This window comes from Rissa tridactyla, chromosome 2, assembly GCF_028500815.1.
Source record: "Rissa tridactyla isolate bRisTri1 chromosome 2, bRisTri1.patW.cur.20221130, whole genome shotgun sequence".
Lineage (NCBI taxonomy): Eukaryota > Metazoa > Chordata > Aves > Charadriiformes > Laridae > Rissa > Rissa tridactyla.
The window spans coordinates 130,961,296-131,099,483 of record NC_071467.1 but is presented as its reverse complement, the minus strand read 5'-3'; the positions used below and the strand labels follow the sequence as shown (position 1 = coordinate 131,099,483).

At 48.4% G+C, this 138,188-nt stretch overlaps 11 protein-coding genes and 1 long non-coding RNA gene across 24 annotated transcripts; 1 reads left to right on the top strand and 11 right to left on the bottom strand.

Annotated features, from left to right (window-relative positions):
• Positions 1 to 26,716: 26,716 nt before the first annotated feature.
• HOXA1 (homeobox A1) lies at positions 26,717 to 29,241 on the bottom strand. Its single transcript, XM_054191507.1, has 2 exons — positions 28,559 to 29,241; positions 26,717 to 28,138 (listed from the first exon to the last, which is right to left on the bottom strand). The coding sequence occupies exons 1-2, from the start codon at positions 29,178 to 29,180 to the stop codon at positions 27,783 to 27,785; spliced, it is 978 nt and encodes a 325-aa protein (XP_054047482.1). The 5' UTR covers positions 29,181 to 29,241; the 3' UTR covers positions 26,717 to 27,782.
• A 272-nt stretch (positions 29,242 to 29,513) lies between these two features.
• On the top strand, positions 29,514 to 33,282 carry LOC128905517 (uncharacterized). Of its 2 annotated transcripts, none has more exons than XR_008464893.1 (3): positions 29,514 to 29,648; positions 31,969 to 32,253; positions 32,948 to 33,282. It is a non-coding gene; the product is annotated as an uncharacterized LOC128905517 (long non-coding RNA). The 2 variants fall into 2 exon arrangements; XR_008464894.1 differs by lacking the exon at positions 29,514 to 29,648 and adding an exon at positions 30,285 to 30,851.
• A 432-nt stretch (positions 33,283 to 33,714) lies between these two features.
• Positions 33,715 to 37,144, bottom strand: HOXA2 (homeobox A2). Its single transcript, XM_054190774.1, has 2 exons — positions 35,365 to 37,144; positions 33,715 to 34,638 (listed from the first exon to the last, which is right to left on the bottom strand). Exons 1-2 carry the CDS (start codon positions 35,744 to 35,746, stop codon positions 33,893 to 33,895), a joined length of 1,128 nt encoding a protein of 375 aa, XP_054046749.1. The 5' UTR covers positions 35,747 to 37,144; the 3' UTR covers positions 33,715 to 33,892.
• Positions 37,145 to 40,163: 3,019 nt separating this feature from the next.
• HOXA3 (homeobox A3) lies at positions 40,164 to 85,547 on the bottom strand. 9 transcript variants are annotated; one of them, XM_054190764.1, is made up of 6 exons: positions 85,408 to 85,547; positions 73,281 to 73,385; positions 59,192 to 59,377; positions 55,426 to 55,526; positions 43,421 to 44,009; positions 40,165 to 41,979 (listed from the first exon to the last, which is right to left on the bottom strand). In XM_054190764.1, the coding sequence occupies exons 5-6, from the start codon at positions 43,890 to 43,892 to the stop codon at positions 41,210 to 41,212; spliced, it is 1,242 nt and encodes a 413-aa protein (XP_054046739.1). In that variant the 5' UTR covers positions 43,893 to 44,009; positions 55,426 to 55,526; positions 59,192 to 59,377; positions 73,281 to 73,385; positions 85,408 to 85,547; the 3' UTR covers positions 40,165 to 41,209. The 9 variants fall into 9 exon arrangements, with proteins under 9 accessions (XP_054046742.1, XP_054046743.1, XP_054046746.1 ...); XM_054190767.1 differs by lacking the exon at positions 55,426 to 55,526 and having other exon boundaries at positions 40,164 to 41,979; XM_054190766.1 differs by lacking the exon at positions 59,192 to 59,377.
• HOXA4 (homeobox A4) lies at positions 60,863 to 63,174 on the bottom strand. The gene is made up of 2 exons (XM_054190775.1): positions 62,524 to 63,174; positions 60,863 to 62,016 (listed from the first exon to the last, which is right to left on the bottom strand). Exons 1-2 carry the CDS (start codon positions 63,119 to 63,121, stop codon positions 61,688 to 61,690), a joined length of 927 nt encoding a protein of 308 aa, XP_054046750.1. The 5' UTR covers positions 63,122 to 63,174; the 3' UTR covers positions 60,863 to 61,687.
• Positions 74,257 to 77,186, bottom strand: HOXA5 (homeobox A5). The gene is made up of 2 exons (XM_054190776.1): positions 76,380 to 77,186; positions 74,257 to 75,323 (listed from the first exon to the last, which is right to left on the bottom strand). The coding sequence occupies exons 1-2, from the start codon at positions 76,939 to 76,941 to the stop codon at positions 75,073 to 75,075; spliced, it is 813 nt and encodes a 270-aa protein (XP_054046751.1). The 5' UTR covers positions 76,942 to 77,186; the 3' UTR covers positions 74,257 to 75,072.
• On the bottom strand, positions 78,108 to 85,541 carry HOXA6 (homeobox A6). Of its 2 annotated transcripts, XM_054190778.1 has the most exons (3): positions 85,408 to 85,541; positions 80,742 to 80,997; positions 78,108 to 79,381 (listed from the first exon to the last, which is right to left on the bottom strand). In XM_054190778.1, the coding sequence occupies exons 2-3, from the start codon at positions 80,764 to 80,766 to the stop codon at positions 79,122 to 79,124; spliced, it is 285 nt and encodes a 94-aa protein (XP_054046753.1). In that variant the 5' UTR covers positions 80,767 to 80,997; positions 85,408 to 85,541; the 3' UTR covers positions 78,108 to 79,121. The 2 variants fall into 2 exon arrangements, with proteins under 2 accessions (XP_054046753.1, XP_054046752.1); XM_054190777.1 differs by lacking the exon at positions 85,408 to 85,541 and having other exon boundaries at positions 80,742 to 81,403.
• A 1,131-nt stretch (positions 85,548 to 86,678) lies between the features above and the next one.
• Positions 86,679 to 90,054, bottom strand: HOXA7 (homeobox A7). The gene is made up of 2 exons (XM_054190779.1): positions 89,566 to 90,054; positions 86,679 to 88,481 (listed from the first exon to the last, which is right to left on the bottom strand). Exons 1-2 carry the CDS (start codon positions 89,939 to 89,941, stop codon positions 88,198 to 88,200), a joined length of 660 nt encoding a protein of 219 aa, XP_054046754.1. The 5' UTR covers positions 89,942 to 90,054; the 3' UTR covers positions 86,679 to 88,197.
• A 6,209-nt stretch (positions 90,055 to 96,263) lies between these two features.
• Positions 96,264 to 99,215, bottom strand: HOXA9 (homeobox A9). 3 transcript variants are annotated; one of them, XR_008465061.1, is made up of 3 exons: positions 98,342 to 99,209; positions 97,600 to 97,878; positions 97,036 to 97,174 (listed from the first exon to the last, which is right to left on the bottom strand). XR_008465061.1 is itself a non-coding variant. In XM_054192879.1 (3 exons), exons 1-2 carry the CDS (start codon positions 98,892 to 98,894, stop codon positions 97,614 to 97,616), a joined length of 807 nt encoding a protein of 268 aa, XP_054048854.1. In that variant the 5' UTR covers positions 98,895 to 99,215; the 3' UTR covers positions 97,036 to 97,174; positions 97,600 to 97,613. The 3 variants fall into 3 exon arrangements, 2 of the variants coding, with proteins under 2 accessions (XP_054048855.1, XP_054048854.1); XM_054192879.1 differs by having other exon boundaries at positions 97,600 to 97,867; positions 98,342 to 99,215; XM_054192880.1 differs by lacking the exon at positions 97,600 to 97,878 and having other exon boundaries at positions 96,264 to 97,174; positions 98,342 to 98,970.
• Positions 99,216 to 104,512: 5,297 nt separating this feature from the next.
• Positions 104,513 to 108,075, bottom strand: HOXA10 (homeobox A10). Its single transcript, XM_054192878.1, has 2 exons — positions 107,242 to 108,075; positions 104,513 to 105,804 (listed from the first exon to the last, which is right to left on the bottom strand). The coding sequence occupies exons 1-2, from the start codon at positions 108,065 to 108,067 to the stop codon at positions 105,530 to 105,532; spliced, it is 1,101 nt and encodes a 366-aa protein (XP_054048853.1). The 5' UTR covers positions 108,068 to 108,075; the 3' UTR covers positions 104,513 to 105,529.
• A 7,758-nt stretch (positions 108,076 to 115,833) lies between these two features.
• On the bottom strand, positions 115,834 to 128,496 carry HOXA11 (homeobox A11). Its single transcript, XM_054193202.1, has 4 exons — positions 128,018 to 128,496; positions 120,375 to 120,609; positions 119,271 to 120,178; positions 115,834 to 117,815 (listed from the first exon to the last, which is right to left on the bottom strand). The coding sequence occupies exons 3-4, from the start codon at positions 119,935 to 119,937 to the stop codon at positions 117,583 to 117,585; spliced, it is 900 nt and encodes a 299-aa protein (XP_054049177.1). The 5' UTR covers positions 119,938 to 120,178; positions 120,375 to 120,609; positions 128,018 to 128,496; the 3' UTR covers positions 115,834 to 117,582.
• Positions 128,497 to 134,933: 6,437 nt separating this feature from the next.
• Positions 134,934 to 136,483, bottom strand: HOXA13 (homeobox A13). The gene is made up of 2 exons (XM_054192442.1): positions 135,811 to 136,483; positions 134,934 to 135,178 (listed from the first exon to the last, which is right to left on the bottom strand). The coding sequence occupies exons 1-2, from the start codon at positions 136,481 to 136,483 to the stop codon at positions 134,934 to 134,936; spliced, it is 918 nt and encodes a 305-aa protein (XP_054048417.1).
• Between the last annotated feature and the right edge of the window lie 1,705 nt (positions 136,484 to 138,188).

Here is a 138,188-nt window from a genome sequence, read left to right as displayed (position 1 = left end):
TCAGATTTCTGGCCATAAATACCGGGCAGTTTTCTGAGCATGGACTAGTAGGTTGTGCCATAGCCTGAGCTTATATTTAGTGCTCCTTCAGCATGCTTAGAAGCTGGAAGAGAGCATTTCCATCTGTGAATCCTACTTTGAACATCAGCTTCCTCTATGGCTACGGCCAAGTCACATGGCTTTTCTGCCCCAGTTTTCTTCCTCCCCCAAACCCCACCCCTGTTGTTGGATCTGGTGTAATGCTCCTTTCCTGCTCCCAGAGGAGGACTTGGCGTTCAAAAGGAAGTACGCTGTGAAGTCAATCAGCAGACAAGCACTCATCCTCTGCGTACAGTCCTTTCCCTGGTGAGTTATCTGTTCTCAGTGTTTTGGGGTAGAGAGAGGTCCTAGCCCCAGCTCTGCCACTGCTTGCTGAAGAACCATCACCTCTCTGGGCTTACCTTTCCCCTTCTCAAGACGGCAGTCAGAACAACTCAATCACAACCTGTGACACTCCAGCAGACGTGCCAGGAACTCCTGCTCTGTGGCGGGACCATTAGAAGCATTTGGTCAGACTTTCAAGATCAGGCAGAGCTATTTGTTGAATGCCCCTGAGAAACTGTCTTTCTCAGGAAGTGGGGTGTCACCGCCGGGGAGAGGGACTCGGCATGCCGGGCTGGGGCCGTTGAGCAGTTCCTCTCCTGTAAATGCAAAGGCCAGCTTGCCTGTGAAGATATTTGAATAACATTTTTCCCCTGTGCCAGATTGTGAGCTGTATGTCATGCTGTCAAGGCTAGCAATCAGCCTGATTGTTGCAGGCTTGACAAACACACTTATTTTTAGAACTGCTAGATATTACACATTGCACTAGATCTCTCTTTCATGTTAAAGACTTTAATCTTCTGCTGGAGTTTCTTATTGGACATCTGCCCAGAATATAAAGACTGATCTTTCTTTTCCCCCCCTCCTCTTTGATAAAGTGTCAGAGCCTTACTGAAAGGTGTAGATGGCAGTCAAAGGATCTCAGTTGAAGTCATGCCTCTCCCACCTCTCATCCAAATTACGTGTAGGGGTTATTGGCAGTATGTTGAAATAACTTTACCTTGGGATAATAGCCTTTTGCTTATCTCCCATCTATCTGTCACACTGTCTAACTTCTGTATTAACAGAGTCTACCTTTGGGCAGCTCACACAGTACAGTAGCTGTCATTCTGTCCTCACTCCTGGGTATTTAATGTAAACTGAACTAAAGTATGCTAAAGGTGTACCAGGAAAGACAGGCATTTTTCCATCTCTCTCTCCCCAGCAAAGTGAGAGGTAGCCAAAAGAGCGGCCCTGCAGCACTCCAGATGTGAAGTAGCACAGTACATATCATTAGAGAAGAAACATTTTCTGCCTCAGGGGTCTATTAGTAATTTTGACAGCAGAGGCACTCTAATCCCACACAGAAGAGAACAAGGCTAAAATAAGCTAGGCCCTCATGAGTTCCCAAAATTAAGCCTCAACTGAGGTACTCTGGCCCTGCCGTCAGACCACAGATTGCTGCAGACTATATTCCGGAGCGTAGACCTCAATATTGCCTGACTGTGGCGGCTGGGAATAAAGTGAGAGTTGAAAAGATGGGAAAGTTTAATTAAAAGGCTCATTTCTTTCATCCCAAATGTAAGGCTAGGTGACAAATGGCCCATGAGGACAATGTACTCTGAGAAACCGAGGCCTCAGGAGGCATGTGAGCACCTCCTTGACCTGTTTCCCCCTCACTGCAGGAGGTGCTACCCAAACACAACAGCAAGGGAAGGCAGAAAGGAGTGGACACAACAACAAAACCTGACTGGAGCACCAAGATTAGCCATTTCTGAGAAGCAGAGATCCCAGCACCTCAGCGTCCTCCTCCCCAGGCTCACCTCTCCTTCACACTGTGCCACAAGCTTGATCTTTGTCTTTCCTGAAAGTTAAAAATAAAGGTATCTAAAAAGAAGAAGTCATTCACGTAAGAATAAGCCAAGATGCTTATCATTAATCCCCATAAATTACTATTTATCCGTACTTTCATGCATCATTTCTGCTCTCATTTTTTACTAAACTTCATTCACTTGCTGTCCTATCTTTTGCTTCATGCCACCCCACGTTCCGTGGGATAGGGTGAAGACTTTTGATCCCTCTTTACTGATTTGAATTTTTAAAGGGGAATATCTATAAGAAGTCTGTGGCGTTTGAGTGAAAATATAAACTCATCATATTCAAAGGAGTCTAAAAATCAAGGCATAAACTGTCAAAACATGGCATAGGTTTTCCATAGGACAGAATATGTCCAGTTCTTCAAAGAGGAAATATGTGGAAATCTCTGTAAGGGGGAATCGTTATACCTTTACAAGGTATGCGATCTTTAGAGATGCAAAGCTAAAACCTCCTAAGACCTTGTGCATTTAATCAAAACTTGCCACAACCACATTTGTCCCTCCTAGAATGCTGTGCAGCTGATCCAGCTGGTGACATGAACTGCTAAGGACACGCTCAGTGGCCAAGCTCCACGCAGAACAAATATCAATGCGTTGCCTCATGAGCAAGTGTGAGAAAAGGTAGGAGAGCCACAAACAACTGGGAACTGGCCTGAGGCAGTTCAGCTTGTTAGCAGAGAGAGTGGGGCGGCCCCGAAACAGATGTAACCAACACCCTTCATCTGTAATCACTGTACAGTTCTCATGTCAGGAGAGTCTGGGCAATATGAGGATCTCAACTGCTGTCAACGTCCAGTCCATGAGAAAACAGAAGATGTGGCAAACCTCCAAGCATAGCTTGGCTTGATGGTCCAGCAAGTTAGTGTTATACTGGAGAGACACTTGCTTTCCAGCTACAGGTCTCAGTTCCACTTTTTTTTTTTTTTTTTTTTCCCCTTTTTGACAGATGGGGATTAGTGTAGATAGACAATACGCTTAATCTCTGGAGAGCAGGAAACATTTTGTGCCACTCAACAGGAGGCTTTACGGATGCTAGAGGTCAAATTCAGAATGATATCTGAAAACCTAAATCCTATAGGGGTGCTTGACTTCCCTCTGGCCTTGGTTGGAATTTAGCCACTGGAAAGTTAGATCTTAAATACCTTTGGGAAACTGAGCCTACACAGCTGACATTTAAACAGTTTATTGAGGAGTTACTTCTTGAGCTGTTCCCAAGTTTCAAGGATCCCTACTTCAGGTATAAATCTGGAGGGAGGAGGAGGAGGAACAGATTATAACAGTATTTACATAGTAAGTCAATAACCCTGCAAGTAGGCAGACAGCTACCTGATGCAGAAAAAGTACTGGCAAGCTTGTACTTTTATGCAGAACATTGGCCTTTCCCTCTTAACTGCGTAGCTGGGAAGATGTTCAGTGAGTGATATGCCTGCAACCACAGACCCCGAGAGTCTAATACCCCATTCATTCTGTTTAGCTGGAATAGTATTGGAGAAACTGAATTTTATATCAGACCTGTCAATACTTCCACAACGCTGGCATTTTTCCACATTTATTAGTACAGTGCGTCTCTCATATACCACAGGCATTACTTAAAACGTGTGCTGTCATCTCACCTGCAGGAAAAAAATGAGCACTGGGTTTCACTTTGAAATGAGGATGTCCAATATGTGTCAAAACATGTTGCCTCTTCTATTAATTCCTTCTCGTAAGCATTTCAACGATCATGATTTAAATTAAAATTCAAGAGTGAAGCGACTTAGAATAAGGTATCCCCGGTACCTGCGAGGACACTGTCCCTTTAAGGCCTTGCAGTCGGCCCCAATTAACATTCCAGTTTTATTGCATGTACCTGGCCTGAAGAGAGTCGGTAGCCACTGGGTGTAGCATAAATTGTTGGCCTTCAGCAAAATGAACAGCTGAAACGCACACGGTACCTGACCATGCTTGTTAGGCTATTTGCTCCTTTAATCACCCACTGCACTCGTGAATGCCTGCCATTCAATTATCTTCAAAACCTTCATCATGTCGCTAGACAATAAAACGTGACAAGACAGGTATTACTGTGTTATGGTCATCTGATATCTAGAAGCATCTCATTATCCCCTTCAGTGATTAGCTACAATTACTGCTTTAACCCGAGTATTTAAAGCCATAACCAAGTGTTTCAAATATTCATCATAGGATACCTTATGAGCTGGAGAAGTGTTCATGGAGGAAGGACCAGCAGTTCCCAGCTGACTGTCCCCAGAGCAGCAGCAACATCAGAGAGGGTGCTCCCAAAAATGCTTTGACCCCCAGTTTACTCTTAAGACATGTCGCTCGCTAGCCTAAGGGTAGGCAGCCTGCATCTTGCCTGTGCTGATTCCAAGTGATACCAGACCTTTTAGGAAGGATCCATGTGCAAGACCCATCTTGAGTCTTCTTTCCTGCCCTAAATCACTCCAGGCAGAGCTGATGGGATAGCTGGAGGCCAAAAATTCATCTGAAGCACTCAAAAGGTCTCCTGCAGGAAGTGCCACAGAAGCCACCAGAAGATTGCACCTGTGTATGCAGGCTATGTTGGCCCCGAGGAAGAAATGTTCCCCGTCTCTGGTAACACAGACACACCTGGCCCCAAAGTTACTGCAATTTCTGTATTCCTGTTGAGAATTTGTAAATAGGTTTAAGATTAAGCCATCTTGTTAAGCCAATGTAGTCATATCCTAACAAAGCCCCTTCAACCAGTTTAGGACTAGGGCAGATTTTTGTTCCTGACATCTGAAAACATCAAGTTGCAAGAGTTAGAGCAAATAAAAGATGACACAATCCCATGTTCCTCAGGTTTGGGTAAATTAGATAACTCCTTGAACTCAAACTCTTTGCTTCATTCAGGCCACGCCATTTATGGTGAGCAGTGGGCAATGGAGACTTCCCTCCAAGAAGGGAGAGTCCTACAGGCAAGCAGAAGGAGGCAAGGAGGAGACAGGGCTGGCATTTGCACGGTAGGAATACTATTTGTCAAGGAGAAGGCAGGACAGACCCAGGGTTTAACATCTCTCATTAAATCTAAATTACATCCAGGATCAAACTAAGGCTGCCTCTCTGCCTTTCACCCCACTCAGCCTAAGTCAAACTCTGGTGAAGGGGAGAATTTATCCTGATCTTTGAGTTCAAAGGCAAGGCACACATTTCACAGAAGTGCTGCAGGAGGTGGAAATAATACCTGAATAAAGTAGTAAACAAGAACAGCCAGCCTTTCACTGGGGGAAAGGCAGTTTTACAGGCGCCTTGCCAGCCAAAACCTCTCTCCCGCTGCGGATCAGAGTGGCCCCAGTATTTGCTCTGCCTTCCACATTGCATTCCATGTGACAAACTAATAACCACAGCTGGCATTGCCGCTGGTGAAGTCAGCAGTTACCTCAAGCAGATGACTGGTAGGAACAGCAAAATAGCTTTTGCGTTACCTACCAGCAGAGCCCTTGGAAAGTCATGTAAGGGGATGTGGCAGATGTCCCACCCCAGTGGCCCAGGAGTAGCAAGCCTGGCTCTCCAGGACTCGCCTCCATTCCAGCCCTTCCTTTGTCCTTCCCCATCCAGCAGCTGGACGAGCCCAGCCCTCCAACTTGGGGCTGCAAAATTCAATCTTGCCAACACTGCTGAGAAGCTTTGAGCTGGCCCTGCAGACAACGCAGCTCATTGCAAGAGAATGGGTTGGCAATTTTGTTTCTTGTGGTACAATGAAACTTATTTAAATAAAATCCTGATTAAGACAGGAAGACATGGACTTGATTCACAGCAGGGAAAGCTGAAAACTGCTTGCTACATGCCGCTAAATTACTGATTTCTACCATTTTCTTTTTAAAGCAGAGCGCTGTTTCTTTGAACTGGGAACAACACGGCATGCACATCATTTCGGGTAATGTGTATGCAAGGTCACTTTGTTCATTTGATGTTATCGAGCCCAAAGTAAGAAACATGGGGGATTTTTTCCTCTCCAGTTGAGGAGCGTCGTTTGATATGAGGAACTCAATAACGCTATGGCAGCAGCAGATCTGTCCCAATGTGCAAGGAGGCCCCCACCACCACCACAAGGATCAGTGGGAATCATGCAGCTTTCACCAGTCGTTTTCCGATGCCAGGGATGCATCAATGAGGCACAACAAACTTTGTAGCTCTCCCCTCTATTCCTTGCATCTAAGTCATAACTGCTACAGGGCACAGTTAGTATTTGCAGGTCATTGCTTTCTGCCTCAGTTACAGAGGACCTGTTACACATACCAGGCACAGCTGGCAGAAGTTCAATTAGACACACGTTAAGATAGCCTATAACAACGCACCAAAAATTTAATTTAATTCTAACTGTGAGTAATTTGGCTCATTTTGGACATGTTTCCTTCTAAATCTTATTCAGCTAATCACTTACCAACTTTTCCATTGCCTGGCTATGACTATTCTCATATTAGTCCATGCAGCTTTATTGTAGCTTATCATTTCAGTTCATTTCCATTTCCTACTGGGATAAGCATGTGAGCAATCCTGAAGTAAATACTCAAGCGTACGTCATATGGATAGTTGTATCTAGGGACAGGAACACAAGAACTTCTATGGAAAATGGCTATAAATAGAGCCTGATCATGGTAAAGAAAATGTAGTTACTGGAAATTATATTTGTTAGTCCTTTCAGCTCTTTTCCTAGATCTTCTTGCAAGAAACATTTTCTCTCCCATCAGCTACAAGTTTGGGGCACTATATCACCTTACACCACCTGAGAATCCAGTTCTTTTTGTACTGTCTGTATTCAGCTATGACAGAAAGTCACAGAAGACGTGTCCAATACTTAACTGCTTTGTGCTCATCTGCAGATGAGAGGAATGTGTCATATGTATTAACCACCATAACCGTTGTGTTTGTTTTCAGCACCCAGACAGAGAATTAATGGCATTGATTTTTAGGTATCTACATTTCAGATGAGGGTGCACTGCACAACATAGATGAGTTTGCATCATTGTGAGAATGTGTACTCAGCCATTTTAGAGCATCCCTTTGAAACTCATCCCTGGCCTTCTGTAATGACAAAAGCTTGTATATGTAGCTGTATCCTGTAATAACAACAATTTTCAGTGAAACCAACTTCCTTCAGCAATGCCCTATTTTAAGAGATCCAGCTATGTTAGCAACATTCCCTTCCTCTGCAGAGTTACAAGGGGGCAGTGATAGCCCACCATCACTATTCCGCTGCAATTCCACTTTAGGCTGTGATGGAGAACAGCCAGCCCTGGCAGCTGCCACCAGGATAAGCTTTCATGTTTCAATCATGTTAGATCTTTCAGCAGTTTCATACCTGGGGTTGCTTGAACAGCACTGATAATATGCAGGAGAAATCTAAATGAAGAAGTGCTGTGCTGAAACTGTTCCCATTTATCAGGGTTTTTTTGCTGGATTTTGGAGAGTGTCTGTACATCCCTTCTCTGGTGTGTGGCATTGCTACCTGCCCAGCCCCCCAGCCCTTATTTCCAAGCAATCTTACATAGCTGTTAGTGCAGAATGCCATTTATTCCACAGCACGAGTGCTCAGGTAGCACTATGTGCAGCTATGTGTCCATAGGAAACCCTCTCTTCCTCTCCAAAATGTCCCTCCTCTTGTGTGAGATAAGCAGACGGGTGGAGGGATGAGAACAAAAAGTTGACCTAGGGAAGCAGAGAGGGTGAGGTAAAGAGGACAGGTGAACTTGCCAATGCATTGGTCTATTAGCCCAGAGGCCAAAAGGCATTGCAAAGCCTCCAGGTCCTACTAGATACCTGGATGCAGGTCATTACTTATTGAGAAAAGTTGTTTTCAGCTGACTGCGTTGGGGCTTCTTCTCTTCACTGTAAGCATCAGTATAGCAGCAGCAGTGGATACAAGTGGAATATTTCATCTTCAGTCATTTAGTTTCTGCAGCCAGGTGTTTGACCATGATGAAGCTTGTGCTTGCTGTACCTGGACTTTCTATATGGTCATCTGAGTCCCCCGGGCAGCCCCAAGAGTGCTTAGTTTCCAAAGCAGGCCAGAATCAAATTCATTCAATTCAATACAGGTAAGATATACCGAATTCTTTATTATAGCAGTCCTTCAGTGGGACCCTGAAGCTCTAAGTGACTGCCGGCTATGGACTCTGCTTATATGATGCTACTGAGGCTTGTATTACAATAATAAGCCATTGGAGAGATTATTCATTATATGTAATTAAGATGTTGGTTAACCATGACACCCAGAATGAGCATTAGAGCAAAGACACTTTGCTAAATCTGTAGCAGTATTCCAAGCCATCAAGACATCAGTTTGATTGACAGATCAGATAATCTCTTTAGTAATCCTCTGAATTCTAAACACAGAAACCCATAACTCATCATCAGATAAGAATATGCTGTGGTTACACTCTACAGTAATGGAGAACACAGTTTCAGTTGGCTGGGTTTATCCACTCACTGTTTGCATAAGGTTCTTAGAGCATCTCTGATTCAAAATAAAGTTTATCTTTAACTTTACTAACGTCAGGGATATTCATTAATGTCAGTGAATGACACGTTCGTGCAGAGGTTCTGCTTTTTTTTTTTTTACAAGGCGTTAATGATGCAATAAAGATTAATTAGTGTAAGTTATAGTGTCTGAAGTGTATACCTTCAAGCTGTTAAATGTGTCAATGGAGATCCATTATGACAACAACAGGCATATTATTCTCAATAGGGATTGGTCTATTTGCCAGTATGAGATGTGTGCTTGTTATTAAGACAAAACCGGTGAGAAGAGCCCAGATTTGAATGCAGCTGAAATAAGCCTTGGTTTACACAGCATGATAAGCCTTGATTTTGTAAACACTATTACTTTGCGTTCATTACATATTCCTGCTGGCATTATTTCATGGCATCAGCTATTTTACAGGATTTTATTTGTCATCATACGAAACCAGGCCAACAGAACATGCTTAGCACTTCACAGCTTAAAAAACAAAATCAACTTGGTGATTTGTGAAGGATAAGTACTTGAATTGCAAATAGAATCTGTGGACCCGTATCAGTATCTGTCCAGGTCTAGATGGCCCATCAGATGAAGAAAGTTAAAGCTCACCGAATTTCTACAGCAAATAGTACACAAGGGAGTGTTGTGGCTAACGGCACATCTATATGCTTGGACATCCCATAGGCCGGTTAAGCAGGCTGCACTCACTACTGCATCAGAGAGGGGGGATTACTACTGTAAAGCCCAAATCCATCTGTGTCTATGGATCCATATTGGCAATTTAGATATACTCCCACCATCTCTTCAGTCAGCCATCTTTTTAACTTGTTAGAAGATTTAAACTGATTTTAAGGCCACTGTCAACATATTTTAAAACAAACATGAAATGCAACAGAAGGATATTTGCTGTAAACTTATTGTTTAAATGTTACAAACACCAGTAGCAAATGCATTGCTTGGAACATTTTGAGTGCATAAGCCAAATATTAGAATTCAGTGCTTGGATTGGTTTTCAAAAAGAATGGCAATTGCATGGGATGAGCAAGTCCTCACTATACTGAGACAGGTACATCTGAAGGTATGTCAAAATCCCCCCCAGCAGCCTGGCCCCAGTGTGGTATTCCAGCCAAGTGGAATAGACAGCTCTTCTCCACTTCCCAGGTTGCCACACTAGAGGGTTTTCCTTTGTTTGTATCTCTCAAAGGAATATTTTTCCAGTGCACACTTAGAAATTGTTTCTCAACACTCTGTTTTCCTAACTTGAGATTTTACTCAGGAGTCTTCTGGGCATGGCATTCCTTGAATTTTGTGGGACTACTGCTGCCCTAGGGCATTGGCCCTTGCAGGAGAACATTCAGGCATCAAAATCAGATATCATTTGCTCTGGGGTATTTCAGTTTGTTTGCTTACTTGCTTGGTCACTTGTTTTTAAGTTGTAGCCTGTAAGAAGGTTCATTGTCTCACTCTTCTGTGACTCAAAGTTGGATCAAAGAATTTTCCTCAGAACTTCAGCAGAAAAAAATCTCTTTTATGAGCTGAGATCAAGCATTAAAGCTTTCAGCCCTAGAGAAGCTTGGGAGGAATTTACAAGTATTTGAAATTGAGGAAAAAAAACAAACATGCCAAGAGTGACTTCCCTGACACCTGAGGAAATGCGGTTCCTGCCTCTCTTCCTGCCTCCAGTTAAATCAAACTTCAACTTTTTCAGAGCAACATGAGTAGGGCTCAAGGCTAGATCGTCCACTCACTTTTTGCTGGCTTTCTGCTAGCTCTCGTTCAGGTTCGCCTTAATACAAGAGAAGGAAAGTGAGGAGGTAGAGATGGGAAAAGGAACGATCTCTCCTTCCTCAGTGAATGATCCCTGCTGAACCTCCAACCCAGAAATGCTCGCCTCCTCCACTCTGACGGACGACTCATAGTCCAAGGGGACTTTTCAAGAAACTTGAGGGGTTCACAACACCCTATGCACACGGTTTCTGTTTGAAGTGGTTTTCTCTTGCAGTCATGCTGCCCAGAGCTGGGCTCAGCTGCCACCTGAGGCACTAAAGCAGCAGGATGACTGTTCGTAGCTTTGCTCTGATCTTGGAAATCCAGAGTAATGCCTATGCTTAGCTTTATACATCTGTGACAGAATCACAAGTGCATGCAATGTCAGAGCCTAAGGAAGTCAGTAATATCAGGTAGCACACCAAAAATTGTTTCCCAGTGCTGACAGGGATTGAAGTATTAGTGGACTATGCCACAAGAGAGCCGTGAAAACCCAAAACAACGTCTGTATATCACTGACTCTGATCTGCTTGTTTGAGTAAGATCTCAAGATTAAAGCTGGATAAAGGAGAAACCCCTTTCCACAAAACCTTCACTTTCTCAGAAACAAAGAGATTATTCTGCCCAGTATGTAATGAAATCACAGTTTCCTGAAATAACATGAAGCGTCAGGGCAACCCCCCTACAGGAGCACGGACAGCTACACTGAGAGGGTGGGCAGATTTTGTAGACGAGGTAAAGAGTCACCCGTATCCGGCCAGTTCTGGGTCTTCAGTCGCAGCTCCTGCTGGTGACCCCTCTACCACAGATCAGGAATACTACAGAAGTGCCAGTGTCTGGTTTTGCTTCCCATAAATGAAAAGCAATAGCAATTGTTTTACTGTGGTGTTGATCAGCATCCCATCTGTGGAAAGTGTTGAAAAAAGAAAATAAAGCCTTTGCTTTCTCGGTTTGAATCCAGAATTAAGACTAAGGTATTATAAGGTTTCCTACCTTACAATCCAAAATCTGGAACTTAACACACCTAAACTACAGCTCATGTTACTTTCTATTCATTAATCATTCCTAGAGTTCAAAATATGTTCATTTGCTTAATATGAATCCATTAATGTTCTGTATGAACATGTATTTACTGAAGATCACAGCTGTGCTTTGGCATATTTATAATTAGATGCACAGTTTATCAGGCAGTTACAGAAGATATGTATCTGGCTGTGACCCACTTAAGGATTCCAGCCATGTAATTTCCATTTTTTTTTTTTGGTAAACTAATCACTCCTACTATTTGGAACTATATATTAAAAATGCCTCAATTATGTGCATTTCACTATGAATGAACCTTTTTCTAATAATGGCATTGCACCTGAAGTAATTAAATAGCTGCAGAGCTTATAATCACAACAGAAATTGAATTTGCAGTTAACAATTTCAAAGTCTTATTGATGAAGATTCCAAGTGATTACTATTCCTATTGATTGAAAGTGATTTTAATCAGTTCAGTTGTTTTTTTAGAGGATTGACCACAAAATAAATAGTCTTTTCCCATATGAGAATATTTGCATTACTAGAACCTATACAGGGATGAAGCTTAAAATTCAGTGTTGGTTTACTTTGCCTAGCTGTCTCCCCTGAAGAGAGAAAAACAACTCTTGTTTGAAGACACTCAGCACCATAATTTTAAATGCATCGGCATATCCATCTCCTGTGGCTAAGACATCAGAAAACTGTAAAATTCCGTTTCTGAGACTGCCATACAGCTCAGCCAGTTCAGACATCTACTTGCTTGACTTCTTAAGCACTGAGCAAGCATGGAAATCAACTAGAAGAAATGAAAGCTAATGGTTTATCAAGTGTAATCAAACCCAAATGCTTCATTTCACTACATAACAGGTTAGCTTTCTTTTAGAAAGACTAATTTGTTCAAATTACGCACTTGTAGTATTTTCCATTGTTCTTTTTTCCCAAGATATATAAACCTTATGCCAAAATTAACCAGTGGTGTGGAATAACTAACATGAGCCATTCCAATTACTTCAGCCTTCCCAGGGGCTGTGGTCTAGGATTTCTCAGACCCCGTATCAGTGACAGCCTCAGCCAGATCAGCTGCCTCCATCCCTGATCCCACCCCACAGTGATTATTGGTATTCAACCACAGATTTTAGAGATCTAAAAGGAGAATTTCTGTGGGGAGAGCATGAGCTAGTGGCTCTGAAGGCACCACCACGGCATTGCGCAAACCAGACAGCTGCCTGGGTCGGGACTGTGGGAAAACCCAGTGACTGGCTCCTTTCCAGAGGCATGAATTTCACCCCAGGAGTGGAAGTCCTGCCACCAGCCAACCAGGAACACATAGAGGTGAGCTTCATTGAAATCATTAAAGAACCAGCACTGAAGTCTCCATCCAAACAAAAATGCAGTTGTGAGTCAGTCAGATCTGTAGAGTGTAAGACCATCACACATGATAACATATCTGAGTCAATATTGTCCTAAACTGTAGCACTTTTCTAATTTTGACAGGATCCATCAGAGCATAGTCAAGTCAAAAATTCCTTCACAGCAGGGAGTACTCACTTTCTCTCACTCTCATGCACAGTATGGACAGACTTACAAAAGATATCTGTAACTGGAGCCCTGAAGACCCGAACCTCAATAAAGGGCAATTGTCAAAGTACTGTAAGTTCATCTTTAGATCTAATATCCTAAGTGGTTCCTTTGCACAGTAAAATGTCTTTGTCTAGGCATTATAGTGCACAAGTCTTCCTAGAAGGATCTTGACTAAGATGAGCTGATGTTCTGTCTTTTAATCTTTTTAGCACCGTGGTTCTGTATGTTGCTATTTACTGTCAACTCCAGAATCCTGCAACATTGTGAATTCATCTTAGTGTCCAGCACCAGATGGGGGATGCACTTTGCTTCCCTGGCATTGTAATGCTATAGCTGAGGACAAAAAGTATAACACCTGCAAGTGTTTTGATAAATCAGATCACCTAAAGATTTTTTTTTTTAATTAAAAAAATAAAAATCAAAAAATTAAAACCGTTTGGATAGTGTGATAGATAAAATATCAGAGAAACTGCAACATACAGAAAAGATTCAAGACCCAGAGTCTGGTGATTTCTTTAAATTTTCACACAAGCCGAGATGACAAACAGATGGCACAGTTAGGGAAATCTAGAAGGCAAACTATAGCCCCCATGTCACTATAATGATGCCTCTGCTTATCACAGCCTATATTTTAGATCAACTTATAAAGTATTTTTCTAAATCATAAAACTCTCTTGAGCTCTATTTTCCAAAGACAAACTGGTCCGTAAAGATGCATCAGTCAAGCAGAAGATTAATTCCTGTTGTACCAAGTTGTTGTTTTTGGCACAGAAGTCAATATTTATAAGACAGAAAGCAGCTGTAGTACGCAAGTTAGCATAGTGCATAAATCTTTGCAGCAGGTTACAGCAAGATGACGGTACTATCCACAGGTAACACGATGGAAGCGCTGCCACAACAGAGCCTTCCTAATGGTGGCCATCCATTTACCAGTGTGAGCCACGCTAATGAGGTCACACTGATTCACTTCATGTCATTTCCCCTTTGGAAGCAATCAGCCCAAATATAAACCAGTAATACATTAGAAGAGGTCACCCGGCACAGTAGCTCTGTAAAGAGTGAGCTGTTTGTATAGGACTCTGAGCCAGATCCGAGCTTGCCTGGAGCAATAGGACATGCGGCTACTGACAACAGGGCCTGGGAAGCAGATTAACCCCCCGTCCCCGCGAAAGCTGGCGGAGGTAAAGCGCTGCTCTCGGCTTTGCCTGCGGTGCGGTGCTTCATCCCGCCTCTCTCATCACCCCAACACATCGGCCACGGGGGCAGCAGGGAAGGCGGGGGGTTAACTCTCAATTTTCCTTCTGCTGATTGAAGCTTTTGCCTCCCGCTCGGCAATGCCGGACCCCGTGGCAGCTTTGGGATAGCAGAGGGATCAGAGCACGGCACTGCCAGGAGCTGTGGCAGATGTGGTCCTGCCTCCCTTGCAGGGCGACAAAAGACTTGTCCTCAGACAGACATGCTGCCCCCCTTGCCCACATCTCTTGCCCACCACCCCAGCAGCTTAACCGCTGGAGGCTGGGGAGAGCACTACTAACCACTCTGTTTTGGGGTTTTGGGTGTTTTTTTTTTCAGAAGACAGGACGTGACCTGAAGCCCATTGAGGCCAGCAGGACCATTCGCTTGCTTGCAAAGGGTTTCTCACCAGTGCCAGAGCTCCTGGGTCCGATCGAGGGGCTTGTTGTTGACCATGCAACACTGCACTCCCCCTCGGTGCTGAGCTATGCCTCTGGGGCAATGAGACACCCATCCTCACTCTCCTCCACATCAGAGACCTGGTGTGGTCAGCAACAGGGTCAGGGCACGGAGGCTGGTGGCCAAGTGGCTTAGGCAAGACCCTTCCCTCCCCAGCCTCAGCTTCCACGTCTTCAGCCTGGCAACCATTCCCTTCTGTGGCACACACTGAGCTCTGCGGAGGAGAGACTAAGGCTGCTGTAATTTTTAATACACCAGGTTATCCAGATCACCTGCGTCTCCATCAGCCTTTTTCCCGGTGCTGAAATTGAGGATATTAGATCCCTCAACACGGTGATACCCCTAAGACTAGACGTGAAGGTAGTTCAGCCTGGAAAGGGACTCAGGTCTTTCTCTCCCTTCTTGAGAACCCTGTCACACCGAATTTTTGGTCTCCTGGCACTGCTCACATGAGTGCCGTTACGTACATACAAGACCCTATGCAGTTTCAAGCCCATGACTTTTTCTCTAACCACTGCTGTGCTTGGTCTTTTTTTTCCAGCCTCACTTGACCAAATTTTATGTGGGTTTAGACGAAGACGTTAGAAATTTCATGTCGAATAGATGCAGATTGAGCCCACATGGGAAGCAGGATATACAATAGAAATGTGCGACTCCATTAAATGAATTTATCAGTGTACTTTCTGCATGCTTTATAAATTTCACTAGCATGATCATCTGTTTCGTTCCTAGAAGAGAAAAAGCTAGCAAATATGAATTTCTTGAAATAGGCGGCAGAAAGAGATTGACTTGAAATAAACAAAATAGTTGAAATTAAATTTTCTTGGCAAGATTTGCTTGTGTTGTTCATCAAATAAATGTACATTATGTCTTGCACTGTTACTCAGCTGTGATCCTATAATGTGTTCTCTGCATCCTGTCAGACATATGATCCTTTGTCCCATAATAGACCCAACTATCTCACAACCAGCTGAGCTCAGGGTCATCCCAGGGTCAGGCTGGTTAAAGATGGCTGTCACTTCACTGCCTGACTCACAGACACACTTTAAATCACCTTTATCTTACTTGTGCTGATGCTTTCCAGCCATCGCTGTAGCAGCAGCTGTAGCATCTATGTGCAATGCAGGGAAATGTCTCGTAGCATCCCTGAAAATTTCTCCATGCATATGGCAATGCGCAATGCACCCAATATAAAGAAAATGCAGCTTGGTGTATAATGTGAAATGAGAACTATTTCAAATACCTTTATGCAAGGTAGCTAAACAGTATGGTTCTCATCCATCTTGCAAATGAAAAGAAGAAGTCAGAGGGTGAAATATCACCCTTCAGATCAGAAATACAATTATTACTTAGCCGGAAATTTCCAGCAAAAGGAGTATTTGCATAAGAAGGACAGATAATCTGGGAAATGCATCACCTGATGCTTTTATTGTGATAAATACCTCCCTTCAGCTCCTGATGCTATACAACTTCTTAATGTTTGTCACTAGTCTCCAAGGTATAGAAGAAAGACAGGCCTTAATTGTGAATTTACACATGCTTTATTGCCGGTGCAATGGCATGAACACATTTAACAGGATTGTCATTCCAGTTAATTATGCTGATTCTGACATGTACCTATCACATCTAAAATTGATAGTGCCTTTCGACCAGTTAGTAGCATCACAATATGTTGTGTCTTTCTCACTGAGGTTAAGCATGTGAGGGGCCAGAGAATGGCAGGAGAAAGAGTCCCTGTATAGTAAGTAAGTGTCACTAGCCAGGCATCGAAACCTCCTTTTAAGAGAACCGTAGATAGCTGAAACCCAGCACATGTTCTGCATTTCTATGCGTGCTCCAGCCCCAGCCCACCTGCCCCAGGCAAAGACAACAATCTTCATTATGCCTAATGGTAAACAACACCGTCCCAGCCCCAGAACTCTTGGCCTTGTTCACAAGGCGTAATACCAGGCACCCAAGCAGATGGTAACACTTATTAAAGATATTAAAGAAGAAGAAAAGATGGCAGAAAAGGAGGCAACTATTAGAAAACACTTTGTGGCAAGGGAAAAAACAATTTCCATGTTTTCCCTGCAGCAGAAGTCTGAGTCTGTGAATTCCAGACTGAAGAGACTGGGGGAAAACTTGAAATCAACAGCAAACCACAAATGAATATCAAATGAGAGTAAAACACCATCCTTACCCTCAGCAGAGTTATCGTTGCTCAAATCAAAGCCTCCCTTTAAAACCTTGCACTGAAAAGGCAGATAGAAATCTGGGGAAACCATACATCCTCCTTTCCTTCCCACACACCCCAGTATAAATCTTGTGGGGCGTTCCAGAAGGGAAACGGAGGTACATATATCTCACAGTCACACCTGGCTGACAAGGATAATATTTTCAGGTTGTCTAGAGAAAGGAAAGGAAAGGAAGGAAGGAAGGAAGGAAGGAAGGAAGGAAGGAAGGAAGGAAGGAAGGAAGGAAGGAAGGAAGGAAGGAAGGAAGGAAGGAAGGAAGGAAGGAAGGAAGGAAGGAAGGAAGGGAGGGACATGTTTGTTTTTGTAAAAATGGATAAAAATATCTTCAAGTCATTTATTTTCTATCACATGACACACATGCCTTTTAAAGAAAAGCAAACTTTTGTGTAAGACCCAAAAGCACAAAACCGTGGGTGATGGGATCCAAGCTAGAATAAACGGTGCAGAATCCTGGAAGAAAGAACCTAGAGGAATTACAAAATACATTAAGGAATAGCAGTCCTGTTGGATGGTCATGTGAAATGCAACTTGGAATGCCTCTCCATGCATTCTAGTGATTTCACATTGTGCCTGGGAAAGGAAGAGATATCACCACCAAAGTCTCTCATTGTGCTGTCCCCCTGCTCCTGCCCAGCCTGGGCAGCAGTCTCTCCTTCTGGCTACCCCACTGCCTTGGAGTCAGTATCCCTGGGGATGGTGGCAGCAATGGTCAGCAGAGCTCCTGCACGGTTGTCCCTCTTCTTTCCTCACATCAGCCTTGCCCTTTTGACCACTCTCATCCTAACCTGGATTAAAGCAACAGAAGGGCTGCACCGAGGGCTGGAGAATATAAGCTCATGAGGTCTGGAAAACTGGAAAGGCTTGGAGCACCAGTGAGTAGATCCTGAAGGGCTTGTCTCATAGGTGTGGATAAGCATCTGGGAAACATCTAGATAAAGCTTCGTTTTTTAAATTCTTTTAAATAAGAGAGTAAGCTGTATGCAAGGTGGAATTCCTTCCCCTTGTTTATCCTAATAAGAACTTTTGCAGGTCTTCACCTTTCTAGTGCATGCAGAATTCATTTTGCTGGTCAAAAAAAAAGCACTATTTTCAGTAGTGTCGTTCTGGCTAAGCACACATACTCCTACTCACAATTAAAGGGATGTTCACACATGACATCAAGGAATGTCCTTCAGATCTAGCTGACAGGATCTCTGGAGCAGAGCATGGTGCCTGCCTTTGGACAAACTCACATCAAGCAGGTGTGTCTGAAGACGGGACTGCTGACGGACTTCATTCCTTTCTCCTTCTTCTCATTGAGCTTAGATAGTGTTCACCCCATGGGTAGTGACTTTTGGGGTTCCACAGTCCTTTTCCTGATAAACTCCCCTTTGAAACTGCTAGAGCGTTTTATATAGCACAAATACGGCAGGAGTTAACCTTTTGTGATGAAGGGAAATTTTCTATTTGATGCCTGCTGGCATTTTTTTACTTTAGATGTTTCACTACAATAAAAAAAGTCCTACCCTCTGAGATGTGAAGGGTAGATCTTAGATTATTTAATCTTCACTTTAATGCAGATTGCTTTTTATCCAGAGGCTGATATATATTCCTTGCCCTGGAGAATATTTAGAGACAAACAAACCTAATTTTAAGGCTCAAGCTGGACTCCATCACCTTTAGTGCTCCTGTTCCGCACTGATATAGAATTGCACTAAAACCCTGCTTTAGGGATTAAAAACATGAAAAAACATGCCTCATACTCATAAATCCTAAAGAACACACCCATGATCACTCTGTTCATTCAACATGGACCCTTTGGACATTTTAGCTCTCAAAGGTGCTTCACTGAGGAAAACGGCTATTTGAATTTCCTATGTGAAGTCACAGCATCCTTCTCCCTCGGGGTGCAGGCAGCAGGGATACAGGGGACCCTGTACAGCTGCACGGCCACTGCCGTCACACGTGGCGGAATGCTCACGCTGCCCTCGAGGAAGGGGCCGGGTTCCTTTTGTCTGCTCTCAGCCAACACGCACCTGAATGCAGTTAATATTGCTCAGCTCTTCCATTCATCTCCTGGCCGTTTTGTTTGGGGGTTTTTTTTCAGTCTCTAAGAGGAAAGGAATTTTATGAAATAAAGATCTAAGGGTTGAAAATGTGTGTGCAAAGGAGGATGGGGCGGGGGGGAGTGGGGGAGAGTGTGACAAACCTCGCAACCCATGTGAAAGGTTGTTTTGCTTCTAGACCGAAGGGGAGGAGGCCTGATCCTGCTCCTGTGCTAGATAAGCAGATATCCTGCAGGCAAGCAAAGCTGGCAACAGGCTGAAATTGTGGTGAGAGTTGAAAAGCTTGTTTTTCTCTATGCACAACAAACCAGAAATGTTGACAGAAAAGCAAAAGAACATCTGCTCATGCTGATCTATGAAACGCTTTCCCTGGCTCCATTAACCTCCCTTCTTTCTCTGTCTCTCTTTTATTTTCCTAAACTGAAAATTATCATTTTAAATGTTCGAGGCTTTCATTTCTCTATTAATCAAATTAAATCCCCTTAGCCACAGTTAAAATACTCTGTGAGGTGCTTCGACCAAAGACCATTTGCTTTGCAATTAGAACTCATTTTTAATACAACAGGGGGGAAATAGAGAACCACAGCTTCAGAATCAATATCACTATAAATTACTTGGAAAAGGAAACAGTAGCATCCTAGCTTAAAACAACAGATTTATTATCAAAGTGGGTAGTATTCTATCGACAGAGTACATAAGTTTTATAAAGAAAGAGAGAAGGAGACACACAGAGAGAAATCAATGTTAACATGGGCTCACTGTTGCTTTAAATGCTGCATTTGTGGTAACTAATTTTCACTTATTATTTTAAATTGTAAAATGCCACATTGAAAAATGGTTAGTGGCTCAAAAAATCCTGTCTGCAGTATTTTCTAAGGCAAAACTCCACTGATTTTAATGAAAAAGGTCTGCAGAAGAGGGTCCCATTATGTGTTCTATATTTAATCCTGGTTAAGATGGGTTACTGAAAGGCCTCCTCCATTCCTGTATTTTGAACAGGATCATAGTTAAGGTTGCAGCTAAGATTTTTTTTTAAACCAAGCCTCAATGATTTGCATTTATTTTGACTCACACCTACTGTTCTTTCTGATAGCAGCAAATATTTTAAATGCATCATCTTCCCCTTCCATGAGCAGGATTCTCCTGTGGTTGCTCACATACACGGTACAAAAAAACCCATTGAATGTCTGACCAGAAGATTTCTTCTTGGGTTCCCACCACTTTCAGCACACAGTCTGCCCTGCTGTCTTCTCAATGAAAAGCAGAGGGGACATTTTTGCCCATTCTTGAATACGGAGTTTGCAGTTAGGGCCTGATCCAGAGCCTGGAGTAACGGCCATGTCTTCTTTTGTTTCAGCTCCAGCAAAAGTGGGAGTCAACCTGTGTGGTTGACTGGTCTCGAAACACATCACCGTGTTCAGAAAGGGGATTACACAGAGATTATCTGGGTTTCTAGAGTCTCTGATCTGATTTGCAACCAAACTGTTTTGTTAGAGGAGCCTCAGCAGAATTTTCAGTGGGTTTTGTCTGTGTTCCTAGTATGCTTTACTGTGCCATTCAAAACCTGGGGGGAGAAAGGTGTGAATCGAAGAGAGAAAAGTTATCTTTACTGGTGGATTACCAGGTTCAATGAGCCTAATCTTTCGATTTGCAGACCTGTGGGTCTCAAGTGAGCTGAATCTCCCTGCGCAATGAGCCACAGTAGGTCCCACTCAAAGCCGATGTTTGCATGGGGTCAAGTACCAGCCTCTGCTAACATTCAAATCTTTCAGTTTGTGAGCTGACTTGAAAGAAGCTCCGGTAATGCCTCTTTAAATTAATCTGAATTCTGGGGGAACGTACACGTTCCTGTGGATAAGGACACAGCATGTTTCTTGTGCAGTGTGAGCTGAGGTGTGTCATTGAGGGTAGGTCTTCTCAGACCCTTTTTGCCTCACCCTCTGTTTTCATGATCATTGCCTTGCCTCCTAGCACTGTCAGAAATACGAAAAATAAAATATGTGGAGGGGGATGTAATAAACTGCAAAGCCCCACGGGGCCCTGCCTCTCTGCAATACCCGCTTCCATGTCTAAACATATTGTTCATGCTAATACTGTTTGCTGGAAGGAGTGTTCCTCCAAGATAACATTTTTGCACAGTGAAATAAATATGCTTGGCTCTTCGATGGCTCAGCTCGGATGGGATCACCTTTCAGTTTCTAGACAGATGGGGTTTTTTTTGCTTTCTTTTTTTCCCCAGCACAGCATGTGGAACACAACACTACCCCAACCAATGCATTTTGTTTTATGATCCATCTGTCCTTAGAACCATGCATAGATGTTAAATCCACTGATATAACAGAGCGGTGCTGCAGGGATTTTATTTCTTGCAAAATAGACTAGTCTAGTTAAAGTCTCTGCCTTTGCTAGGTGCTAGCAGGAATATTTTTACAACTATGCTAAGAAAATAAATTGAAGCTTGCATGGCATTTTCAGTGCAACTGATATTTTGCACAGGAGTCAGTTGAAGTAGTAGACCTGTTGCAAAAGTGAAGAAAAAGCTTTGTTGTATCGGTATAGAGGAGTTTTAATTAAAGCGGCATAGAAATCCCCACCCCTGTGGCTTAGCCCCTTCCATAACCTTCACCTTCTTATGAAGGCAGAGAGAATTCTGGACAAGTGGTTGTTCTCTGAGACTCCTCCGGTGTGCTCCCCCTGATTTGTCCCCAGCTGTGATTTACACAGATGTGCTTTGCACCTGAAGGCTCACTGGTGCTTGGTGGAGGAGAGATTCGCACTCCCCCCCGCCCCCCATTTCCACCGCCAGCCTCACCCCCATCTCTTTTCATTACCTAATGAACCTGGTCTCCTGTGTTTTCTCTGCTCTTTATTCCATGTCACCGGGGCTGAGTGACTGCTGAAGATGAGAGAGGATGAGGAGTGTGAAGAGGGAAGCTTCTGCCTTTGGTCTGAGCCTGACGGGGAATGATGAAAACCACATGGGCTATGAAAAAGTCCAGTCCAACTTTCTGTTTACCGAGCTCCCTAGAAACGTCAACATCTGTCACCAAGTTACCCCTAAAAGGGGCACCCCCTTGCCACAGGACCCCGATGGCAGGTCCCATCCCTCTTCCCCCAGCACGGGCTGGGGCGGAGGGGTGTTGACAGAGGGAAAAGGGAGGTTATCCGGGATTTGGTGATGGCTGTATTAATAGACAAAGGAGATCAGAAGCGATACCCCTGGCTCAGCGCTGCGATGCCACCTCCGGCGCGGCCGGCCGGCCGGCCCGCAGACAGCCGGCAGGGCTTGTGGGGGGAGGGCCGCCGGGGCACCCCCCGGCTGAGCTCGGTGCTTGCCCTCCCTGCAGCCGGTGGCCCGAAGGAGGGACCCGCCGAGCTGGGTGCGGAGGAGCGGGGCCGCCGGGCACGGCGCCCCCGCCGCCCCCCCCACCGGGCGAGGCGCGGAGAGGCGCGGAGCGGCCCGGCGGCCGCGGCCCCGCTTCGTTGTTATTACAATGCACACAACGAATTTTCCTCGTATTAGTCATTTCCCGAAGATCAAACCCGAAGACAGCTGCGAATGCAATCGATCCCTACAAAATGCGTTGGCGAAGCGTTCAATCAAAGTAGATATTTCCTTGGATTTATTTCTTTTTTATTTTTTTTAATAATCGATAGCATATTGCTTTTTTTTTTTTTTTCCTGCCGGCGAGTGTCCCGCCGAGTTACAACCCCGCGTAGGTCAGAATTAGAAAACCTGTAAATACTTATGCGCAAAGCCAAGCGTATCGGATGCAAAGAGCAACTGCTGCGCAGCGCGGGGAAGCCGGGCAGGCACTGGGACAGGCACCGGGACAGGCACCGGGGCAGGGCGGGTGGGTCCCCGGGTGGGTCCCCCGACTCCCGACAGCTCGGACACTTCCTACAACTGTTGGCGAGCGAAAACGCTCCATGAGTCCCTGTATTTTCCCAAGCTCTCCGCTTCCCGCTGGCTACACCACGTCTGAGATGGATGTGAACATAGGCACCAGAGTTGGTGGCTCAGATTGGCTTCGTGTCCTCTCGCCGTCCCTCTTTTGAGATTGTATTTGGTCTTATTTGATTTTTTTTTTCTTTTTGCTACTTTTACTTTCTTGTAGGGGGAGAATTTTTGCAAGGCGTCGAGTTTGTATTTATAAACTGAGCACACGGAAAAGTCATGAACCAGCTAATGATTTCATTGTAATAGAGGTTGATCATTATTCAGCGACATTTTTAATCAACAGTCCCGATTTAACTTTACGAGATATACACTTTCAAGGAAAACAGATCGGAAAGCCAAAATAATTGTAAAAATAACGGCTGAAACATTCTCCGTGTGGAACAAATTCTTAAAATATGTCATTGCCTATAAAAAATAGCTCGGAAGCATTTTTTCCGGGCCAATTTCTGCTCGTATTACCGAAATGTGTAATCCTTTTGAAGTTGCATGGCATAAAGGGCTCCTCGCATGATCAAAATCAACAAAGTTTGCCCCCAAATTTTTAGGCACAAGGAAAGACTTCTTTTCTCTAGAGCTCCCATTGATTTCAATGGTCCTTCTGAGCCTGAAACGGGAGTAACTGTGACCTGTAATATTTTATGACACATAAACCATAAAAGAATAATGTTAACAGTGAAAGTCGGCCAAGTAGCATGCCTGGGGGAGAAAAGGAATGTTTGCCTTGGAAAGGGAGAAAGGGAAAAAGGAGAGAGAAAGAGGGAGAGAAAGGGAGAAAAAAGTGAGAAAGACACAGAAAAAGACAGAAAGAAGGAAAGAAGAAGGAAAGGAAAGAAAAGAAAGAAAGAAATATCTTTTAAATATATTTTATTGGTATTTATTCATATATTATTCATTTCATTATTTCTGTATTCCCTTTTTGTGGTTACCAGTTTACTGCGATCTCACAGAGCTAATTGCTAGGTGAAAACAAACAAGAGATCTTGCTCCTAACCTTATGGGGAAAAATATTCCGAAACGATTCTTTCCCAAAAAAAATTTGCGGACCCCCCCCTCCCCGCCGCGTCGAGGACCCCCGCCGTGTCGCGGGCGGGGAGCGGTCCCATCCCGTCCCCTCCCCGCCACGCCGCTGCCGTCCGGGCTCTCCCGCCGGCGGCCCCGGGGCTCGGTCCGGCTCGGAGCCTCCCGGGGACCCGGCTCGGAGCCTCCCGGGGACACGGCCCGGAGCTCATCGCCTCTGGTGCCCGGGGTCCCCCCCAGCGCCTGGGCAGGAGGGGGGTAGCTCCTGAGTAGTAATTTGCCGGTGAAAACACGCTGGACTCAATAGCCCAAACGTGAGCTGCCATTAGAGAGGTACTAATAAATCCCTATTAAGCATGCATTTATGCGGTGATTACGTGAACTTTGGCCTTTGAGGAGTCCCTGCAATTAGCAGCGACGTCCATCGCGTTTTGCCCGGATTTCTCTCTACTCTTTTCCCATAAAGGATGAAGAGGGGAGTATATCCCCGCGGCTCCGCCAGCGCCTCCAGCTGCCGGGCACGTCTCCAACCGCCCCCCCAGCGCCCACCACCGGGGAAAAAGCAAGCCCCCAGCACCCCTCCCTTTGCCCCCGACACCCCCCCCCACCGCCTCTGAAAATGCGGGATCTCTTGCGGGAAGACTTGTTTCCCGCACCCCCGGTACCTCTCGCCGGGGGTACCCGCCTTTACGCCGGCCTCGGGGGGAGATGCTGGGGTTTTGGGTGTCTCCGCAAACCAGCGGAAAGCGGTCAAGATTTAGTAAAAACTGCTGGGCAAAAAGGAGAGGAAAGTTGCCGCTGCCGGGGAGACAGCGAGAGGGAGAGAAGGAGAGGGATGACTCTGTAATTGTTGCCTTTACCGAGGCTGTGAGATTAACCACTGGGATTTATTCTAAAGTGACCCATCACCGAATTCATTTCTGCTTGAACTTTCGGTGAACCTGAGATTAAAGAGGGGAGAGCAGCTAAGCAGTTTGTTGTTAGCTGCCTTTTCAACAGCCCTTTCAGACTGAGTAAATATTGATCGGTTTCAATCTGATTGCCCCAGAGGAAAACACCAAAGCATCTCAATAGCCTCCAAAAGTAAACTTTAAAGGTGAACAGCAGAAATGGCCTTAAGTATGATAGGAAGATGCTAAACTCCGTTTGACATTTGGATGCGGTTTGGTGTGGGGTTTTTTGGTGGGGCTTTTTTTTTTTCATTTTTTCCCCCGAGACTCTAGGAAAAAAAAAAAACTAAATTTTTTTTTTAAAGTGTAAAAACAAAAGGATCCCCACGACCTGAAGGGCAAATTAGTGTTTCCGTCGGGCCAAAGGACGCTGTGATTTTTTTCAGCGATATTTTTGTGGTAGAGACTCTAAGCTAAAGATTTTCATTCCTCTTTCCCACACGCCCTGACCCGAAAGGTTGATCGCATCGAAATAATAATAATAACGCTAACACAATGAGCTACGATAGGGAGATTTGGGGTGTCTTCTCTTGAAATCGATCAGGGCTGCGGGAAAAAAAAAAAAAAAAAAAAAAGATAACCCGGGGTTTGGGCTTGGAAGGAGACGGGATTCTTTTCCGATGAATCGCTCACCGCGGATTGACGCACTGACAAGTGTCTTGTCTCTCGCATTTAGTCTATAATTTATGGCGGCTCTTTCTAACACATTAAGTCAACACCGGGGGAGCAGGGCTGCAGATCCGGATTCCAGCAATGTTTAGATCCAGATTTCGATATTGAAATGCCCTCATTGGCATGCAAATGCCACTTTAACACATCCAAGTCTCTGGAAGAAGGCCATCTGTTTTGCTTTGTGGCTTTACACTAATAAACAAAAGGTAAACTATATGACAGGAGGGGAAATGAAAGAAATAGAGGCATCGGCGGGAGCCTTTGGAGACGGCCCTGCTCCCTTGCAGATAGCTCGGCTCTTGATATGGCCGCCGCGCCTTGCAAATCAGGGCTTTTCTCTTTTGACACCAAAGTGAAGAAAATTTCGTTGTCTCTCTGCGGATCCCGCAAAGCCGAGCCTGCGTGGGCTACCCGGCCTCGGGAGAAGCCCGGGAGCACTCCCCCCCGCAGCTGGGCCGGGTGAAGGAGATGTTATGCGTGTTTGCGCTGAATTTCAAGAGGCAGCAGTGACTTGAGACACCCCCCCGTCCAGCTGAGCGTGCCTCTGCTCCGTCCTGCCACCCGCTTTCTCCCCACATGCTCTCCCCCTCCCGCCTCCCTGACTCGCTGTTTATTTGGAAATCTTATATTTACCTGCGATAACTAGCTTTTTTTTTCCCCCCCGCGAAAAAAAAAAAAAACAAAAAAGTGATGGTAGTGGAATGGGCTGGGGTTAATGCTAGAAGCACACTACCGAGCACCTGAGCCTGAGAGCCATCTCCCACCTTGGCACCCATCAGCCTCTGGGGATGGCAGCCTGGGGTGGGAGGGGGGGAAGACAGAAGCCGGACCAGCTTAGTGCCCGGCTTAATTAAATGTGCAGCCCTTGGCGAGGGGCCTGCGATGTGAGGAAAGACTGGCTGAAGACAGTTTCTGCTTTTGAAGGGTGCTCTGTTTACGTAAGTGTCAGCATCCATCCCGAGGTGAAAAGGTTAGCACTTGACCCGGGAAGTTCTCGTGTTTGTGCTTCAGAAATAGATCGGGGTCATAAATTCCTCCCAGTTATGGAGGAGGGAGAGAAGGGCCTTATATTTTCTAAAAATAATATTGTTTGAGCATAGGAAAGGAAGAAGCTTTGTGTTATGAGTCGGCCTGGGCAGTCAGAGCTCTGACTCCGGCAAAACAACGCAATGAAGAGTAATGTTGGGAGACTCTTCCGCCCTTTCCCCCTTGGAAAGGCCCCAGCAGCAGGAAATAAGGGAAACCAAACTGCTGAGCCCAGCCTGTGACTCAGCGCTGACGTCACGCAGAGGTAGGCAGACGAGGGCTACCTGAAAGTGGAATATATTTATTACAGACATTATAAGGACCCGTAAATCCTGCCCTGGCTTCCATCACCAGCGGAATCCCAGAGCCTTTCATGATTGTACAGAAAATCAGGAGGACATTTCGCTCACACACGACAACTGATAGAACTCAGTGTACCCGCAGTACAGCAAAGCACAGTGCGTCATGCAATGGTCTGGACACCAACCACAGAAATTATACATTCATTTGGCCATTCGTCACATTCACGAGTAGGTTGAAAAGACACCGAGTCTAAAGGAAGGTTAATATGAAAATAGGAAAAGGTGAGGTCTTTTGGACGGTTATACCCTTCGGTTGAGTATAATCCAGCACAGTATGGGGGGAGGAGGGGAGGCAAAGGATGGGGGGCAAGCACACCGGGTAAGGTTTACAAAACCTAGTGCAATTGAAGCCTTGTTTGTCACATTTAAAGAAATAGCGCTACTTTTTTTGAGGTATCTGCTTGAGCTTAAGACGTTTACTTGATACGATCGTCGGCTTTACCAATATAAAAGTGGATCCAGTTTGGCGAATGCGTTCACCCTCCTTAACCTGATAATCGAGACGTCATTTCTAGAAAAATCTGTAAAAAGATAAATCTCTCGGACAAAGTATTTACAAGCAACAAACTCATAGACACGAACAAAGAATACATTAAATTAAGGGGATGAAAGTCCTATAATAAGTCGTGTAAACACTTGCAATAGTGCATCTCTTCGTGAGGTTATGTACCCTAGATCACCTGTCTTTCACTCAGGGAAACTCGGAGGAGCGTCCTTGCAGCGGAGGAGGGAGAGACCCTTACACGTGTGCCAACACAGCTCCTCCGGCAGAAAGGGTTGAGGGGGAGCGGGATGGGGGGGGGGGCGAAAGAAAATCTCTTGGCACCAAAGCGCCGGGACCCGGCGGCTGGGAGGCGAGCGGGCGGCCGAGCCGGCACCCCCGGGGCCGGGCGGCGGCGGGGGCGAGGGGCACCGGCACCTCTCGGGGAAAGCGACCGAGGGACCGACCGAGGGACCGACATAACCGCGATGAGCGGACGCGAGCTGCGCTGGCGGGGGCGTCGCGACGGGCGGCCGTCGGGGCGCGTCGGGTCTCAGTTGGAGGCAGCCAGCGTGTCCGAGGCGCAGGAGGCGGGCGAGGCGCTGCAGGGCGACGAGCAGGACTTCTCCGAGGAGTCCTCCGCCTTCTCCTCGCAGCCCGTGGGGGTGGCGGGGGAGATGGGCAGCAGCCCTTCTTTCTCCCGTTTCTTTTGCTTCATACGCCGGTTCTGGAACCAGATCTTCACCTGCGTCTCGTTGAGCTGGAGGGAGGCGGCGATTTCCACCCGCCTGGCCCGGGTCAGGTACTTGTTGAAATGAAACTCCTTCTCCAGCTCGGTGAGCTGCTTGGTGGTGAAGTTAGTTCTGACGGTGTTGGGCTGCCCCACGAAGCCGTACTCGCCAGCCTTGCCTGCGAGGGGACATGCAGCGGTAAGTAAGCGCAAATGATTTATAGGCGACGTAATCAATATGTCCACACCGGCTAAGCGATAGGGAGCAAGAACTTCTTAGGATAAGAGGGAAGCCCCGGCAGGGTGAGTGATGGAGTGCGAGGTGCTAAACCGGAGTCAGCCTCTAGTGTCAGAGGAAACTTGATAAGTGGTTTATGAATTACAAGAAATACGACCGGGGGAGAGGCGGAGAGGGGGGAGTCGGGAATAAGCGGCGCTGGCTCCCAGCGCCGCGGGCAGACGGCTGCGGCTGCTCCCAGTGGTGCGGGCCGCCCTATCTACCCCACCGCCCCGCAGGGCACCGCGCCGCCTGCCCCGCACCCACGGCAGAGCGGGAGAGGAGCGGCCCCCCCGCCCCGGCCCTCCCGCCGGCCACTGACCTGTTTTGGGTGGGTTTCTTTTCACTTTCATCCAGTCGAAGGTTTGCGCCGGCGGCGAGGTCTCGGCGGAGGGGGAGCGGGCGTTTTCCCGGTGGCCGGCGTGGAGGGGAGACAGGGCATGGTTGTAGGTGCCCAGGGGCAGGCTCTGCTGCTCCTGCCCGTAGGGGGGAGGCACGTACTGAGCGGGACCCCCCGCGTAGCCCTGGTGCGGGTGCTGCGCGGCGGCGGCGGAGGAGGAGATGCTCCCGGAGTAGACGGCGGGGGCGCAGGGGGGGAAGCCGCCGCCCAGCTCCGCGTCCTGCCCGAGGGGGTAGGGGCCGTACGCCGGTCCGAAGCCCTGCGAGCCGTAGGTCGGGCCGCAGCCAGGGTGCGCGTAGGACACCCCCAGGCCGCCGTGGTGCTGGTAGGCGGCGGGCTGGGCCGAGGGGTGGTGGTGGTGGTGGTGGCGGTGGGGGCTGATGGGCACCCCGCGGCCCGCCAGGAAGCGGTCCTCCCCGCTGCAGCTGCCGGCGCTGACGGCGCAGGGCTGGAAAGTTGTAATCCCGTGGTCGGGGTGGTAGGCGCGGGCGGCGCAGCCCCCCGCCTCGCCGCCGAGGACGGGGTACTCGAGGAAGGAGCTCATCCTCGCCGCGTCCCTCTGTCACGCCGCCACCGGGTCTTCAGCGTCCGGCGGGGCCGCACCAACTTTCCCACTTCCTCCATGGGGCCGGCAGGAAAATGACACGAAGGTACAGGCAGCGGGCAGGCACGTGGGGGGCGGCAGCCAATGGCTGCGGCGCCTGCGGGACTTTCCCGGCTCCTGCCGCTGATAGATCGCCGCGTCGGGGGCATTTAAACGCCGAGCGCTCCGACGGCGCGGCACGGCACGGCGCGGCGCGGCACCGCGGGGCAGGGCGGCGGCGGCGGCCCCCCGGGGGGGAGGGGGGAGCTGAGGCGGGGGGGTGGGGGGGTCGGGCCGAGCTGTCGCCGCCGCCGCCGCCGCCGCCGCCGCCGCCGCCGGCGGGGTCCCGCCCGCCGTCTGAGAGGGGAAGGCAGGAGAGACCCGGAGGATGCGCCCGGCCCGCCGAGCCCACTGGCCGTCACCTCCAGGGTGAGTGCTGCTGCAGGGAGGGTGCCCCGGCGCCTCCCCTGCTGTCGGCGCTGTCAGGTCGGCGCTGGGCACCTCCGCCGACCCCCGCCCCCCATGCCTCGGCCGAGGTCGCAGGGGGGCGGCTGGATCCGCGATACGGGGCGGGGGGTGGCGCGGGCAGCGCTGAGAGCATCAGCCCTGGGGACGGGGATAAGGATGGGACCGTGGATATTGTTGGAGACTGCCATGGGGACGGGGATGAAGATAGGGACGGGGATGAGGATAAGGCGGAGAATAGGGACGGGGCCGAGGATATGGATGGGGATGGGGTGGGGACGGGGATGGGGACGGGGACGAGGCCGAAGGATGTCGTTGCTCCTGCCCGGCCGCAGTCCCAGCGCGACGCGACGCCAAGAGTTAAAGGGGCTTGTCCAGCCGCATCACCAGGCGGCCGCGGACATTAGCATGGAAATGAGCCGCTTTTGGGACTGACGGTCATTGTACTCTGCCGGGCCCACCGGCCTCCCCCTGGCCCGCATCCTTGCTCCCCCCGCACCTCCGCCGGGCTCACCCGCGCCAGCCCGGGGCTGGGGTAGGGGAGGAGGAGCCGGGGACAGGGGGACGGATGATGGGGCGGGGGCCCGCGGGCTCCGCAGCCCATCTGCTGGGTCCCTGCGGTGCCGCTGCCTCCCTGGGACCGGGCGGGGGGAAGGCTGCCCGGGGTGCCGCGGGTCGCAGCCCGGCGGCCCGGGGAGGCGGCTCGGGGCAGGGGCAGAAGAGCGGCGGGAGGCGCAGGGCCCGCCGCCCCGGCCCCTTTGTCCCTGCTCTCCGCCACCCGGGCCGGCAGTGGCGGGAGGTGGCAGATGGCCAGTGGCAGAGGCGGCCCCAGGACCCTTGGGAACCGCTCTGAGCATCGCCATAAACCTACCCCTCCCCACCCCCACGGAAAAATAAAAAGGGCTCGTGGATAGAGAAAGAGGGAGGGCGGTGGGATGTGGGTTGCGACCTCATATGCGGTTTACATATGCGGAAAAGGAAAGGGGAGGTAAAGGCCGGGCGTCCCTCCGTCCCGGGGCACCCAGCCGTCTGCAGGGAGAGAGGATGGCACCAACCCGCTTCATAGAGGCGTCCTGCGAAACGTTAATCTCGGGGATGCATGGATGGATGGAAAGTCACCCCCCCTGCCACCAGCTCCAGGAGGGGCTGGCCGCTGTAGTTCTGCAGGTGCATTTCTAGCCATCTCCTACGTCCCTCTGTTCTCACGCTTGGTTCTTGCTTGTTTTGAAATCCAAAAGGCTCTTCTACCCCGCCACCTCTCCCTGCTCACGAACACACGCACACACAAACCCTCAAGCTCCGCCCTCCCACACGAACTACAACATCCTCTCCTAGGTGCAGAGCTCTCCTACTGCTATTAGGTCAGCCCTTTTCCCATGCCACCTCCATGGCCTCTCTACTGCCAGCCAAAACCGAAGGGCTGCTTTATGCCTTCAGTATTTCTATTTGTTCTGATTTACTGTGCAGGCACGGATGGTTAAGGGCCCTCTGGAAAGGTTCAGTTTCTTAAACTCCAGGGGGGCGGAGCGGAGGACAAGAGCAACAACACTCCAGAGGCATTTACGGCATTATACTGCACCAATTTTGGCTATGGTTACGGCTGTAAACACATTTATTTCATTCTTGTAAACCAGTTGTGATAAATGCTTCATAAGGCAGAGAAAAAAGGCAGGCTGCTGGGACTGTTTACTAATAAAAGGGCTGGCATCTTTTCAGTGCTTTTTCACAACAGCCGGCCAAGAAAAAAAAAGTATATTTTACTATAAATGGTGCTTTTTTACCCGTAAATTCCGCCGAGTCCCAGCACCTCTCTTACAGTCTCCAGCACCCTGAAATCCCTTTTTCTCTCCCTTTTTCTCTCCCTTTTTCGTGCCATTGTCTCTTTTGTTGCATTGTCTCTCTGGCGGGGCTTTGCTGCCTGTACTGTGCGTGGGGGCAACATCATGAGAAGGGCCGTAGCAGAGGGGACATCCCCCCGCTTCCTCCGCGGCCCGGCGAGGGAGAGCTGCCGCCCCTTCCCCCTGTCCGCAGGCCGGACCGGCCCCTCCGCTTCCCTCCGCGCCCCTCCGCGGCTCCGCTCCGCGTTTCCTGCCCCGCGACTGGGGCCGAGGGGGCGATCCCGGCGCTTTAGGCTTTTCCGTGGGAGCGTGCCCCCTCTCTGGCCCCAGGGCTCCCCGGGAGACTCGGAGGCGAGTCCTACTCCCTGAATCCCCCCATTTATTTAAATAGGGTTTGCGAGAAGTTTAAATCTTGTAGCCTATTCTCCTTTTTTTTTTTTTTTAAGCTTTGTCAGCATCCAGAAATGTGGGCACAAAAGAACCCCCCACCCGTCCGTGCACGTTGCAGTCCAATTTAACCCAGTGGCAGAGGAGTTAAAATGCCGGTGAGGCTGCTCGCTTTCCGCAGGGACAGGGCTGGAGCAGAGAGAAGGACAAGAAGCAGGGCCGAGGTTTCGCCGCGTCCGCAGCTCAGCCAAGCTGTTGTTTTAAAAGAGCAATAAAAATGAATTATGACTAAACGCCTTCTCACTTAATGGTTTTAGACGGGGATCCCCAGCCCCGGCAAATACGTAAGAGGATTTTTATTTGTGCATGTGTTCCTGCAATTGATCTCTTTGATGACATTCTCATTCATAGAAAGAGTTTGATTTATGACTTTCGGAAGAATTGCGTTCAGCCCTTCCAGCTATAACCCACGCATCCCAGCTCCACAACGTGTTGCAGAGCTAGGAGACAACACTCCTCGCACGGACGGGCAGCAGAGCCCCGGCCACAAACCCCCGCCCAAGCCCCACTCGCCTGTGCGGTGTCACCACACGCACCCAGCACGCATACGGGGAGCCACGATCGCACCCGCCCGGGATCCCCCGGCCCCGCAGCGGCCGAGCCCCGCTGGCATCTGTTGCTCGGTTTTAGCCCGAAGGACGGGGCTCACTCTCCGCTTTGGGGTCCGGCACCGCCGCTAGCCGGGTGGCAAGCAATTTGATGGCGACTTCTGAAAGCCCGTCTTTGCTGCCGCAAGCAGAGGGTGGGGGAGCCCCGAGGAAATTGTAACTTTAAAGTTACGGGTTTCCCCTTTTCGTTTATCAGTCCTTCGTCCGGCAAGAAGGTTTAAACAAAAATAGCTTCGGCTGTGCCCCCGCACCGCCCCTCAAAAAAGGAGTGGAGTCGCTGATTCTTCCCTAAATGTTCTTTTTTCCCCCCGCGTTTGTGCCACCCTTTTGATTTTACAGGCACTAACTTCTCCATTTCCTCTCCTTCTAGGACTGATTCCTTGGACCGCTCAGCACGTGAGAAGTAACCAAGCGCACTCTCTGTGAGCTCTGATATTTTTAAGATACGCTTCCTGAAACAGCTTGATAGCTGCTAAGCACTACTTTCTAGAAAAACAGGATTATTTTTTTTAAAAAGCGCCTTTCGTGTATGTAACAGGGTAGTTTCTGTAGGAGACGCTTATCCTACTGTGTCTCTCATGTTTTGCCTGTAAGAGAGAAAGTGCTCGTTCATGCTTTTGTTACAGCTCAGCATTTCCAAGCTTTGTATCCTCACGGAGATAAGATGCTACATTTATACATTAAAAGGAAGAGATCTCCATCAAAGCTGTGAATGGTTTTAGTTTGCTTTTGTTTTGGTTTGTTGTTTTTTTTTTTCCCGTGTTAAAATCCTTGCAATAAAGAATTTGAACGTGTTTTTCTCTCTAATATATGTCCTAAATTGTGAAAAGGGGAGAGCTCATAGTCAGAATGTTTGATTTTGATTATTAGTAAATTAAGAGCAGAAGGGATAGGGAGAAATACCCGGCATGTTATCGGTCTTGAAAGGAGAGATAAAGAGAGGGAGAAAGAGAAAGAAAAAAAGAGAAAGCTCCTTGTAGCAAACAAGAATTTATTCTACCAAAAATACTTATGACAACGCATCCTAATGCAATACAAAAATAAAAAGAAAGTGAAGATACAATTCCTATATAATCACTTTCTTACAGACCTCATATATTGCTTTCATAGAAGGACCTAGAATGTGGCTAGGTTTAAATTGAACACAACTAAAACTTCGTAAGAAACGGCAAAATGACACAGCAGAGTGAGGTAATAAACAGAAAATACTGACCAGGAAAAGGGAGGGGAAAAAATAAAATTAATTCACGGGAAAAATAAAGAAGAAGAATAAGGAGGAGAAAGCAGGACCCTTGGAGAGGACGTCTTTAATTTCTCAGTAATTCAGATGCTGCAAGTCAATTGTGGTGAGTGTGTCTGTAAAAAAGTCAAAACTGTCAGCAGAAATATCTACGGGACTGTCCAGAGATCCTGGCAAACTGGGGGAAACTGCATCTGAAAGCTGTAGGCAGGAATCTGAGGAGAAAACGTTAAAGTCCTGTAAAGAAGGGACATCTAGGGCCTCAGGACTGTCATTGTTCAGGCCAGCTGCACAGTTCTGGGCCATTGTTGAGAGGCAGTTTTGAACAGTGGGTGACTGGTGTTGAAAATGTTTCAGATTTTTCTCATTGCTCGTTAAAGGCGAAACGGGGAAAATTTGGGACTCTCCATTGTGCGCATTCTGCGCCTGCTGCTGGGAGAGGGCATTCTGCTGGAAAGCGTAGCCTTCCCGCTCCAAAAGAGCGCCGGAGACGTTGCTGAGGGCTTGCTCGAAGAGGGATTTCTCCTCCTCCTCCTCCTCCGCCGCTTTCTCTGGGTCCTCTAGGCTCTTAAATTTCCCCTCGCTGTTTTGGTTCTCCTTGCATTGGGTCTGTCTCTTGTGTTTCATCCTCCTGTTCTGGAACCAGACTTTGACTTGTCTCTCGGTCAGATCCAGCAAGGCTGCAATCTCAACCCTCCTTGGTCTACAGAGATACTTGTTGAAATGAAATTCTTTCTCTAGCTCCAAAAGCTGGGTGTTGGTGTAAGCCGTCCTCAGCCGCCTAGATCCACCGCTACCACTATCGGGGATTTCAAGGGGGTCTGTTAAAAAAGAAAAACAAAAAAAAAAAAAAGAAAAAAAAAAGAAAAAGAAAAACACCCACCACCACACGCACCCCAAAGCACCACCGTCAGAACAGCGAAAGCAAAAACACACGCACGCACACACAAAACAGATAAATGCACGGATTGAATTTCAGCACCCGAGCACATCGCATCCCGAGGCGGGGGGGGCTGGCGAGGAGGAGGGGGGGGGGGGGAGTGCTCTCTCTGCACGTATGTGACTATATCTATATGTCCATATAGCATAAAATAGCAACTGCAACAAAATGGCCGCCTTTGGATGCAGTAAACCCATTGTGTTGCACTGCTGAGCGCCCGGTGCTGCGTGCCCCTCGGCCACCTCCGCAAAATTGCTGCCTCCAGCTCCCCAACCTCCCAACACCAGAGCAAACTTTATATTAGCCATACCGCAATTTATAATTAATGCATCAGCTGCTTAGCTGAGCGGGAGCAATCTATCACTCTTCATTACTGTCAAATATCCTAACTCTAGGACGGCGAGACAAGAGAGGTCAGCTCCAACTCAAATAAATCATCCCGCATTAAGCAAGTTGGGGGAAAAGTTTGGGTTTCCAGCGAGCCCGGCCAGCTCCGTCCTTCCCCGCCCGCCCGCCCCTCCGCCTCGTCCCCCCGCGAAGCCGGGGGGTTGCGGGGAGCCAAAAAAAAGCGGCCCGGCGGGGCCGGCGGCAAGTCTTTTGGACTGACCTTTGTGGCTGAGGCAGGCAGGTCCAGCGGCTGAGGCGGAGGCCGAGGCGGGCGGCAGCGCGGATCGCTTGGACGCCTTTTTCTCTTTCATCCAGGGGTACTCCGGGGGCGGCGGGGCGCCGGCGGGGCCGGGGCTGCCGCTGCGGCCGCGGGGGCTCGCCTTGGGGCGACCGCCGCCGCTGTGGCGAGGGTGGCTGCCGGGGTTCAGGCTGGGGATGGTCTGCTCGAAAGGAGGAGGAATCAGTGTCGAGTGTGAAAGCGTCGAGTTCTTGATTGATGAACTTTGAAATGTATCACCGACAGGGGGAAAAGATGTCAGGCACTCAGCAAGCGATGGCTGGCTATTGATAAAACCGATCTCTCGCTCAAATGCGAAATTCATGGCCTTCAACTGGCAGCCCCCGCGGAGAAAAAGTTCCCTCGGATTCAGGGGGCTCGGGGGGGGGAAGGCCCAGGAAAAAGGAGAGAGAGGAGAAAAAAATATAGCATAGAAGATCGCTGGTGGGGTGTTTTTTTTCTAATTCACTGATTACAGCCGTATGGGGACCGTGCTACTATTAAACTATTGAATTCATGGAGACAAGGTTGAAATTGGACCGAATTGGCTGTCACATGATTGCCTCTGCCCAATGACAATTTGGGCTTTAATCAAAAGAAGCCACTGTCTGTTTGATTGATCCAAAAAAGTCGGGAAGGAACGCCTCATTGGGGGCCAGAAAGGCTTTATTTACACTTTTTTTAAAGAGGGAAATGATATCTCGAGTATCTATCCCCTTGGCGTCCTAATCTGAAATGATCGGGGATGGGGGGAAGGGTGCGTGTGCGTGGATATGTTTGTGTGAGAGGCTGCGAGTGTGTGTGTGTGCGCGCGGGAGTGTGTGTGTGTGTGTGTGTGTGTGTGGCTGCTTGTCCTGCAGCCTGCTGCCTCCCTCGCCTCCACCCGCACACTCTTCTCTCATTGTTTGGGACTGTCAGGAAAACGCTTTGCACCTCACAAATCATTTAAGCACCTCAATCTGACGCCTTGAGTCATTAACAAAGTAATCCATTAATCTTCAAAGTTTTGACACCGCCAGGCCCCCGCATAAGAAGTTGCACCCAGGCAGGAGTCTGAAGCAGAGGGTCTTGATTTTTTCCTAGGAATAGCACTTCCTTCAAAACTAGTTTCTCCTTCCCGACTCAGCCTCGATGGGCTCCTTTTTCTTTCCTTCTTTTTTTTCCCTTGTTTGTTTCTCTTTTTTTTTTCTTTTTTCCTTTCTTTTTTCCTTTCTTTACCCTTTCTCATTTTTTTCTTTGTTTTTTTCTTTTTTTCTTTTTTTCTTTTTTTTTTTTTTTTGGTAGCTCTCGGGTGTACAGTACGGAGAACAATTGGCCGCCGGTGCCGAGCCATTGTTTAACAGGATCTTCCTCAGCAACCTTGCTTCTAGGGGAAGAGTCACATAGGCAGCAGCCCTTGTGCTTCATGACTTCCCTCTCCAGTTGGCTTCCCGGGATTGGACCGTAAAACATAACCCTAGGAGTACCTCTCTGGGCGAGCCAAATCGCGAGGCTGCAAACGCGTCTGGCTGTTGCCTCTTTAAAAAAAAACCCAAATCCTGTGCCTTAGCTTGCAAACGATACTCCCGTCTGCTGGCATAATTTGCTTAATAACCGTAGTAGGCTGGGTCTGGTGAGTATTTTCGATTACCAGGAAATATATGGGCTGGTAGCGGGTTTTTTTCACGGGGGCCAGGCAGAGCGAAAATGCTGCGGGGTTATGACTTGAGAGACGGCACTCGCCTCCGACGCTTGGCTCTCGCCGCCGCCGCCTCCAGTCGCCCCTGCTAGGTCGAGGCAAGTCCAGAATTTGGATGCTTTGGGCACACGATTTTCCAACCAGACTGAGGCGAGAGGGAGAGCGATGACAATGATGGCCACAATCACCAGCCTGATGAATCCTGTGGTCACAGCCGCCCACGGGCAGCCCCGGACGGGGCTGGCTTGCCTTCCCGCGGAACCCGGGGTGCCCGACGGGTCGGGGTGCGCCGGGGGGCTCGGGGGGTGTGTGGGATGGCGCTCCCCAGCCGCTCTCCGCGTCCTCGAGGAGCCAGGGACCATCGCCAGGGCGATGCCGTGCCGTCTCGCTTTATTTTCGGAGTTGCCAAAAAGGGGTCGACAAGCGTCTTCGTAATTAATAAAAAAAAAAAAAAAAAAAAAAAAAAAAAAAGGAAGAAAAAGAAAGAGGGGAGGGGGGAGAAAAAAAAAGAAAACAAGACCCCAAGCACTCAGCGGATCAGTCGGCGTCCAGACTGCACGAAGTGCATTTAAAAAATCGGTTTTAAGTTAATGCACCCACAAGATGTAGCATATCTGCGAAGGCATTGGAGAGAGGGGGAGGGGAGGGGCTGGGAGGCTTTAAATGGGCTTTTTGGTGGTTGCTTGTTTAAATAAAATATAGAACGAGACTTGTCATTTAATCCCTCAAAAGGGATGCCTTACAAATATCGATGCTGTTGGAAAATGCAAGGGGTTTAATTTCTTGCTTTTAGTCCAAACAAAGCTCTGGTGGTGTCTGTGCGCGATCAATCTTGGCCGCCAAAAGGTTTGACAGCTACTGGCCCTTAAGAACACATTTAAAGCTTCTTGCTCTTTCCGAGATCAAATGTGGCCGAGAAAAGAGGCAGAGCAAGAAACGCAAGTAAACAAGGAAAAAAGCTGCTTTTAAAATATGCTGGCAGAGGACTGGGCTGCTTGTGGGAAAAGTCCGGTTTTATTTTGCTTCTCAGTGCCTACCGTGGGGTCGGGCTTTTCTTTTCTTGTCTTGTCTTTAATTTTTTTCCTTTTTTTTTTTTTTCCCCTCTGGAAAATATTGGGATTAACAGCAGGATGACAAATAATAAAGAGAGAGGTTTGGACTTTAACCAGGCTTTGTGAGTAAAACCTGTGTGGGTGTCTCTATTCTGCACATTTGTTTCTTGTGGTCAGTCTAATACAAAAACCACCTGGAACAAAACCTTTGGAGAGGGGACGCGAAATTCTTGGGCAAATCAATTACTTCTGCCTCCAGAGGGATGTTTTAATCGGGCGAATCTTAAATGCAAAAATACAAATTCTTATTTGCAACCTCCAAGCTCCAGAGAAGGGGTTGAGTACGGTTTCTGAAAAGAAGGGGGCATAATCGCCTGTATTTTTCTTTCTCCGTAGTGGGAGGGGGGTGAAACGCCAAATTCCTTCTCTTCGAACATTTTCTTAAATGTAATTCGTGGTGCTAAAGGAGCCACACAGTAAGAATCACCGACTGTACCGTTACCTTTTGTTGTATCTAACCTAACCGATCCGAGGGGTTGGGGGGGATGGGGGGGTGGCTGCTTGAATTTTATACGGGCGCTCATTCGAAACGAGCAATGTCTTGCAATGTTGCAAAAATGCTTCCTTTGCCTACAAAATAATAATGAGTCGTTGGTCTGTATTGGGTAATAGTCAGGTTTCGATGAAAAATATCAGACTACATAACCTTTTCTTCCACGGTTACCTATCTATATATACAATAAACAGCACGGTATAAATATATTTGCAGTGCCTTTCTTTGACTGAGCATGCTTTATCTATTTATGCAGAAAAGCTCTGTATAGATTCATGCACGCATGACAATGTTTCAGCATCAGGCAAGGATGGTTCTGGGAACAAGATAAAGCCCAAAGATTAATAATATTTCAGCATGAGACCAAAATGGCGACATATTTTTTTTTCTGTGCTCTAAAAGATACAGATGGTGAACAGCGTGCATTATTATCTACACAGCATAGGAATATGTCTTTATAAACGTGCGGGGGTATATTTTACCTAGTCTATTAAGGTCCATTTTGATTTATCTTTCAAGTTTCAATCTAAAAATCACGGACATTTCGCCTGAAAGGGAGAAAAATCGGATTTAAACACACGTTTGCGGGTTTCTGCCTTCCGCTTCGAGCCGATTCCGACCGGAGACACCCGCGGGTGCCTGTTCGGGTCCGGGACAGTCGCCCTTCTGCAGTACCGTGTGGTTTCCCCCTCCCCCCCGCAACACATCCACACTCACACGCACACACATCCACACCCCCGCGGGAAGAGAGGGGAGGGCAAGGCTCCCCTCCCCCACAGCTTCAGGCAGCGGTGGGGAGGGAAGGCGGCTCAGCACAAATGAAACAACCCCGAGATAAAATAAAAAATAATAATTAAATAAAAAAGAAGGAAAAAAAAAAAGAAAAAAAAAGAGATAAAATCCACTTCTTTAAGGAAAAGGGGAAAAACGTTGAGGGGGCGGTGGGTGGAAGGAGCCGTGTCCGGAGGCAGCAGTGCTCGGCATCCGCCCCAACAACCAGCCGCGTTTGGGGTTTGGCCGGGGGCCTGCTCCAACGCCCCTAATCCCAAAATGCGGCGGGGCTCGGCAGCTGCCCGGGTCCCCTCCTTGCCCAGTGGGCGAGCCCGGGGACGGGGCGGGCCCCTCCGCACCCACGCGAGGCTTTTTCCTCAGCTCTGCTCCCATGTGCTACACACACACACACACACGCACCCCCCGACAGGGAGGCAGGGGACTGTCCCCCCGCTCTGCTCCGCCGCCGGTCCCCCAGCGGAGCCCCGGAGCGGGGAGGTGGGAGATCCGCGCCCGCCTGCCCTCCGCGCCGGGCAGGCACCGCGCAGCGGGGGCAGGAGGAGGCGTCCGGGCCGCGGGGCGTGAAACACCGCTGGAAAAAAAAAAAAAAAAAAAAAAAAAGGGAAAAAAAAAAACCACGCCAAAAAACTCCCTCTCCCTGCCTACGAAATGCTGAAAAGGCGTCGCGGGGCCCTTCGGGTGGGCGAGCGGATCCTCGTATGAGTTTACAGACGAGTTTCCCAGCTCCCCACGTCATGAAGGGCTCTCCCTTCCCTTGTGCTGCGAAGAACATGTTCTTAACTCTTTATTATTCAGAATAAAAACTTTATTTCTTTTTTCTTTTTTTTCTTTTTTTTTTTTTTCGGAACGTGAGCAGCAAGGAATGTATAACTTTCAAAACAAATCTAGCCTTTTCAGCTTCACAGGCTTTCCGCCTAGCTGGATGTTACAAGCATAAAGTATTCAAACAATGATCTTTTTTCCCAGATTTTATTGCATCGTCATCATCATCGTTATCATCATTTTTAATAAAAGGAGTAATAGTTTCCTTTCAAATGATATTTCCTATGCGTGCCGATACGCCATCTAACATATGGCCAGGTAAATACCTCCTGAATATTCAGGGTACAGATTTTTTATATATATATAAATATGAACAAATGGGGATAAATAAAATTTTAAACACTTAGATTATTCAATGTTTGCAAAAAAAAATATAAATAAATCTGAATGTTCACCAGCATACACACATTGAAAGACTTACACGTATTAATAATTGTCCAGGGAGTCCCTGTCCAAGCGTTTTTGATGTCTTTCTCGCTATTTAAAAGAAGTGCAATAAAAAAAATTGCTTCCCCGTGGGATCAATCATGTACGAACAAATTCACATTTAAGAATTCCTTTTATAGAAAATTTGTTCATATACCCTGTTTTGATAAAAGTGTAGAAGGTAAAGTATAAAGCCTCTGCATACTCCCAAAGTGAGACACAAGGCTACAGTTCAAGAAGATAAATATCCACTAGTGAAACTATAGAGCAATTCAAGCAACAAATATTGCTACGTCACATAAACTAGAAAACGCTTTTACCAAAGGAAACGAAACAAACCAAAACAAACAAAAGAAACGAGAAGGGGAGGGGAGGGCACATGGGAGGAGGAGAGAAAGAGAAGGGAAGGGGTGAGTACTTTCCAAAAGTTGGGGGCTTGGTGTTCCACTTAGTGACTCCTGTCTCTTACAGATGGGTGAGTTTGGGCGCTTCCTGAATTCTTCCCTGAGAAGGATGGTGAGCTGTAAGGTCTGTGTATGTTGGGTGCGGATCACAAGGTCCATGGTGGTGATTGTTGGCCATTGGCCCAGCCCCACTGTAGTCCATGTTGGCAGAGGGAGGATGAGGGAGATGAGTTAGACCAAAGATGGAAGGCCCAGAATTGGTCATGGTCTCCACGTAGTTGCCCCCTACATAGACGGGGCTTCCCTGTATATGTGGATTCCCATAACCATTGCCTTGAAGAGGATGAGTATCGTATTCAGGTGTCACAGCTGCCGTCCCCGTGTATCTCTTTTGAGGAGGTGGGCAATTATTAAGAGGAGCAGTATACGATGCAGGGATGCCATAGGTGTTTTGATGAGGCTTGTTAAATGGCGGAGGCGACTGGGGCTCATAGGGGACACTGTTTACTAAAGAATGCATAGAGTTTAGATATCCCCCAGCAGCTGGAGGGACAGGGCTTCTGCTTGGGGACTGTCCTCCTGAAGAGGTCATCATGCCCTTGCCCTTTTGATCCTTTTTGTATTTCATTCTGCGGTTCTGAAACCAGATTTTGATCTGTCTTTCTGTGAGATTGAGCAAATTAGCCATCTCTACCCTTCGCGGCCTGCAAAGGTACCTATTGAAGTGGAACTCCTTTTCCAGTTCTACCAGCTGGGCACTTGTGTAAGCTGTACGGGCTCGCTTAGAGGACGCTTGCCCCGGAGGGCTTTTATCACCAGCACAACTCTCACCTATGTAAATCACACAAAGAACACAATCAGCATGGTGAACCTGGACACAGCAACCACAGACAACAGCCAACAACACCAGCACCTGCAGAGTCCAGCTCTTGGATGTGAGATGGACGCCTACAGTTGCAACACGTACTCCCCCATGGCACAAGCTCAGCTATGCCAACCTTCAAGCCTCCGTAGACTCCTTCACCTCATTAGTGTTACTATATGACTATATTTTCTTCCTTTAAGAATGACAGCATACAACATATCTTGAGCTTTGCATAAGGGAGTTAGAAGGGTTCAGGGAAACACAGTTGGGTTTAGAAACTCTGAAGGTGAACCTATGGCTCTGCTAACACAGTGGGATCAGGGTCTTCAGGAACTAGCAGTTTTCCATTGCTCTAAAGACTTGCAGCCCTCTTTTTTCTGAAAACCCTGATATCTACACATCAGCTAGAGATGCCTGAAAGTTAGGTATCTACAATATAACATTATAACACATAAGCACAGCATTGACAGTATAGTGTTTCTATCACCTCTAGCATATAGCATAAACATATGGTAGTGATTGGGAAGTATAATATACATAAGAACATTCAGTGGCTAGGCTTGCATACAGGCATACAGACATATTTAAATGTTACTGCTTTTTAATAAAATAAATACATGATATGGAAAGCTGTAAACAGCAATGTTACCAGGGCTTTAAAAAGCAGACTGGCAAAGACATTTGCTAAAGTTTTGGATTCTCTTTCCAAGGCACATTTAAGAGAGAAAGAGGAAGAAGTTAATATAAGCCCAACTCCTGGGCACTGGAGCTAGCACTGGTGTTATCAATTTGGGTTTCCTCGCGTAATAAAAGCATTAATATACACTTGCATCCCTCAAATAATATTTTATGGGCTTAAGTTTATGGCACTCCAGAATGCTTTTTGTTTACCAGGCTTGTAACTTTGCCAATCAGCTTGTTAAAATAGAAAGGGGTTCTGACTGCATGCAGGGCATTGATCCTGCCTGCACGTGATTATGAGCTATTTTATTCCTGTTACACTTCAGCAGAGATAGGTCACTGTCTTATTAATCTAACAGCACCGTGCCAACAAAGTACTCGGGACAGGCCTCTGGCTTAAGGCCTGGGCTGCTCCGCACTGACATGATTTACTGGAGGGGGGATTACCTAGGAAATGTGATAGATGTAAGAGGGCACAAGTGGCTTAGCCACGAGGAAACAAAGCCACTTCAGACCCATCCTGCGGGGCTGGGAAAGTTTTTCAGGGGGCGGTTTTTTCACCGAGCTCCCCTTGCAAGCAGTGGGAACTCCTCTCCAAAGGCTCAAGGGGGTCAACTTGGAGAGGAAAAGAGCCCCCTCCCCTCCCCAAAGAGAGGGTGGGCAGGGAACGACGGATGCATGGCCAGCCCAGGGGTACCCAGAGAGAGGAGAGAACATGTTTCATACCTGAACTGGAACTGCTGTTTTTCTGCTTTGTGTTTTGCCGAGACTCTTTCATCCACGGGAATATCTGTTTGGACATGGTGGGCGAGTTAAGAGCCGGGCTCTTGGTGGGGTTGGCCGGGGCAGGGTTGCTGCTGGCATTTTGAGATGGTGAGGTGGAGGATGGAGGTGGAGGTTGTGCCTGCTGGGCCGGAGGCGGTTGCGGTGGGGCCTGTGGGTCGGTGAGGCCGGGGGGCTGGAGAGGCTGGCTGGGGAGGGTCCTCATGCAACTCTCACTGATGTCATTGGCCTTGTGGTGGGACACAGAGCTGCTGGGGGACTGGAGGGAGCACGCGGGGCGGTGGTACTCAGTTTCCACAAGTGATGAAGATGGAGGATATTGCTGCTGACTCGCATTATAAGTGAAACCATTTGCTCCTTGGTAGGGGTAGGCACCATAGATTGCAGAGCTGTCGTAGTAGGTCGCTTTTTGCATTTCGTTGTTTCCCAATATTTATTTCGCAAACTGACAGGGTCTTGACACCCTTGGAGAATAACATTGGCACCCCTCTGTCACGTGGCGCTCTTCCTCCAATGGCCTCTCCGGGCAGACCTGGGGTGTGGGGAGAGCAGAGCAGGGTGAAGAAATGGTACAAATCCATCTTACTTTCAATAGCTAAGTGACATGAAAGCCATAAAAGAAAAAGTGGTCAGCAATATTTAGCAGCATGACTTGGCCTCGGGCACAGAGCGTTTCGATATAAAAGCTGCCTGGATTTACTGGCAGCTACAAATATGTGCTTTGCTGTACCGGGATAGTGGCTTTCTAGGTTTTTTTTCTTTCTTTCTTCTTAAGAAACAGAGTGGGGCACCACAAGGCAAAGGGGTTGATCGTTTATCACCAAGGGGCTGTTTTAATACCAGTCTCTGAGATAAGGGTGATCGAGGAATCGGTAATGCGAAGGGGCTGGGACACTCCTTCATTCCAGCTCTGGGATCAAACCCTCTCCTGTAACCGGCGTCATTTTATTTTTAGCCTTTCTCTCCAGGTTATGTCTCTCCCTCCATACAACGTCAAAGAAATACACGAGATTGTTCCTGTCTACGTGTGGCAGGGGGCAGGAGCGGGGTGGAAGGGTTTCCTAGACGGGGATATTTACACACCCCGATCCCAAGCGACGGATTTTGGCTTGTCTATGAAATGCTCGGTAGGAAAATAAACAAAGACAGAGCCGCCTTCCCTCCGTGCTCGCACAACACCCCGAGCCGCCCAGGTCACGCACCCCGGCGGCAGCGGTTTCTGCCCGGGCGAGCCCCGGCCGCCGCCCGCAGCGGCTCCCGCTCGGCCCCCGCAGCGCGGCCGGGGCCGCCCCACGCACCCCCCGCGCCCGCCTCCCACCCGCGAAGGCGTCCGCAGCCTGGGCTGCGCCCGGCGCCGCTCGAAGCCCCTTCAAGCGAGGCCAGCAGGGGCAAGTTGGGCGCTTCGGCGGCTGTTGGTTTGTTTTTTTCAGCAGTTATTTTCAAGACACTAACTTTTCGTGGAATCAGCCAGATCCTACCTGTTAAAACATGATGGATTGGGGGAAAAAAACACACCAGGAACCTGAAAAACCAGCGTTCATCTCCATGACCACGGCTTGAACTTTCCTTCCAACTTAGCGATAATAGGTTCTGTCTTGGAAACTGCTATGTAATTTGATGTATGAGGGTCACTTGGCTGGGGAGAGGGTGGACACAAACCCAGAGAATGCTTCTCCTGCCCGGGCGAATCCCTTTCTCCCCCCTCTGTTTTTGTTCCCCGTCCTTCTTTCTTCCTGTGATTTTTATATTTTTTTTCCTCCCAGATTGAAGTCTACTGGTTACCTGCCTGAAAATAACCAGTTAAAGAATCGCCCGCATTAATGAAAGAAGAGACCTGTGCTTAATCTCCGATCTAGGAGCTTTTTCCACACGCACTCACATTGTTCTCAGCAAGTAAAGTGTGTTCCTCACCCCCTACTCCCCTGCTGACCACGTCTTTTCGGATCAGAAGAGCTCTCGTTTCTTTTGCCACTTACCCTGTACTTAAGCAGATGGATATTCCCCCCCCCCAAACATCTAACGAGGACAAATGCTTAGGGGCGAAAACCCTTACACAACACATGCACCAAACGAGCTCATTCTACGCCTTTCAAGTTATACAAGTTCTTAGAAAACAGTATTCCCTTTGTTAGATCGTAACAAAATGAAGGTAACACACCTACAGCAGGGCGGCTACCCTGTTATTGCACTAATCAAGCTCTTTGGATGTTATTAAGCTAATAAACCGATGGAGATCTGAGGCGCGCACACAATTTCCAGCTCCTCGCCTCTCCTTCCTGATGCTATGGAGGCCTGGTGTGATTTTTCTCAATTCCTTTGAAAGAGAGAATATAGGCACCACGACCAGAGGAGACAGAGGAAATAACGAGCAGGCGGTGATTTTGCAGAGCCACCCGCCTTTCATGATCGCGACATCAAATATCTCGCCTTCCCCCGGCCGCTGGGAAGTTTGCCGGCGCAGGCAGGACGGGCAGCGCTGAGCGGGGATGCGGAGCCCGCGGCTCCCGCAACGGCCTGCCCGCAGACAATAGGCAACTTTGCTCGGAAGGCAAAATATTATTGGAGCTTCGGCCGCCTGCCAGCAAGGGGGGGGCGGGGGGGGGGGGGCAAAAAATCAGCTCCCGCCTTTGGCTTCGCCAAGTTAATCACTTCCTACAAAGTTAGAGAGAAGCGGGGGTAACCTGAGGAGCGCGCGGCCATTCCTGGCAAAAGCGGGAATAGCGGGATTAAGAGAGACGACGATCACGATAATAACAGCGCCCTAACGAGAGACGCGGAGGTGGGAAGGGGTGTGTGTATGTGGGGGGGGGGAGTTTGTCACCCCAGCCGGTGCCTGGGATGGGAAGAGCTCTCCTCTCCCCCTCGCAGACAAAAGGCCAGGTCTCACAAAGACAGATGGGCCCCCAATTTTTCCAGTGCCCGTTTAATCGGCTCCATCTCCATTTGTGCAATACACCTCTCTGCCCTTTACCAACTTCTCTCCCCCCAACCCAGACAGCCCGGAGGCAGCAGATGAAAGCTGCTTGGGGGAGGCAATTACCTCCCATTTCCCCCACTCCAGCTCTCCCCTACCCTCTCCTTCCCTCCGCCACCCCCCTTCCCAAGCACGCCAGATCTTTGCCCTGTAACTCCCAGCCGAGCCCCAAACTCTGACTCCAGGACGAAAATCCAGGCAGCGCCCCCCCCCCCCCGCTCCCCCCCCCCCCCGCAAGATTTCCTGAAAGATAAAGACAAAGTTGAGAGAAGGTGGGGGGGGGGTTGGGGGGGGGGGGAAGAGAGGAGAGAGAGCTGCCTGAACACGAAGTGTAAGGGTATCAGTCACTGCCTGGAAGGAAGCCCCAGCTTGTGAACTCTTCTTGAACCGACATTTAAGTCTACGGTCATAAATCACTGGGACATAAACTCCGCCATTCACGACTGATAGCAGCGTATTTGTGGCCTGCTTACCTTAACTTCTGACGACTGAGGCGGAAGCCAGCATGCTCGCTCGCTCTCTCTCTTTTTTTTTTTTTTTTTATTTTTTTTGGAGGCGACACAACCCAGGGAAGCAGGGGCTGTGTCTGCCCCAGCCGGGTCCCTGCGGCCGCGGGGTGGGCACCGGCTCAGCTCCTCCGCACCCGGCACCCCCCAGCCGGGAGGGGCGAGCCCTGCCCCACACGGGATGGGAAGGTGACTCCGGACACCCACCTCCTCCTCTCCCCTCCCGCTTCAAGCTGCCCACCCTACCCAGAGCCGGTCCCCGGCGTGGCGGACTCCCCCTGCGCGGGGCACGGAGGACGGGGATGTTTCCCAGGGCTGGTCTGGGAAGGGAAGGAGAGAGAGGAAAGGAGAAAAGGGGGGTGGGGGGGAGTGGAGGGGGGAAAAAAAAAAAAAAGAAGGAAAAAGAAAAAAAAAAAGGAAGGAAGAAAGAAAGGCGGCCGCCTGGGGAAGCCTGGGGCAGGGTGGGGGCTGGGGGAGCGGAGGAGCGCGGCAGTGAAGGAGTGTGACACCCCCCCCTGCACCCGGGCGTCACCAAAGTCCAGGAAAATTATGCTAATGAAGACAAACGGCGCTCACAAAGGGTCGCTCTCACCAGCCTCCGGGGGTGCTGCTGGGGGGGGAACTTGGGTTTGTCCCTCTTACCGGTGGGTTTGGGGGGCGGTTGCGGAATAGCCCCTCTGCCGCTCCCCGCCGCCGGAGCCCCGCAAAACCCCGGCTGAGTCCTGGGGAGGGGAGCAAAGCCCGGAGAGCCGGGGCTGGGTCCGGAGAGCCGACCGAAGCCCACCAGGATCCCCGCTCTGGGCAATGCCTTCAGAGCCACGCTGGAAATCATTAGAGTTACTAATTATTAACTCATGCATGCGTGAGCGCACACACACACACAGATGTACACACAGACACCCCCCTCCCACCCTCACCCCCGCAAATATCCCCAGCGCCCGGGACGGGCACAGAGGCGCTCACACACACACATGTGCTGCACAGGCGGGTCGGGGTGCCCGCAGGCCCCCGTGGGGACGCGTGGGCGGCAGCCCCGCGTGGACGCGAGCCCGGCGCCGCACAGCTCGCCTTCGCCTCCCGCTCTTCGGCAGAGCTGGGGAAGGCGTTCGCCTCTTTCTCCAGCGCCCTGGGTTTTTGGGGGATGGCGGTGTCTGCCCCCCCGCCGCCCCTTTCCCTGCAACAGAAACACGGCAGCGGACCGTGCAAAGGAGAACTTAAATAAAGTTGCAGCCCCTGCCCCTCTAGTAGCTGGACTATGGTCTCCGTGCATCAAGCGGAGTCTCCGAATAATGCCTAGGTGTAAATTTGACGTTACTTCGTTAATTAAGGCATTAAAAATATAACTAGCCGGTTTAAAGCACGAGGGAGCCCGGCGTCATCTTAAAGCACAAACAAAGCGAGGGGGAAGCGAGAAATAAAAAGCACTATAAGGCTGGGGTGGCCTCTTACGCATACCAATGGTTTTTGTCATTTATGGCTATGCAAGATTTATGACTTCATGCACCAAAGCTGTAAACAGAGCACTAAAACAGAAAACACTTGCTCCTTATGGCATAAGTGAGAAGGCACCACATGAAAGGGGAAGCGGGCAGCGTAGGAGGAGAGGAGAGGCAAAAATCCCGCGTATGCGTTTTGCTTCAAACAACCCCTTGAATGTTGCATCGGAAGGAAAAAAACAAAGTCTTTTTAGTCAATAATCAACCCCACACTTTCTTCTGAAACTGCTGATCTGCCATTCGCCCTCTTGCCCGGCCAAATAGCGAGAGGCAGCGCTGCGCCCCGGCGGAACCCCCCGGACTGGAGAGGAGGATTTGGCAAGGGAGAGACAGAGAGCCGGGGACTGCAGGAACCTGCGGACGCCGGGGAGCCTGCCGGTTTGGGGAGCCCTGCCGAAAGCCTGGGCGATCTTTTCCTAGGAGCGCCTTTAAACTTTGGAGCGATCTCCAGCGGGATATTCTGACTACATGTCTGTATCTAAGAGCGGGGACTGGGAGGTGCGGGGGGGAGGGGGTCTTTTGAAAACTGAAGGGATTTGCAAGGGATTTTAATCGTGAGAACCGAAGTGGTTCATAGGAATACTGAAGTGTTTCCTCCATTCTTCTTACTGCCTGCAAAGAGTATTTTGCGAGATTTCGCCTATTAGTCCCGTTTCCCCACGCCCCCTCTCTCCCCAAAGAGGTAATTTTAAACCTGAGAAGATGATTATTTTTTTTTAATGTCTCCTATGATGTCGGGATAAGTGTCCCAACGCACAGATCCCCGCTGCTTTTATCTATCTTTCCTTCCCAGAGGCCGAATATTTTCTTTCTGCTCTATTCCGCGGAGAACGATAGGGCTCAGCTCGGGGAGGGACCGACAGCGTTTGGGGCTGATTCCCGGGCCAGAAATGAGCTGCCTTTTCTTCCCGAAGGGTTCCGATCTGCGGGACTCTCCCCCTTTCATGGAATTACTCTTAGTTTCTGAATAAAATAATGCCTGTAAAGCGCTTTGTCCTTGGATGCTCCGAAATGGAAGCAGGCAGCACCATAATTCAAGGCTGATTTGGGGGGATCTCTTAGGGATGAAATAGCAAGGCGGGGAGAAGGGAACCAATTCTGGAAGTGGTGTTTGACCAAGTCGTTAGAGAGTTAGGAGGGGGTGTTAACTGCCTTAGAGAAAGACTGAACTATCGAAGCAAGCCGTGGTTAATCCGAATTATTGTTTATATTCTCTAACACTAAAGAATGGCAACGGACTCTCTGCTATTTGCTCAGCAGACTGAGGTTATTTACACAACTCGCCGAAATCCCCCTCTCCTCCAAAACTCTTCTTGCTTTCTTTTGCTCTAGACCAGGACTGTATTATTTATGAGTGTTTTAACTGGGTCAATATGCATCCGAACTGGGTCATAAATCAGAGGAAACGCTGCCAAGTAATTGAGCTGCAATTAAAGCCCGTACTTTATTTTTGAGGCGCGTTTTGGCCCATTTCAAAATACGGCAAAGCCAACCTTGGCTTTTAGACACACAGCTGGGAGAGAAACAGCTCTCCTCCCCTCTCCGAAAAGAGAGAGAGGCCGGGTCTAAGAAAGGACAACGTGCTTCAGTATGGCGAGAAGGGGAAATAGCATTTCTTTGGGTCAGTTCTGCTCCGAGAACAGCTTTAAGAGCAGGAAAGCGAGAAACCAGCCCCAACATCTCCACCCTGCAGGTCTCTGCAGAGCTCCCGCCAATAGCTCCGAGTGGAAATAACCTTTTTTATTATTATTTTCGTTTACGGCGGAGTTTTTATCACAGTTTGCTTTTCTTTCTCTCCCCCTCTCTTTGTAACCCCTTACAAGATGAGTAATTAGTAAATACAAGCGCCCGGTAACTGGGCACAAATTGGTACAGCAGGAATAGGCGAGGGGCGCGGAGCGAACCGGAGGAAAGTGAGCCCCAGCGCTCCGACCTTTCCCAAAGCCAGGACACACCGTGCAAATGTCGTTTTATATAGCATTTTGCCCTCCTTGAATAGCCAAGTAGTCTTTCACTTTCGTCTTTTAAAGTACATTTTTTTTTATGTATAGCTACGCACACGTATTTATAAGTATATGCAAATACTTATATATTTATACGTACGGATATACCTATATTTAAATAAACGACGGTATGGATATGAATTTAGGGCTACCATATGTTCTCCCACAAGATAATTTCCACTTCTCCCGTTTTTATTCTCGCTTTCCAGATCCCCATTCAGAGAGAGAAAGCCCTCACATTTCCAAGGCCGATTTATTGTTAGAAGCCACGGCTGGCTCTGGGTTCAGCCCCTTCTCACGGCGGAGAAATAAAGCCCCTTGGCTCATTTGGGAAGGGGAAGCTTTGCCATAGAGCTGGGCGCCCATGCAGCCCTCCGCGCACGGGAAACAAAGTACCGCTAAAGCATCATAAATAAAATGGCAGCACGATCGCATACTCATCGATTTACCGAGCGGCAGCGGCCGAACAAACACCCATAAAACAACAACCGCCGCCGCCGCCGCACACTCGAGCACGACCCCGACCGAGGAGCATCCCTCCCCACCCCCCCACCCACCCCCCCGCATCTTTTTCTCCGACTTCCCCAAATACACACATAAATAAACACACAAACACACGAATAAAATAATAAAATAAAATTAAGGGGGGTGAAAAAAGTCCAAACGCGACAATAAAAGAGGCTTCCCATCTCTAGCCGATCATAAATAATGATAAGATGGCAATCGAGGGGCTGGAGCTGAGGCAGCTGGCCATCAGCAGCAGTGTGGGATCTCTATGGAGAAAAATAAATAAAGAAGCAAACTCTCCCTGCTCTGCTCGCTGCGAGGGGAGAGTTGAATATTTACCGCAGCAAATTGAAACAAAGGGGGAAGCAGCCTGGCTCCGGGTGCACACACACCCGCACGCACACACACGCACTCGCTCCAGCCTCTGCTACTGACCTTTGCCTCGAACAGCAATAACTCACCACATAAATGAACAATCAACGGAAATACCTTAAAATAAAATCCATCCTTTCTAACGAAGCATTTCGTCCTCTCGGCTCGACAATAACCTTTCCATAAGGAACGAAAGCTGTCAGCGAAATGGCCAGCTCTTGCGGGGACGGTGATGGGGGCAGGAGGAAAAAAAAAAAATAATAGAAAGCAGTGCTTGCTCTGAACAGAAACTGGAAAAGCGTAATCGCAGACGGAGCCAGACCGGGTCTCCACTCCAAATGCCACAATAATGCGCTGTATTATGTGCTCACGTGGTCATACGTCAACTTAAATCCTTTTATTTGAAATAGGGAATCATTGAAGGAACAGCGTTTCTTAGCGCGAGCCTTTGCTTTTTAAAGCCTTAACCCAATATGTTAAAGAAGAGTTTTACGGGAGGGGAAAAAAAAAATCCAAGAGATGCAGATGATAAAGCGGGGGGGGGAGATTGGTTTAATTCTTTTTCCTCCCACACCAATATTTCTTTACACAAAGCCCATTGGAAGGTAAGAGGAATTCTTATAATAGGGCATTACGCTGCACTTTGATACTTAGCCTAATTAACCGGCATTTGCTCCGCAGGCCCGCCACTCTGCTCCACGTCGCATGTCCTCTGCAACCCCCGAAGAAAGCCCAAATCTTAATACTATTATTTCCAGCCCCCTTCTAAATGGGACGATTACCAGCCTTCCCCCCACCCCCAGCCGCCTCTACCCTGCCATTGTACAGGGCTTGCTCAACTCCCACACGCTACATCAGGGCTCCTGTAGAAACTAAAAAGACCTATAATTACCTGACAAAGGCAAAAAAGAGTCTCTTCTAAGAAGCTAGTTGATTTTTGTCCTTGTAACACACTATGAAGAATACACCTTCCTTCACTGGCGTGGCTCTGAATTTTGCAAAACCTTTTGGGACCTTGCTGTTAAACCTGTGCTTACGCATTTCCTATACAGCTAGTTTGAGTGATGCACAAAATTATAGGTTTCTAACGATGGAAAAAAAAAAATGGGGAGGGGGAGCTCTCCGCCTAAGGGGAAAAAAAAAATTAAGAAAAAAATAAGAGCAAAGTTGTATGCGGCCCCCAAGCCAGGCAGCTTCTCCTGTGTGCGAACACACCACATCTTCCCTGTAAGACTGTTTAACTTGTGCTATTGACACAATAAGCTAAACAAACAAAAGAAACCCTCAACTCACATAACTTTTCTGGAAGGAGTCAAAGAAAAGCAGATAGTTCACGCTTTTAACGTGTTCTGTGACTCCAGCATTTTGCATCATGATGTATAAACCCTTGTCTAAACCTTTCCACCATCCCCCATGAGTCCGGAGAAAACTTTCAGCTAACTGCATATCCCCTCTTATAGTTTCACCTGCACTTCATTGAACAGAATGGAAGGAGACTTCTTTTTCAAAGCGATTTTTGGTGTTACGGGCAAGCCTTATCTACTCTCGCTTGGATTGTGTGAGTGGGCCACTGGAATTGAAATCCATCAGCAACAGTGTAGAGCAGTGGACATTGCAGCAAAGTCAGCGTGACATTACAACAGAGGAAGAATTTGCAATTTTTCATATGGAAGCGACTAAGCTAGTAGCAGGAAAGACACATATTATCCCTCACTAAGAACTGGAATAAGAGCTATATACCTATGAAAAAGAGAGAGCACTATTCACACACGACGTGCCCAAGTCTGTAACCATCAGCACGACTGGTAACTCCACAGCTCTCGAACTTAACGTAAGCCAGGGCTGATATTTACTCGAGATGGATTCACGGCTCTTTTAAATACGGTGCCTTTAGATCCCATGAAAGAAACACACAGAGAAGTTCTTCTGCAACAATGAAACTGAAATTAATGGGGAATGGAGCAGATGTCGAAAAAAGCAGAGCAAGTCTTTCTTGGGGCTGTTGTAAAAAGTTATCGACTGCTTTGCGTCAAAAGCAGAAAGATGGCTTTAGAAGTTACAGACCTGAGCAAATAGAAACTACAAAAGCAATAAATCACAATCATAAGTCAGCTTAAATGCCTTAACGCTAGCTATGGCTATTGGCTTCAAAACCCTGTTTCTATGAACATCTTTATTAGTATTAATGGTCAAGTTAATGCTAAAACTACTGTTTAACAATTAACTTCGTGTATGTGGTGGGGAAACTAATTAATTCTTAAGAAAAGTAACTTCTTGACGTGTGAATACCTTCCACAGGGTGTGCTTTGGGACGGCGGAAGGGGGAGTCTGCCTAACTTTATGCCGTCCTGGGTCGCAGCTGAAAATTATTCCCTTCCGCCGGTTTTGGAGAAAGCTTTCTTTGCTCTAGTATCGTGATTACGAGTTTTCAAATACAAATTCAAATGGTCTTGCGAGTCGCAGACGCTAGATTTCCCCCGCCACCCCATATATTGCTTTGTTCCTGTTCCTGGGCATTCAACATTGTGTTTTATTACCTCGATGATTTGGAGACCTGAAACACCGCTTCTAGCAGAAAAATGTGGAGTTTATCAGTAGGTCTGCTACTGATTTTTCTGTGTTCTATACACATGGCTTCGAGCTGAGCTGAAATTCCAGGCTCAGTAACAACAAACAGATCTGAGTTCATAACGTCTCTTCATTAAGAGAGACCCTTTGTGCCAGCTCTGGCATTAATAGCCACTCTTAGCATTTATGCTATTTAAAGTTACCTTCAACATAATTAGATTTAGAGTTTTTACTGTCTTTCAAGTTTACTTTTATGCCAGTTGTTAAGAGGTAAGCCTATCACTCCCATGTGGAGACGAAATGGGAATCACCGTACGATATAAGTATTTATTTCCTCGCTTCCTCGAAAGATTTGAAATCTGCCGGGACGCAGACCTGTTTACCTACATCTGTGCGTCTGATAGAGATAAAGTCGGTCTTTGATCATTTCCAAGCAGATAAAAGGAATAGAGCTATCGACTGTGCCCTTGTGGGAGAAGTTCTGCTCAGAGTCAGCGGAGTCTGCCAGCGATGGGTCCGTTAAGGAATCCCAAATATCTCTGCACGCCGTGCTGTGGGTACATGCCACCGGAGGAAGGTTCCTCCGGAGCGTTATTTTCGCTTTTAATTTCCTAACACAAGCGTGAATAGACATTTGCAGCGCCTTTTTGTAGTTAAGATTTAAGCAGCCCATTAAGCTAACACAAAGAGCCCTTGTAGTCCTGTAATTTATGGCCGCTTTTAAAAGGTAGTAAAATATACTAATTGTACATCAGCGTCCAAAAATAAGCAGGTAAATCTACCAGGAATTTGAGCTAATTCTATGTAATCCCTCCCTCTCGGCGGCCGGCATAAGAAAATGGTCACTATGAAAAGCATTACATTTCTCCTGCCAAAGGACCAAGCTCATCAAGGACTCCAGCAACCCTGAACCACCAAACACCGACCTCCGCCCGCTGCAAAGCAGGCCAGGACAGACAAATACCCCAAACTTATTCGCCATCCATTCTGGTGCACGCACTCAGACAAAAAAAAAATAAAAAATCAGGTTTTCTACCATCCGCACACGAACTCCACGTTTGCAGGACCGGCTGCGGAACTCCTCGAGGAGGAGGCAAACAAACATGCCGCGATAAGCCATTCAACACCGAAATGGCTCCAACCCCGCTCTCCCCTCGCCTTGCGCCTTTGATTTGGGAAGGAGCTAAGAATGGACAAAGAAATTCTCAACCTCTTTCGCTCTTCAAATGACTTTGCATCCTTCCTGTCCCCAATGCCTTTATAAGGATGGCGATCACTCAGGTCCCGTACACTTCTTTGTCTGCCCAGACACGCGCACTCACCACCCACGGAAGATGAATAGAGCCAATCCAGAAAAAAAAAAATGAAAAAAAAAATATCCTGCTAGGTTAAATATTTATCACAACAACAACACCACCACCAAAAATCTCATTCCAGCAGGCTCGTTCTGCATGCAGGTACTGGGCAAATGGCTTTCTTACAGCTGCGATCGGCGCAAAACCAGCCGCTTCCCGGCTCTTACCTCCTCCAGCTGCGCGGAATTGGGCTGAAGCGCTCCCGGCTTCCACCGCCCCGGCCCAGCGGCTTTCTTTTTTTTTTTTTTTTTTTTTTTTTCGGGGCTCCCTGTAAAGAAGCAACAAACAGTGCCTTACCGGGGAGTGCCGGGGGAGGTATTTTGCTCCTTCATAGGCAATACATGGTTTGCTGGGTGCGCTGGGAGAGCCCCGGAGCGGGGCGGGCAGGGATGGAGAGGGCGCGGGCTCCCGGCGCGGAGCGTGGGTTCCCACCCGGGTGAAGAACACGGGGAGCTGAGAAATAAAAGCGTGTGGTTGTTGTTTGGGATTCCCCCCCCCCTTTTTTTTTTTGCCCGTAGACAGCTATGCCTTCTGTCTCCAAGTGTTTGGAAATATTGTCATTCCAAACTCTTGTTACATGAATGTCTGCTTTATTTTCCTCTGGGAAACCTTTGTTTAGGATCATTTAATCAAGAACAGACATTAAACACAACTCGTGGTGTTCATCTCTGCTGAATAAAACGCGGGAAGGGTTCCAGTTTAAATGCGGGGCGTATTGTGGTTGGGCTTTTATTCAAACGGTTAGCCGGGGCCCGATCCTGCCACCACTAGCGCAATAAGAGACTAGCAATTGACCTCACTGAAGAGGGATCGGGCCCAAAGCCTTTTTTTTTTTTAAAAGAAACACAAAACACACTGAAAGCCATTGAAGGAGGGAAAAAAATGGACGGCTTCTCTTCGCCTAAAATAAACAATATTGCGCAGTACAAAAAGACAATAGTCAGATTATCCGCACGCCACTTACTGAATCACGTTTACATATGAATTTGTCAGATATGATAATGTACCCTCCGTATTCATTCTCGCTAATAAAAGCCATCTAACGCATCTTAAAATTGTCAGTAAATGTAAATGCTAATAATTAAATAACACAGTTCTTGCGGAAGGGTGTCATCTGAGCCTTGGAAATATTAAGTCTGTCTTGGGAGAACTTTTCGAGCAGAGACTTTGCTTTGGTAATATAGTAGTTCCATAATTACTCTAATAATTTTAAATTTGGTGTTGAACTCCAGTCTACATAAAATCATGCAATAATAGCCTACTAAGCTGTTTATTACCGTCTCATAAATTTGAGTGCGCTGACTGCTAGAATCTATTGGCAAACACAAAAGAAAATGGAAAGTTCAATCTGCAATCGCAGAGCCCGGGCACTGCTGCCTGGGGTTATTCTTAGCTCTACCTTTCCCTTCGCTCGGCTCCAGCACAGAGGGAACCCCCTGGCATTTTAAGCTCAAACTCATACCTTAGCCGTTTTGATCCCTAATCAATAGTCTTGTTACAAACGGCAATAATCATCGATCAAGCGTGTCGTGACTGGGTTGCCCCACTCGTGTTAAATATGGAGCGTGTATCTGAAAATGGTGCCAGCGACTTTCTGTTATTTATTTTGGAGCTATTAAGTCACGCCACCATATTTTACGCTGCCACAGTCCTTTAAACTATGCTGCTTCTTGAAAGAGTTGCTAAGTAGCAATAAAGCACTTTACAAACGCTATGACATTTTTTTTTAATTTGTTGTTATCCCAAACTCTAATATTCATTGCGGCACTTTAAGTTCGTACATAAATCGTTCAGACTAATGAGTCATAGAGAAATTCGCCCATGACTTTTCCTTTACAATGCTCACTGCCTTTCCATCGCTTTTTTGGCCCTGCATTAGGAGCCGGTGATTTATTAACGCCAGGAAAATTGAACAAAGCAGGTCCTCCTGCACTGTGGCACCCAGCCTTCCACAGTGTGAATTAGAACATTATCAAATGTGTTTGCCTCGGTAACACTTAATCACCAAAAGCCGTAATGTGACCACAAGGCAGCTAAAACAAAGATTTAACATTTCTAAATATTAAACTTGTTAAGCAAATGCTCAGCAGACAAAGCAAGCACAAACAATTAAAGTCATCAAGCTAGAAATACACACTACCTACTTACCAACACAGACCCTACTGCTTGCTTAAGAAGTTTAGAATCTTTCAAGATAAATCAGGTGGGGTTTTTTTAAAGGGAAAAAAAAAAAAAAAGAGAAAGAAAGAAAAACAAACTCCAGTAATAAGGAGTTGAGTTTCACTTCTGAGAGAATCACTCCTAGTGAGGACTGACGGCCACAGATCCATTCCTGACTATCTGCATTAATTATTTAATGAGTCACGTGACCCTAAAGATTAAAATTTCAATATCTCCCCCAGAACAGACGCAACACCTTTATCTGCGAGCGCAGGGATCCTCATACTTGGGTCCCCTAATCTCTGCTGGCTTTGACAGCTCCTCAATTTCTAGGGAGAGCGCTTGGGCATTAATAACACGGGTTTGTCCCGCTATGTACAGCGAGATGGGGCAGCTTTGCACACACACACCCAGCACCCCAGATTAGCCAGTTGAACCCGGATCCTCATTGTCTGCAGTGGCAGCGGGGGGGCTCTGAGCGCTGCTGGCAGGCGGACAGGGGAGCATCGGGGGCGGCATCCCCCGGGCTGCCCTCCGCGGGTCAGCACTGCCTGTCCACGGGCCCGGGCGGAGCCAGGAGGGCTGCCCGGGGCCGGGGGGAGGAGGCCGCCGACCTTCCCCTGCCCACGCGGGGTTCCCCGGTCCCGGGGGGACACGCGTGGGCCGGGCTTGGGAGACCGCGCAGCGCCCGAGGGGACGGCCCCGGGGCGACCCCCCGGGGCGGGGGGGCGAGTCCCACCCCGCCGCGGCCCGGCCAGGCCCCTAGGCTCCGCACCCGGCCAGCGCCTCCGCCTCCCCGGGGCCGCGATGTGCGGGGGCCCCCGGGCCCGAGCCACCCGGCCGGCTCCGGCGGAGGTGTGGGAACGGAGGGCGGGCCTGGGGCAGCCCGGATCGGGCCCCAACGCGGGGCAAGGGAGGGGAGGGGGGAATAAGGGGGAGCCGGAGTTTCATGGCAAGCCTGTCAAGATCTCTGCCTGTGTGAGGGCTCCCCCCACCCCCTTCCTCGTTTAAAAACACTGGGAAAGAAGGCCACGGGACGGCAAGCACGCTGAAGGAAAAAAAAAATAAAAAAAAAAAAAGGAAAGAAAAAAAAGTCCCAGCATTGGGTAATCTTCCATTGCAGGATGGCTCTAATTATTAAATACCACAAGGCGCTTGTCACAGCTGAGTTCCCCGTGTAATAAAACACCAGGTATAGCAAGAGCTTGGAGGAGGAACGAGGAGGGGGACCTGGGAAAAGGAGCCTTTCTCTTGGTGGGTGGAGGGGAGGTGGGTACCGGGGTTAACGGCGTGGCGTTCCCTGCGGCCAGCAAATCGACTCCGGGGTGATTTGGTCTTTCTTTGAAATATTGACAAACTTCCACTTCCAGCGTTTTTGGGCCGCGCTCGCCTTTGTGGCCAGCGCAGATAAATCCGTGTGAGAGACACCGGGAGAACGGGAGAGAGGGAGGCGGGGGTGGGGGGGGAGAGACATTTAGGTCCAAGTGCCGGATTAAAAAGAACACTGTCTTTAAAGGTCAAGGGTTTGAAGGGTCAGTCTGCTCCTCTAAAAAAAACAATTAATGGGATAGAAAATTTGTCCTCTCGATGAACTCCCGGTTGCCTTAGCAAAGGGAGCACAATGCGAGAATTTAAACTGAACGATGTAATTTTCGAAGTTATTGTAAAGGCGGGCGGTATCGGACGGGGAGCGGAGGGCTCCCTGCCCGGGAGCAGCGCCCCGCTCCCAGCACGGGCAGAGGGGGAAGGGGTGGGGGAGGAAGGAAAAATTACCTTAAACGACGATACTCTGCCATGGAGTATTTTGCAGTCCGCGGTTCAATCTCCAGCAAGAGAGTGTACATTTTTTTAGCAGACAGCCAAGATGCTGTGTCTTTACACATGATCACTTTTTTTTTTTTTCCAGGAAAATCCTTTGCGTCTTCACAGACTTTTCCAAGAGAATGCCTTTCAGAACCGCTGTTGAATTACAAAGAAGTATTTATTGTAGGAGGTGATTAATGATTCTCGCTAAAATTGCTATTTGCAGCGTGATTTCATTTCTCTTTACAATGGGAGCAAACCAGGTTTATACGCATAGGCTGCACACTAAAGAAATCCTGCATCGCCAGTTAATATATTTCAGCTGTAATTTTGCTCGGTTGTGCTAATTTTGGCTGGGAACATGTTGAGGGATTCTCAAGCAATAAACAAAATGAAGAGTTACACACTAGTGGACAGTAGTTACTTCACTTACAGCTATATTTTCCCCCCTTTATAAGGAGGCAGCTGGCAATTCAGGATTTAGTAAACAGGAATATGTGGGTGGAAGCACACTTTCCAGGCCTGATCCTTCATCAGGTTTGGAGACAGCAGTGTTTGCTGAGGGTATTTACAGCTGCCATATCTTTGATGCTGAATGTGTTCTGCCAGTGGCACGTTACATTTTTCTCGGGGACAATCCGCGTTCCTTAGCCAGGCAGGGGATGCTGGCAATACTCTTGGGGCCTGGTGCTACCTCACCCAGGGGGTGATGATGCACCCATGCTGGCGGCCTCACTCAAGCAAAGAGAAGCCTTAATTCCAAAAATCCTTCTCGGATGTATTTGTGTAAGTAAATAAGTCTTGGCCTTCAGGCCTTCCCTGGAAGATTTACTAGCACTTGAGTTCCTTCCCATGTCTTTTTCTACCCGGCTCAGTGTTACTCCCTGTTGTGGAAGCCCTGAGCAAGGTTCCCCGTCAGCAGCTCCACTTTGCTTGTGCTCCTTAGCTGCCTGGAAGCAGCAAGATGCGCAGCCTGAGCTGGAACGACTCGAACCCCATTTTCCCACAGTCATTTTGACAATCTCGGTCAAGTAAACCTCTTGAGTTGTACCCAAATTCATGTTTCTGCCGAGGCTTTCTCAACACATTTCGAAATAGTCTTATAAAGAAAATAAAAGGAAACAGAAACGGCAGCTGGAGAAACTTTAGGTTACCGCCCATGTATTCCCCTTCAAATGTGCTAGCCAACTGAGAAATCGTAATCGGGCGAAAACGAACGAATAAATCATGACTGGCTAAAAATTTAAAGTGCTATCATGAGGAGCATGTGTGACTTCTCCGCCAGCAAAACCCGTCATGGGAGCTTACTGGCTCCCAGCAGAAGCACAGTTTCTCTGTAACACAGCTGAAAATAGTCGTACGGACAGCGATGGAGAGCCAGACTAATTCTGCCATAAGTCCGCTGAAGAGAACACCACTCACCTATCAATGAAGCAAGAACTTTCTTCGTCCTACAGCGCTCTTTTTCACAGCCGGGCAATTAGGACTTTTTTCACTATATTTAAAGCAACCATTACCTTATTGACAAGATGAATCGGAGTTAAAACAAGAAGTTACACCGTTGTTTTCCATTCCTGGTTGCCAACACCAGCCAAGCACAAGGTTGACGAAACAGCACTGAGTGGACTTGTGTTTCAAGCGTTTAATTCTTTTGTACAGAATAATCTTTATTACCAGCATTTGGCACTGTGATACATTACACCAAAAATCCACAAATTGTACATGGACCCAAACGATTTAGACGGTGCCAAATATGAAGACAGCAACAGCTTTTATAGCAATATTTCTTTAAATAAATGCAATAGGGAATGTGGAGAAAAACTAATAGATCACAGCTACTGCGGGGGCTACACTTAAAACCAGTTAAGTTACCTTTGATACATAAAACATTTTCCTTTAGACAGCGTAAGGGGATATTTTTCGTAAGTCTTTAACCTCCCGTGGACGTGCTCGTTCTGTCTCCCGTGTTGGTGTGTGTGCATACGTGTTTGTGCACCCTCACACACACGCATGCACACGGGAGTCCACGAACACGCCACGAAACAGCGCTATTCAAGTCAATGCCTTACACAAGTGTCTCACGAGTTCTTTGCTTTGTTTTAACCGTCTTTTATTTTTAACGTGTTCTCTAAAAAAAAAAAAATAAAAAAAAAGAGTCCGTCTTAGGTATAGAGAATTCGTCCGTGACAGCATCCAGCCCTCTCTTACACCGAGGGCAAGACAGCGTTTCCATAAATAGAAAAAAAATGATGGGCATGGAACCATTATCTATATACAATGTAGACAATCGTCCGGGTTTTGGTTTAAACATGTGCCCGTTCTTGGGCACGTCTCGTCTTCCTTTCCTGCTCCTGTTTTGTTTTACACAGTTGTTTGGTCCAAACGGCCAGCCTCCACCACGGGGCAGCTGGAAAACCCCAATAGATAGGTAAATATATATATATATTAAAAAAAAAATAACCGTATTTATAGCGCGGCTGCGTTGGGTGTAGCCCCATCGAGCGGATGGGGGTGGCCCTGTGTCTGTACTTTGGACTGCTGGCTCAGTGTGGACTGGTTTGAGGAGCGCATCTTTGTGTTAGGCAGTTTATGGTCTTTCTTCCACTTCATGCGCCTGTTCTGGAACCAGATCTTGACCTGGCGCTCGGAGAGGCAGAGGGTGTGCGCGATCTCGATGCGTCGCCTCCTGGTCAGGTAGCGGTTGAAGTGGAACTCCTTCTCCAGCTCCAGGACCTGCTGTCTGGTGTAGGCAGTGCGAGACCTCTTGGGCTCCCCTCCGTTGTAATTGGGGTTGACTGAAACGTGCACACACAGGCGCACACACACACACGCGAAGAGGAAAGAAAGGGAGAAGGGTGGGGGGGGGGAAAGCGATGGAACATAATCATTATATAATAACTTGACACCAGGTTCACATAAGATACATAAACGGCAAGAAAAATTGTTTCACAGCCTATCGACAGTGGGGACAATCGAGGAGCAATAAAAAATGGTGATGGGCATTTGGGTTAGAAGAAAAGCTTCAAAGACACATGGCCCAGAGCCACTGCAGGGCAATTAAATTTATGGGGGCTATAATTACTGCCCTAACAGTTTGGCGTCTCGTAAATCTTTTGATAAAGGACCCCGGATACAAAAGGTTTCTCACTTTTTTTTTTTTATTAGGAAACGCGGAGGGAGAAGGAGGGAAAGAAAAAAAAAAAAGCCACACACGCAACGACCCATCCCGGCCCCGGGAGCACCCTCCCCCCTTCCGTCCTCTGCAGGCGCATCCCCACCTCCCCCTGGCAAGGGCAACTCACCCGTGCTCACATGGATCTTCTTCATCCAGGGGTAGACCACCGGCTCCTTCCCCTTCAGCCCGGGCAGGCTCTTGTCGGGCAGCAACGGGCAACCGGGCCCGGTACCGGCCCCGGCGGCGGGGGCCGCTTCGCAACGGCGCTGCAGGGCATGGCCTGGGAGCAGGGGCTGGGGCGGGCCGGGGTGGCCCTTGGCGGGCGGCGGCGGCGGCGGCGAGGCGCCCGGGGGCGGCTGCTCGGGGCCCGGGGCGGCGCTGCCGGCGCTGCTGTAGCTGTAGGGAGCCTGGGGGTAGGAGGGTGCCTGCGCGGGGTAAAGCGCCTCGGGAGGCGGCCCCGGTGGCCCCGGCGGGGCGGCGGGAGCCTGGTAGCCCGGTTCCCGGCGGGGCCGCGGGAAGTACTCGGGCAGCGCCGGGCCCGGGTGCGCGGCGTGCAGGTGCGGCGGCGGCGGCGGCGGCGGCGGCGGCGGGGCGTGCGGGTGCGGGTGGTGCGGGTGGTAGCTGGCGGAGCTGCCGGCGCTGCCGCTGTGCTGCGTGTACTCCTCGCAGGGAGGGAATTTGGGCTCGATGTAGTTGGAGTTTATCAAAAACGAACTCATGGTCATTAATTTGTGAAGTGCAAAAATACTAATTTTTCTCGCGTTGTCGTTTTTCTGGGCTCGGCGAGGCCCCTCCCCTTCCCCCCCTCCCTCCCCTCCCTCCCTCTCCCCCTCCCGCTGCTGTCAAGTGCTCGCCGCTGCCAAAGTTTGGGCCTCCAGCTTCCCCCCCCCCCCCCCGCCTCTTTCCCCGCCGCACTCCCCTCCCTTCCTCTCTTCCCACCCCTGGAGCGCCTACAACACACACAACACACACACACACCCCCGCACCCCCCGCCACCCCATCACCACCTGACCGCCAGCGCCAATTACCGCGCGGGGCCGCGGACCCCGGATCAGGAAATGGAAGGAGGGCGAGCGGCCGCGGGGCAGCTCCGCGCTCGCGGACCCACCGCGCGGGGGCCGCCGCCGCTCCTCCTCCCCGGGGGGCGGCTGCCCGCCGAGGGAGCGCCCGGCCGGGGGCTGAGGTACCCCCGCGGCCGCTCCTCACCAGCATCCCCGGCTCCTCCCGCCCGCCGACCCGGGCCGCGTCCGGCAGTCGCGGTGTCAAGCAAGATAAAACTAATCCAGCTCTGACAGTCTTTCTCCCAAACAACCCCTCCCGCACCACCCCCCCAGCACTTTTTGTTTCTCCGTTCCCCCGCGGGATAGCGTAGGAAGCGGAGCGCAGCCCAGCTGCGTGATCCAGAGGGAGGCAGGCATTGCACAAGGCGTTGCACAATCCTTTTTAAACAAGCCCATCTCCAAATGCCTGGAGCCGGGGCTGCGCGCAGGCAGAGGGCGGCAGCGGGTGCTGGGCACAGGCCATCGGTAGCCCTTCGGGGTTTGCCCCGGAGCGCCCCGCCGCTGCGGACGGCCGGCGGCCGGGAGCCCTTGGGCTAGTAGCCCTTTGCACCTCTGGAGCCGTGCTAACTGGAGGAATACATGCAAAAGTTACTACGAAGGTGGCGGGGAGGCCGAGGAGAGTCCTGGAGTGGCGTGCGGGGTGCGAGGGCTATAGAGAGCGTGAAAATAACGGGGAGGAGAGGGGGAAGGGAGAGAGGGGAAGGCGGACGCGACGGTATAAAATACTTCCTACCGGCGATCGCAGGGCTCACTGCGAGTACCTTCCCCCCCCACTCCCCCCCGCGGAGGAGCGGTTTCCAAACTACGAATTTATGTCCGTCGGTTTGGTATGCCTCATCTTGGCTTTATTTCTTAATTTTCAATTCCACGAGAAATCGCTAGCGCCTTCGCAGAAGTAACTCGGAAACCCTGGCGTAGGAGGGAGAGGGCACTCGGGCACTTCTGCGTTGCTAAAACTGAGACTGTTAACGATATTTGCTGCTCAGAGGGAAAAGAGGCAACAGCCCTGACCTTAGGTAATTGAAATTTGATGGTTAAACTAATTACGCTCTTATTCTAAGGGGGAAAAAATACTTATTGAACGTCAGCTAGTCTGGTACGTTTGTAGTTAGAAGCGAACTTTTCGGATTATTTTTTTTCCTCCTTTACAGGAAAGCATATAAACACATAGAAATATTTACCGCACCCTTCGAGAATATAATTGCTGAGTGGGTAATCTCATCTGCTGGTATGGGAAAATACATCTAATATATCAAGCGTAAATACGATACGGTTTAGATCTTGCCCTCCTAAAGATGTTACATTAACAGTTACCCTGGTTTAAATTCAGATTATTGTCTTTTGCAGTTTCATAGATAATGGATACATGCAATAAAATTCTATTTGAATATATATTCTATCTAACAAGACACACATCGTATCGATCTATATTTTATACACACACACACACACGCACACACGCCCATTGCAGGCGGCTTGTAATATGTTAGAACATTTCCAACACTTGGCTATACTGGGGTACTTATCTAAACAATCACTCATTTCCTCCTCCTATCGAATGTCTAATTTGTAAAAAGAGCTAAAACACATTTACTTACTCATTTCCAACAGCACATCTATGGAACTCTTTAGCTGGGGTAATAGATAAGTTTCTCTATTTACTCTGCATGGAGAGGAAATGCGGTTACACACACGCACACAGAGACAGCCGCAACTGTTCAACAGCACACATTTGACAGGAAAGGGGAGATTGTTTTATTTATATTAAAAAAAAAACAAAAAACACCAAAAACCCCCAAAAACCTCAACGACCAAAAAAAACTCCAAAAAACAACAGCAACCCATGTTGTAAAAGAATAAAGCTCCCACCTACGTGCCTGTAAAAAATAAAAGACTGCCAACGTCCACCACGAACAGAGAGCATTTTCCCGGCGTAGAGAGATACATGCACACATACAGACACATACGTACAAATACCTGCCGGCCGGCACCAGATGAATTACACTGGGTTATCGTAAATATTATCCTCGGCACAAGTCCTGAGACACTCTGGCCAGAGCAGTACAGCAGAGGCTGCCGTGCTCCCTAGCCACGGTAAAACGCAACGAAAGGTGGTGTCTCGGTTTGTAAGCTCAGCGCTATATTGGGAGAGCTGACCGGGCTCTGTTTCATATTATTTACCGTGATTAGATCTCAAAGTATACTTGTTTCACTGCGTCTCTTTCTACCGTAGGGCTCTGGCGCTCGGTTACAGAGAGAAGGATGCAATTTTGTATATGATTGTAAATCTGCAAGGTGACCTGAGCTGCTCAGCTGAACTCTGTTTTTTTCGTGTGGTTCTATTAGTCCGCGAAGATGTGCTGAGGCAGGACCTCCAAAAGGCCTGTTCCATGTCTTTGTGGTTTTGTTATCATAAACAAGAACCCAGCCAAGACCACCAAGTGTTATCTTGCACACGGCCATTTCGACATTTTACTGCAAGATTTATGGCTGTAATAAACAATCTCAGAAACCCTTTTTTTCCCCGGTACTTCCCTTTAACAAACTTGTAGCATCATCCTAAGCTCTCAAAGAAAGAAAAGGAGAGGAAAAATAGGCCAGCTCCCTTATTTTTCCACAAGGATTAAAGGCTCGATTTCGCTGGTGAAGGAGACTTTAATCAGTTAATAAAGGAGCGAGAGTTTCCTGGCCGAGGCTGGCCGAGGAGGAGATGGGGACCCCACCGGAATTAAGTTGAGAGGGAGAGAGTCAATTTTCATGCACCAAGAAGAGGCAACCTCATACATACCCAAAGAGGGAGAAAAGGGGGATCCCCCTTTTTCTTGTGAAACAGGCAAGCACTCCCGCTACCCTCCACATGCGCGGCTAAAACGTAATTACCCCGAAAGAGAAAATAATAATAACCACAAGAATAGTAATAGTAGTAATAACAATAACAATAATAATAAATAATAATAATAATTCAAGTCAACCTTTCGCTGTGCCCGGGCATCCTCCACCGAGAGCGGTAGGAGGAGGAAGAATCTCACTAGCAGCCTGGTTTGAATTTGATTTGAACCATTTTGAATATATTTAGCCCCAGCTTTCCCCTCTTGAATGCGAGGCTGTCCCAAGTTTCAAAGTGACCGAAAAGTGACACCGTGTGCATTTTGTTTCTTATTAATCTTACACATTGACAGTCTTTGTTAAATAACAAGGCGTGCCCTTCACCAGGCGACATTTTCATATTTGTTAGACGCGGTGACCTGAAGTTCACCTCGGCCTTGGACTTAGTTTTTCTAAAAGGTCTATAACAGTGTCTTTTAGATAGCGGGGTGCTTTGCCCAGGTCACTACTTCTAAGGGAAAATTAAGAAAAAATCGCGGGAAAATGTAAACGTTATGGAATGTATCGACTGTATTCCCTCCTTTGTTCCTGGGACTGATACAGCCCCCGAGGCTGCTCCTGCCTCAGCGGGCGGGAGCGCTCCTTCCCTATGGTCGCTGCCGGGGCATTGCTCGCAGTTTTGCCCCAAGTTCAGCATTTGGTAAAAGCGGGGACTTCCCCGGTACTGGGGCTCCTCTTTACAACGGGGTGGTTGGCGGGACTTGCTCGCTCTGTCCTGGCGCGGTTAAATAAACACACGTAAAATGTGATTTGTGCCTGGATTTTAAATGAATGGTCTTTTGAGCAGAACTTCCACGCCAGAGAGCAGTGTGCTGAATGCAGAGAGTGAAAGGACAGAAAGAGTTCGTCTCAAATTATTAACTGTTAAGCTCCAGTTTGTTGCCTTTTTTTTTTAAAAAAAGGAATAATTTAAACAACAATTCATAAGAGTCACTGTTTATCAAAGTCGCGGTTTCAACTTCTTTGAAAACATTCTCATTGATATTTTTATTCTAAACAAGATTGAAAATATGGAATTCGAGCGACTAATTGTTTTGGTGAGAAAACAAATGGATTTCGGTCACCTACTCTTGAGTAAGCCGGTTATAGTAACAGCTTTCGTTCTGGGTATATCAAAGATGCGTTGTTATTCTTGGAAACAATCCGCCTGCTATTCTCTAAGAAAATAGATATTTGGCTACGGTTTTTAGCTTGTTATCAGGCTTCGCTCTTACACCAAATAAATACTCTGGATGTGAAAGGTTATATACTATCTCCAGCAAGGGCAGGCTCCCCAAACGTTCAGTGCCAGGCTCGCTACAAGTGAGCAACAGCAGCAACTTGTGAACAACGCCTGCACGCCGAGCAAACACTTGCATTATATTCTTTCCAGGCTTCAGCAGGTACTTTAGGCAAAATCTCCAATAATCACTTTGGCTAATCTGAAATCTAACCCCTCGCGTATTTGTACCCGAGAAATAGCGCTCGGCTGCCACGATCCAGCTGTGTTTCTGGCAAATAATTCACGCGTACCAGCCACACAGAGGCCGGTGTAGCCTCCTGCCTTGGGGGTGGAAAGGCATGGATGGGGGCTGAGGTGCGCTCTTTCTCGGACTTCCTCGTCGCCCTGTCCCCTCCTCCACACCTTTCGTATCTGCTTATGAATATTTGGGAATATCCTTTCCCTCTTCCATCGACCCTTCATCCTCATCATTTGAGGCTGAATCCGGTTTGCTGTGATCTCCCCCCAAGACTGAAATTCCCTATGCGACAGTGGCCAGTGCTCCCTTACAGACACGCCTAGCCGAGGAGCTAAAACTTCAACACCGACGAACAAAAAATCCCAGCAATGTGGGAATAACTCTCTACGCAAAGAAATTCCACTAAACTTTTTCTTTTGGGGGGAGAAGGGGAGGGCAGGAGGGCGGGGGGATGGAGGGAGGGAAAACAACCCTCCCTGCTCCCCATTTCGCTGGGAACCGCTGCCTCGAGTAATTCCAGAAGGCTGAGAGATCCCTCCAAATCACGGAGCGGCGCAGGACGCCAGCTTCTCCGCAACATTTTCCATCGGTAGCACGCCACGGCCCCACCGCTCCGCATTTTAAACGAGCTCCTTCGGACCAAACATATAACCCTTATTATCTCCAGCATGTCCTGTTTAAGCACAGTTTAGCAGTCGCTACAGAAATGAGAACAAAAACAAAGGCGCGGCTGGGATCGATACACGCGTTAATAGCTTCGCTCCTATCTTATCTTCCTGCCATTTTGCAAAGTGAGAAGGCTTAACATTAAACCTCTTAACGCAGGTTATTATATAATAAACAAGGGCGAAACATTTTGCTACCTGACTCTCGGAGGAGGCAGCATCAGCGGCTGCCGTGGGGGTAACACGCGTGTTTACCTGCCGCGGCTGAACCCGAGATATTCAGGCACAAATGTGGCCGATAATTCAAGATGAAATACAACGTGTATTACTCTTGAAAAGAGGAATTTTCTATCCTTTCCTCGGTAATTGAGGTCATTCAGCCAGTAGGGTTCACCTGGAGTCCATACTGTGATACACACGTAACTCAAAGCTATTTTATCTTTTGTGCTGATAGTCAAGATCTCGGCTATAACATTGACATCAAACTCTGTCTGGGCGAATGACTAAGAGTGGTGCAAAACGTAAACTTTTGACCCTCAACTTTTTGACCTGCAGTTGTAACGCCCTTAACCACAAAGATATACAAAAGCTATGCAGCTTCTTTTAGGAGTAAGAGACTCGCACTGTTTGTTTCAATAGTTCTGCCGTTTCCCCCAGCTTTCTAAGGGCTTTTTTTTTTTTTCTTTTTTCTGCTTCTTGCTGTTGAGAAATCGGATACTTTTGCATTTTTAATTATTGCCTTTTTTTTTTTTTTCCTTTTCTTTAATCTCGCAGCTTTGTAAAGTGCTGTTAAATCAGTTTGCACAGCCTTTCGGCAGCGTTGGAGGGAAGCCTGTTACTCAAAGGCGCTATATGGTTACAGTTGCAGGTGAAATGCTGGGTAAGTTCTGGGCGTGAGGTTGGAAGGAATGTAGCGACGAGCGTTGGGGGAAAAGCTGCAGCTCTCTGCCGCGAGGGTCTCGGTCATTTCTCCTTGATTTAAACATAAAGAAACAACTCTAATTGTTTGCGAAGCCTTGTCTAGGCAAACGAGTTGACTGTGAACTTGGTCTAAAGCGAGCTCTGCTGGTGATTCCTAGGGTGTGCAGATTTATCTTTTCTGCATTTACTTAACCTGGCAGTGAACTGCACGGGCTGCCATTTGTTATCCAGAGACAGACTTCACCTCAAGCAAGGACTGTTCCACAAAATTGCAATAATTACCCAATAACCTTCATAGCAAATATTATTATTGAAAAGACATTTTTTTGGGGAGGGGATATAGGAAAGATGCCTTATGCGTGCTATAAGGCGAAATCCTTGCAAGTTTTACACGCTCTCTATGTCAGACTTGATATTGTTTGCGCGTGTAGCTACAGGAACATGTGACTGCGATGGTCCATGAGTATTTGCCTTCCAGAGAGACATTAGTGAGGGTGCTTTAATTTGAAAGGGATAATATTTTCAAAGATGACCAGGCGGCTGTGGGAGCTGTGTTTTTGCGCTCTGGGTAGCAACTCTAGCAACAAATTGGGGAGATCTTAAGGGCAGAAAAGAGAAAGAGCTAAGAAAGCAAAGCGATGTCTTAACTCGGTCAGAAGATTTACTTATGTCTGCATTTAATGCGTTAAATCTGTATTTGCGGGGAGGGAAAAGGCATTGCTCGGGTATCCAGTGTTTGAAATCGAAACCTCCTGATCCGCCCCTCATGATCTGTTCCATTCAATTTCCCATGGAGCAGATTGCAAACCCCTCTATTGTCACCCTTCCACAGATACACACTTATTAAATGTAAGGAAATGGCAGAATAATAATTTCCCCGTAATGTTCTGCAATTAGGGCGTTTGCAGGGCTTAGACAAGGCTGCAGAGCTGTAATTTACGGATGACTCTCCATCGGATTGTTATACTTCTGGTTTAGAGAAAGTTATGTCTTGCACAGTCACTAGTAACACACATTAGGAGAGTTGCCTAATCTTTAATTGGCCTTACGCTTAGACATGACACACTACACTCAAGTATTTCTTTCAAAGGATTAGGTAAACTATATTTCAAATCGCAGAACGCCACTTGCCATGCCTAAAGTAAAACAAACTCGCACGCATTAATCCCCCAAACACAGTAGAAAAATAATGTGCGCAGATAAGACCTCTCTCCTGATTCCCAGCGATTATTCTCCATGACATTTTCCCTCGGAAAACAATTAGGACCTGAGAATATTTTGGTAGAGTTCGGTAGTCTGGGGTTGTTTGAATTTCAAATTTCAAAGTGGATTAGAAAATCTTAATGCGTTTCTGGGTTTGAATGGCTTCAACTGTCCTGCTTAGGACAGGGCAGGGCCAGAAATACGGAGAAGCTGTCATTTCTAGATAACTTTCTTTTGTTGTTAAGGAGTTTCTTGCAGTACGGGCGAGTTTATATGCTTGGGGGTTTGGGGATATTTTTCTTTGCCGTAGTTCTTGAATCTCTGTACGCTGCTTTATGTGGAATGTGCTCCAGAAGCCACATTCAGAAATGTGAAAATATATAGATGCAAATCTTTTCGGTCTAGACAGTGAAAAATTACAATCCGCGATGATATCCAGGTTCCTAAAATATTAGTCGAACGGGTGTGCCTGTGTGTTTGTGTATTCACCGGATAATTCAAATAACGCAGTGTTGTTGAATATTGAGTAATCGCGAATGGTTTGTGTCTGGTATCGTTCCCGTTTACAAGCGAAGGATTTTCTTTGGAAAAGGACTCGAACATAAATGAGGCCCAAACTTTTAAAGGGTTCTCAGGCCTTTCCCTCAAACTATAAAATTTTATGGTATATAATATAATATAATACACGCCTATCATATATAACTTTCTGGTATTCCTATTGACGAAAAAATGACAGCTAGTGTACTATAAAATCTCCAGCTGTTTATTACGGAAATTATTTTCAAATGTGCATTTGGATATGCACTTCTAAAGCATTTCCCATTTTTTTTAACATAAAGTATATGCAGATGTGTTTGTTTAGTGTTCATAGGAAGATACACAGACACAAAGGCTTCAGAGTCCATTCATCTTACACAGGGGGCTGACTCTAAATATTAAATATTTGTAAATCTGTGAGACCTTTGAGCCGAGACAACCTTATATAATACCGTTTCTTTAACGTTAAAGGCAAATACATTAAAAATAGGAACCAGTTGGACCTTGCAGAGGTACGCAACAACCTTACCCTGTGCCTCTCTCTCACTTTTACCCTCAGTAGCAGATACAGCCCAAACCGCAATATTCAAACGGGATAGCACTAGCGAAATAAAACAAAGCCCATCTCCCAGCTCGCACCAAACCACCCCATTCTTTTGCAAACCCGACTTTATGACACAAGAAGGAAAACAATGCGATCTGCTGAATCCCTGCTACTCCAAACCTGAGGGGAGACAGAGATAACCACAGCTGATTCATATATATATGTGTGTGTGTGTGTATGTGTATATATATATATTTTTTTTTTTTTTTGGAGGCAATTCTCAAATCTCTTCTCTAGCCCCCGATTAGTTGTTCTGACCCCCACCCCACCCCCCCGAGATCACTCGCCTGAGTAACAGCTCTGAGGATAAGGATCAGGCCTTAATGCTAACCAGAGAAAGACAGAGTTCCTTTCACCCTTTCATTCAAGTCCTGGAAATTCAAAGACTAAAGTTAAATCCGGCCATAAAGTTTATTGCTGAGTAATCACACTCTAGTGAGAACAGTCCACTTAAATAAAAAGAATGTTGAAGTAAACACGCAGCTGGGGCCTACCCCACAATGGCAGACAGCAATATAAGGCAGAGAGGGAGAGAGCAGAGCTGGGGGGATATTTACAATCTTCAATAAACCAAGCCCGTATTTCATAATTTGCAGCACTCTAATGACCTGTAGTCTCTTGTATTAATGCTACAAGTTACAGTCAATTGGTTCGCTTTAAAAAAAAAAAAAGTCACAGGAACGTATATATGTATACACGTGTATGCACCCTTTGTATACATAAATATACAGATATTAAACACACATATGCATGTGCACGGCTTTATAAAGGCGTATACATCGATTTGTACATGCATGCACACGTGCATATAATTTTAATATATTTATATTTATGCGATTACATATAGGATCTGGAAAAAGTTACAGCAACATTATAAATGCGCATCCCCGAAACACACTACGCGCTTGCAGATGGACATATATACATAGCTAAAGCTTTCTGCACGACCCAATGCAGAAAATAGGAATTTTAAGCCCTCCAGTACAGTCCACGCCATTATAATACTAGTTCTGATGTGCAACATATTTCACCAATCCAAAGATTATTACCATATCAGCACGCCTCCAACTCTATCATGCCTACATAAGACACTGCCCAGATAATATCAAGCCCTATCTATTTTGTTTCCCCTTTTTTTCAATCGCCTGCAGTAACTACTCTTTGCTAAACAAAACCTCTCCAAACTTGGAGAGTCTATTGGAGCAAAGGAAGTAATTATCTTCTGCGGTAGTCAAAGTGATTAAAGCTAGGCCCCAAAATCCATCTCTGCCAAAGTCGCTTATTGTGGTTTACTTTGATTTGATCGTTAAAATAGAGAGCTAGCTGCTGCGAGTGAAGGGATGGGGGGGATTTGCAGCGCAACCTGGATCATTAGTGGTTGATCCTGCCTCTCGGGCTCGCTGGGACCGTCCTGAAAAGCTCCAGGCGGAGAGGAAGGGAAAGAGAAAGAGAAAGAAAGAGAGAGGCGAGAGACAGCGAGAGCGAGCGGGAGCCTCGGCTTCCCCACTGTACAAATAAACTTTAAGGAACTTGTGCACAAAACTTACCTTTGACTTGCAAGGAGCCATTTTTCATACAGTATTGAGAACTTGTGGTTTGGATACTTCTGTCCCTAAACCTGACAATTTGAATGGCCAGGAGGCACACGTAGCCTGCAAAAGAGTCAAATGAAGTCCAGCGTCAGTGAGATTATATGTTATGTGGTATATAATGTTGGATGTCAACTCCCCAAAACCATAAAACTTACTTTAATGGCACCACGTGACTTTTTATAGCCAGTGAGCCTATCTGTCTGTGCTATGGATGATTTTACGATCTAATTCATAGACAAAACCCTATTCATTTGGCACCCAAATGTCATATAGCCGGAACTGGGGCTTATAAAGTTTACTGTTTTATAACTTTTAAGGGAAGGCATCAATGTAACCAGTCAGTAAATGTGCAAATCTTTAGTTGCTCTTAGAAGCTCGGAAGAGTTAACCATTCAAGCTCTGATGGGGTAAGTAACATTGCGTTTATAGCAAACTAATTGTAGCGAAGAAAACCAAAAATCTTTAAAGGGTGAAAAGTGGGAATGTAGCTAGCGAGGGTTACTAATAGGCGCAGAGGGCTCGGACGAGGCTGTCCTGCAAATATACTTAATGAAACCACAGGAGAAATTCTAGAGCGTTGCAAACACGTCTTGGAGTTAGCAGCGTGTTTTAACAAAGCACATGGTTTTTTTGTTGTTTTTTTTTTTTTTCAACCATCAGCAAACAGCTAACAGTTAATTCACCCACAAAGGGTGTTGATTGTGGTCCTGCGATGCAGCTTTCCACCTAGCGAGAAACTGGTAAGGAGGAACTTATGGTCAAACTTTCAATTAAAAATACTTGTAGCGGACAACCGCAGCGTCTACCATTTGCAACGTGCAGCAGGAGCCAGGTAAAATATTATTACAAACTCTGCACGGATTAATATTTTTTTTCAGAGGCAAATCAGGAAGCACAACTTCTTGCTTTGCACAAACCAGATCACGAAAACTTTACAATAGAAAGTTTATTTTTTTTGTTGATTTCCAGTCAGTTTTTTTTAAAAACAAATACAAAAAAAAAAAAGCTGATCACAGTTTGCTCAAACAGCCAGACTTTGACTATATTTGTAACTTTGTTCACAAAAAACATACATCACAGAAGCTGCGCTTAATAAGAGCCACTTCTAAGAGTTCGTGCAAAGAGTCATATACAAAGGCACAGCAAGGACATACTGCTTGGAATCACAGTTTTCGTCACAGATTCACTATTCACTACACGTAGGACAAGTTCAGTTGATTTCATCATATCACCTCTACAACAGCATTAATTACACAGGAATTATATAGGTAGTTTGAATAAAAATATTTTTAACAGCTTGGAGCTATACAGACATTAACACTTGACCACACATGCACAGTTAAGCAGGTTGAGTGCAACACATAACATTTGTACTAAACCGGGGGAGGGTTTCTTTCTCTCTCTCCTTTTTTTTACCTTCTTTTTTTTGTTCTTTTTTGTTTAGTTTTGTTTTGTTTTAACAGTTACTTCAAGTAACACAGCTCGCTTCATATAAATAAGTTAAAACATCTATTATTTTTTTCAAGACAAAGCCATTCAAGACAAAGAAATGTACGATAAAAGCAGATCTACTTATACACGCGAGAGAATGGTAATAAACAGGCTCATGATTAAAAGATGAATAAGGGCGACAAGAACAGGGTTTCTTCACAGAAGTAACACAAGGAAGTTTTAGAAAGTCAACTTAGTACTGACATGAGACGCAGGGTCAGCTAATACTGCTCAGTACTTTTAATTGATCAAACGCTTAGGGACGGAATGCCCCTCCTGCAGCTGCCATGCTCATACTTTTCAGCTTATTATCCTTTTTCCATTTCATTCTCCTGTTTTGGAACCAGATCTTTATTTGTCTCTCTGAGAGGCAAAGAGCATGTGCTATTTCAATCCTTCTTCTGCGGGTCAGGTATCTATTGAAGTGAAATTCCTTTTCCAGCTCCAAGGTCTGATAGCGGGTGTAAGCAGTCCGAGCCCTTTTCCCTTCTGGTCCCCCTATGTTGTCTGGAAGAGAAAAGTACATGATTTAGATTCTCAGCAGCCACTCGGAGCCTTCGTGTCTTATTGCAGCTACCAGCGACCAGGACCGTTATTCTCAGTCCTGCTTGGTTTTGTTTCTGGCTTGGATAAAGGCTCAACAAGTTTCCCCCTCCAGCCCCTTTTAGGAAAGGCTTGGGGGAGGGGGATTTGGTGGTCTCGGTAAGTTTTCGCTTGGATTTGGGGTTCGATTTTTTTTTTAATTGAATTTTATTTTGGTTTTTTTGGTTGGTTTTTTCTTTTTTTTTTTTTTGAAGGCTAATCCCCCACCACCACACACACACACACACGCCTCCCCCAGATAAGCTGGTTTGGAGGATGCCTCTGCTGCTATCTGTGTTTTCAGGGCTGGGAGAGCAAAGCTGAAGCGTGCAGCCCTTTCCCACGGCTGAGCTAGGGAAGGCTGTGGGAGGCAGCGAGCCCCCGGCTGCTCCCCCAGCAGCGAGGGCAGGGCAGGTACCCGGGGCTGAAAGTTGCTCCGCTTCCCCGCGCCCCTGAAACCCTCTCCCCGGAGTTTGGGGCGACTCGTTCCCCCCACCCCACCCCCCGCCTCCTCCCCCACGGCTTCCCAGCAGTGAAAACTGCCCTCCTCGCCCTCTCCTATTCTCTTCTTAATATGGCTCGGCGAAATAAATGGGGTCAGCCTCGCCGTTCCCACTGGAGGATTCCCCCTTACAGAGGAGAGCCGGGAGCAGCCTCTGCTCCCGATCCCCCCTTCGGGAAGACGCTTTCTGCTCCCCCGCTGCCCGCCGGGGCCGGCGCTGGGAGCCGGGCGGGCTGTGGTTTTTGGGGTCGGGAGTCCTCTTTTTTCTTTTTTTTTTCTTTTTTTTTTTTGAGGGGGGACTCTCCCAGAGAAGGGAGCGTGCTTCCCTGCTAGCAGAGTTGTGCTGTGCGCGGAGGCTTGCCCGCTCTCACGCCCTCCTCTCCCCCACTCCCCGACCTTGCTCGGCGCAGCCACCCGGTTTACATTAAATCCTCCTTTTCCTCCAGAGAAATAAAGAAAGAAGAGGGTATTTGCTTTACCATGACTTATGTGCAGTTTTCGCATCCAGGGGTAGATCTGGGGCTGTGAAGGCTGGGCTGTGCTTTGGTCGGTCGGGGCACTTGCCTGCTCGCTGCTTGCTGGAGTGTCTTCCTCAGTCCCAGACGAGGTGCCAACCCCGTCTCTGCTGATGTGCGTGTTGCTGCTGGAATTGGACGAAGTGCTGGTGGAGTTGGCGAGGGAGTTTTTCACCCCGTGGTGACTCTCGCTGACAGGCGAACCGGCCACGGCGGTGCAGGGCAGAGGGTCAGGGGGAGGCGAGTGGGAAGCCGCCGCGGGCTGGTTGTACCTGGGCTCTGTCGAGGCAGAGGTGGTGTTGGCCGGGTAACTGCGGGGTCTCTCATTGGCACCAAAGTGGGTGGAAGCAGAGCGCCCGACGCTGAGGTCCATGCCATTGTAGCCGTATCCGTACCTGCCGGAGTGCATGCTGGCGGAGTCCCTGTATTGCTCGCTCACCGAGCTGTGATCTCCATAATTATGTAACTGGTAGTCCGGGCCATTTGGATAGCGACCGCAAAATGAGTTTACAAAATAAGAGCTCATTTGTTTTTTGATATGTGTGCTTGATTTGTGGCTCTTGGTCGTTTTGTGCGTCTATAGCACCCTTGCACAATTTATGATGAATTATGGAAATGACTGGGACATGTACTTGGTTCCCTCCTACGTAGGCACCCAAATATGGGGTACGGCTTCACATCACGTGCTTTTGTTGTCCAGTCGTAAATCCTGCCTGATGACCTCTAGAGGTAAACTCGTGCACTGGTGGGGGAGCTGGGAGGGCGCGGGCGGCCCGGGGCGCGCCGCCGAGGCGCGCCGCCGCCGCCGCCGCCCGCCGGTCCGCCGGCCTCCGGCGCCACCCGCTGGCGACGAGGGGGATGGCGGCGGCTCGGCGGGGTCGGCCCGGGGTGACGGCCCCCGACGGCGGCGCGGAGCCGAGCGGAGAGGCGCGGGGCGCGCCGCCACCGCCGCCGGCGGCGGCAGCGGCGGCGGGAGCGGGCGGCGGGGCTGCGGGGCCGGCGGGACCGGGGGGCCGGAGGGGCCGGAGGGGCCGGGTCCCCCGCCCCGGCCGGCGGAGAGCCTGGCATGCAGAGAGCGCTCCGCTTTGTGCCTGTTGTCTCCTGTGTGCGAGGCTTATGTACACCAGTTCACAAATCCTATACGATCCGTCCTCGGATGCTGGGAACGCTTATGTCCCTTCTCAATATATATATATATATAAAAAATATATATTCCCCCCCTCCCTTTTTCCCGTGCCGGAGGTTTCGAGAGGCACCCGAGTCCTGCCGATGTGAAATGGCAGGTACCTATGAAAGATAAATATCGTGCAGTGTTTTTTCAACTAGGGGGTCAAATTCCAGGCGGCTTTACGGCCGCCGTTATTTTTCCGCCTCTCGGAAAAAAAAAAAAAAAAAAACAACCAAAAACCAAAACAACACAACACAAAACCTCTAAATGCGGCGGTAGCCATTTTGCAGTAGTATTTTCCAGATTTGGCTTTTAAAATATTTAGAGCGGTAGCCCAAATAGCGCTGCCTTCCAAACAAAAGAGCCTTGATGTGTATACAAGCATATTTGTACACGGCTTCACACGCACACTCACGCACACACAATATAATATATAGAGATATAACGTATATATTAATCAATATTTTCGCTGCGCTTATTTTACTTATACAGAACTCGAAGTGGAAGCATTTTATGGCAGCTACTTTTCTTTAGAGTATCTATTTATTTTTTCCAGTGCTCAGAAATGCGAATGTGAATTAAGATACCACAAAAGCGGGGAAGAAGATCCCCGAGTTAATATGACAGACACTTTTCATTTAATAAAATTAATAATAATAATAAAGAAATAAAATAAAAGAAAGATCGACCCAAGCCCACGAAGCCCCAAGAAATGTAGTCCGTAATTCAAAGACCCTTCAGTGTAGAGCTGAGCTCACCAAAACCTCAGTGTAAGCTCAATGGGAACCACAGAAATTCACCCGCCTCGAAACCTCTTCCCTCGCTTCCCCTGAAGTTTAACGCCGAGTTTTAACTTTAATACTAGTAGTGCAGATTAGGCAGTTTAGCGGCATTTAAAAAATTTCCCTGCGATTCATCTTCGCTTTAACTGCCAGTTTATACCCAGGGTTTTATACAACGATTTTTTTAAAAGGATTTTTCTTCTTTTTTGCTATTTAAATATCTTAAACATGCGTAAAACTTTTTTTTTTCCTCCCCTGCAGACCATAAGCTCCCAAACACAGAATAACGAGACGGCCCGACGTAGCGGGAGTTAGCAAAAACATAAATTCAAGATTTTCTAAAATCTCTCGTATTTCTAGGATATGAAAATTTCTAATTAAAAAAAAAAAAAAAAGAAAAAAATCACTCGCTTATCTCTTCTCACGCAGCCACGCCAGGGACACTCACCCACACACAGATGGTCACCTCAAATATTTAAAAATCTGAGCCATTTCTCTAATACTTTAAGCAACGCCATCTACGCTTTGGGAAGGTGGTTATATACATACATGCTTGTAGCCCGAAAGCTCGGACTTCCACATATATTAAAGAAAGTCACAGATGATTGCAAATGTACATCTTTTAACCAAGCCTTTTGGGAATTAATAGACTGTGACAAACCTATAGGATTTTAGTAGCAGAAGGAACACAAGCTAAATAATAATAGTAATTGTAAGCGCTAAGGAAAGGCCTGGTAGCGTTTATTAAACGTGGTTCTACTCCCCTGACTTTTCCTCTGTTTCTTCGCTGCTGGGCTGTGTGGAATTTATGAATTTGTTTTCCTTTTTCCATTTCATCCGCCTGTTTTGAAACCATATTTTAATCTGGCGTTCAGTAAGGCAGAGAGCGTTTGCAATCTCAATACGTCGTCTTCGGGTTAAGTATCTGTTAAAATGAAATTCCTTCTCTAACTCTAGCGTTTGGTATCTGGTGTAAGTTTGCCTCCCTCGTCTCCCATGAGTTCCATATACTGTACCTGTAGAAGTAAAGACAAAACGATCGCATTGGACAGGGCCCAGTGATTTCAGACCAGAAAGAGTGGTTAGTATATTCTGCCTCCTTTTGCAGGCACAATCACGGGGGGGGGGGGGGGGGGGAGGCGGGGGGAGCTCTGGTTTCCTGGAGGGTTTTTTTTTTTTTTTTTTTTATCCTGCTTTTCCTTTTCTCCTGCCTGGCCAGCTGTAAATGCGGATGTGCAGCGTGCTTACGGTAGTGGGGTAACTGGGATACAAAGAGGCTTTAAGGTGGACCTAGGGAAAGTGAAGTAGGCAGCACCCGTGTGAATCGCTGAGCAGTGTCTGCCCTCTGCGTGGTGAGCGCCTGTACGCGCACACACGCACACACACACACGCACACACACGCGTGCGATCCAGGGAGCTGCACGCATGTGTGTGTGTGCACGCATATGCGGGTGTGTTTACACAAACACATTCTATTGCCATGGCTGTGACTACAGAGGGTCTGTAATTTAAGTATAATTATAGACATCAGCGAAAGATCATAGAAGAGCCTTTGCCATTTGCTCCGGAATTTATTGCCCTCGAATGCAAAGCAGCATCAGAAAGGTCTTGCTAAAAGTTTAACTTTCCAAAAAAGAAATACGACCTACAGTCCAGCAGACGGAAACTCCGGAGGAGGGGAGTCATTAGCAAGAACTGGAAGTAAACCTCTTGATACGGGATTATTAAAAATAAGTGCCACCCCAGTATAACCCTCCCCTCCCAGCACCAATCCTGGACAGAATAGTTCAATTATGTGAAGTTCACTTGTAAATCAGAGAAAAATCCGCGATGCCATGGAAGTGCACCCACGGCCCCAGAAACGTGCTCTCAGTATCCAATACTCACAGGCTAATGAGCTGGGGGAGGAGGGGGGGCGAGGAGGAATGTGCCACAAATGCATTGGATCCTCAGTACAGAGGGCATATTCCCTGCATCGCTCTCTGACAATGAAAGAGCGGAGCAGAGGCTTTGGGGTGGCTTTAGGAGAGTGGTAAAGCTGCTCTGCTCCTTTTTTTTTTTTTTTTTTTTTTTTTTTTTTTGCCTTCTTCCTAAGGATTCCCCAGTCACTTTCACCAGTCAACCCACCAGCTAACCCACCAGCTGGGCTCTCGGTCACCGTTCCCAGGGTGCCAACGTGCCCAGGTCTAAAATAACCTGGGAAGGTTTCATGTTACGCATTGCCCTGCTGGAACCGTGTCTCTCCAGCAGCCTGGACTTTATCTAAGAACCACCAAAAAAAAAAAAAAAAGAAAAATCTTGGGAAAAGAAACTTTCCCTTCCTTCCTCCCCCCCCTCCCCGCTTCCCCCTTCCTTGATTGCATTGAAATGCCTTACCAGCGCAGGAGTTCATCCGCTGCATCCAGGGGTAAACAGGGCTCGTGTACTTCCGGTCGGTGCCTTCGTCATTTACAATTTTGGCTTGGACGCCGCTGGATTTGTACTGTTGATCGGGAGAAAAGTGCAGGTAGTCCCCGGGCCCCCTCTGCTTGCCACTGCCGGAGGGAGAGGCGCTACTAATGTCCTTGTCCGAATAAAAACAAGAGGCTCCGTACTCATAGGAAGCCCGATTGCAAGCAATGACGGTGTTGGACTGTTGGTAGAAACAAGGTGAGGTGTAAGTCTTGTCCTGCAGGCTGCTTGCCCCGTACGAAGCCGGAAAATGCCTGAGAGCATCATAGCCCGCCGGGTAAAGGGGGATCTGCCCGAGGAAGGAGTCCTGGCCCCCGGGCAGGCTCCCCGGGAAAGTGGGATTCACGAAATAGGAACTCATTTGCTTCTCCCCCTCTCCCGGACCGTGATTTGTTGTGTATTAGTACATCTGGCGATAACTATTAGGAGTCATCGAAGTGGTTTGTTTCTGGATGGCCGAGCGCCAAAAGCGACAGCAGAAAATAGGAGCAGCTGACGGCGGGGCGGCCAATGGGAGCGCGCGCGGCGCCCGCTCCCCCGGGGCCGCCGCCACCGCGCCGCCAACTTACCGGCAGCCCCGGCCCCGCCGCGCCGCCCCGCGCAGCCCCGCGCAGCCCCCGCGGGCACCGGCCGCGCCCCCGCCGCGGCACCGCCCCTCCGGAGGAAAAAAAAAAAAAAAAATTCCCACAACAATAATAATAATAATAATAATAGTAACAGATTCCCGGCACGAATGTGACAGCGGAGGACGGGGACACCCACACCCCCTCCCGCCCGCGGCGGCGGGAGGGATGTGTAGGGGAGGGGAGCCCTGAAAAGTTGGTGGCCCCACGACCGGCGTGTCGCCCCCGAGGGAGCTGCGCAGTCCCGCGGGCAGGGTGGGCGAGCCGCCCCCCGGCTCCCCGGCCGAGGGGGATGCTGCGGGAGGGGGAAAGTTTGGAGCGGAGGGAGTATGTGAAAGGGGGAGGCGGGGGGGAGCGGTCCGGCCTCTCTCCATTTTCCCACAGCGATGCTGCAGCCGCATCCAGGAGTTTTTGGACGATTTTTCTCTTTCTTTTCTTTTTTTTTTTTCCTCCCGGAGATCGACCCTCTGCTGAGGCTTCCCTTCGGCGCTCGGGGAGCCTGCCTCAGCGCAGAACCCAGCTTTTGTGAGAGAGGCTAACGCGTCCTGCGTGGAAGAGGCCTCCTATCTTAATGAGCACCCCCGTAATTAACGCGGAGGTTGTGGCTGGGGCAGGGAACGGTGGCCTTCTGGGGAGGGGGATTTTTGATTTGCACCAAAAAGGTGCCCGAGAAGGCCCCGGGAAGGGCTGGGAGGGCTCCCGGCGCCCCCCGAGCAGCCCAGATAAAGTTCCACGTGTCTGTTCTCCCCGAGTACCCCCCCGCCAAAGTCGAGCCGAGGGAATCAAACATTCAAATTCAAAAACGAGCCAGTAGGACTATTCCTAATTAATACAGCCCCGCTAATGAGTCAGCAGAAGCCAATCGGTTTCGTTGTTGCTCCGAATAATTAAACGCGATGTGTGTCTTTAAGAGGGAAAAAACAATTATATGAAACAAACATTTCCACCTTCATTTTTCAACATGGCAGTTACCCCATAGCGGAAATATAATTCTTGGCCCAGGGCAGGGACAGTAACAGTGCTGATGAAATTCGCTGAGGCGCTTTTAATTCGGCCGTAACCCTGCAGTTCCTGGAGATAACATGAGGTTGTTCATTCCAAACTGTGTTTACTCATAATCCGTGCCCATTACAACAGACTGAATAGCCTAATTTTAAATGCGCTCTGACGGAAAGTGACATTCGTACGAGCCCCGTTTCCTAAAGTAGCTTTCAAAGGAGAGTTTTGTTGTTGTTGAGAGACTATTTGTCTCATTTCCGGGGGCAGATTACGATACCTATAAAACAGTAGTGAGTTAAAACATCGCTCCACAATAGTTTGTATTGTTCACAGTCTCAGCTGGACTTTCACATTCAGATGTTGATTGCCTCCAATTTTTTTTTTCTTTCCCAATTTCCTTAACCTCTTCAGCCTGGCTAATCCATAAACACACCTGGTGGAATTACAGCTCGCTCGCTGCATGCTTTGGGAGGTCATTTCAGAAACATGTATTTCCTGAAAGACAGCCTTCTCCAGAAAAAGTTTTTTTTACTCAGCGCGAACAGTTAAAAAAGGAGGGAACACCAACAAACAAGCACACAGCACGCTAAATTCAAAGAGGTTTTTAGAAGAGCAGATTTTCGCCAACATACGTCAGAACGAAAACGCACCATGAAAAATGAATACTCGGGACACGCGAAACCCACCGGCCCTACTTTAAAAAGTTGTGGCCAGACAGTCTTTTGTTTGAATCCATCACACAGAGACCAAAATAAAAAAAAAATCGCTCCAGGCTCAGTTATATTTACATTTTATAGCATCGGTTACAGACTGATTTTTTTTTCTCTCCCCTTTTTTCTTTTCGTTTCTTTTCTCGCTTTCAAGTTATTGTTTGCGTCCAAAACAAACTGTCGAAAACCCGTCCGCAGGCAGCGAAAACATTTCTTCGTTGATCCCATAATATTAAACGGAATGAAATGTGCACGTTTGCCTGGCCCGGTCGTGTTAGAGTAGTTACAGTGACAGCTAAACAATCTGCACTGCAATCTCCGCTTCAGTCACATTCAAGCGTCCTCTCCGCTCCTCCCCCTACCCCCAGAAAACCCCGAATTACAATAATCTGTTACCCCCCAGCTCTGCCGGGGTATATGTCCTGCCCGGACATATTTCGCAGCAGTTTCCCTTTACCATTCCACCCCCCCTACCAAGGAAAGCAGAAAGCCAGCCGCTGCATTTTGCCACCGCAACAAAGTCACACTTGGCGATACCCGTGTATTTCGTCCGCCTTTTATTTGTTTTCGGAATTCCCCGCACCCCCAGCACCTCCTCCAGCAAAGCACTTCGCTTTCCTCCTCCCGCCGAAAACCCGGCCGCAACCCCAGCCACCCTCGCATACAGGTGCGGGGGCAGTTACCCTCTTGAGCTGAAAAGCCTCCTTCTCCTCGTATATAAAACCACTTACAAATCCTTCTCCATGCTCGGCAGCGTCACCAAAACCAACCTTTACCTAATAGCTCCTAATCCAAACAGTTTGGGCAAGGCGAACCGTTGTTTAGACTGGCGGGGTACCGGGAGCCTGGCCGGGGGGACGCGGGCGGGTCCTCCCCAGCCAGCTCCCACTGTGATATTTTACAGTTGACACACACCGAGGTACAAGCGGAGGGGAAGGGGAGGGGGCAGAGCCGGCCCTGCCGGATTATCTTGCCCGGGGGCGAGCTCCGGTGCTCCCGTAGGAAAAGTAGGCCGAATTTCTTTCCCTTTTTTTTTTTTCTCCTTTATTTTTTTTTTTAATCTTTTATTTGGGTTTCCCCCGAGCAGCGCAGGCTCCCAGGGGCTGCGGGGGCCGCTCCGCTCCCGCCTCCGCCGTTCCGCCACGCCGTGGCAGCACTGAGCCCCCCGCAATAAATAATCCGGCGCTCACTGCAGCTCCAGTCCGGCGGATACCGCAATGCAATGCAAATGCAATGCTTTATCAGCCCGGCAGCACAACCAGAGCCGGGGCCAACCAACACTTAAAGCACTCCGAGCTGCTCGTTCGCCATGAGGAGGCGGGAGCGGAGCCGGCCGGCTGCGGCGAGGGGTCTCTCGGGGGCGCCGTCCCCGGGGCTCCATTCCCCCCCTCGCCGGCTCTCACCGCGGGGCACCGGCCCGCCAAGCCGCCGCTCCCCCCGCCCCAGCGCCGCACCGTAACAGTCACAACAAGGAGAGGAAAGGAGGGGGGGAGGACAAAAAAAAAAAAAAAAGAAAGGGAAAAAAAAAAAAGGAAAAAGCTCCGTCTCCGGCACTGAAATGGGTTTATCCGCTGCAAAGCCCGCGCCGCGCAGCCAAGCGACCCACGCCGGAAAGCGCCGGCAACGCTGTTCCGAGGAACCCACGGCCGGGCACGGGGGGTTTGCAGGCAGCGCTCGATCTGATAAAGAAAATCAAAGACACATTCGCGCTGTTTCCCCTCCTTCCCCGCCCTCCCCCCCGTCTAGAAATAACCTTTCTCCTGGACGTGCCAGGGGAGCCAGGAGACATTGTGCTGACTGGTGGGGTTTTTTTTTCTGAAATAGCAAAAAATAAATTACACCTAAATTCCAGCTGCCGAAATTGAACTTTAAGTTAATGCTGCGAAATTTAAAAGAATCATGTTGGGGGGTTAATTTTTTTTTCCTCGTGCTGGGGGAAAAAAAAATCCCCTCGGATTGATGCTATAAACCTCAATTCTTAGTAAATAGGATGAATGTCACAGTAACCCCCTGGCAAATGCGAACAGAAATAAACTTCGTGAAAAAAAAATATCCACGACTTCCTTGCAAAATAATAGAAATTAGACATTTTATTTAGGCATATTTTTGCATGCACTGGTTAAATCGAAATCAATTGAGCTGCAGCCACCTCTAATTTTGGCCGGTAACATTTCTATTTGGTTTAATTGCACATGTCTAATATTTAAACGTATTAAACAATGTTTCCCTGCTTACGGTAGTGTCATATACATTTCTCACCTTTTAGGTTCTGGCTCACAGGAGCCCCTGCGACTTTGACAGCTGTCGCTTTGGCTGCACAGGAGACGAATCGCCCTCCTTTTGGTGCCAGAAGAAGCAGGAAATTAGCCAGGTTGCAAGTTGAAAATCTGCCACGCCAGTGCTTTGAATCCAATATGCCACACCTTCCAGCGGGGGAACTGGAAATTGCCATCCCGGATCTGTGTTCTAGGCGGCTGCTTATGCCGAACCTCCGCACACTTTGTTCACTATTGCCTTACAAAGAACAAATGAAATGGGGATTGAAAGCCAGAGAGATCCGAAGCAGGACAGAGCTCAGCAAAAGAATGCGGCTCTATTCTCGCAAGGGAAATTATAAAAAAGTTCATGTTCACGGTTACCATCCACATGACCGACAACGACCAATGGAAAAACCGAACAACTCATAAAGTTGTATTGCAAAGTTGTAAATTTTCATAAACAACAACGGATTTATGGCCTTTTCCTCATCACTAAGAAGAGGCAGGTCTTAGAGAGGCGCCATCTTACCACAGAGGCAGCCCTGGAGTTTTTCAAAAGACCTGGAGTTTGTACTAATTTTATTAAAATTACAATTAGTACGTTGACCGGGAACAGAGTGTAGTAGAAAAAGGGAACTTCTGCGCAAATGATGCTCTGGTTCTACCTGTATTTATCCGGACGAATAAAAGGACTTTTCGGGGAGCTTTTTTTTTTTTTTTTTTTTTTTTAAATTTTTCACGAAGGTTGAAAATACTAGATCTCCTTGACATTACGTGGTACCTGGCAAAAATGATACATTTTCTAAAGCGGGGCGATTTTTCCCCTTTTTAATGCCACCCTGATGCCCCCCGCCCCCCGAAAGCCGCACGCACAAGCTACACACGTACCGACCAGATCATTTACACTTGGAAGTTTCGCATCGCACTTTCTGATCATTACAAAATATTATTTCGCTGCTTGCGATTTCGGCTTGATCGCCGGCCGCCTGGACCGAGGTTACGATTGCAAGAGGACACGGGAACACGGTGGAAGGAAGCCCTCCCATAAAGAAGGCTTTCCGCTTTATTAATCAACTGCGCTAGGGAAAAAAAAAAATATCACAAAGTAGAGGTAGAGAAATTGACTGATTCCTATCAATTCATCACCTTGGATTTTTTTTTCCTTATGATTATGGGGCAAAAAAAGATTTATATGGTCTAATTTCTTTATTTGTCTGTGTAAATTATTTTTTGATGCTTCCTTCGAACTGTTTCCCTAATAAAGAAACACAATTCATTGTCAACAAGCATATTTATTTTCTGTGTAACATAAAACACATTTATCGTGGGAGATACTTGAACACGGTATCACTTCCAAAGAGAGTTCACAGACATTTTTTTTTTCCACTTCCAATACTTACACGGTATATCCAAATGTTCACAACGAACACATCGAAACACATTGTAACATACAATTTTTGAATAAACTTTAGCCAAACCTTCAAGACGGATTTATACAGAGTTCTTAACGATACATCATGCTACAAAGTTTCCAAATTAATTACATACTTCCCAATTTATGACATGATCTTACAAATGAGCTCCAAGACGAATATAAATGACAAAAAAAAAAAATCGTTCAAATATACAGTATCTGCTATTGTAGGAAAATTCACGGTATTACATATTAACACGTTCGGAGAATCAGGACAAACAGGGTTTTTTAAAGGTGGTTACATGGTCATTTAAATTCACTTTTCAAAGAACACTTTTCGCTATATTAAGTAAGATCAACCTAGACTAAGAAAACGGCCTTTAGCAGAGGCAGCCGAAGGTAGAAGCCAACGGGAGATATTAAACCGCTTTGTACAATATTGGCATGTGTTTGCTTCCTCACTCGGAATAGTAAAGAATCGAGAACAAAGATATATTGCAGCATATGGTTTTCATTTATAATTGCTTTGGAATAAATATATTATTTTAAATTTAAATATATTCAGCCTTTTCGGTACCAAATTCTATACCAAAGCTATTGATGCGTGCTTTTCGAACGACTACACTTACATTTCTAAAAGCATTTTGCAATTCACATTAGTAATGTTATCTTCTTTTGACTACTAAAATACAGTATACTTTCGAAGATAGGTAGGCGGAGCAAGATATATAGGTAGTCTGGAAAATAGGTAGTACAAATCATTGCTGTAGATTGTAGTGGTTTGTGGAACATCTTTTTTTTTTTCCCCCTTACTTGCTGTTTAACCTTTTGTTCGTGTAGCTGTTAGTTGTGATACTTTTCTAACAATAATTAAAAAAAAAATAAAGAAAGAAAAAAGAGAAGTGCAGAGCTACTTTTTCAAAATTAGGTAGTTTTTCTTGATACGAGCCTAATGCACTTTTCCCCTCACACATGAATGGGACTATTGAGTCAGGTAGTTACTTCGGAAGGTCACGGTTTACTATCTGTGCAAGCAGCAGTTCTCCCACTGAAATGTCCCCTGGAGAAACCCACCCAGGTTTGCGTGAACGAAAAAACAAATGATTGTAGGATGCTCTTAGGAGATATTACCGAAAGGTTCGGCACAGGGCAGGTTTGGGGAGTACGGGAGAGTGGAGAGAAGGCTGGAAAACCACCCCAAGAAACGTTTTCGTGTTTGCAAACGCTAGCTTGCAAGAGGATTAGTAAAGGGAACTGATTTTTTTTTTTTAAATAAAAACAATGAGTCTCTCTTTTTTTTTTTTCCTTTAAAGGGAGTTTTTCCAACTGTCATGTGCATTCATTATACTAAGAGATCGCTTCCTCGAGTGGGACTCCTTAGTCCTCCTCCTCTTCATCTTCTTCCACTTTCTCAACAGAGGCTGCTGCTGACGTGGGCTCGTTGGGAGCCGGGGTGCTGGAGCTCTCTTCCTTGTGCTCCTTCTTCCACTTCATCCTCCGGTTCTGGAACCAGATTTTGATCTGCCTCTCCGTCAGGCAGAGGGCATGGGCGATCTCTATCCTCCGCCGCCGAGTCAGATAACGATTGAAGTGGAATTCCTTCTCCAGCTCCAGGGTCTGGTAGCGGGTGTAGGTCTGGCGCCCTCGCTTCCTATCTGGACCTGAAAGCAGGCACACACGGCCAGGAGTTAGGCAAGAAGAGAGGTGGAAAGTTTTCTCTTTTTAGTTTTGTTGGTTCTTTTTTCACACACCCCTTTAGTATTATTAAAATAAATAAATAAACAAGCAAACAAACAAAAAGCGGCCGAGATAGAGTGAATGATCCCCTTCTCTCACTTCCACCCGCCCCACCACTTTGCCCTAACAAAGACATTTCAGCCACACGACCTGCCCTGCTCAGGCAGGGCAAAAATTAAGTTGCTCGAGACCTAGAAAAAGTGGAGAGAAAGCATTCAGGAGAGGAGGTGAGGGAGGAAATTGCTTTTGGGAGGAGGAACTTTCCCCCCAGGCGATGGATTTCCCTAAAACCTTCCAGACTTTCGCGTTTCGCAAGGGGAAATAAAAAGCTGGAAGGCTGGGCTGTATTTATTTTATTTTAATGTCGGGGGCTCCCTCCACCCCCCACCCCACCCCGCCTGGATCGTAAACAATACATCGCATTTAGCTCCAGAAGAGAGGTCTCCTTTTTCACACACTCTTGCCCCCAGCCTCTCTCCCCCCCCGCCCCGTCAGCCTCCCCCCCCCCGCCCCGTTTTCCTGTTTAGTATATTTCTATAGATCCTTATCTCCGTGGAAAGGGCAGGGGGGACGAGGGTGGCACGTCTCGGCAACGTGGGCTGGCAAAGTCCTCAGCAGCCCGTCCCCCGCTCCTGAACGCCCCTCTCCCCTCCGCCTTCCCCAGCGAGCAGGATTTTTTTGCCCAACTTCGGCAGAGGGCAGGGGAGACGCTTACCCGTGGGGGCTCTGGGAGCCCGCAGCCAACTCTCCACATTTCTATAGCAAACAGCGCAAATCAACCCAATGCTAAAATTCCATAGCAAATGGAGTTAAATAAATTTACGAGGCTAGAACCCATTAATTGGGCAATAAAAAGTTTTATGATACTCATTTACATACAATGCCACGGGCTTTCTACGCAATGGCGCCTCGGCTATAATTAAAACCATAAAGGCTGTGCTGACAGTAATTCTGGCGACACGCTTTGCCTGGCTGCCACGGCTCCGAGCCCTCTCCGCTCGCCCCTACCTGAAGACCTCATCCAGGGGTATATCCGGAAATTAGGCTCAGCCTGGTTGTGCAGGTTGCTTTCCTCCGCTTTCTCACAGCTGGGTTTGGTTAGCTCATTGCAGAGGACGGGAATGTTCTGATCAAAAGAGGAACAATGCAGGTTGTAGGCATCAGAGCCCAGGCTGTATCCGGAAGAGAACGGGCTTTGATATATGGTACTGTTCACATTGTACAAGCCGGGCATGGAGGAGGCGAAGGCACCCGCGCCTGGTCCATAGCCGCTTCTCTGGGAGTTGCTTGCAAAGGAGCAAGAAGTAGGCTCTGCATTTTGGAAAAGAGAAGCCCCCGCCGTATATTTGCTAAAAAGCGCATTCACATAATACGAAGAGCTCATAATTTTGACCTGTGATTTGTTGTCCGGCAGGCTTCAGTGTCGGTTTTACGAGGTAGCGTGATATATGATAACATTACACCCCCAGATTTACACCAAACCCCATTTTCTTTTGGACTGAGCTGCCTGGAGCACGTGACCGGTCATATGACGCCGCCCGCCAATCCCCGCCCGCCTCACAGGTGGTGCCGGCCGCGGCCCGACGGTGCCCGGCCATGGACGGGGACGGGGACGGGGACGGGGACGGGGCCGCCGCCGCCGTGCCCGGCAGCGCCCTCCAGCCGCCGCCGCCCCCTCGCCCCCCGACGGCGCCGCCGGGAGTCGGGGAGGGGGGGGACGACGACACACACGCGACACAAACACATCATGTGGTCCTTTGGACCGGGGGCTGGGGGGGTTGTTGTGTTGTGTGCTGCGAAAAATTAATAAAATGAAATATAAACTTTAAAGGGGGCTGGTCGTCACCCTCTCGTTGCTTTTCCGCAAGGAAAATAAGCTCGGGGAGGGGTGGGGGGGTAGGGGGAACTCCACAGCGGGGTTACGGGGGTATCCCCTTGGCCCCGCCGCGCCCCGGGGCTGCCCGAGCCCTGGAAATCGAGGCGCGCCCCCCCCGGAAGGATCGCCGCCGGTTCACCTCCCTAAGAAAAAAAAAACAAAAAAAACAAAAACAACAAACAAACGGTCACCCCCCCAGAAAAAAAAAAAAAAGGGAAAAAAATACGCGAGGACTCAACTTTCTGAACGCCTTAAAAAGAAAAAAAAATCAACCAAAATAAACCAAAACCCCCAGAGTTTGAAGAAATCGCCTACAAATGGCTTCAAATCTCAGCCGCCTGCTTAATGCCCCTTTTACCTTTCCGTCCTACCTACCTTACAGTCCTACGCGAGAGGCGGCAGCGGTACCCTCAGATGACGGGGAGCGTTGCTGCTTTTCTAAGCCCTGGGCTCCCCAACAATGCGAATGGCTCTCCATTGAGGATGCTGCACCGTGCCCTTCCTTTAAACGGATCGTAAAATGAGTTTCCTTCCCTCAGACAGGGAGTCCTGGTAAAGACAGCTTTTACTGCCTGCCTATATTGCACATCATAAACTGGAAGGAGCACAATGGAATTGCCCCGGAAATTCTCCTTTCAATTATAGTTTGGTGCCCCGTGTACAAAGACTTTCTCACCAGTTAAAATTGTTCTTGGCGATATTTCGCACGGACCCTAAACTTTACGTTTTGTAAACGTGGGACACCCTCTCCCCCCCACACTCACCTCCAATACAGACACACACACACACGCACCCTTTGGGACTCTTTATGCGCGGTTATTGCAGCCCCATGAATATAGGTTACTGACAGAAGCAAGTAAATTTTCTAAAGCCAGATCTCTGAAATATTGGTGCTTCAGAGCATGCTAATGTGGCCGCTGTATGTAGATATTTGCCAAGTCTTAAGTATGCGAAAACGCAGTTGTTATTCGCAGGCGTAAGGGAGAAGCTGGCGAAAGAGCCCCCTTCGGTTATTTCTTCCAATTCGCCAATATTAGACAATATCCCTGCGGTCGCAATCGCGATGTGGGAACACGCCGGCAGAAGAAGCTGCTGGAAAGGAATAAAGGCCCAAGAAGTTAAACGAATGCGAAGCAAACAAGACGACGACTAAGAAGATCAAAGAGGCTGAAGTAGATGACATTAGACCAATAAATTGCTCCTCTGGTGACAACATACCAAGATGCAAGAAGAAAGAAACAGCAAATATAACCAATGTCTAGACCTAAATATGGATAACGTAGGACCGAATAGATTAGCTGGGTGGTTGTATTTCGAGCTCTCTGGTCCTGTACAATTTGCACATTTATGTATTTTTCTTTGCGTCTATGTGTTTACTGCTGCCACCTTTTTTTTTTATTTTAATACATATTTCTCTTCCAGCTTTTTTTACCCTTCAGATTTCTCAAAACCTCTTCACTGAATAAATCTTAAAAGGACCCCAAGACGTGGATCCCTCCCCACCATATTTACTTCCCCCACCCTCTGCGTGTTAGGCATAACGCTGCCTCTGAAACAGCCTCTGAAATCTCTCGTTTTGTCGCACACAAAACCAGGCTGTATCCCCGCGCCTGAAAACGCACTTTTTCATTTGTATGTATTTTTTTCCTGTCTAGGAAACGGCGAAGGAGCGCAGATTGCAAGGTTTCGATCACCGCAATATTCTCACACGCTTTAAAAAAATAATCCTCTAGGCGAGATTCATTGTATGTATTTTTTTTCTTGTGAGCTCTGGACTACCTCTCTTTGCCTTCTGAGCTTTTCCGGGAAGTAAAAGGTAGTGATAAAACGGTGCTCATAAGTTATAAGCGACCTGGGAGCACTACATGATTATGGCTTGTGTATTAAGCAGTATCTTGATGTGGTTCATACTAGGGAGGATTTTGTTGTTTTGGAATCTGTTCTCGCCGTAATTTATCCACGATTATAATGGAGTGCACTGTGCCAAGTTATTACTTAGTATGACGATGCGTAAACACTTTTTAATTTCAATATAATTTTACTGCCCAAGGAAAAAAATAATTAATCATAATAAGTTTAGCAATGCTGTTGTAGACAAACATTTGATAGGAAGGCTCTTGTTAGAAAGCAGGGAGTGGCTGTTACTCTTTATCCCTAGAAAGAATTAAATCTTTGAAACAGTGCGAGGAAAAAATAGCTTAGTGCTCACATTCCTTCCCGATGCTGAATTTCGATATAAAGATATTGACTTTGATTTAAGGAAATGTAAATAAAGGGCAGAGAAAGTAGCTCTGTTACGGAGTACTATGCAGCGATTTGTTTACTTGTCTGGCTTTAACTTGAAAAATACAACGTTCATACTTCAGCCCACATTTTATGCTTCCTTTTCTCCTGCCTTTATTTTCCTTCCAATTACTTTTTCCCCCTCTCTTTGGCAACTGCCGTCTGAAAATTCTCCACAATTACCCACTAAGCCTCTTTCTCAAGACGCGACAGCCAACAAGAGCAAAGCGGAAAAAAATACGAAAACGACTGGAGGAAATCAAAATAGAAGGCAAGGAGAAGTTAGGAATGACTTTGAGAGACACGTCAAGTTTGCAGAGCATCAGCCTGCTCGCATCTGTATCATATAATTACAGCGGGTCCCACAGAGCAGAAATTGCTGGGGACACAAGCAGGGCTTTTTATTTGTATCAAAGACAGCTGTTGAGGAATTTCTCTCGCCGGTAAATAATTTTCAAACGGGAGGTTTGCGGCGCTGCCGTTTCCCGGGCACGGCTGTGTCTCCGGCTACGCGGGGCGGAGAAGGGCATCGGAAAATCCGTCTCTTCGCCCCCATCTCCGAGGGTGAAGCTCTTCGGGGGCTCTCCTCCCGGGCTGGTCCCCTCTTCCATCCTGCCCCAACATTTCAATTCCCGCTTTCTCCAAATATTTTGTTTCGCACCAGCCCTTCGAGAGGTCAGGACACCCCCCGTTTGCAGGCTCAGAGCTTCGCCAGAGAAGGGCGAAGGTTTGGGGCGAGGGAAAGAGGAGCTGGCAGTTCTGTGCCAGGGCCTCATCCGCCTCTGTTAGCTCAGAGGCAACGCGAGTTTTGAGAATAATAAATGCAGGGTATGTCCTTGGTGCAGAACAAGCTTTACTTTTGCCACGAGTGCACCCAGCGTGGCCAGGCGTTAAACGCCACCCCGTCCGCGCCCGCTGGCCGCGCAGCGGGGCATCCCTCACCGTATTCCCGGAATAAGGGCGGGCGGGGAGGGTGGGGGGAGAAGCCCCTCATACCCCTCGGCCTTTGTTGAAACCAAACCAGCGGCTCCAAGCTCAGTTATGCTCCCATAAAGTCGACATTTTAGGAGCTTTCGGGGAGGCGGCCGAAGCGCTTGATGGCGGGCGGGCGCTCTTTCGCGGGCTCACAGCGCCACCTGCCGGCCCCCGCCCGACACCGCCGCCGCCGCCACCGGCACCGCCGCCCGCCCGCCGCCCGCCGCCCCGCCGCGCCGGCCCGGCGGAGCCAAGCGCCTCTGCCCGCCAGCCCACGGGAAGATAAATGTCCACCTCCCAGCCTGGATTTAAGCAGGGGAAGGCCAATAAAAGGTTGTTATTTCCGCTCGCCCGCTTTATCTAAAACAGCCAGACAAAACAAATGAAAAGGCTTTTGTAGAAAATCTTAATTGTGGCTGGACAGTTGTAAACTCATTAAGAGCCGAATTCCAGACAGTTTGCAGACCCGTCATTTATTACACACTCTTAATGCTGATTCTTTGAAGTTGCCTCTGTCTGCAACAACAGAGGGCGTCCCAGCATCCCCAAATACTGGCTCAGGGATCAATTAGGGGCTTTTTGTGTGTGTGCACACCAGAACGAGCTCCCTTTTGCTAATTAGAACTCATCAAATCTTACCCCGGATTTTTTTTTTTTTCCCCAAGGTGAAGCCGAAAGCTTTTTTTTTATTTTTTTTTTCTCCCGCAGTTCTGCACATCTGTAAACTTCTTGCCGGCTCCCTAAGTTTTGTCTTCAGCCCTGCAGCGTTTTACACCCCATAAACGGTTACAGCAGTCATTTTCTTTTATTGCGCTGTATGGCTCTGAATTTTCCTAACAACAACTTCTGCCAAGACCATAACTGTGTTCCGTCCTATTTTGCTTTAAATACATATATATATATATATGTAAGTGTACCTCCGTAAAACAAGAAGGCTTTTAGTGTTATTCGACATATTTGCAGACAAGGGTCAGTATGGCGCAGGAGCGTGCTGCCGTTCATAGTATGGAGGATATCTACCCTGAACAGTAAGATGTCCGCCCAAAACAAGGGTAAATTTCAGCAAGCTCACAGACTTCGCTATTTTCTTTTGTTGCTGAGCTTGGTTTGGCTTGGGGCGGCGGGGGAGGGGTGGATGCAATGGGGGTGTGTGTGGAAACCTTCCACTCCAAAGAAACCTTCCTTCTGTTTTTAAAAATAAATCCTATTTTGCCTTCTCTGCTCTAGCCTGCTCCCAGCCCAGCTCTTTCCTTCGGCTAAATCAGAGAACAATATTGACACCATAAATTCTACCGTAATTGTCAGTAAAATTTTATCTGTATCCATATCTATCTATACATACATATATAATCCGAGGCGCTAGTAAAATGCAAGGGTTGTTTTTATTTGCCACGGGACATTTAAATGATAAAAAATAATAAAACCAAACGTGAAGGCAAGGGAAGGAAAAAAATGTGTGGCGTTTGAAATAACATATTTTGCATGGGCAATTATCTCTAGAAGGGAATTTAAAATGAACGCGCTGATAAGGCGAGCCTTCTCACAGAGCTTGCTGGAGCACACTTAGTGCTGGACGTTTTCTGGTGGAGGCTAATTAACCATCTCAGCTTAAATGTCGCTGTCTGAGCTGATTTACATTATTGTCCGCGCTAAAGAACGTCGGACATTTTGGTTTGGTCCTAAATCCCCCCGCCCCACCAGACGAATTTATTAAATCGGCGTTAACTGGGGAGCGTGCCCCCACTGCCATCCGAAGGGGCTCCATCCTCACACCGCAAGCACCAGCTTCCCAAATTCTACCCGGGAGAGGCGGGGGGAAGCCGTGCCTCCTCTCAGCGAAGCAATGGCGTTTAGGACCTAAATCTGCTCGTTTAGGACGAAAATAAGCCCAAATTTTCATCACCTGGGGTCTGCGTTTATAGAACCGTGGGTTTGCCTTGGCTGAGAAATAACACTGCTACTCGCCTGGCCTCCGCAGCTGCCCTAGCCCTGCCACGTCTGCTGGTGTGCCGTGGAAAAAACCCTCCTTTAATAAGCTTAGAACGTCACAAAATGTAAAAGAATCAATATATTTTATTTGGCAAAAAGTTAAATATCATTTCAACACAATGATTTGGTCAGTAGGCCATGAGGTAACTATTTCAAAATAGACAGTGTACGTTCTGCATCAACATAACTTCCCAGATTTATTTTTTTTTAAATCGATACAAATTTACAATAACCAAATGTAGGTTTTTATAGCGTATAATTTATTATCAATAAAATTAACCTTCATTACAATAACCATCAAATCATTCGATTAAAATTAAAACGTAAACCATAGGTAGTTACCCTTTTCACATATACGTATAGCTCCGAAATCTGATAACTGCTCACTGGTGCAAAAACAATATTTAAGCTAGTCTGTTTATTTACTTTTTTTAATATATAGATTATATATACAACTGACAAAGACAGTACTATATATATATCAACTGTGCATACTAAAATGACTTGCTTCAATATTTTGAGAACCGTAATTCCCAGACATCCCGGACGAACTTTTTTTCTACTTTTTTTTTTTTTGTGTGTGTGTGTGTATTGGGATATATAATATATATTTTACAATCAAAGGTTAACTGTCTAATTATACAGAAAAGACTTAATACACTACAGAGCTATACTCTATGCAATTTTTATAATAAACAACCTGAGTTCAAATTGAATTCTAGCTTACACCATTACATCCGGTACAGCACCCAAGCACATAAATTGAGTCACAAACATAATTACCACAATAAAACACAGTGTTCAAGTATTAGAGCAGAGAGATCTCTGCCGCGCAAAGAGCGAATAAAATTAACTACATAGACTAAACTATACAGTCCGTAAATAGTTGTGCATTATGAAAAGGTAGTTTTTTTCTTTTGCTTTTTTCTTTTTTTTTTCTTGACGTAAGTGAAGAAACAGGTAGATTTATACAAGCCAGCTAAACAGCCTTTTCGTGCTAATGCCCCCTTTTTCTTTCCTATTAGAAAATTAAAAGTCTTACTGTACCTCTCCTGGCAAACTGGCCTCTGTGACAATCAAGGTACAATCATTATCAGAATTTGCCAAGGGAAAAAAATGAGGCCTGGACCCAGACGCATTGCATGGCAGGGCTCGAGGGGAGTATTTTGTTTGTTTGTTTTGTTTGCAACTTTTTTTTTTTTTTTTTTTTTTTTTTTTTACTTTATGCATTTTCAATGTAACCCGCATGTCGCCATCATTCGTCCTTCGCTCGATCCTTGTTGATTTTCTTCATTTTCATCCTTCTGTTCTGAAACCAGATTTTCACTTGTCTCTCAGTTAAATTGAGGAGTCTGGCCACCTCGTATCTGCGGTCCCTAGTGAGATACATATTGAACAGAAACTCCTTCTCCAGTTCCAGCGTCTGATGCTTGGTGTAAGGGCATCGCTTTTTCCTGGTGGACCTTGCGTGGAGCCAGTTTGCAGCTGGATTATCTACAACGAAAACAACAGGAGAAGTTCAGGCTCGGGGCGGGGGAATTGAGGGGGGCTGGGGAGGGAGACCCACGCAGGACCAGCCGCGTAGGTGTCCCGATAGTGGGGTTTAGGAAGTGGCTTTCCTTTCCCCAGGCACAGAGGGACGGTGAGGCACAATGGACTCCAAAATACAGACACATGGAGAGGTCACACGCAACCACACGCGGCAAAGCCCCACCGCCCCCGCCTCCCCTCGCCTTTTTTATTGTTTGTAGGATGCAATTTTAAAATACTTTCTCCTCCTCTCTCTCTGCTAGCTCCCTCCCTCCTTCCTGGCCTCCCCACGCACCCCGACTCCCCCCCACCCCCGCCGAAGTGCCAGCCCGGGAAGTGACCAGCCAGACCAACATGTCATCGAAATTGTTTCACATTTTAATTTCGACCTTCTCCCGTGTCATCACTGGCAAGACCCAGGGAGCTGGCGAGTCAGCCTACAGCTGGCAGAATTAAAGCCTCGCCCGCTTAGCACCCTTATTCGCACGGCGTTAATCGCGGTAGCAATCCCGAGGCGCTCTGCCACCAGTCCCGCAGCCCTGGAAGCATCCAGCCCGGGGTTTTCCACCGAGACGAAGGGGGAAGGGACGGGGGGGGGACACGACACCAAGTCAACGGCGAGATTTCTGCTCTCAGCCCCGCAACAGCCGCCCCGGCCTGCGAGCCGTCTCAAGAAAAAAAAAAAAAAAAAAAAAAAAAAAAAAAAAAAGATCAGATTCCCATCCAACGCTTTCTAAGCACCCTCTTTCTCCCCGGCCTTTGCCCACGCGTGGGAGCGCGGCGGGGCAGGATTAGGATGCAAATACGTCCTGCTGGAGTTTGCTGGGATGGCTGGGGCGGGAGTGGGCAGGTTTTGCCTTTCTTTTTGTTTTTGTTTGGTTTTTTTTTTGTTTAAGTTGCAGTTGTCGGGTGGGTTTTTTGTTTTCCTTTCAGCCTGGAAAAGCCCCAGCCATCCTACATCCCGTTCGAGCCTGCGAAAGGCAGCGCTGGCTTTTGCAGATGGCAGACCCCGGCGAGCTCGGAGCGGCGGCGGCAGCCGGTGCTTAGCCGCGTAATTAGCCCCAGCGCTTCGACACCTCCCCGCCGCCGGCGCAGCGCCCTGAAGTCCATTACCCCCGCAGTCCCACTTACTTGGATCGATCTGCGGTTTCTCTCCGTTTGCCTCACTTTCTCCATTGCTTTCAGAGAATGCGCCTTCGTGGCTTTGCTTATCCCTATCAACTGGAGGAGAACCACAAGCATAATCAGAGAGAGACAAAGTGTGAGTGTCAAACGTGGTACAGTCAGCCCTCCTGGCCGCCAGCGGTTCAGGTTTAATGCCGTAATGCCTGCCGGTAGGTAACCCGGGGAAAGACAAGGAGCCCGGCACAGGCTCAAGCCACGAACGCATGTACCTGCCGTCGGGCGGTGCCTGGTGGTGCGCGTAGGGGTGGTGGTAGACGGCGGGGACGCCGCTGGCGCCGGCCGGGTGCGCGGGGCTCCAGGGGGGGCCGAAGACGGGCGCCTTGGGCTGGAAGCTGCAGGGGGCCAGCTCGGGGTGCTCGGCCAGCCCCGCCGGCCGCGGTGGCGGCGGCGGCGGCGGCCCCAGCGGGGCGGGGGCGTAGCGGGGCGCCGCCAGCTCGTCCCCCTCCGCCACCAGGAAGGAGTCCACGTAGTAATTGCTGAGGGTCCCGGGAGCCGACATGGCGGGCGGGCGGCGGACCCGCCGCGGTTCGGGGCTGCGGGTTTCACGTAACAACTTGGTGCTGGCGGAGAAGTAGAGTCAGTAATAAGTTGAGGGCAGCCCGGGCGCCCATTGGCTGCCCCGGTCACGTGGCGGGGGGAGCAGAACAATAAAGTATAAATCAGTCCGCGGGCTATTAATGGGTCAGTGTTTTCCAGCCATAATTTTTATAGCGAGGCCATATGTTTTTATGCAAAGGGATATTGGAGTTATACGGCGGGGTTTGTTTTAATTGCGGCCAACTGAGATTAAAAGATCAGATTCCGTATTACAGCCCCCCCTTTCCCTCTTTCTCTCTCTCTCTTTCCTCTTTTTTTTTTTTTTCGTTTAAGCGGACTATTTTATATCATAATTAATCATCCCATCAGTGGGTCGTGTTCCCCGCGAAAAAAAAAAAAAAACAACACAAAACCACCACCCTTGTGATCGGAGACCTTCACATAAAATTATACAATAATTGAAGCAATAAAAAAAGCAAAATAGCAGTTGCGGTATACTGTATTTAAATATATATTTATTATATTTCATAAGGAGTTATTGTTTCGGGAGCCACGGGGTTGTTATTAAGTCAGTAACTATGAGCGCGCTCATTTGCATCGCTGTGTTTCACAGCCGTAAAAATTTACGAGTGCTTGGAAAGGTTAAATTATACTATTGTGTTTAGTTTGGGAACTCACTGTAAATAATACCGTTCAGTTCGGCTCGGAGCTGGCAGCGGAAAGTCAAATTCAACGTATCCCCTTTCCGTAAACCGCGCCGCCGAGCCGGCCCTCCCCGCCCGGCCGGAGGAGGACCGGGGCAGGCGCTGGCTCCGTATATTAGGCTTGGCCCGCACCAAACTGCACTTCACCACCCGGGCAGAGCGCGGCAGTGACCGAAACACCCTCCTCGTCCTCCCCGCACCGCCTGCCCCTGCCCTTGGACGGGGCCGCGGTGACCGGGGAGCCCCCTCGCCAGGCCGGGGAGAGGAGCCGGGGCCGGGCGGCGGCGGCCGGAGCTCCGGAGCGGAACGGAGCAGCCGTCCCGGCCGGGAGGGACGGAGCGCGGGTAGAGCCGGGCGGCGGTATTTATCGCTACGATTAATTCTTTAACTATGCAGGCAAGCAGCGGGGGGAAAGGGGAGAAAAAGCCCCGTCTCCCCGCTGCCGAAAGGCACCCCGCTTCTCAGGGCGGCTATCAAAGGGGCGCTCGCAGTCGGCCGTCCCCGCATTCTGGTGAATCAAATTTATGTGCAAATATAGTTAGTTATTTGCTGGCACCTCCTTTGACTGCAGGACGCACGCTTAGCGGCATCGGAAACCGAGCGGAGGGTTACAGTCCTCCGCAGAAGGAGGGGAGGGTGCGCGGGGGGAAAGTAAGAGGCGGCCAGATCCAAGTCCAGTGTTAGGAATTAAAGTCCTGGCTGAGCGCTTTGCAAATACGCCTGTGACTCCCTGATTTTTCTCCGGCGGACGCTCACGCTGTTTGTCCCCGCGGTTGGCGAAGGAGCGCGGTCAGTGGGGCTGCAGGGGGCACAAAAAATCTCCGCGAGAGGCTCAGTTTACTCGAAATATCTTTTATTGAAAATAGAGCCCAGCAAGTAGTAGGGACGGCTGAGTAATAATTAAAATCACGTGTAAATATTGTGCATGCGAAAGTGTGGTTTTAATTAGTTTTACATCGCTATGTGGGCTGTCTCGCTCCCTCTCTCCCCCTCTCTCCTTCTCTCTCCTCCTCTCTTTCTTTTTCTTTTCATGTCTTCCCAACAGTTTAATCCGAAATCTTACGGAGATCCTATTTTAACAACGCTCTCTCCCCCCATTCAAGATTACAAAGACCCATAATGAAACTATTATCCCCCATTAGAGTTCGAAAATTACGGAACAGTTGCAAGGTTTCCACAAACAAGGAGCCCGTTATTTTCTAACAATTTAAAAAATGCAAATAAAGCTCTCCTCTGTTGTTTTTTGTGGCCATTCTATAGACACGCCGTAATAGAAAAAAATAATTGTATTTCTTTCCTGGAAAGACGGAACTCGACGTCATTTGTATTTATTATTAAGAGTCAGCTGTGGTGAAATGTGATTGTAGAACTTCCTTTTTCCATTCAGAAAAAATAATCTTAGCTGCAGGAGTCCTGAATGTTTATATTCGAATTTGGGTTCTCAACTTGCAGCGGGTTTCATTTTTTTGGTTCCTCACCAAAAATAATAGCAAATGAATAACAATAACAGCAACGTTTAAGAGAACGCGCCTGCATTTTTATTTCCCTGTAAAATTCTGCGTTTGTTCACTGCCGGCATCTAAGCGGCAGGAGAGGGTGTACAGAAAGCCAGAGATAAAATATAGTAAATAATTACAGACATTTTTCACGCGGTCACGTTGCTGATAACAACGCTGGAGCATTCGCCTCTCTCTTCGTCCTTTTACACCCATTTTTCCCCAAAGTACGTTTTTCATACGAGCCACCAGGGCTAGTGGGGACAGCGGGGGCTTCGTACAATTTGCCTTGCAAATTAGTTAAGGTTTTGGTGGCTTACACCCTTACACCCCAAACCGGGCAAAGACAGACCTCTACATCAAATTGTGACATGAAATCGGAATTCCCAGGAACGAAGCACCGCTGGAGCGATCGTGCCTAAATAAAAATACTCTCTGCCCTCCATCCCGATATAATCAAATCAGCAGAGCTCCCATTCCCTAGCTCTTACCCCCGGCTGCAACAGGAAGGGCCCCGTCGTTTTTTAAGCTGGGGGCATCTGCAAGCCCTGCTTCATTAGCCACGCACCGCGGAGGCGCGGAGTGTACTCGGGCGCGGAGCAGGAATCCGCGGGCGTTGTCGGTCTCTTCCCTGAACGGGAAGTTCAGGATCGCCTTTTCCTAGGGTTTCCTGCCACTGCAAACCTCTCTCACGGAATCGCCGGTGCTACGAATGCACGGAGGTGTTTTTGGCACAGCGGAGAGAAAAAATGACTCAGAATTTGGGGGAAGCGGTCCAAAATCAGGATGATGCAATTCAAATGGGAAATAAAGGGCAGAGGCAAACCTATGTACAAACAAACGCCATAGAGGCACGCACAGACATATACACTGTAAATACACACCCTGTACGTACACAAGACCCAGCAGAAAGCCCGTCAGGCGCACAGTGTGTGTAGAGGCAGCCACAAGCACTTAAATTTGACTGCGACGTAGAGCTCTTCTCCTGCCCCAGCCGAGGACGTCTCCTCCTCTAAGGAAGCGGCTAGGATAGCTCTAGCTAAAATCCGCTATCTGAACTCCTCTGAGCTCCTTGCAGCCCAGCCCGGAGTTTCGAAAAAGTTTGTAGTTTGTTCTGTCGATGTTTCTTTTAATTTTTTTTTTTTAGGCAAAAATAATCCCGGCCACTAAAAACAATAAATAGAAATAAAGTCCCCCAACGAGTGAGCTTTCTGCCCTTTCCCTTCCCTGCCTTTCCGCTGCCGTGCCGGCGCTGAGGGCCCGGCGGGAGGCCGCCCCTGCCCGCGGTCGCGCTGCGGACAACAAAAGGCGGCGGCGGCGGTGGCTGCGGGCCCGGAGAGGTCGCTGTTGCCCGTTCCGCCGCCGCGGAGAGCGCCCGCACCCGCGCCGCAATCGTGATCGTAACCGAGGCCTTGCGGGGCAGCCTCGGGGGAGCGGGCCCGACGGGCGGCGGTGCGGGGACGGCGGAGCCCTGCCACAGGCCCCGGCGGGCACCAGCCACCCCCCACGGGTGTCGGGGGGTGAGAACCGCCTGTGGGGCCGAGCACCCCCGCCGCGAGTCGGGTCCTCCCGGCCGCGGGCCCTGCGCTCCCGGGCCTTGTTTGTGCTGTTGCGCGGAGTGGGGCCGGCAGACTTGATCTCTCCCCACCCCCCTCCCCCAAGCAGCCTTTTGGGTCTCTGTTTTTTTAATAAATCCAGACAGAAAAATAAAAACAGCACCCACCCCGCCGACATGCCCCCCCTCCCGTCCCCCGGCCCCCCCGCCCCCCCGCCCCGAGCTCGACCCACGCCGAGCAGAATGCAAAAACGCACCTGACCTTGAATGCAGCCTACGAGATATATTAAAATCCCGCAAGCAGGCAGGGACTCGCTTAGGAGCTATCTAACCTTGAAGAACTTGTCAAGCTTCCCCCCTCGGCTGCCGTGTTTATCTGAGGAATCAAAGGAGGCTCCGTTGCAGATGGGGAACAATGGCATTGGGACTTGACGCCTACAGATCACTTCAGTGCTAAGATTTCTTCGGGCAGAAAAGACCCTCGCACCAAGCATACCTGGTGATGATATCAACTGAAGTAATTAAGGCAGTTTCGTGCTGTAGAGAGAAAGGTGGAGCCCCAACAACATGAAACTACCTAAACCACAGAGCAGTTCTCAGGCGCTAATAATTACTTTCCCCATTGCCGTGGTCTTTAACGCAAGGATCCCGCTACGAAAATAAAACCAGAAACGTGACTAAAACATCCCTCTCGCCCGCCCCGCCGGCGCCCCTCCGCGCCCCCCGGCCAGCCTCGGGTGGGTTAATGAAAACAAGAGAGAAATATAATAACACACACCCCCCACCCCACCCCCGGGCAGCTTTCGCCTCTCCATGCAGATGCAATCGGGAAGAAAAAGGCCGTGCACGGCAATGTTACATCATGAAAAGCTAACGGCTCCCAGTAAGCCCGGGTTCAAAGTCTGTCCCCCCTCCTCCCGGCACACACATACCCTGCAAAGAAGCATTAGCTGTGGCTCTTCTCCCAGCCCTCCTTTTGCCTTCCCTTTGTGCAAGAGTCTATTAGCTAAACATGCAGCAAGGAAGGGAGGATGCAAAAAAAAAAAAAAAAAAAAAAAAAAAAAGCAGCCTGGGTGTAATAAGCCCTTCCACATGTCCACATGCAGCCAGGTAGGGAGTAGCCTTGTCTGGAGGGGCCCGCTGGCAGGGAGACGAGGCTGGGGTCCCCCCCCACCCCCATGCGCTCACCTTTACGATTTCTTCTCAGCCCTGAGATAAAGCTAGATTTTTGTCACCGTCCTCTGGAGTTAAACATCTCCGCACACTTGTAGGTGTTTGATTAAAAAAAAAAAATATAATAAAAAATCGTTTCCCTACCCTCAAGAAATAGTAATTTGCTTCCTCAGTCTATGCAGCTCCTCAGTCAACTGAAACCACTCGTTCAAGACAGCAACAATCCAGATATACTAGCAAGTCATAAAACTGAACAAAAGCCGACAAACCTTAGAGCACCATCGCTATATGGCCCAGACAAATTACGACCGTCTAGGTAATATTTAAATAGATTCCTAAAGTAATTGCAGGGGGTTTAGGCAACTATTCCTGTTGTAAAAGTTCTCGAAGACATAAAGTAGAACCTGAGGATAAACAGTCACAAAAAGAGGTAAAATTAAAAGGATTCATTCCACGGTTTTTTATTCTTCTATGAGAACATAAACATCGTCTTTTTCACGCACAGCAGCATTACAATATTAATTTATTCCGATTTAAGGTAAGAACTAGATATAGCTAGAACTAACATTTATAATAACGATAGAATGCATTTGCTTAAAACAGTACCGGCATTTTAATAATAATAGACATTTATACATATCTGTATTTATAGTTTTTCCCCTTCTTTCTTTTTTTTCTCTTTTTAAATTTTTTTCACCTATATGTTTGACCCTTTAATGCATGTAACTTCACAGTATAAAGGAAGACGAACATATTCTCCCTCGCAATCTCAGACTCTGGCTCAGAAAGTCCTTCTGATGTTCAGGATATATACTTTTCAGTGAAATTAGTGAGGAAAAAGTGACTACTGTCTTCTCAAGGGGGAATTTATGTGTGCTTGTCATGCGTTACCAAAGGTAACGTTATTTATAGACAAAAAAAGATCACTAATTCCACATATTTAAGCAAAACTACATTAAGTAAATATCTACAACCAGAAAGAGCGAGAGAAATTCAGAGGTAAGTGTCATAATTTAGTCCATGAGCAACACGAACTCTTTTATACCTTTAAAGAGAAGAGATTTCATTTTCCTGGCCAATTTTAAAGCTGTAATATTGACTTTTAAGGTAAAGCAAAAAAAAAAAAAAAATCGCTCTTAACACCCGTTCCCATGAAGCCCTTTTAAAGGATGCCTGCATTTCATTATTGTAAGTCCTGCTTTTCGAAGAAAAACGGGGGGAGGGGGGAGAAAAGGAAAACGGAGGGGGGAAAAGTACCCAATGTATAGAAATATGGCGAGGCTTAAATTCTTCATTCTGCAGCTACGTACAGTCCACGTTACACCGCTTATAATTTAAAAGAATGCGCCTTTAACCGAGCTTGTTTACTTTTCAGAGAGAGATTTCAGAGGAGAAAGATATTTGCAGCTCCTGAAATGGTATTTCTGTGTTTCAAAGCTTAAAGGAATAAATCGGCCCCGGGGAAGGCCGAAGGAAGCGGGGAGGTCCACGCGCGGCATTTTGTGCATTAGCGTGGCTTTAGTCCTCCCCCCCACCCCAAAGTAGCTCTTAAGAGGTTAAGGACATATTGAGAACGCCTAAAAATCGTTAATCCATACAGGTGCGGATGACTACAGCCTAGGAAAATGATACTGGCTCTTTAAACCATAAAGATGTGTTTATAGGTTCATCAAGAGAAATTAAAGTTGGCTGTGAGCTCACGAATCCTATTCTCTCTGTTCATTTTCTTCAGTTTCATTCTGCGGTTCTGAAACCAGATTTTAACTTGTCTGTCTGTGAGGTGGACTGTGCGGCTGATCTCTAGGCGACGCTCACGAGTCAGGTACATATTGAATAGAAACTCCTTTTCCAGCTCGAGAGTTTGATGCTTGGTATAGGGGCACCGTTTCTTTCTGCCACTTTTTGCCGTGAGCCAGTTTGCTGCATTTTCTCCTTTTGAATTGCCTAGTTTTGAGAAAGTAAAAAAGGGACGTTACCAGCGGGTAGGAAGGCGAAGAGCTGGGGGGGTGGGAGGGGAGAGGGTGGATGGAGCATCTCTGTGTGTGTGTGTGCGGGGGGCTCTCTCCGCCAGCTGTGGGGAGTTGGAATGCGGGGTGTCCTTGTGGGAACCGAGAGCTTCCAAGAGGTTTCCCAAAGGTCCTCCCGGGAAATTCTGCCTCTGCTCCAAAAGCTACGGGGAGCCTCCGGCAGGGCAGCCTGTCCCGTTGGGCAGCCCATCTCCGACCCCCCAAAACAGGCTTTTGCCCGCTCCCTCTCGGCCGCTCCGAGCCCACTGTTACTGAGGGACGGTTTGGTGAGTGGCCTGGGGTCGGTTTTCACCCCCCGCGCCCCCCAGGCACCTGCTTCAAAAAAAACAAAGCCTGCGGATCTGAACTTTGTAAGTGTGCTCTGGAGGCGGAAAACAAGGTGAGCTGGGGAGACGGAGCCTCCCTGCCTCCAGCCCCTGCCTTCCCGGGGAGCGTCGCCCCGACCATCTCTTTTCCAACCATTTCGGGGGAGGAAAAAAATAACCAAAACCACCAAAAAGATATTAAAAATCCCCCGCTGCAGGGTGTTTATTCCTATCAGTGGAACCGGCTGAGAAAGAGGTAACACCGATCCCTCGATGGCTCGGGGTGGTTCGTGGTTTGGGGTTGGCTCTCTGGTAGTTTTCCGCTTTCTTTTTTTTTTTTTTGTTTTGTTTTGATCTTATTATTTTCCAACGGGGCGCCTGAAGGAATAACAGGGCGTCTGAAATGCGGCCGGAGAGAAGAGTCTGAAAAGTCTGCCGCCCAGGGAAGGGGAGATTTTTTTTTTTTTGCCATGGGGGCCCGAAAGGGAAATAAATAAGCAAATGAATAAATAACAGCCCTGTTATCTAGTGTAGACGCTGAAGGATATTCGCGGTGCATTCATCAGTCTAATTTGATAGCAGTTCATAGATGGCACATTTCAGCGCGGCTGTTATTCCGAAAAGCATTCTGGATCGTAAAATATAACTTACCGCGTTAATAGGTTTATTTATTGGCACTGCCTATTGCTTATTTTGGATGCTTTACAAACATCTCTGTTATCTGGTAGGCACCTTCACATCACAGGGGAAAGATTGATCTTGTTTTTCTATATGTTTAAGCAGCATGCAGGCTAAAGTCGCCCAGAACGGAGGCTCCAAGGGTTTTAAACTATAGGATGGACATTAATTTTTACGGCAACCCCATGCCCGAATATTACAAAGTTCAGAAGGTCAGTCTGAGCAGCGCTTCTTGGCAGCCCCGCGGGGCAGCTGGGATCTTCCTTTCGCATCGCGATGCCACTATGATCCTCAACCGCTTTCTTTTCTCCTTTTTTTTAAAAAAAAAAAAAACCAAAACAAAACAAACATCACCATCATCATTCGCTTACCTACGGGCTCTTTCTCGGGAGAGGCTTTGCTGCTCTCCGACGGAGCTGGAGAGAGCTCCTCTGCGGTGGAAGATGAAGCCTGAGTCTCGTCCTCCCTCTGGGAGACACACGCCAAGGGGCTGGGGGAGCGCTCCTCGTCCTCCTTCCTCCCCGCGTCCGGGACGGGAGGCAAAGATGGAGGCGTCTGGAAGCGGCCGGGGGGCTGCGGAGGGAAGGGGGCAGCCCCGGCCGACCCCGCGCCGTAGCTCTTGGAGGTGCCATAAGCCTGGGAGAGGCGGAAGTAGCCCGGGACCGGGACCCCACCGCCGCCGCCGCCGCCGGCCGGGCCGGCCTCGGCGCTCAGCCGGGGGAAGGGAGCGAGGTCCGTGGCGGCCGAGCCCTTGGGGCATTTCTCTGAGTCATAGAGGCAGTAGGAGCTCTCCTCCTTAATGCTTGGAGCGAAGGAGCACGAGGTGGCCTGCTGGCTCTCCGGCTCTTCCATGCGACAGGACCGGGGGGGGTCTAGCCACACTTCCATCCCTGACACGTAGGGGTGCGAGCTGGGGACCATGCTTTGAGAAGTACCTTCATTGCGTTTGCTCAAAACGGGGAAAAGTCCGCAGCTTTGCAGCCCGTAGGACAGATCGGACGCTTGTGGCAGGTAGATACCACTGTTGGGGTAGTAGCCGCCTCCTCCTCCGCCTCCGCCTCCTGCTCCCGCCGCTTCCCCTCTGCCCGAGCTGATCAAGGAGTCTACCAAAAAAGAGTTTGCAGCCGGGCTCTCGGAGCATGACATTGTTGTGGAATAATTTGGCGAAGGGAGCAGATAGCCCTTTCTGGCTGACATTTCTTGTGCAAAACATGCTGAATATGATTAGAGATACCCCCGCACCACGGCAGACGCTTGCAGCCAATGGAAGCCCGGGCCTCCCCAGCAACCCCTCCCCGTCTGGTTTCGTATGCACCGAGCTGCTCTCAGGTCGACCTCTGAATTTGGGAGATAGATGTATATTAATATGTAATATGGATTTCCATACACACAGGCGCGCACGCTTCGCCCACATGGGCGAGTGCCTGCGCCTGGGCGGGAGCCCCGGCTCCCGGGAAGGGGAAGGGGAAGGAGAGGGCTTTGCTGGTCCTGGCTCCAAGTTTTCTTCCTCTCTTATCACACGCACCGCTATAAAATAGCCCGGCGGTCCTGATGTTTATTATACCTAGGCTGAAGCCGTGTCCAGATGAAGCTTTTACTATCGCTCCTCTCTCCCCGCGGTTGGGTTTTCCGGCAGCGATGCCTGCTCACCTCCCTGCACAGCCTATGTGTCTCACGAAATTAATAAAGCCACGGCTCGCCCGGTGTTTTATGCTCAGGCTGTGCTCATTTTATTTGATTGTCTCGTTTTTTAAGAAATAAAAGACGTGTTATTGTTTATCACGGATCATTGGAAACCGTAAAGGGGCCTGGTGCCTCTCGCGTTAAACTACTGAGGAAGGGGGTTGCTTCCAGCCTAACATCACCGCCAGGCTGGGCTTAAATTTCCTGGAGATAAAATGCTCGCTGCTGCGCTGAAGAATCTCTTAGGGAGCAATGCCACTCTGGGAGGATTGATTGTGCGGTTGCAGCTCCTAATGCTTTAGTTAACGGTGGATTCTTCCCGAGGTCTGATTACCATTTAAAATATAAAGCCAGACATATGCCACAGAAAGAATCCAGACGCGAGCAGTTCAAATGGATCCTCGCAGGATGCTGCGCACCCTGTTTATTGATGTGTTTATATTTGGGCGATCATTTTTATATCCCTGCCCTCCCTCCCCCATTTGGGTCATTCACTTTTCGCTTCTTCAAAAGCACCGTCTCTTTCACAAGCACTGTACTAAATAATAGAAAGAAGAGTAAGCAGATGAATCCTGAGATATTAGACAAGCCCTGTCCAGTCAATATGTAATTGTGGCGGAGGTAGCAGACAGACAGTAGACAGACAGGGACGCAGACAGAGAGACAGATAGATTTTCTAATGAATCGCTTAATGATGGCTTGCTTTCACTTCCATCATCTCTCGCCTATGCCATTTGGAAGTCGCCTCACTGCCTGGCCCGCGAAACTAAGGGCTTTTTAGACAAGGGGTGCTCCCAGTACTCCCTGCACATCCCTAAGGAAAAGAGCTCGCTCCTCTCTCCCGCACGCTGCCCAGGGAAGCAGCGGCCGACAGGGCTCCGCTTCCAACAGGGCGCGAAGGGGAGAGTGGCTGCCGGCCGCCCGGGTTTCAGCGCCGTCCCCGGCCAGAGCCGCTGCCTTGCACCCGGTTGCCGTGCCCCGGGAGGCCGCTGGCGGCGGCGCCGGGGCTGCTGCTTGCCGGGCGGGGTGGCGATGGGGCGGGCGCGGCGCCCCCCATCCCCCGGCACCCGCGTCCCCCCTCACCCCGCATCCCCCGGCGCCTACCCTCGGCGTTCAAACTGCCCCGGGGAGCAGCGTGGGGCAGGGGCTGGGGCGGCCCTTTCCCCCCACCACCCCCCCGTCCCACGGATCTGTCAAGCCCCACGTGGTCTCGTCCCGCAGTTTGCCTGCCACGAGGAAATGCTTTTTCCACAGCGTGACGTTCCCCCCGAGGAGTCCCTGCGTGCGGCGGGAGGCGAGTGTCCCTTCCCGCGGGCGAGCCGAGCCAGCGGTCGTCCCCCCCCGCAGCCTCCCTCCGCGCCCGCGGGAAGCGCCGGGGCAGGCAGAGGCTGCTACAACTTCGCGATACCCGTTAAACCTTTACGGGAAAAGGCGTCTGATTTTTCCAGCGTGATGGGGCCAGCACCGCAGCGCGGCTCCCTTCTGACTGGCCCGTGGGATGCGGTGGCAGGCGTCGATCCCACAGCCTATAGAAAAAAAAACCCTTCGAGTTTTGTTTTGTTTTGTTTTGTTTTCCTCGCATTTCCTACTATAATATTGTTTGCATTTCCCCAAGCCGACTAACCCCGCGATGTGTTAATGTGCGATGGACAAACCCTTATCAGATTCCTATGAGGGCCATATCACTGCTAACAAAATTAATACCATATAAGGCACCGGTTTATTGGCTGGTATACAGGAAGGCTATTATCAATAGGCTTAGCGTTATAAATACAGATCTAAATAAAATGAAACGTGAGCCCCAACGCCGCCTTCCAAATACATTTCTCTACACAACTCAGGTATAAAAATTACTCCGGGGAAGTCCGCTCTTGCGGTATGTTTATTTTGCATTTGCCAAATTAAATAGAAATGGATTGCAAACCTAAAAGCCATACGGAACCGAGGAGCAACACTTGAAATCCTTCCAAAGCTGTTTTTAAAATAAGCAGCTCCCTTTTAAAAATTGGATTAATGCAGGGAAAGGCCTATAAAAGTACGTTGCAGTCCTTGTCAGCCGGAGTAAAACGACTCGAAATGCATCGGAAGAAACAGTAGTTGGCTTTTTCTCCCTCTCTGCGAGCTAATGCAGGGAAATCAGACAAAAGGCACGGAAGCCAGGGACAATTTGGAACGTTTTAAGTTTTCTTTAGCCCCCTCTCCTCGGTTTTGTGGGGTTTGCCCCCCGTCTCGGGTCCGGCAAGGCCGTGTGTTGTGGTGTTGATTGCCGCGAATGGTGCCGGTTTGATGGTCAAGGCACTGACTCCGTCTAGATCATGAACTCAGCTCGGCGTTGCATTATCTCCGCTTTCTTTAATCGCTAACAAGGCCAAGGCAAATAGTAACCAGCATCATCAAACCCAGTGAAGTAAAACTAATAATGTTCACTTGATTCGTAACTATAAAAGATAATGGTCAATTCTGACTAAACTGAGCTAATTTGGCATGCGCTGGGTGTAGCTACTGCATTTCCAGCGCTTAACAACGTGTCCCTTGGAGCTTAACCCCTATTTAAAAGAAATTTTAAAGAATATTGTGGACGCCAGGGGACGAAAAATACTTTCTTTTTAATTCTACTTCTGTAAGTAAAGCTGTCCGAGGGTCTATAAAACCGAGCAAATAAAATTCTGATAAATATCAAAACCGGCGAGAAGGTGCTTTCGCGGAGAATCTAAATTCACTGCGTACGTAGACAACGCTATCAAAATAAAACTTTATTGATCTAAGAAAAATATAATAGATGCATTAATAGCGTCGTTAAGCCGTTTTATTGGTTGGACTAAAATTAAAAACAAAAAGGGAATAAATAAAAACCGACAGCTCAGCCTAAGAAAACTCTGACTGGAAAACTCAAAATGTATCGTGTTAAACCGTGATTTATCTTTTTATTATTGGCCCATATAACCCAAAAGATCAGCACTGTTAATCCAGAGACGCATTTTGCGAGCTAATTAAAATATGCTTTTATTTGTAGACACGGGCAAACTGCAATTTGTGAAAACGTAAACGGCCTTGCAGTCTGTGGCAGGAGTGCATGCGCCGCCTATCTGACAATATAGCTGTGGATTACATTTTATTCAGCTCCAAAAATTAATGCAATCAGGGTATAGTTATTTAATATTGGAACTGTCAGTTGTCGGGAACGTGCGTGTGTGCCAGATTTCTCTCTCTCTATTTTTTTTTTTCTTTTTCTGGATTCGCTCCAAAGAAGGCGGATTTCAAACAGGAGGTTTAGGAACTGTGTCTGTGCCAAGTTAGGTGACAAATGACGGCCCCACTAATTTTATCTTTACTAGAAATTCTTTCACGCCGGGGGGAGGGGGGGAGGTTGGCTTGTTTTGGCGGATTACCCTGTTAAAAATTAGGTTGAGTTTTAATTTTATTCCAGCCATCCGGAGGCTTGTTCTCCTAACTATGTTTTATACTATATGTGTATCGTTTTACTCATTTGGATTAGGAACATATTTTGCAAGTAATTCTGACGAGTTCCGAATTCTAGTGTGCGGCAGGACAAACTACAGCCAAACCAATTCATTAGGGCTTTATCTCCTCGCCATTCCTCCGGCACTGTCGAGAACAACGGGGCTTTCTATTGTCCGGAGAGCCCCCAAAACCCTGCAGAAGCAACAACGGTATCGGGTTATATATGTGTCGGGAAAATCTTACATACCCGAGTCCGTCTTCTAAGTGTACCCGTTCTATTGCTAGAGATGGGCCGCACAGCTGTATTAAGCATTTGAAACTGTATCCCTTCTCCTCTTTTTGTAGTTGTCTTTCCTTTAAATAAGATCTGGATGCATATACAAATATCTTGTTTGGTTGCGGTATAGCTTGGCTCTCAGACACACACGTTGGCCTGAAGTTTCGATTTCAGAGCATTTAATGAAAAGATTGTGACACAAACACATAAAAAAAAAAAAAAAAAAAAAGAAAAGAAAAAGGCAACAAAACACAAACCCGAAGAGCTTATGAAAAAGCCTCCCAGGGGTTTGGATGTGGTATGTGAGCTGAAGTTGAGTACACGATTAATTAAACACAGTGTAGACACTGAGTTGGCTTCGCCTCTTCCCTCCAAAACATGCAAACCCAAATCATGTGAAATAATAAACAGTTATTGTAAGAAACAAGCTTGTTTTTTTTAAATATTATCCTATGACCGCGGCCGTCAGTAAACAATTCGTAACCAGAGGGCGCTTTAACTGCTGCTGGGGTCCCTTTGATTTATTCAGCCGAGTATTGAATGGGGCAGGGAAACAACAAGGGGAAAAATAAATATTTGATCAAATATGCTGAGTTTAACTTGACTGGTGTAAAATGAAATGTTGCAAAGGGACCCTCAAATCGCTCTGCGCCTTCCCAAGACGTGGCTTTTCATGTCCTGGAGCTGCCGAGGGGAGGTCAAAAGAGATCAACATCCCCAGCTTTAATGGAGCATCTTTGATGAAATCGATAGGTTCCGATAATCATCTCAAAACGCTCTCTGCCGACTGAGCATGTGCTTTTAACTACCCTTGCAACAGTCCCCTGGAAGCACGATTTTAAAGGGCGCTTTCTAAAAAAATACTGCAGCCGAGTTGCACTGCTTTACATACGAGAGCAAGGGCATAATGAACCGGGTTTTTTTAATTTTTTTTTTCCAGATAGATATTTAAAAATTGTATACCCTCTCCTAAGAAACACGTGGATTAAAATATGTAGCCAAACCAGTATCTCCTCCATATAATACCACCTTCCCTCCCGCCCTTCTCAAATGGAGACATAACAAAAACATGTGAAACTTTTATGGGCGAGAAAAGTAACCTGGAGTTAGGGATACTCGTAGAGAGGATAGAGTTTCAAAGCTACAACCCAGTGCAGCCCTGAGCACATGAGAATGTGTGACTATTGTTTGTTTACAGCACATGTGCTGGTTTAGAAAGAGGTATGGATAGATAGATAGATAGATAGATAGATAGATAGATAGATGGAATCCAAATCTGGTCTTGCATGAACATTGACTTAATATGCAACCATATGAATAATTTTTAGCATAAGTGTGTCAAAACTTGTTTACCACTATCTGTGTCCAGCTGCGAGGAAGCAGACTACTCCTTAAAGTTGCCAAACGACCCTAACTAAACTACAGTTCAAGTCCAATAAGATCGCCAGAATTATCTGTCATTTGCAGTCTGTGTTGCCATAGATCTATTTGATTGAAGTCACCTACTGTTCCACACATAAATGTCAAGTTTCATAATATTTCCAGTGCTACAATTTTTTTATAACTGGAAGAAAGCTACAAGTTACTCTGAAAAAAAATATTTCCAGATAACGTGGATTTTCCACACGCCTGGCCAAAACTTTACGAAGAGAAAATAAAAGGTCAACTGCAACTTCGAAAGTCCCTTCTATATCATTTCACATCGTAACCACCAACTTTTTGCCTCGCTTCCCCTCCCTACGGTTCTTTTCCGCCGTGCTCAGTGGCCGGGGCAGGGGCCACCCCGGCTCGCTAGGTACCCCTCCGATCACCGCAACACTCCTCGCCCTTCTCCACGCCGGCTAGATGTATAAAACACTTACCTTCGCGCGTTTCCTAATTTTTTTTTTTTTAAGGAAACTTTAACCTCACCGAGAAGCCCCGGCGGCTCCCCAACCCCGCCATCCCGAGCGGCTTTTTTGGAACGCGGAGCCCGGTTAAGTGCAATAATTACCCGTGCGGCTCCAGGGATGCAAAATGAACAAAGGCCAAGATTTCTTTTTTTTTTTTTTTTTTTTTTTTTTCCTTTCCAGGGCTGCTCCCCTCGCCCCAGGCGGCTTTGACATTGATCGGAAGATCGCCATCTTGTGGCAAAACAGCCCCTAAACCGCCGCCGCCGTCCGTCCGTCCTCCCGCCCGCCCGCCAGCCGTCCTGCCGCGGCCGCGGCAGGACGGCTGGCGGGCGGGCGGGAGGACGGACGGACGGCGGCGGTGGTGGTAGCGGAGGGCAGTGCCCGTTTACCTCCCAGTGCCTTTATAGCGATGCCTTTCGTAGAAGCGAGCGGACAAGTCACGGACACTTTTTTATGGCCACATTGTCACAGCCACACAGAGGATGCGATTTTATTGGGCTGAGGAAATCAAAACCCCCGACCAGAGAAAACTCCATGGTTTAACTGTCTCTGGGATTGGCTGTGAATGCCAGTTAATTTTTAACCAGGAAAGGAAGCTTGCTGGCTTAACTTTCATTGCCATTCAGCTCTCCATCCGTCCCTCTGTCCCTCTCCCACCGCCCGTCCATCTGTCCGCCTCCTTCTAACTGGCATTCCCCCTTGCACGCTGGACAAACAAATAAACAAAGTCCCCTTTCCCCCCGCCTCATTTTTTAACATTTCCTTTGGGTAGATGTTGTCTGGCTGGTTGGCGGTTGTCAACAAAGGCCCAAAGTCAGTAAGTGCTTCACCTCAAGGTTATGGGTGATGTCCAAGCAATACAGAAGTTCAAAGCCAGTAAACAATGCGAAAACAGAATGTACTTTCTTTTCCTGATTAGGATTAGGGTCAACATGAAAGATTCAAGCACTCTTCCCAAAACGCATTCCTATCTCAGCTATTGTTTGGGATTTGGGGTTTTCTTTCCCCCCTCCCTCCTAACTTTCTCCCTCCAGCCCTCCTCCCCCTCGCCCCCCCCAGCCCGCCTCAGTCCACCCCCTCCCTGCCTTGGAGATCAAGGACAATTTCAAACGGTCCATTTCCACCACACTGCCATGCGGATTTTTTTTTTTTTTTTTTTTTTCAAAGACGACAATTTTCTTAGGGCTCTCGGGCTTCTGGCCACATCCGTCGGCTGGCTTGGACCTTCCCTTTAGTGCCGGGCTTATAAAAGCTGCCCCGAAACGCTACCGACACCGCAAGCATTTCCTGAGCAGTTCTCCTGGACGCGTGTGGCGGGGAGCAAACAGCAATGTCACATCAAACCCTCGAGCACAGGACCTTGCCTGCCGGCGTTGGCAGGACAAGGAAAAGGCCTAACTTGCAGCGAGCTATGAACATACTTCATTTTCCTGTGACCCGCTGAAACGATGCTTGAACACGCCTAGGTTCACTTGTTAACTGCAGAGAAGACTTAACGGCGAAGTTCACAAAAGAAGAATAATTCGCCCCAAATGACCGAACAAGGTCATGAGGAATTTCGGGTCCCAGAGTTACATCGGATAAAAGAACATGCAGTAACGTAACACCAGAGTAAAAATATAAAGTTTCCATTTTTTTATTTTCCTTGTGCGCTGTTCCACTGTATACATGCAACCAAATACTTTCGCATATTAAAAGAAAACTGTATATACAAATAGATGATACATATTGAAAACAGTGATGTCATATAAAGATATTGCATTTTGTGAACGTGTCAAAGAAATTACATCCATTTGGTAAATTTATTAATCAAAAAACATTCTTATCACCACTTCGTTGCACATGTAAAGAAATCCCACACCCGCTAGCCCCAAAGGAACAAAAAAAAAAAAAAAGGGGGGTAAAAAAAGGCATTCGAACAAAATAGGTCATGGGTTCTTTTTTTATTATTTACAAGTCTTGTAAAACACCGTTCCTGTATGAAATATACATTCAGATATTCTCAACAGCAAATTACCTTAACGATAGAACACCGTATCCTTTGTAAACTGATATAGAATTTTAAATATTTTCCTTTTTTTCTCTTTTATTTCTTTTAAATTGCTTTTTTTTTTCACGCTTTGGTTCCTGCAGGGAAATATATATATTTATAGATATTTAAAATAACTCCGAACAACTTTCCATTCTTTGCATATGTCGACTGGGCGACGAAGTAGAGCTCGTGACATTTAAAGTAGACAACAACAAAATTACCATATTTACATTGTTTGGCTTCTGTTTAAACTCCTCACTAGTCACCTTTAAACGAACATGCAATCGAGTTATTTTAATGATCCAATGTTAGTGCATTGCACAACTCCAAGTTTCAATTAAGTGTTGTGTGGTATTTGCTAAACTGTCGTTCTCCACAGGTATTTCCTGAAGAAAGTTTGTGAGCCAGAAGCCAGAAGGTTAGTTTCCTTTATGGAGTTGTTTCTTTTTAAACGCAGAAATTCACACTTCCTTTTTTGCCCTTTTATTTTTAGTATTTAAATATGATTTGTCTCCGAAAAGATGGCAACGCGTAGTCAGTTGTCATAAATAAAACGAGAGCTAATTAAAATTTGCTAATTTTTCTTTTCAGTGATTGTTTCTTTACGATATATGGCGAATTTATACCTGATTTTTTCAGTAAATAATTAAGTCTTTCATTTACTTCTCTTTCTTCCCCCTACCCTCTCCCTCCCCACACCCCCAAAGGAAACACTATTATACCCATCACTACATCCATATTACAACTGCTCGCGGTTGGCCTCGTGAAGGTGTAGCCATGTCATTCCCTCCCTTCCCTTTAATTCTGTGTATGTGTGTCCCCCCATTAAATTCTCCTTTCAAAACCATGGGCAATGGAGTAATGCCTCTAACCTAGACATTTTCCGCCAAAGGGAGAACAAAAGATTATCTCTCAAAGTTTATATTCTGCAGTGGTCCTGGTTGCGTGAGCTCGACCTGGCGATCTCCAGACAACTGTTCCGCAGCAGCACAGGGGCGAGGGAGGGCCGGGGGGTGGGCGAGTCCGGGGACGGAGGGGTGCCGTCCCCGCCTGTGCCTGCCGAAAGCGGTAGCAGGGTGAGCCGCAGTGCCTGGAAAGGTAAGAGGTATGGATTTTGCACTCAGAGGTGACGTGCACGTTTAGAAATGGATGCCATGTGTGTCAAAATCAAATCGATTCCAGTTGATATGTAAATATATATATAAAAATCATCATTGACGTTCCAGAGTAGATTTACATGTATGTAAAACCTTGGATTCTTCTAGTCCCGTCAGATACACACCTCCTTCCTCCACGTAACCCCGTGGCTTGACCTTGTCAAGGGCGAAATCTGAATTTAATCTCGTCTTGAAAAACACTATGAGTTTTAAAGTAGTGGATTAGCTGAGTAATATTGTAATCGGTCCCTGTTAATTTTTTTTTCTTTCATTCTTCTGTTCTGAAACCATATTTTCACTTGGCGGTCGGTCAGATTGAGCATTCGGGAGAGCTGGAGGCGTTTCTCTTTGTTTATGTAGACACTGAAGAAGAATTCCCTTTCTAACTCTCTAATCTGATATTTGGTGTATGGGCATCTCTTTTTACGGGTACGTTGTCCACCTGTGGAGTGAAAAAAGGCAGAAGCGTTTGAGACCCGCCGGTGGCCGGCGGCGGGGGCTGAGGAGGGGTGCGGGGGGAACACTCTCAGGCAAAACATATTAATATGGAAAAGACGCGTTTTGTCCGCTCCAGGGCCGGCGTTGGCAGGTCCGAGGCTGGTCGCCAGCCCTCCGCCTTGGCGGGTACGGGCAGCCAGGGACCGGGACCCGCCGCGGCCCCGGGCAGCGGGGGAGGGCGAAACCCCCGCCGAGACGCGGGGATCCGGCCTCGTTGCCTCGGCGGGGAGAGCGGCCGGAGGAAGGGGTGGTGGCGGGGGGTTCCTGCGGATTTCACGAGCTGGAGGAAAGCCTTTGTAAGCTGCTCCGCCGGGCGCCAGGCACAAGGAGCTGCCCCCGGGAGCAGCCATCACCTGGCTGCCCCGCGGCACCGGGCGGGGAGACCCAGCGCCCAGCCCTCCCCGAGCCCGGACCCGCTCGGATCTCGCCCTCGTTCCCCAGACTAAGCCCGGATCTACGTCCGCAGCCGAGGAAAAGCCTCAGAGCCCAGGGCTAAGGCGCCTCACTTCCCCCAGCCAGCTTTTTTAAAGCACGCTCTCCACCGCATCGAGGTATTCTCCTCTCGATTAGCCATTACGGTTTTAAAGTTCATTAAGCAGAATATAAAAGGTTTCAAGGTTCAGGAGCTCTTTACATTAAACGTAGCTGCTATCCCTTTAAAAACTTCCTTTTCTGGTACAGTTCATTGTCGAGGTATTTTTTCCCCCAGCCGTATACTAGCTTTGCCTTTTAAAAAGCCCACATAAAAAAATCAGACTTTGACAGATTGAATAACAATTGTAAGTAACAAACTGTTGGACAGAAGGCAACACGTAATTGCCACAGTGCCTTAGTAAAATGGCTTCCTTTAGACAAAAAGGCCAGCTTTAGGTTAATTTGTTTCTTTTAATATATTGCTACAGTTCAGGCGGCTACTTTATCTGTTAAACGCTATTCTAGTACAATCGTTAAAACGGCGAAGGCTTTGAATTCAGCTCCTAACTAGACTCCTGGTGCAACACATGGCTTTTATAAAATCACTGGATTACATTGATATCAAAGGAGTCGGAATCTCCTTTTTTGCCGAATTTACAGGCACCGAACGTACGTTATTATATTTTCGAGAGTTGACCACAGAGCTCTTTTTTATTATTATTAAAAAAAAAAAGAAAAAAGAAAAAAAGGAAGGAGAAAGAAAATTTTTTTTAAGGCATCCATTGCCCGGTGGGTATTTCACGGCCAATTTCAGCACTAAACACGTGATCTCGCCTTTTATAACAAAGTTTTGTTGGGGGAAATCTAAAGGCCCTTCATAAACCTTATATGCTTATAAAACAGCATATAAAAATTTAACAGCGGCGGTGCGCTAGATTTCAAGCTGCCTTTCCTAAAAGCGCTCGGGCGCTGCCTTTATACGTACTGGAGCTGCCGGATTTCTCCTCATTGTTGCCGGAAGATGACTCGGGGCTGCTGCTGCTCTCCGGCCGCCTCCGCCTCTCCTTCTCCGCCGCCGCCGCCGCCGCCGCCGCCCTGCCGCAGCCGCCCTCCGAACTTGAAGTTGCCGCCGCCGCCCCGGCGGCCGCCGGCGCCTTCTCGCCATTCTTGTCTACCGGGTAGTCCGCCGAGGCCAGGTTTTCCGCCGTGCCATAAGCCGTCTCGAAAAACTGGTCGAAAGCCTGGGGTAGGACCCCGTTCCTGCCCACCGTGCTATAGAAATTGGAGGAGACGTTGGTGCTGGGGTGGTAGACGTTAGCTGTGTTTTTGCCGAACATCTCGCCCATGCTAGCAGTGTTGGTGGCAGGCAAGCAGTCTCTGTGCATGATCTCCTCTGCGGAGTAGCAGTGGGGCAGATTGTTCCTGGGGTGCCATTTACTGGAGGGATCAATGGCATATTCCCTGAAGGTAACTTCTCTCACAGGTTGGACCTGGGGTAGGTTGGAGGAGTAGGAGTATGTCATAGGGCGAGAAGACGGGGTCTGGGGCAAAAAAGAAGGGAGGCTGGAAAAATCAGGACCCGAGACGTAGTAAGTACAACTTGGCAAATACATGTTAGAGGAACAAGGAACACGCTCATCAAAATCCATCATTAGGGCTACCTCGGCTTCTCCGCATTAGCTGAGCTTAACATGATTCTCTAACGCAGCTGCCTCTTTGAAGCAGATCCGTGAAGTAAGAGATGGGGAGACGTAAGCTGACGTGGAAAGCTCTCCCCGGCGGCGGCAGGGAGGTGCGGTCACGTGGCCCGACGTTGACATTGACGAGCGGCGGGTCCGGGCCCCGCTCCCTTTGTGGCCATCGCGGGGGGAAGCAACAGCTCGTCGCCAGCGCCTAAGGGCGAGCCGAGCGCAGGTTGGCCGGGGGTGGGGGGGTTGGGGGGGGGGGGGGGTTTAGCCTTAGAGGACACAAAGCCGCCTTGCCACTGCCCCAGAACGAGCCGCCCGGCCCGTGGCACCCGCTGGCTCTGGAGCAGAGAGGCTTAGCAATGCCCCCCCCCCGCCCCCCCGCCAAGGGTTTTAGGTGAGACCTTTCTGTTTGTCTGTGTGCTTGCTGGGGCGGTCGGCGGCCGGCTGGCAGGCTCCGAGACGGAGGGCACAGGAGAGATGCAGACACGGTTTCTTCTGGAAAGCTGCTTCCGAGCAGGAAACCCTCCTCAAGAAATCGGCCGGTGGTTTGGTTTTGGTTTTGTTGGGCTTTTTTTCCTTTCTTTTTTTAAATTTTTTTTTAGTTTGTTTTGGTTCGGTTTGGTCTTTCCCCCTCCCCTGGAAAAAAAAAAAAAAAAAAAAAGAAAAAAAAAAAAAGCCCTCGCCCCGCAGGGTTTTTCTGGAAACCTTGCTAGGAAGAATGTGCCAGGGTCAAGTCTGTACTGATTTTCATGGTGAATAGATTACATGCTTGCATTCATGTTCACTTCCGAAGCGCTTAGTGTCTTCCTTCCCTTACTCACATATTAACCTCAAATACCCCGCGCGGCTTCAGCCAAGCTTTGCTGGAGGTAGTTAACAATGTCGGGTTCCCAGGACGCAGGTTCTCTCTCCTCACACCCCTCCAAACCGTCCCTTGCCTTATTCGCGACGCCAGAAAACCCTTTAAATCGCAGACCACGGAGTTAAAGAGTGTTTGCTGATCTCTCCGCCCCAACGCTGCCGCTAAATACTTGGAAAACCAGTGGATGTTGGGCTACTCCGTCTTGACAAATACTCCGAGTTTAATTGCCAGAAGCCTAGTTAAAATTATTTGACATACTGTTAACCCCTAGGAACAAACTTGCCGTACCGAGATACTTTCCTTTTTGCTTCGTACCGTCGCTGAAGGCTGAGACCCAGGGAGACCTATTTTAAAAACGTGGTTAAACTTTTACTATTGTTGCATGAAAGGGATGATATAGAAAGCGGATTGTACAGGGCAGAAACTAAAAAGTACTTCTCTGCCAATAAAAATGCACACCCCACCGAATGAGTAGAGCCAAAGAAAACAGAGAAATACGCCAAAGAATACAGCACCTTTTGAGGCACGGACATCCCTAGGCTCTTGGAAAAAATATTTTTTTGCTATTCTGATGCTCGATTTCAGAAAAGAAATATTTGGGTTCCGGCTGGATTTCATCAAAATAGAAAAACAGAACGGCAAAAGGCTATTGTGAAGTCGGTGCTTTTAGGAAATTAGACGTAGTTCAAGATCCGTGCCCCCGTGGACTATGGAGGCTAATGGAAGGGAAACGAAAATGTTAGGGAAAGAGTATTTGGATTTTCCCCCCTCTTCCTCTGCAGTGCCGTAGAAGTATTTATATATCCGGAGAAAGTTCTCTAGTAAATTCTGGAGATCTTCGGTATTTAAATGTCAACATCGATTTGTTTATTTATTGCTTGGCTTATCGTAACTGACTCAATAACAAATCTAATCATGTTGTGCACAGAGAAAATATTCTCATTATGTATTTTCCCTACATTATAGTTAACTATTGCGTTTGAATTCAAGCTGTAAATTCAATATTATCAAGTAATTACTTTGTAGTGGAGTAAACTAATTTATTAGCATTAATGTTTATATGCCTTTTTCTTATTTTACAAGGGTTACCGTTCACAAATCAAATGCTCTGGACGTATCCCTGTAATGAACTCTTTATTTTGGTTTGCTGCAAGAACTTCTTGTGCTTACTGCATGTCTGCGAGCTGAACTTGAAATTAATGAATTAATCTTCCAGCTTGACATATTTGCTAGAAAGTGGATGGAAAGAGATTGCATGTCGTCAAAACCGCTAGCAGAAGACTGCAGTGTCGTTTAGGGATTGTAAAAGAGTTTGGGGGTTTTCCCTCGCTCTCCCTCTCTCTTTTTTCTTTTTTTTTTTTTAATTTGGGGTGGGGGGTGCGAGAGCTCTGGTTGGCTTTTTCCTTAATGATATACTTTTGCTAGCATTTAATTCCCCCCCTAGCTTTTGCGGGGGTGGGGGGGATGTGGGGTGGGGTTGGGGGGGTCGGAAGCCCTCTTTTGGTATCCAGGCACTGTTTATTTTCCCTGTGTCCCCCCTCCTTCAATTCCGTCGATGAAAAATCTCTCCCCACACCCTGCACACACGCAGACACCCCTCCCTTCAAACAAAAAGGAATGTATAAGGATTTCAGTGACTTTGAGATAACAAAGGCGCCACCATTGCAGAGCCTCGCCCCGCCTCTGTGTGATGGCAAACAAATTCTTGCACTTGTATTAGGGCTTTTAAGGCTATAATTGAACACGGCGCGTCTAGGAGAACCGAAAACAGTTCTAGACTGACCTGCGGTTTTATAGCACTTTGGCAGTCAACTTCAGCTTGTGTCAGAGCAGACATGACAGAGCTGCCCAACGCTTAATCGCGGGACGCCACCTCCTCGGACTCACTGCAGCCCCCCCCCCCCCCCCCCCCCGCCCTTGCATTTCAATAAATTTCAAACCTTGGGGGCTAGAAATGGGGAGCAGAGCTGGCACAGGTTTGTATGGGGTTCTTTCCCGCTGCTCTCAGCAGCCGGGGCTGTGGCGCCGTGCGAGGCTCCGCCGTGCCAGAGGTCGGAGGCTGGCTCTGGGAAACAAAGGGAAATTAAGGCAAGAAGGGCGAGAAGGCAACTGTAAATAGGCGTGTGTGTGCCTGGGCGTGGGTGTGCGTGTGTCTGGGCATATGTGTGCTTGCACAGCGTGCACACGTGCAGCCCCGATGCCTACTTTTGAATTGCTTCCTTCCCCCCCCTCCCCAATCAGGCAGCCTAGTTCTTCAAGCGGGTTCGCAACGCAAGGGGACCCCAAAATGCCTCCCGGTTCCGCCTGCAGGACAAGCTGGGAGGGTGATGGGGAAGGCTGCGAGGGGCGCAGCTCGTCTGGGAGCGAGTAGACACCCAAGGCACAGGCTGTCCTCTTCTTTATTTGCTGTTAAGTGAAACAGAGATAATGTACGCTTAAAGCCCCGGAATGTGTGGGTAATTGCAGGGAGCCTGCTGTTAAGTTGCTGTGTTCAGCACAATTATCAATGTTGATTATTTGGTCTAATGTTGAATTGCTCTTTTAATACAGTAATTGGGACTTCCGCGTTGAGGAAGGGGGAAAATCGAGCCTTCCCCTCGCTAACCTCCCTGAAAACAACATAAACAAAGGCAGGCATTTCGTTTGGAGAAGCAAAATGCATTCGTTACGCCTTCCCGTGTATTTCGGCCGGATTAGAGAGGGTAAAACCGCTCTGAATTTGGGAGCTCTGCTGCAGGACGTTTTTGCAAAGGACAAGCGTGGCCAAGAGGTGGGGAGACTGTGAGCACATTTACCCATAGCTAAGCTAAACAAAGCGAGGGAAAAAAAAGCTACATCTCTTCTTTGGAGGAATATAAACAGAGCTAGGACGCCTCGATAGCCTAGCTTTTATATATACAGATGGCGTGCAAAGGGAACTGTTTAACTTACTACCGCTCGTCTCCAAAAGGTCAAGTTCTATAGCATCTAAATTGTTGTCTTTTTGTACCCTATTTCGCTCGAAAAAAATTTGAAGCCGACCATTCACCTCGCCAGTAAGGGTGGGTGCCTGTAATTAACTGGAGAAACGTGTGCTAAAAGGAATTTGCGTCAAGGGGAGTTAATTAAAATATTACACGATTGCTCTCTTCCATCGCTGCTGCTCCTCTCGCATAGGAAGGGTGAGGGGTGTTACGGCTCGATCAGGAGAAAATATCTCAGGAATTAGGACAGTGTTTCGTAAACTTGCGGGTTGATTACAGTCTACAAGGGCTTGTTAGAAAAAAGTAATATTAGGGAATTCGCAACGTTGTTGCCAACGAAAAGCGCAGCCCCTTCCCACCTTTTCCAATGAAAATAAGGCCAGAAGGCGATAATTCTTCGCAAAATTTGCCAGGAATGCAGCTTCAGAAAAGCGTGCTTATTGTTTGGATTTTAAATATTTCGGGCTCAGAAGTTCTTAACTGGCGTTTCTTCATTTCTGTTTGCCTTTTTGTCCGTTGTGGAAAGGAGCTATAACATAGCCGTCCATATTTTTTTTTAATTTTTATTTTTTTAACTAAATATGTTCCCTTAACACTGTAATAGAAGGAAGGGTTACGATAGTTAGCTAAGATTTTTCAAATAATTTAAATAATAAGTGAATTTTGATATCGGCAAGATGGAAGTCCCGTGCTGTGATATGGGACAGGCTATTTATTGTACAAAACCTGAAGCGGTATGGTTGTGATTTTGCTAGGAAACTGCAGAATACGTGTGAAGAGAAAGGGCAGATGTAAACAGGATTCAAGTCAAGGTTATTCTGACTTTTTGCGTTGTATTTAATCGCATTACATTATTTCAGAGCCTTCAACACCTCAAAATGCTGCGCTCATCTGGGCGTAGAATATTTTAGATTGATTTTTAATATCAATTAACGAAATCCTTTCCTTTTCTCTGTCACCGTCTCTCTCTTTTTAAGTCGCTGAGATGGAAAAGCTTCAGGGGGTGGTTGTTTTTTTTCCTCCTCCCAACCCTCCAGTTCAGTTTGACCATTAGGCATAAACGGCTACAGACCCAAAGAGATCTACCCGTAGTTGGCGACCAACCATGGTATTTTGCATCCCTTTGCGCTGATGAACATCCGAGGGCTCTATCTGAAGGCAGACCCTGACTCCCACAGCTGCCGAAATATCGAGGGCTTTTTTTTTTTCCCCCGAAGAGGAAGCTTATTCCAGACAACTTCTCTTTTTCAACAACTATTTTCTTGCCCTTTCGCAGTCAACGATTTGCTTTTGTGACCGACTCCCGGCGCCTTCACAAGCACGGGGAGTTTCTCATAACGCCGGGTCTCCTCACACCTCCCCCCCCCCCTCCCCCCGGCTTCTCCAGCCCTGCTCCCCCCATGCTCCAGGGCGCTGAACCCCTCAAAATTTTCTTAATATTTACTGCTCGTATCTTGCGCCTGAAAAAGAATAGAGGCAGATTTGGCAATAGGGGGCATATAAGGAGGTATTTTCTCAAAAGACCAAGTGTATCAGAAATTGATTGACTGATTATGCTACCATAAATGTCTCCTTTTCTCCCCTTGAACGCTCTGCGAGACTTTCCCGACACATGAAAACGCACATCCAGTCATTCATTTTTTTCCTCGTCTATCCAGATACAGGTGCAAGAGACTTCTGGCAAAAATAGGGTGCGGGAAAGGGGTTTCTAGACTAAACGGCGGGCTCTAAAACGAGTGCGAAAGCAAATTTCCCTGATTATAATCCCCCGACACAGAAAACCAGGCACTTTCCACCGGCTCTCACCCGGACACACAAAGAACTGGGTCATTAGCGCCGTTTGTAGTAAGCAGGTTCCAGTCCTTTTTCATGCCGATGTATTTTACGTGGAATTAATCAGAGCGGTTTAGGGAACATCCCCAGCAATCCCTTGAAAGTGCGGTGCCATTAAAGGACGCGGTTATCCCTACGGACAGCCACATCTCAGACGATGTTCCCATGCAAAGTTCACCCGCAGCCCGGAATGCCGCTTTACCCTACACATTAAAAAAAAAAAAAAAAAAGTCCGCCAAAACATTCCCATGTCGACTTACATTTAAAAGTATTGCTACAACTGATGCCTTGAACTTGACCTTAGATTTGTTAATCCAGGAAATATATTCAGTGAGAGGAAAAAAATCCCACTGCGTTGCCTCTGACAAACGACTATTTTTCTGCCTACAAATTCAGGATGCAAACGACACAGCAGCGTTATGAGATATATAATGTACCCTCTAGATTAAGAGCAGAAAGCTCTACAGAAAGTGAAATGCCTCAACGCCGAGGCAAGCTCGTCGTAGCTAGACTGTTCCAGTGATGCCAAGACTTCGCCACAGAAATTCAAGTCAAGGTAATCGTCTGGGATTCTCAGCTAAATTGAATTTTATAGGATATAAGGTTCTCTCTAATGCACATTGAATTTTAACAGTGATTTATAAAGGTATTTCTTTTTTTTTTTTTATTTTGCCCAACTCGCCAAGAAACACATCGGATTTTACTGTACCACACTGCTAACTTTATAGGAGATCCTTATTCACATATCGTGAAACCCACCGAAGTAAAGACATTTCTTCATCAAGGATTGTTTCAGGGGGCGGGTACAGGAAGTATCACTATACTGGGGCTGTCAAATCAACGACTTCAAAGCCCCAACTTCATATTTTGATGGACTCTCAGAACTGCGTTATAATGAGCGTACCTGTACTTGTGTAACCTTTATAGGGAGCTATTTGTCTAACACGAGCTTAAAATACGCGCTTCAGTTGAGGACGCAATCGTATGCCCACGTACAGCTCAGCCGGCTCTATAAGGACGGCTCCTTGTCTGTTCTCTCATATGTCACGCAAAGATACCCATAAAAATAGCTCTCCCTCTAAGCCTAATATGGCTGCTCTTGCCTATGCCGGGGTGGAAACCCGTCAGCCGTCCCGCTTATTTCCCTTTCCCGACTCTTCAGCAAACGCCGATATTAATATCACTTCGTACAGAAATCGGGGCGCATCAGCACGACAGGTCCGCACCGCAGAGGCGGGCGGAATTTGGGTAAAATCCCCCGAATCAGACCAGGCGGAGTGTGTGGGTTACTCGTCCTTTCTCTTTCGGTTTTATTTTCACATCAAGTGTCCATACAGCACGGTATTTTCGTTTTACAAACCCTCACATATTCAAACATAAACCAACCCCTAGCTGGAGACGGGGCCCATCCGAGATGGCTTTGTATTAAAATCCATCATTTTTTTTTACGCCTGCCCGAGGGCATCTCGAAGGCTAAAACCAGACTTAAAATACCCTGCTTTTCCATTACTCCTCGCCCAAGCCGACTAGGGAGGCCGATTTATACGACCGGGGATAAATAAAAGCACTTTGCTTGGTGCGTTCAAATCAAGGCGATTACGACGAAGTTCAGATTAATTTAAACTGGCAGGTTACAACGCCCGGCTGGCATTTTTCTCTCTAGATACACACAGCGATGGCGAAAAACAAGCAGGTTAAACATCCTTTCCCCCTGCCTTCTTCCGCACAGAGCCGTTCGCCCTCCTCCCCGGCTCTTGAACGATTTAAATAATTCCAGAGGCGAACGCGCGGGAATAAAACAACCGGGAATAAAAACCAAGAGCCACTTTTCTACGCAGCCCGACCCGACTCTGCGAGACAACCCGGCGCAGCACAAAGCCAAGCAACCAGCAGCTCCATCTGCAAGCCTGCCCGCGTCTTGGGCTCTGACCCCAGCCTCTCCTGGCCCACTTTCCTGCCAAGAAGCCTTTTTTGCTTTCCACCTATGTTAGGCTGGGAAGCAGCATCTCTGGGAAAGGTGGAGCCAGCGCCCAAGCTAGGAGAAGCAGTCTTACTTTTCTGAACGGGCTCTTCGGCTGTATTAAGCATCAGCCCAGGCAGCCTTCTTCACCCAGGTCCCCGCCGCAGAAACGGCACTTCGGCCTCGTACACCGTGGGAGAAAGGGAGCGGGATGGGTGGGTGGGCTGGGGGGGGGGGGGGGAAGAGCGGGGGCCTGGGAAACCCTCCACAAAGGCCTTCCGAATGACTTTGCTCCAGTCATGCAGGGGGCTTCGGGAGGGGACCGGGTGGGTGTTTGTTGTTAGCGTGTTTGCTTAATTCACCACCACCGAGCAGGGGGAGAGGAGAAACATTCAGCCGCTTCCAGGAAGAGCATGAAAATCTTACCCCAGCATCCAGAAGTCTCTCGCCTGCGCAAAAATATATCCCCACGGTGACTGACAGCTAGGATCCCGCGCTGGGCTGCAGACCTCCAGATCAGTGAGGATGGATTGCACATTTTTTTGGTTTCCTCCCTTATAGATTAAATATACCCGGTCCACAGAATATTCCTTCTCGATCTCTCAGTGACTTGGGTTGATGTTGAATTGGGGTTTTATATATATTTTTTTTTTGGTTCAAGTTGTTGTTGGTCTGCCTTTAGACGCAGAGAAATCTAGCCACTAGGGCACATCGTCCTTCCTGCCAGCTTCAGACAAAATGCAGCAATATCACAGGCTAATGACGATTATTGCTGTTACTATTAGTACAATTATTGCTATTTAGTTTTTCCTCTCTCTCTCTCTCTCCTCGTCCCCTAGGATTTCCGATGGCGGTTTGCACACAAGGTGATTGCAGGAGGCTAAAATGCTGTCTAATGCCACGGATTCCCACCGCACGAAAAGGAGAGAAAAAAAAAAAGTAAAAAAAGTCCCAGTGTTTTTGATCACGGGACACCCGGCCGTTCCTCCCCAGTACACCCCGGGTCACAGTACAGTAATGACCGTGGGTTGTGCGTTGTAGGACTTGACCTTTCCTACGTAGAAGAGGGCGCTTTCCTCTACGCTACGGGGAGGGAAGGGAGGGGGGAGCGGCGGGAGGAAGAGAGATGCTCCCTTTGGGGATGTTTAATCACAGTTCAGATCTAGGAACGGGCAAAGCTTCTGCCTTTCAGCACGCCATGTTGAAGCTATTCACTGGCGCACAAAAAAAAAAATCTTTTTTTTTTTTTGTTTTGAAGGGGGGTGCGGAGGCGGGAGGGAGGCCGGAGGGAGGAGGGAGGGAGGAAAGACTTAATGAACATTTGCATTTCGTACCCTCGTTCATGAATCAACTGCATTCAAGGGGGAGGGGGCTCGGGGGGGCAAGGAAGGACTCACGGCGTGGTTAAAACACCCACGGACGGACCCCTGCGGCCGGGGCGCATCGGCTGGGCCCGCACCCACCGGTCCGCGGGGAAAAAGCAACCCCTGGTCCCCCGCTCTTCTCTTTGGACTTCTTTACCGGCCGAGAACGCGCAAGGCCATCTCCTCAAATCATCATTAAACTGCATTAAAACGCATCTAAAAGCTATGAATGGCAACCAACGGCCTTTTAGCGCCTGCCAATATTTTTTTTGTGTTAAACGCTGTCTTGATTTTATTGCTAACGCTGCCCACGGAGAATGCTGAAATGCACCAGGAATGGGGTTTTATTTAAGCCATAGCCATTTTTTGTAAATAACTTGAATTTATAGGCTAAAGGCCGAGATGCTTACCCGTTCGTCCGGGAGCATACAAAATAAAGTCGTTGCTCTGGAAGCAATGGGCGATTTTCTTTTCTGAGTATTTCGATACTCAGCACCATATTTTTTCCGTTTGCTTCAGAGGCCATCGCAGCTAGCGAGGGTTTTTAAGAGGGAGTATTTCTGAGCAAAAGGCGGCCGAAAAAGACATAGCTTTGCAGTTCTACTTATCATTCTTTTTTTTTTTTTTTTTTTTTTTTTTTTCGGAAATATGCTCCTGTCAAGGTTTATTTCCCATAGCAAACCACCTTTGCTACTGCCAAGAGCTCGAGGCGGGGATAGATTAAATACCGGATTATTCTCTTAGTGGGAAAAAATACAAAACATTCGCTGTACCCGTTCGCCCGCGTCAAAGACGTGAGGCCACATTCTGTCCATGGGAATTTCAAATCTGAGGGACCGAAGACGGCCAGAATTAGGTGATTATAAACCAACATATGCAGACACTGAGAATTAAAGTACATGTCGCTGAATCCCGCAAGAGTTACCTGAAGTGAAAGTGACCTAATATTTTTTGTCTTTAATTATGTTTTGCGTTTTACACTGGGAATGAAATACTGCTCTGACATTAACGTTTCAATAAATACGCTAAATATACAGTAATAACTTGCTCCCTCTGTCCCTTGCGTCCCTCTGCACATCCGGTAAAATGTTATACGTAACATTTTAATTTCTCGGGGAGCTGAGAAAATAGAGACCCTACTTTGTTTAGGTACGCTTTGTTTTTTAATTTTGTGTTTGTTTTCCTTTCAAATCCTTCTTCCGGCACATTTTTTTTTAACGTCTGCAAATAAAACTCCTCGCACATATAACTCTACACAGCAAGCCAGGCACAATAAGTTCCCCACCACCATTTTAAAACATTCTCGGTAACGCGGGGAATATAAATAATAATTATCTCCGAACCGCGTGCAGGGACGGACGTCGTGAAGTAATGTATCACGTTGCTTAATTATTTTCGTTGGTGATATATTTACTTGTAAAACATATTAGGGATGTATTTTAGGACGCTGGCGGCAGATTGGTGAGAGGGGAATATGTAATACAACAGCAATTTGTACTTGAAAATGTATGTGCCAACAGCTTTTGGACGGTAAATGAAGGTAATAAATAACACGAACACACACACACCTACACACCCGCTCCCCCCCCCCCCAACCCTCGCTGGCCGCATCTACCCGGCGGATGGATGGAGGGACGGGGGGCACGGAGGGCTGCGTGGGTGCAGCAGTGGGTAGGCAGAGATGCGGGAGGACCGAAGAGGGGGCACCCCAGCGCCGCCGACGGGGAATCTTTCGCCAGTGGGGAAATCGCAGGACAACCCCCGCTCCCCGCCCCCGTCTCGGTACCCAGAGCCACCGCACGGACGCGGGGCGGAGGGCTCCGCCGGGCACCGGCGCTCCCCGCAGCCCCGCTCCCTCGGGGTGCCCCGATGAGCAAGGCACGGAGCTCCTGGCCTTTACTCACCTGACCAAGCCACTCGTCCCCGGGGGCCGTTTGCCTAGCGGCGCCTGCAGCCGGGCCCGAGGAGGAGGCAGCGGGTCCGAGAGGAGCCGCTGGCCCGGCGGGACCGTGCGCCGAGCCGCCGGCGCGGACACCACGGGACCGGGTGTCCGGGGGAGGGTCACCCCGGCGGGGAGGGGGAGTCCCGCCGCCGGTACACAGCGGGCCTGATCCTGCTCCCCCGTCGGGGCTCTCCGCCTCCGCAGGACCGGGAAACACGACCCGCTCCTTCCGCTGAAGCCTGTGAGAGCCTGGACGCTGACTTACATGGTAGCAAGGGTCCGATCCAAAACGTTACCTTACTCCTGCCAGCGATCGCTCCCCTTTTTACCCTGTGAAATATATATGCGGCAGAGCTATTTGAACAGTAGTGGGAATTTAAATTCGCTAATCCACGGTCAGTCTAGAAATGTTTAGCAGATTTGGACGGTAGGTAGTTCAGTGTGAAAACATAATCTTCAAACGCTAGCTCCGACTAAAAGTTACCTTAAAAAAAAGAAAAAAAAAAAGCTGTTATTTTACTAATGTCGGCCATATTCTTGTTGTGCGTTTCTTTCAAGGCGCCCCTGAATTATATCGCTCTGGGGCACGGTTTGAAAATAGAAGATCCTGCCTAAGATACAAGGGACTCGAATCCTGCCTATCACCCTCATCTCCGACCTGCAATACATGTAATTTGCGGCGTGTCTCATGCAATAATTACACAGGTTGCGAAATATAACGGAATAAGTAGAATTATTCACTCGGAGCGAGAACAAGTGTAATTCACAAGTGATTTCTCCAGGCGATTTCGCGCCTTCTGGAAAAAGCGTTGCAATGAGAGGGAGGAAAAGCGCTTATCCGCTGCCTGCGACCGAGGCAGACCGGTAGGGATCTGCCCACGGACGGCAGGTACCGTCGGTGAGACACCGGCCCCCTTAGCCAGCCTGCAGCCCCCGACCTCCGCGCAGGGTGCAACAGGGAGAGGCGGCTGCCCGCGGCCCCGGCAGACCAGCACGGGATTTTGCTGCTTGCTCCAGCTCCGCTGAAAACCCCAGGCCGCGGGGCTGCTGCGGGGGTCGTGGATGGTACCGGCTCCCACCCGGCTCCTCTCGGCCGTGGGCAGCCCAAGGCCTTGCCCGCCGCGGACGCGTTATTGCCCCCTCGGGCAGCGTTGCGCCCGTGGATCTTTGCCCGTGGTCCCTCGCCCGGCGCCGCAGGCCACGGGCAGGCCGGGTCCTTGTCATAGGGGCTGTCCCCTGTCACCTCACAGGGGCACGCTGTCACCCCAAAGCACAGCCCGACCGCACGGCCTGGAAACCGGCTACCACTTATGCACCTCTCCCCGGCTATTTTCGCGGCGGGACGGGGGAAATCTGGCACAGAAACTCCCTGACCGGCCTCCGAGGGGATGCAGCTGGTGTTCCCACGCTCCGCGGCCGCGGATTACCCGCGGCCTGAAAAAAATAAAAAATAATCGCAGCGATCCGCGGCCCCGAGAGCTGCGAGCGGCGGGCGGATAACGCGTCCGCACACCGCGGGAAGGCTCAAATCCCGCACGGAGCGCAAAGCCTCCGACACACCAGCCTCCTGGAAAACAGATCCCGCTCCTGCAGGTACTTTTCATGTAAGTTATGGCACGAATGCGCTACGGTCAGATCTGAGCGGCGGAAAGGGCTCTGCGCTGATCCCTGCAGAGGTGGGTCCTTTTGAATTTCAGAAATGTAAGGCAAGAAGCGCACGGTTAGCGCGGTATATGATACCCTCTAAATGTACCGTAAAGGTCCCCCAATCGCTCTAATTAGAGCTGCAGACCACCGCAGGAGACAGGCGGCGAAAGCAAATCTCTCTTTGTGCCCAACCGAACTCTTCCGCCGCTCACAACACCGGCCGCCCGGCGGCTCCTCGCACTGCACGACCATCCTCCGGCCGGGCACCGGCATCCTCCCGGCCGATTGTCACCCCTCCGAGCCGCGGCCTCGCCAGTCTCCCGCCACCTCCAGAGAGAGATCAGGGGAGCACAACCTGCTGCGCGCTCCGCCTTGCCGGTCCAGGACATATTATAGATACGGATAGATAAGGCTATGCGGCGGTCCCCGCGCGTGAGGGGAGGATGCGGGGAGGATGCTGCGCGGGTGCGTGCAGCGACGCGGCCAGGTGCGGGCGGGGCGCGGCGGCGGCCACCAGGTGGCGCTGTCGGCCCGCGGATGCCGCGGCGCGGCGAGCTGTCAAAAGTCAAGGTCACAAATCGGCTCTTTTTTTTGTTGTTTTTTTTTTTTTTTTTTCTTTTTTTCCCCTTCAAGGTCAAGGTTTCAGGCCTTCCCCGTCCTGTCATCGCCACGCAGCTCTCCCCCCTCCCTCCCCCCCCACGCCCCCTTCCCGCCGAAGCATGGCCGGGCCGGGCAGCGTCCCCCCGTCCCAGGGGCCGGCCGCCGGACTCCATTTGCCGGCCAAGGCTGCAGCGTTGCACCGGTATCATCCTGCTCTTCCTCCCCCTGGTCCCCAGCCCCGCTGCAAAACCACTGTTCAACATTACTTAAACATTAAGCGTTTAGGAACTCTGGTTGTCAGGCGTGCCTGCCCCCAGAGAAATTCTGCCCGTCCAGAAAAATAACCCCACCATATATACATAAGCTACATGATGGAAGACAACAGTATTACAATTACAAGACAGATACACTATATTTTTTTTCTTACGAAATGCACGTAGGTATCGAAAAATAAAGAGCATTTCTTTCATGTTTTGTTACAGTGACTATTTTATTAACAGTATTAATACTACTATACCTATCTACACGTCTTGGGTTTTCATTTTTCAGTAGAAATATAAAAAAAAAATGAGGGTGCACAAGTACATTTTCACAGTGCGCTGATTTTTTTTTTTATTTACAAGATAGCTTCTTATAGTGAACAAAAACAAAATAATGTGCTGGTTGAAATAACTGATTGGATTAAAAGGTGCTGTAAAAAGAATCCCTAAACGTTCTACTGCGGCCTCATAACAGACAATAAACAAGGAGAAAAGACTAATTAGTTATAGATCAAAATATAGATTATATAAATCAAAATACTTCTGGGGAAAAATGTATTTCAGTTCAAAGTTCTTGGATATTTTTTTCCACGAAGTTTTTGTTTTTTGTTTTTTGGTTTTTTTTTTTGGTATTGTAAAGAAATGCCAATGTTCACGTTTTTTGTATCCACCCAGAGTCAATATTTTAAAATTTCCGGGGACTTAGAATATTAATTCTTGAAGATTATTTGAGCTTAAAAATAGGCAGAGTCCTTTAACAAGTATCTATTGTACGGTCTGCAGGAGAAAAAATAAACAACAACCCCCCCCCCCTTCAGATGACAAATCATCTTTTGAAAATAAAAAATAAAACCAAAAGGCATCTCCAAGCAAATATTTTCATTTCTACCCCCACTAGTTTGCGATGTTTTAAATTTGCTATCAAGATAGTTCCTCCACAGAGCTTCCTTCATTACTGGTGTCTCTGAAATCCTTATTCAGTACCTTCGAGGTTTATTATTACTTTTTGACATTAAACGCATTGCTTAAAAACATACAGTAATTGTACATTTTTTTTTCACTATGGTTTACCTGAGCAGTCATTCAACATACAGTTTGGATTGCAATGGAAGAAAACCAGCTTATGTGTCCGCATCGACCTCCTCACGTTAACCAGCTCTCGCATCGTGGCCACGAAAAGTCTTCTCAAATAGTAAGGTCGTAGAAGTACTTACAACTTTCTCAGAAAACGGTGTGTCTCAATTGAAAGTGTATCTCTCGGGGCTGGGCGTGTGGGCTTTACAGTCTGTCAGTGATACTGGCTGGCTGCTTGGGATTTCAGGACAACTGTCAGTTTTAACCATTTTGCTACAGCAATATTTAAAAAAAAAAAAAAAAAAAGCTATAACTCCAAAGATACAGATCTCTTGTTCTGAAAAAAGAGGTTCATTGTCTTTTCTCTTTTTAATTATTATTAATAATTATTTTAATCTGAACACGAAAAAAAAGTTCTGAAACTTTTGAGTTGCTGCTTCTCCATTTTTAATCCATTAACTGGTAGTCTTCAATTTGTTGATCACTTTTTTCTCTTTGACCCTTCTGTTTTGGAACCAGATTGTGACCTGTCTCTCTGACAGATTTGTAGTTGCCGATATCCTCCTCCGTTTGTCTTTGGTTATGAATTTATTTGTAGCATATTCCCTTTCGAGTTCTTTTAACTGGACCTTTGTGTAAGGCACTCGTTTCTTTCTCCCACGCCTGTACGAGTTCGCATCGGAGGGATGCGAAACGACGTCTGGAACAGAAAAAACCATGCAGGCAAGCGTTAGAAAATCGCTCGAACCGCTTAGGACATCTTCAAGTGGTACAAGGGTTAGAGTTACAGCTCACTCCTCCGCCTGCCCCGCTCCAGTTTAGCTACTAAAACCCGGCTCAGCATTTGGGATTCCTCTCTCCTGGCCGCCGCAGACAGCTTTTAGGCAGGGAAAGGCTCGCTTCTGTCAGGCAGACAAATAATAATAACAAACGCCACGGAGCCCGGCGAGGGACTCCGGGAAGGATCGCGCCGGGCTGCAGGGATTTAGCCAGCCTGCGTGCTGCAGAGATTATGGAAAATAACACCGCAGACCTTCCCGCGGCCCTTTTCAGCTGTTTCCTCTCCCGGTTGCCGGCGGCGGGGCCGGGCGGGCGAGGCGGGATGCGCCGTGCGCCGGCGGGGGGCAGGGGGCGGCACCGGGGCCGCTGCGGCGGGGCCGGGGCATGTGCGGACCGGGGCGGGATGGGGCCGGGGAGCGCAGGCTGGGCGGGGAAGGGTCAGCCCGGGGGTGATCCCGGAGCCCTGCCGGCGGGATACCCGGGAGGGGCGAGCGGGGGAGGAGGGGGTGGTGGGGGATGGGGGGAACAGGGGGAGCCATGCAGGTGTATTACCCGGGAGGGTGGATTTCCAGAGGTGAGGCGGCTGGCTCTGCTCCTTAGGGCAGTACACTTGCCCGTTCCACCCATTGGTGATGGCCCAAGGCTGGTAGCTGTCCATGGGGAGCAGGGGGTCGTGGCGCGGCTCGCCGGGGCCGCCGATGGCGGGCACCACCGGCATATCCAGATAGCCGGGCACCGGCTGGTAGGGCCCGGCGGCGTAGCCCTGGTAGAAGGCGAACTCCTTGGCCCGCGACGTGAACTCCTCGCCGGAGACGGAGGTGTCCATGTACTTGTCGGCGAAGGTGGAGGCGGGCTGGGCGCAGGACTTGATGGCGTTGTGGTGGGTCATGCGGCAGGGGTAGTAGCCGCTGCCGAAGTAGCCGTAGGGCAGCGCGGCGCCGGAGGAGCTCTGCACGGCGGCCGAGCAGGGGCTGCACTGCTTGACAGCGGGCTCGGCCATGCCGGCGGCGGGGGCCTCGCTGGAGGTGTAGGCGGCGGCGCTGGGGGCGGCCAGGGGCGCGGGGTGAGCCATCAGGTTGCGGCAGGGGTTGGCCGCCGCCGCCGCCGCGAAGTTGCTGCCGGCGTGAAACCCGTCCATGTTCTTATTGATCTCATCCAGGCTGTTGTCGTAGAGGAACATGACGGGCTCGATCCAGCGGGGGTGGAGGAGCACGGAGGCTGTCATAGCCCGCTCCGCATTGAGACTAGTGGCTCTTTTTTAAAAGCCCCAAAGACTGAAAAAAGAGATACTCAATCTCCGGGACTTGACCAAGGCTGACGCGCCAGTGTCGCGCCAGGCCGGCCCTCATTGGGCCGCCCGCCCCCACGTGATATGCAAAGCAGCTGATAAACATCTGAAGAAATAAAGTGGAGATAATTAAATAGCGCAATAACCACGCGGGGCCGGGTCCCGGCACGGGGGCGCGGGCACGGGCGCGGGCACGGCGCGGTCCTGCCGCCGCCGCGCCGGGAGCGGGCGCGGCGGGGGGGGCCGAGGGGGGGCCCCGTCCGTCCGTCCGCCCTCCCTCCCTCCTTCCCTTCCTCCCTCCTCCCTCCTTCCTCCCTCCGGCCCTCCCTCCCCTCGCCACCGAGGCGTGAGCATTTTGGCCCCGTTGTTGCCGCAGCGCGTTCCCCGAGGTGCGGGGCTCCCCCCTCGGACACCCCCCGCCTGATTTCTCCCCTTGCGCCGCTTTCCTCCGGCCCTCCCCGCCCCGAGCGCCGTGGAAGCCCCGGAGGCCTCCCCTCATCTCCGGGAGGGGGTGGGGTGGGGGAGGAATGAGCCGCACCCCATCGACCCCCTTCCTCCCCCCGGCCTGAACCGCCGCCTTTCCCCGGGGAGCACCGGCGGGGCGCCGGCCGGACGGTGCGGGGAGCCCGCAGCAAGCTGCAACCGGGCCAGATAAGGCTCTCGAAGTGGAGCCTCCCGGGGTCCTTTCTGGGTGTTTTCCTCCTTCCTTCCCGCCCGTCGAAAGCCCAAGACCCATCTCGCTCCTCTCGCCACAAGCCTCAGAAGTCAGATAAGAGGACCAGACCAGGAAATCCCGATTTTATTTATTATTATTATTATTATTATTATTATTATTATTATTATTATTATTATTATTATTATTATTATTATTATTCTCTTTTAGGATGGGGTCGGGGAGCGGGAGGGTTAACTGGGTCTCCATCGTGATTCCGCTGTATTATTTGTCGCTGTAATAATAAAAACCAGGGCCTACAATTCGGCTTGAATCTTCTTTGGCTGTAAAATATCACGTCGGCTTCTATAGTGTGCGCACGGGCCCACGGTGCTTTTTTGTGCTGGGAAAAAATGGTTTATTGGCTGAAAAAGGTTTTTTTTGAAGGTCGTACCGCTCTGCAAGCCAAAGCTACAAAAAAACCAATTACATTGCCTTTTCATGATAAATGTTAGAATTTTTCATAGGGCGAAATAATTTCCATTTTCCATATTCGCCGCACTTCCCACCGGGGCTGATGCTTTTCCCCTCAGCATTCAGTTATTCGCGCACAACCTTGAACTCAAAACGCTCCATCACTGAGCTATCAATAAACTTGACCTAAAGGAGCGTTCATCGCATCGTTAACAGCTCGCAGCCCTCACTCGTGTGGACAAAACAGCCCCAAATACTTCCATCCTGAAAACTAATTTTTTTTTTTCCTTTTTTTTTGCAATTGCATGTTGCTTTGTTTTGCGCCTGACAGCTCGGCGTATTTATTATCCTATTGTGCTTCCCATTGACGTTGTAGCATTGTTTTGCCCTCATGGCTACAAGCGCAGAGCGGTCCCGGGACGTACATTGTTACCGAACAGGCTTTTCCTTGCCTAGCTCAGAGCTGCCAGCCATGAGAAATAGCCCTTTGGCGCCCAAGGATTTTTTTCAAGGTGC

Excerpts from the sequence above, each read along its gene's own strand:
- HOXA1 (XM_054191507.1), bottom strand. The coding sequence starts at position 29,180 with ATGAGCTCCTTCCTCGAGTACCCCGTCCTCGGCGGCGAGGCGGGGGGC. Across the intron at positions 28,139-28,558 it reads AAGAAACCCACCCAAAACAG|GCAAGGCTGGCGAGTACGGC; the intron begins GTCAGTGGCCGG and ends GTCCCCTCGCAG.
- HOXA2 (XM_054190774.1), bottom strand. The coding sequence starts at position 35,746 with ATGAATTTCGCATTTGAGCGAGAGATCGGTTTTATCAATAGCCAGCCA. Across the intron at positions 34,639-35,364 it reads TGCCTGCCTCAGCCACAAAG|ACCCCCTTGAAATCCCCGAT; the intron begins GTCAGTCCAAAA and ends CTTTTTTAACAG.
- HOXA3 (XM_054190767.1), bottom strand. The coding sequence starts at position 43,892 with ATGCAAAAAGCGACCTACTACGACAGCTCTGCAATCTATGGTGCCTAC. Across the intron at positions 41,980-43,420 it reads AAACAGCAGTTCCAGTTCAG|GTGAGAGTTGTGCTGGTGAT; the intron begins GTATGAAACATG and ends TGATTTACATAG.
- HOXA4 (XM_054190775.1), bottom strand. The coding sequence starts at position 63,121 with ATGACCATGAGTTCGTTTTTGATAAACTCCAACTACATCGAGCCCAAA. Across the intron at positions 62,017-62,523 it reads GAAGATCCATGTGAGCACGG|TCAACCCCAATTACAACGGA; the intron begins GTGAGTTGCCCT and ends TGCACGTTTCAG.
- HOXA5 (XM_054190776.1), bottom strand. The coding sequence starts at position 76,941 with ATGAGCTCTTATTTTGTAAACTCATTTTGCGGTCGCTATCCAAATGGC. Across the intron at positions 75,324-76,379 it reads AAAACTGCACATAAGTCATG|ACAACATAGGGGGACCAGAA; the intron begins GTAAAGCAAATA and ends TTTCTCTTCCAG.
- HOXA6 (XM_054190777.1), bottom strand. The coding sequence starts at position 81,177 with ATGAGTTCCTATTTCGTGAATCCCACTTTCCCGGGGAGCCTGCCCGGG. Across the intron at positions 79,382-80,741 it reads GCGGATGAACTCCTGCGCTG|GTACAGTATATGGAACTCAT; the intron begins GTAAGGCATTTC and ends TTACTTCTACAG.
- HOXA7 (XM_054190779.1), bottom strand. The coding sequence starts at position 89,941 with ATGAGCTCTTCGTATTATGTGAATGCGCTTTTTAGCAAATATACGGCG. Across the intron at positions 88,482-89,565 it reads CCCCTGGATGAGGTCTTCAG|GTCCAGATAGGAAGCGAGGG; the intron begins GTAGGGGCGAGC and ends GCCTGCTTTCAG.
- HOXA9 (XM_054192879.1), bottom strand. The coding sequence starts at position 98,894 with ATGTCGGCTCCCGGGACCCTCAGCAATTACTACGTGGACTCCTTCCTG. Across the intron at positions 97,868-98,341 it reads GAAACCGCAGATCGATCCAA|GCCGGGGCGGCTGTTGCGGG; the intron begins GTAAGTGGGACT and ends GACGGCTCGCAG.
- HOXA10 (XM_054192878.1), bottom strand. The coding sequence starts at position 108,067 with ATGTCAGCCAGAAAGGGCTATCTGCTCCCTTCGCCAAATTATTCCACA. Across the intron at positions 105,805-107,241 it reads TCCCGAGAAAGAGCCCGTAG|GCAATTCAAAAGGAGAAAAT; the intron begins GTAAGCGAATGA and ends TCTCAAAACTAG.
- HOXA11 (XM_054193202.1), bottom strand. The coding sequence starts at position 119,937 with ATGATGGATTTTGATGAGCGTGTTCCTTGTTCCTCTAACATGTATTTG. Across the intron at positions 117,816-119,270 it reads GGAGAAATCCGGCAGCTCCA|GTGGACAACGTACCCGTAAA; the intron begins GTACGTATAAAG and ends TTCACTCCACAG.
- HOXA13 (XM_054192442.1), bottom strand. The coding sequence starts at position 136,483 with ATGACAGCCTCCGTGCTCCTCCACCCCCGCTGGATCGAGCCCGTCATG. Across the intron at positions 135,179-135,810 it reads CTGGAAATCCACCCTCCCGG|ACGTCGTTTCGCATCCCTCC; the intron begins GTAATACACCTG and ends TTTCTGTTCCAG.